At 37.7% G+C, this 144,179-nt stretch overlaps 1 long non-coding RNA gene across 1 annotated transcript; it reads right to left on the bottom strand.

Annotated features, from left to right (window-relative positions):
- Positions 1 to 25,398: 25,398 nt before the first annotated feature.
- LOC118687960 (uncharacterized) lies at positions 25,399 to 141,091 on the bottom strand. The gene is made up of 6 exons (XR_004980421.2): positions 140,883 to 141,091; positions 139,173 to 139,239; positions 123,977 to 124,064; positions 93,252 to 93,306; positions 84,996 to 85,201; positions 25,399 to 25,591 (listed from the first exon to the last, which is right to left on the bottom strand). It is a non-coding gene; the product is annotated as an uncharacterized LOC118687960 (long non-coding RNA).
- Positions 141,092 to 144,179: the final 3,088 nt, after the last annotated feature.

Here is a 144,179-nt window from a genome sequence, read left to right as displayed (position 1 = left end):
TAGTTCATTGTTTAATGGCATTCATGTTTAATGGCATATTAAAACAACATTTTTTTCACAAAGCCACTTAAAATGATTTATTATAGTTCCACACAATACCACTTGTTTATTTCTCTTCTGAAATTATGTTTTCTCTTTGCTAAGCTGAGGGTAATAGCTGCTGAATGCTGATTAGGGTTTTCCTTATTTGATTACTGTTAATTAGAGTCAAGCATGTAGTGCATCAGACAGGAGGACTGCAGATCATCGTGACACTTCAAACAGCCTGTTTGACTTCAGCAGAGCCTTTTGGAAGTTTGGGGTCAGAATAAATCTTCAGCAGAGTTGTTTATGCATAGTTGTGTAACATTACACAGCATGGGGTGCTGGATTATTTGGTTAATTAGTTTAAGAGCCTGACTGTGGCAGCTCACCTCCGGGTTTACCATTGGAAATTGCAATTAGCATGAAACAGTTTTCCTCTTTGGTCCAATTTCTCCCACACAAATCATTCTCTTGCCTAAGAAACCCAGGACCACAGCCAGTCAGTATTCACTCACCCTCTTCCACTAGAGTCTCCACAGGATGTATACAGCAACATCAAAGAACTAGGCTAATCCCAGTTGATCTTGGAAAAAGTCCAGGGTTTCCTGAGGCCTTAGGGCTGTGATTAAAGAATACACCTGTCTGCCTCAGTAATGAGGTCAGACTATCTTTGCCAACAACAGGCTGCTTTTTCCCTGTGACACACCTCCTGGAGGAACTGACTGAAGAAGGTGCAAGTACAAGGCAGTCAAACAGCAATCCAGCACCAAGTAGCAGCCTCTAACAAAGCCACAACTATTACAGAACTGCTCTCCCTCTCCCAAATCCCTGATCAACTCCTTCTTCTTCATATGACACAGACTGCAAATGACATTTGGTGCTGAATTACTTCACATAAAAGGCTGGAAGTTGTTGATGTTGTCTGGGTAGGCTGAAGGTAATGTAACCTATACACAAGATATTTCTGAAACAAAGACAACTTAAAATTTACTTAAACTCCAAAATTAAAAGTAAACACTATCTTCCTCCCCACGTACTCAGGGATATAGGCAATTAACAGTTTATTTATAACTATGAAGAAAGTCCACAATAAAGTTTATACTTCATTTTATAATTAAGGAATATCTTTTTCTATGTTCTTGGTACTAGACAGTAATTTACCTTGCAACTTTATCATTCCAGTGTAGCAAATTACAGGTGGTAAATAACTAAGCTGGTATCCTTCTCACATCAGCCAGCCACAAGATATTAAAAGAGTGAAATTGACTGGAAAGAGAAATAAATTATTTAAATCAAGAAAATAGTTTCTCACACACTACATGTTACTGACTGCATTAGTGGTCTCTTACCTCAAGTCAGCCTCAGTATCTGCTCAGGCCCATCTGCTTGTGCTAATTTCAGGGTCAAGCAATTAAGACATGAAAGTCTTCTCCACATATGTGTCACAATTATCCCGGAAAATAACTGGTGTTCATTAGTCACATATAAAATTAACTGCATTATATGCCAGGCAAAGGCAGGCCCATCAGATGGTACCGAAAATAACCCCCTTTGTTTTCAAAGGATCACAGCATTTATTAATAAAAAACCATACTTTAAAAGAGATGGGATTAAAGGTGAAGACATACTCTGGAGAAAAGTTTCAATTTCTTAAGTCAGTATATCTTTTCTATATATTTAAAACTATTTCAGCCTATTCAGAAACTGCAGGAAATTCTTCTGCTAATTGTTTAACCTCTAAAGTCAACAGGGTTTTATACTCATGGTGCAGAAATCCTAAAATCCTGATCTATGCATTACCAAAGCAGCAGTAAAAATTCCTGTCACTTTCTCCTTTTCCACAACTTTCAAAATGCTCAGATATGGCACCAAAGATACTCTCTTCATTATACTCACCTTTAGTAAAAATTCTAGGAATCTGCTAAATTACATCATCTTCTTAAGTGCATTGATTGGTTTTCTTTCTGGATTTGTTAGTTATCAGTTAATTAAAATGCCCTTGATTCTGCATACCTACAGTCATGGGGAGTTATTTGTATTCTAGGAGTCAGCTAAACCCCAATTCACCCACAGACACCAAAGCAAGGGTGAACACAGCCAGACCAGTGTGGTGATCTGCACTTCAGACTAGGAGACATTCTGGGAGTGAGAAAGAAGGGGACAATTCTCTTATCATTCACAGTAAGAGGGTGCTGGGGTGTACTGTCTGCCACCACCACCAGAACGCAGAGTTTATAAAGTTCTACAACTAAAGGCAATTTCAAAGCCAACGGCTGAAATCACAGAGCATAAACTTTGCTTTATGTGTGTTTTGTTATATTCTTTTTCCTAAGAATAATTACAACTACATTTTTATGGAAAATGTGTGTGGTGCATTGTTCTAATAATGCAATAAAAAGTCACTGAAAAAGAGAGTGGACTTTTGATAAGCAAAGAAAATTCAAAGGGTAATATATTGGCCCTATATATCATTTAAAGATATTAGATTCTCCAGTAATGTCAGTATTTAATTTAGAATTAGGGAGAGAAGATCCTTGTTTCATCAGTTACCTACCTACTTGACTATACAACTCAAGACTACAGAAATACCTAATTTGCCACGAATTCAACTTTTCAATTCTTCAATCTCCAACTATGCTTTCACTTCATTTACAACAAGCATTTGAAACATTAAAGAATTAATTTTAGGGTATTTCTTCAGTCATGTTTTAGTCACCATGAATGTATGAACTGTCAGCATATGGTATTTCCTACAAAACTTCGGATGATCTTTTCCACTCTAGTCTTGGGAAGCTCCATGATCAGCAGACTGAGGTAAAACATATATTTGGAGTACTTGCGGCACAAGTTTCTTCCAGCTTATGATTAATGTCTAGCATGAGTCTTGCCCCTGATCCAGGTCATTGATTTTTGCAGGTTTTCCTTAGAGATGCTAGAAACAGGCAGGAGAGCAGGGCAGATTATACAAAACTCGTTAGGTTCATCTTCTCACCCTATTGGAAGCTCCTTCTGCTTCCTACTTACAAAACTTCTTACTGCCTGCCATAACTTGTGCAGAAAATCTGTTTCAGTGCATGACATTTACATGGCAAAAGTAGTTTTCCTAATATCTACCTGAAACCTTCCTGCACTTCAGGGCCCTACTGGTGCAGAGCAGACAGCATGCAACTCTCAGTATAGACCACTGGAGATGTTTGCCTTCTCCTCATCAACATAACTGTTGATTGCCTCTCAGCTTGTGAACACCTCCAAGACAATGCTGTAGGATTGATCATTCATTTTTCTACAAAGAGATTCCTCCCTCTTGAGTAGCATCTTATTTATTTGTTACAGCCGAGTTCTTCATTTTGTAGAGATCATTTTCATTTTTGACCTTGTCTTCTGTCATTCTTGCAGTCCATTCTAGCTTCAAATCTGATAACACACAGGCTATTCCATCATCCAGGTCATTAATAAATATATTGAGTTGTATTAGAGCCTAGGCAGGTCCTTGCAGAATCCCAGTCAGTTCCTTCTTTCATTTTGACAGTTAATCACCAACAGTGCTAAAATGTTTTCAAAATTGCCTTGCATCCTCCTTATTAATTTCTTCCACATTATGTTTCTCAAGTCTGCTAATGAGACTGTCAGATAGGACAGTGTACAAAGCCTGAGCAAAGTCAGGGTGCAGGGCACCTACTATCTCTTTTCTAACCACAATGCCTCTTACCCTGGGAGAATTTGAGAAGAAAATTAGATTGGTTTGACATATTGTTTTTTCAACAACTCCATGCTTAACTGTTAGTTAAAAGAACAGTTTCCCTGTGTTCTTTTCAGATTTGTTGTTTTGAATGCTCTTGGCAAGAGTAACATATTACTAATATTATGTTACAAAAGTAACATAATATTAATAGCAGGATTCATCCCACAACTTAATAGCGAGCTTCATCCTAAATTCCTTATTAAAATTTTACAGAATGCGAGAACTGACATGACCCAACTATAGAGACCATAAACACAGAAATATTCAGTTATCTGTAACTTTTAAATTAGACAAGTGTGAGGGCAAGCAACTAATAAAATCTCTAGTGTATTCAAACAGATGAAATTAAACTGGATGAATAATTTCAGTTGTCGTAATTATGAATTTAGAGTATTAAGAAAAAACTTAAAAGACATGGTATTAAACACATTGCCAATAGTGCTGAGCCTCTCACTGAAATGCTATGAAGTGAGAAAGGCTCATTCAAAGTGGACTAACAACAGTTATATCCTAACTATCTTTTTTTGAGACTCACTATTTAACCTTTTATTTACTGCAGGCTTACCCAGGTTTCTGATTACCAGCAATGTCAACTAAAAGCATTACTAGCTGTTTTACTTTATCAGAAGCACTCCATAGAACAAAGACCATGGATCCCAGATGGAGGACCAGAAGGCCACTACAATCTCCTACATAGCTCTGAAAAACTTTCCCATTTTTGGTACAAAATACATGCTCAGGAAACGTGTTCTGGATCTCGTCTGCAAAGAAGCTTGCTCAGATCACAATTGTCTTGCACAGTCCTTCGTAAGTGAACAGCAATATGGCTGTGGCTGTAAGAACGGTTCTGGCAATTTGATTCCTGGGTACCAGTGTCTGAAGAACCAAGACCAGGCATATCATCTGTTACTAAGAGGACCCATCAAATCACAACAAAGGAATGTACACTGCAAATGGAGCTATAGGGCTGTCGTTGCGAGGCATCCCTGAACTGGTAATAATTAGCATTGACCCCATGATTCACAGAAGGCTGATCAATCTCTTTACTATATTATATTATTTTTAAGAAGCCCATTGCTTTTACATATGGTGATGATACAGGTAGACCTAATTGGTCCTCCACCTCACCATCACCATTGACTAATTAAGAAACCACCCTTTGGTAAACAAATCTCCATAACACATTCCACATGTTCACAACAACAGGTGCAGCAAGTGAAGATAAGAATGGTTTCTCATTCTTTCCTCTGATCTTCTCACAGCCTTTCGCAGAAAGGCCTGGGAAAGTTATGTGCTGCTCTCTGTGGCCAGAGAGCTGCTGCCACATAGGCTAATATGAACACTCGCAATTAATGATTCTACTCTTCACATTCCTGACGTTCATTTCAGTCACAGAAAAAAAACAGCTTCAATAAGATGAGGAGATAAGCACCTGAGGACTTCCAAAATGTTCTATTGCATTTCTATAATGAAAAGCTGAGTATGTAAGTGACAACTGCATGTGTCAGTTGCAACCAAGGGTATGTCCTCAAGGAACCATTACACTAATTCAAGACAGCTTGAATTATTCATGAGAGATTGGATTTTAACCCAGCATCCAAGTCAATTTGAGGTCCTTCACAGCTGAAGTTCTATCCACTGATAATTTTACACTCCTACTTTCTCATCTAGAAAGATATAGGAGAAGAATAAACTGTTTCTGTGAATACTAAAATCCATGAAGTCCCAAAATAACAACACCACTATGTACAGAGGTAAGCTCTATGCTAGACAAGAAGAGTTTTGGTTGTTTTGTATATAGATAGAGGGACTGAGAATAGCTGAAAACACAGTCTCAGAAAGAAGACTTGATGTAGACATTGTAAAAGAAGCCTGCAGGGCTTTGTTTGCTTTTACGTACACAGGCACTCTCACCATACTTTTAAACATGTTATCAGAACAATTTGTTCCTTTACCTCTGCAGCTTCTATTGTTTCCTCCAGCTGCTATTCTCAAAAAATGTTGTGTTTGAAATCTAATCAAGCCTGAAAATATCCAGCTCACAGCCTGTGCTTTTATTGCTAGTTAGTCTAAGAAATGAAAGAAAAATGACTACAGTTTTTCCTTAAGACAGTTCTGATCATGGAGACTAATGAAAGGTATTGTAGGAAGGAAAGGAGACATCACACATGGAGACAATGACAATGAAGAAAGATGATGCTAAAGATTAAGCTGAAGTTAAGGACTGAATTGTTCTCAGTGTGGAAGATATGGCACTCAACAAGACTATGTCCAAGAGACACAAAACTGAACCTGAAAACAGGCTCTGAAGTATTTCAAAATGAATGTTGCAGTCAATGATGGTAGTATGTGATTAGGTTTGGTTCAATTGCAAGGCCAAAAATACAGACACTCAAAAATATGAGGAAAGGTAATGATGGAATTCCTGGAATATGTAGTGTTGAAGAGAGTACTTCTGTGTTAATGGAGCTGAGACTAAAACCTTGGGAAGTCTAGGTGGACAGAACACCTTATGATGAAGAGCCCCTCTTTCCCAGCATGATGTCTGCCCTGAGTCATCAAAGAGATATTGAATGGCTTCATCATCTACTGCTGCTGGCCTGAAAGTTTGTATGCCCAGCTGGGCTTCAGAGTGAATGTTTTGCAGCTTCAGAGTGAATTCTAAACCATGCGAATCTACTAATATTAATTCAGAAATAATGAGTGGACTGTTGTCTCACAATCACAAGTAGGGGTAACTTGTTCATGAGACAAATAGATCAAGAACTTCTTTGAAATAGAATTTAAAAATTAATGAAAAACTTCTTCATTCCTGGCTTCATCCCTACACAAAAGAGATGCCAAGTATTTACGTATCATTTTCAGGGCTACATCCATTTAAAGGGAAAACCCAGCTATTCTCACCAATGCTCAACAATTCTGGAGATTAATACCTCAAAGAGATGACAAAGGCTTGGATAATTGGAGTTGTTCAGTCTGGAGAATAGAAGGCTCTTAGGAGACCTTATGAGCTCTTCCAGTACTTGAAGGGGTCTTATAGGAATGACAGGGACAGACTTTGTAGCAGGGGCTCCTTGTGATAGAAGTGGTAGATGTCCCTTCCCTGGTAACATTCATGGTCAGGTTGGGCAGGGCTCTGATCAACCTGGTCTAGTGGAAGGTGACCCTGCTCATTGCAGTAAATTTGAACTAGATGGCCTTCAAAGGTCTCTTTCAATTCAAAACATTATATGATTCTGTGATTTCTGTAGGTGATTTTCATCCACGTATAGAGCACCCAAGAGCTGGTACATGCATTCTCAAGGTTTGTGCTAATCTGCAAGAATTTCACAGAAAAACAGTCTAATGGTAAGCACCAATTTCCAACAAATAAAATTACTTTGTTAAACAACTTAATGGTGGGAATGGACAGAATCTCCTGCAGACATAAGAAGAAAGCAGAGTTGACTAGGCAGTATTCTCAGTTTGTGGCAGGAGAGGCCTTTGCCTGTATCGCATGAATCTTCCTAGAAAATAGATTATTTCACAGCATAGATTTGTAAGATTTTTAATTATTTCCTTTTTTTTTTTTTTTCTTTTAAGTGTGTGGATTACTGTCTGAGCAGTTGAGGGCACAGCACAAACTTTTCTGCTCCAAGACAATGCAGCCCCTTTCTGAAGAAGTTCCCTACAAGTTTGGTCAGCTGTAGACTCCTTCCCACACTCCAGCACACTCTCCTTAAGCAGAGAGATATTTTCAACACAGGCTTTGCAACCCCTTCTGTGAGGGTGCAGAGCAGAGAAGCAGGGCTGCCCTGAGGGATCATCTAGGCACAGCCTCCCACAGGCAGGCACAGTCCTCAAGGATCCTGAGCTGGTGCCCGGCCAAAGCAGATGGGTTGGGGTCCCTGGCTCTGCTCAGGGCAGGATTAGGGCCACAGCTGAACCAAAATGTCACCCCTGGTCTTCTCAGGAGAAGCTGGACTCAGAAATTAAAGCCTATGGATGACTCCAGAGCCCAACAATTACTGGAAGCCAAGATTACTGTAATTGCCTGTCTTGTCACCATGACTGAAAAGAGCCATGGACCATTACAGTCAGACACTACTAGGTTTCAAACAGCTTGTTTTAACCAAAACTCTCTTCATTCATCCTCTTACTAAATGTACATTTGGGAAGCAACTTAAAGCTAAAGAACCGAATTAAAGTAAAATTAAATTCAAGCTTCTCCTCCTCTAACCAAAGCAAATTTTTGATACAGCCTGTAAGCCAAAATTCTGAATTAATTCGTCCTTTAAGCATGAACAGAATCTTTGGGCATGATGACTAGCAGGCAGTGACCCAGCAGCTCCTCCTCCAATTTAGGAAACTTGCCCCTGACCAATGTATGAAGCCTAAGGCAGAGTTCTGAGGGATTCCATATCTCCTTATCACATGTTCCTTTTGATATGGCCCTTCCAGCAAGGTTTATATTGACTCTTCAAATTTTTGTGTATCCTGTAGCATAAAGAGAGCTTTAACAAATCTTCTTCTCAAAAGACCTGACATACTTAAACTGAGTTCCCAAAGTCAAAGAATGACCACAAGTCATCAGAGGTCAGTCTTCACTGACTGCCTTCCCAAGGTTTCAAAAGTAATTCTCTAGTGAAAACTCAAAACAGCAAAGTAGCTTTTCAAGTATAAATAATAATACATATTATTTAATATAATTAATTATATTGATTATGTTATATATAATAATTATAAATAAATTAATAATGAATAGCATTCAGTTATTTAATTATTATATTAAACAGGTACATTTATTTATCCTATTTTACAAATCAAGTACCTCATATTGGTCTAGAAGCACACTCTATCAAATATAGCTCTCAATAAAGAACCTTAAGTTAAAGATACTTCCCTTGATGGCTGATGATATTAAACCAATTTAGAAACTGTAATTTTATCTTAAGTGCACTTAAGAATATGACTATTTTAACCATATTATAGCAGGTTATATACAAGTTTTTTTCTAAATTGATACCTCCACACAAACCTAAGCAATTAAGCTGTCATTATTCTACTAGACCTTAATTAGTTGCTCACATTAGAAATAGCCTGAGATTTCTCTCAGTATAAGGGTCTGTAATTAGTGTAATTAAGATAATATTTTGATTACATGACTTCAATCTTTTAGGCCACATAATTAGAAATGGAGCACATTTTAAAGTGAATGTCCTTTGGAAAAAAAACTCCAGCAAATAAACCAAAGAGTCTGATGGACTCATTCGTTCTGCATCATCACACTAGCCCCTCACTCACAGCATTGCCTGGCAAACTGCACCCAACTACTAAAAGACAAATTTGGGCCTTCTGTATGGAACAGCTGGTTCACAGTCAAAAACTACAATAGACCTATTAGATCAGAACAGGAGGGTTTAGCTGACTCACAGCCTCAGCCTGGAGGTTAAAAACATTTTCATCATTACCTTGCGGAAGGCATTTTACAGTGGGTGAAATGATCTCCAGCTCCCCACGTTTTCATTCTCAGCTACATTCTCCCTCCAAAAATTTTTCCTTAATATAAAACACTCATCATTGCTCTTCCACTTTTATTTTTGTCTTAATCCCCAGTTTTACTAAGCAATGCAGCACACTTTCAAAAACCAGATACAAGAGGAACCTCAGAGGAAAAATATACAACAAAGGGGGAGAGATATGGCACCTTGCATTTGAATCAGTGTTTCTTTTCCTTGACTTAAAGTTCAAAATATCCTTGGGAGGGTCATCAAGGCATAATTTTATTCCTACTGAGTCACCATTTTTCTATTTTAGACTCCTGCCCATGACTACAGGACAGCTGCAAAAGTCTGAATTGTGAGTCGAAGGTGACATATACTTCTTTTCTCTTCTTCATCTGAGAGACATTTTTGTCTTTTCTAAAACTTCTTGTTTTAAGAAGTTGTAGACTTCAGTCTATTATATAAAAAACAGTTCTTGACTAAAACATTAAGGCAAGTGGTAGTAAATTAATCCTCAATACTCAAAAATTGATAGCAATGTGCATACGGAATTCAGCTGTCTTTCTTACTCTGAGTGATAATTCAGCACTGCAGCTGTAAACACAGGTCTTTGAAAGTTTACTTGTAGGCCTAGCAGAATGCAATAAAAATTATATTTATTTATTTATTTATCCTTAAATCCCTCTACTTTTTAAAGCTCAGAAATTAAGAAAGACCAATGAGGGAGAAATTAGGAGTCTCTAATTAAAATTCTTGGAGTTCTGAATTTGGAGAAATTCAAATTCAGACTAAATTCTGTGAAATAAGCAGACAGAAGTCTTTGGTATCTTGCCTGGTTCAAACATTAAAATTACAATAGCACTTGTGCTACAGATTTTAGATTTACAGAAGATTAACACTTCTCTCAATGCCCTTTCACAGAATGGATTTCCTTGATGGAGTAATAGCTTATCTTCAGTTTTAAAAAGTCACCAATAAAACCAGACCAGCCAAAAAATTAATTCCCACTGAAGTCTAAAATGCTGTCTAAAATTGATGTAGTCTTTCTTTTTTCTCCAGTCCATGAGGCTGGAGAGGTACAGACCAGAGTGGTTCTGGTTGAAAAAACTTTCTCTTTTTCCCATAGTAAAGTCTAGGCTAACAAGCATTTTCAGACCTGAAACTTGTCTAGGGAAGTTTTACTTTAAGATCCCATTCTCTTAATTTTCTCTAGCCTGACCCTCAGCTTAGTTCTCCCAGGTCTCATCTCCAGCTCCATAAAGCTACAGCTGCAAAATGCCATTGTGAAAAAAACAGCACAGAACTGTCAAACACTTTAAAGGATATATTAAGCTATTTCTTCTTTAGAATTTATTTATTTTAATAGAGGAGAATTTTAAAGAGTTTTTATAGGTAGAGCACAGCCTTTCTCAAACTTCTATAACCTAAATCACTTGAAAAGGCAGTTAATCACATCAGCCACTTCTCTGCTTGCTGGCTCTCCAACAATTCTTATTATAGTCTCTTGTCAAATGAGTAAACATCTGACAGACACTGAAACGTTAATGGTTAAGGACTCAAAAATTCAGCCATCTGCAAAATCAGCAGGTGCTTTACTGAGGGCAGGTTTGCACCCCTCAAATGAGATTGAGGAGAAGAGTTTTTTATGTGTGGTGGCAAAACCTCTGATCTGCACAAGACAGAGGAAGCAAACATCCCTCACTGGAGAATGACCTCAACAACAAGCTGGGTTCTGAGCCAGGTAAGGGAAGAGTGAAAAGGCAGGTCCTGCTAGGTGGGATAATGGTTTTTATCATGCCAATGTCCTCCCTTACACACCTGGCTCATGTGGAAAACTTCTACCTGGGGCAGCACCAGGACATTCACAATTAGGCCTGAAGGTATTCATCCCTTCTGATGGGGCATAACTGGCTCAGGGAGGCAGCCCTCATGCCTTAGAAGGGGTCATAACCCATCAAAGACCCCTGAAGTGCCCCCAGACTCATTTCTGGGGCCTTCCACCAGAGGACTCTCTCGGGACTCTAACTGGTCAGAGTGACCCCGAGATACATTAGAAAGTCTCTTTTCCCAGCGTGGTGGTCGAAGAAGGAGTCTGAACTCTTCAGTTCTAGGTCTCAAGGTTGTTTATTGTTTCTTATCTATAAAATTCTTTCTCTTGGCCTGTTGAGGTCTGCTCAGCAAGACAGTCAGTGGCACTCTGCCTGCCCCCGGGGCAGTATAATTTTATACTAAAATCTATGTGTACAATATTTACAATTACTTTCCAATACCTATCACCTATGTTAGACAGTGGGCTTCTATTCTAAACCAATCTAAAAGTGCCAACATCACCACAGAAGATGGAGGCCATGAAGAAGAAGGAGAAAGGCTGGACACACCTAGATTCCTCCATCTTGCTCCTGAACCCCCATTCTAAAAACCCCAAAAATCTACTTTTTCACCTCGTGATAAATTCACTATCATTCTACTTAAACTGTCATGGTTTGCAGTTCTTCATATAAGGTTGGTAACTTGCTCCATGGGTCACAGTCAAAACTACAGGCATCTTGGGCTTTGTGCCAAGGTCTCTGAGCCCCATGGCAGGGGTCCTGGCAATCTAGGACAACCAGAAGGATGTCCTGAATTCTGACAGGACTCCTCCACATGATTTGCAGTGTTGCCTCAGACAGTGTAAAACTGCCCCCCCAGGGGCAGTAGCTGGATGTTCCCATGTAAAATGAAGTGTATATTAACCCATTGAACTTTGTGTTTCATGGGCTTCTCCCACCTCTGACAGATAAAGACTGTGAGCATCACTACAAACAACAGACACCAAAATTGCAAACATCAGGTCTTGTCCCTGGAGTCACAGTGATGATATCTTTCCTTATCTTTCCTCTCTAATATTTACTCTTATTCTTTCTTTCTCTTTCTTTTCCTTATACCTTTTCTGAAGTGCTTTCTTTTATGCTGTGATATTACTATATTTCTGCAGATAATAGCAAAAGTAGCTACATACCTCTTTTCCTTTGCAACCAACACACAGATATATTTATGAGTACCAATCACTCTGTGTCAATTTATTCTAATCCACCCCAAATAACCTATTGGCAAGAACCTAAATTACCCTTGCCTTCAAAGGCAGATCATGTAAAACCTCACACCATTTTTATGTTCCTGCGGGGATAAATAAAATATTGTCACTGTATGCACCAATATCCTCCTAAAATTTGAATTGTAATTCTGGATATCCCAAATTTGGGAAAAGTGAGCAGGAGGAGGCTAGTTTGGTCATTTGCAAGCACAAAGGCTAGCTTAATACTACACTTACAACTCATCTAGCATTCTAAAAAAGGAATGATTTCTAGTCCATTACATCTACACACAATTAGTCCTCCCAGAGGATTGTCTCTAGGATAAACCTGAGAGGCTTGATAGGAAATAGTGGTAGAGAATTTCTGTAGGGAGAGCGAATTTCTTTCACAGGTTCTTTAATGAAAGACATTACCTGCAGGCAATTGATTCTGCTTCTCTCACAAGTCTGACATTTTTCTCAGCCAGGGCTAACACATTCCCTGTATCACTGAACAGAAAGAATGGTCATTGTAGGTACCTGCCTTGAGTAATTTAGCAGTGGCAGTCTGTCAGGCACCTCTGACATATCAGAGACAAGTATTTAGTTCAGTTGTTGGAAAAATGGTGTAGCAATACTAAAGGATGTCATATAGCAGGATTCAGGGCCTAAGGAAATCCTTTGAAATGGATGCCAACTACTATTGCAAATCTCATCAGTAGGCATCTCCTGAAAAGGCTTTGGGAGAGACATATCTAACAAAGGGAACTCCTTTCTCGTGAAGGAATAATAACACACTTTATACTACAATTATTAAATAATGTACTTTATATTACACTTAATAATACACTGCAACCATTCTCTCTCAGATCTCTGGAAGTTCAAGAGCTGAGTACAAAAACTACAAAAGCAAAACCACCATGCCAACAATGTCAGCAGAAAGAGGCACAATTGCAAAGCAAATGAAAGAAATATGCAGGACACCTGGATTTACCACTCAGATTATTCATCTTTGCACTCCTTGTGCTCAGCTCTCAGACTCCAGAACTAACCCAAGTATTTGTATATTTTAGGTGAACTGAAGTTGGCTGGGATTCAGCATAGTGGCCTTTCAGGTAATGTTTGACTTTGTGGATTTTGCTATCAGCAAGTCTTGCCTTTCCTACAGCTGAGATGTACCACATGCCTTTTTTCTCCATGCCTCAGACACTGATGTTTTCATGCCTGCTGGCACATTGTCTGCAATGCACTGATCTTTTCCAGACCATGCAGTGCTGTCCACTCCCTGACAGTCTGCAAGACATTTGGCTACATGATCAACATATACATACAAAGTTAAGAAGGATTCTCATCTATCCACCAACTATCCAAATACAAAAACAACTTAAGTATACATGCTATATTCAACCCACTTGTTTGCTTCCATCCTATCACATTATTAGCATTTCTCTCCAACACTGTAATGACAGACATTAGGAGTCAACACTTAATGCCCACTCTGAATACAAAAACATTTCATTACTGTTTCTCTCAGACTTCTAGTTCATACCATACCTAGCCAGAAGCTAAAGCATTCCTAAATCTCTGATAAAAGCTGACCATTTTCCAGAAGCACAAGAACACCATTAAGAGAGAATTTGAGCTTGTGGGAAGGGTTGTGCCTAAATTTTGATAAGAGTACACTACTTTAAATAGTAGTAAGACACAAATATTAAGCACCAGCAATTTTACTGACTGTCTTCAGGGTGGCAGTAAACTAAAGAGGTACAGAGTAGTACAAGTGTCATCACTCCTACTCAGCTTACTTCAAGCAGCTTCTCTACTTTAAGTCAAAGGTAAGAACTCACAGATTTGTGTTTGCTGCTACTTTACTAACAGCGTGCTAGATACATCTGCTCTTACAAGGATTCAGGTGTGCTGAGACACTGCAAAGTCCATGATGTACTTGCCGAGAAGAACTAAACTCCTCAATAAATATGGCAATGACTGAAAGGTGAAATCTAAGTGACTAATTGTATATACATAAATATTTGTCAATTTAGATCCATTTGCAGCAGCATAATTTTTCTAAGCAGAGGTCAAAAATGCCCCATTTTTTCAGTTATGAGTAGTGTAGATACCAGATTCTGATTTATTAGCAAGATAGTTCATGAGAGAGTAATTTTATTTTTAATATGTCTCTCAAAGCTCAATACTTCAGACAAAGCAATAACGTTTTCTTATATCCATTCAAAAGCAGAGAAACTGCTTTCTCTGCTTTAATATCCCTTAAAATGGGGCGGATGATTTAAAAAGTATGAAGGTTTAAAATCAAATGACACAATTATATTGTTCTCTCTGCTATAACCTATTCAGTGTATATTGAGAAAACTTAATCCTTTGGGGTTAATGACACTTTAGAGATCCAATTAAAATGAAATGTTTCTTCTGCAGTCATCCACAAGGTGCCTATTGCTGTAGTGAGAGTAGGTAAATTGAAGTACTAGGATTCCCCAACATCTATACAACCTCCAAATATCTTGCATAATTATTTTCTTTTCACTGAAAAATAAGTTGCTAAAGCACTGCATCCTCATATAAAAACCAGAATATTCAAGCCATTTCCTTCCTTCTCTAAAGGGTTTTAAAATATCCATGATGAACATTTGTTTCTGATCCATCCCAGACCCTATCACTCCTGGCAGAAATAAAAAGAAAGGATGCTATCAGGGCAAGTCCATTGACCCAAATATCTGTCCAGGGACTGTGCCTTTCTATTCTGTTCCATTAAAGAAACTCAGTCAATTGATGCTGTTCTGTAGAAGAATGAATCACTTTGTACACTGGAAGAATTCCTACCCAGGCACCTTCCTTTGTGAAACTGAGCTAACAAAAATAATGCCAACACCTAACTCAGGCATTACATATACGCTGAGGTTGGATAGACATAAAGTCTTTCATTACTGAATTAAAGTATGGGTTGACTAAATTGATATAAAATTACTGACTTTCTGTTCTACTTTCAAAATCATTTGAAAACTGAAATGAATCCTTTCCCAGAGAGCATTTATCATCCTATTATATTCACCCTGGGGGATGTTAATGGTTTTGGACTACTGCCTCCAGCTCTTACTTCACCTCCAAGTGGGTATTATGTGATGGCAGTGCACATTTCATCAAGATATATTGCTGATTATATTTCCATTAAAGAATACAGCCAAGTCTGACTCCTAATTTTTCCAGACTAATCCACCACTGCGAGCTTCTCGGCCCTGATGAGTTCATAACGGAGAAAGGATTCCTTTCTCCTTTTCTTGCAATTTGCATAAATACATGTCCAGAGTATGAGACTAAGTTAATCAGTTTTGCCCACAATAATTAGAATGCTCACACAACCTCTTTAGTTTAATGGAGTGTTGTTCATTCAATTACTCTTTTTTCTTCATAGTAGCACAATGACCATTTTTAGCAAAATATCTCAAAAGAACTATGATTTTAGACTACAGGTTTGTATTACCCCACAAGGCATTTAAGGATGTGTTTGAAAGTACTGCTCAGGCACAGCTGAAAAATTATAGGCTTACACCTAGTCAAAATAAAAATTCTGTACTGCACACAGATTCTTCTCCCTTATACCAGTGCCCAATTAACATGTAGAAAATACACCAAGGAATGATAATACTTTGAAAGCATCACCCTCATCAATCGGGTACAAAATTCAAGCATGCAGGCATTAGCATTTGCACAAGGAGAAAATTTCCTTATCCAAATAATGGTCTTGAAAGAGAATAAGTCACCTGCCTTTCAGTTCTGCTGTTCTGTTTCCCAAATGTTCTAGTACAAAATAATAGCCAGTTGAGCATCCCAGTGCCAGCAGTTTGGCTGTAAAGAGAAGCTTGCTCGCTCCAGGCTTTATTTATTCACTTCCCAGATCTTTTTTTATATTATTTATTATCTTTTATGAAGGGAAATTCAAACTTGTTCTGCTTTTGTTGAAAGAAATGAGGAGTATTTCCTCTTGCTGGACTTAGCTAGAAGGGGCCATGCTGGGATATACAAAAGTGAGGACATGCTCAAAACAGCAGACATTTTTCTGAACCATACTCAGAGCCAGCTATAAATATGGGGAGCTTATTGCATGAGTCACACTAGCTGCTGTCACCTCCTGAGTTATGTTCTAGTATTTGTTTTTAATTATTAATATTTTTTGCTCTGTTGAGATTTATTTTTTTATTTATTTTTGCAGATCCATACAACTCATCTCACATTAGCCGTACATTTCTTGTCAAGACTGTTCTGCACACCCTACTGTTTGGAACATTAACAATCAGGTGAAATATTTGTGTTTGACACACTTTTATAGTTCCCTAAAAATGTAAATATATTACTGTAATTGCCCTTCTCAAGTATCAGTGAGTCAGGGAAAAGAAACAACATTCTCTGTCATGCAATACAAAGGAAACAATTATACTGTACAACAGCACAGGGAATGGGCTAATTTCCACATGGAAAGGCACATTAAAATCACTTTCCTTTTTTCTTTTTTTTTTCTTTTTCAATATGCTTTCTCTATAGATATTTGCATGAATTCATGTTTGTCCCAAACTAGCAGAATGCACCATATCAAGTCCTAAGTTATCATTTCCAGTAAGCCAATGTGCTAGGTAATATCCTCATATAAATAATGCTTCAAGAAAGCAGCTGAGTCTAGTGCAAGCATAGAAACAAACTAGCTAATATGGAGTGCTCTTCTTAAGAAGGATTCCCAGACTGGTCCACTACTGAGATCACTTTCATGGGACTCTGGAAACTTTGGTCTCCCTGCAGCTGTGTACATCCCTGCTAGAGATGACTGGCCTCTACCATGCTCTGTGCCTCAGTTTCCTCATTTGTAAGAAGCTGATACTGCTCCTCTCCTTATAGGGCTTTGAGCATAAAAAAACATGTAAAAAAGAATGTGTATGAGAAGGATATGTATGAATTTGAGAAAAGGGAGAAAATTTCTTTTTGTCTATAAAGCCCTGAAAAGCAGAGGAAAACCCATTACAAATTAAGGCTGAGATGGGGTTGTATATTCATCTGAACCCAAAGTAAAATATAAAACAGTTGTGGTCTTTGTTTTCCAAGTTATACATCATTACTAGATTATTAAGTATTATTTTACTCTTCAAGCTTGTTAGCATTGCAGAGACACGTAAAAGAATCATAGATTTCAATTGAGCAACAAAACTATGTATTAAAAATAAAAAGAGAGAGAGAAACAGAAAAGAAACTAAAAGGTGTCAAGTCTGAATATCCATCACATCTTCCAATTAAGTATCATCAGTGTTTAAGAGCTGGAAGAAGGAGTATTAGTGCTGAACTATGCTGCAACCCTACAATTTCTTGAGTTTTGAAGGCAAGAGATGGAGAAATGATCTGGAGCAGAGGTACATAAGTCCCATTAAAAAACACTCAGCATTGTAAATAATTAAAAACAATCACATTAGGGACCTGCCTTCCATTCCATTCCATTCTTCCTGGAATCATGGCATATGTGATGAAGTCTGTGATCACACTGAGCACTTAAAATTCTCTATATAGGTTTAGCTTTTAGAAACTTTCCCTTCTAAGGGAGAATATCACATACTGAACTGTTGAATTTAGTCTGAAGAAGGGATTCTTTGCCCCTTAGGGACAAAAAAACCCAACTTGGCAAGAGGAAAGGCTAGGCAGACCTGTAAAGAAAAAAAAAAAAAAGGCACTCACGATGCCTCCAGTGAAAAAAGATAGAAAAAGATATTTCAAGGATTAATTATTTTATCTTCTTGATTAGGAGAGGAACATCACATAACTGAAAACAAAAAAAAAAAAACCACAATCTGCTTCTATTCTGCTACTAAGCAGTGATTTTAATCCTATATTAAAAAAAGAAAAAAGAGAGGACCCCAAGATAGACTTTTATAGATTGAATAAAAAATTATGAGTTTTAAAATGGACTCAGTTTTTGAAAAAAAGTAAAGTAAGATAATGGAAGAATAATAACTTCAGTGTGTTTTTAGGGCTTTGGTAATGCTGCAAACAATATAACACAATTTATCAATGCTTTTTAAAGGATGACTCTGTAACATGTACTTCCAGGATCTCCTGTTGACTCCTTAAGCTTTTCCTAGGGTTCTCAAGTAGGTAATGTTTTTGCATGAAAGTCTGGATTTGGTAAAGCAGCTACATGCTTTACTGCATGTGATCTAGATTTCCCTATGTATACAAACACTAGGCATATAAAAGACAACTCATCCTTTTCACTGTTTAGATTGAAAAGCTAAAAACAGTTTGCTCTAAGACAAGAACATCATCCAGGATAATTAGGTCACTCTTTGCACAGGCATCTGATTAACTTTAATGTTCATGTTTCACTCATCCAGCTAAATCTTGGGAGTCAATTTAACTTCAGCAGATTAGTATTGTGGAATTGTCACAGCATTTTCCTAGGACTAGAATACAACTTGTCTAGTTACACAGTGTGTTAAAAGGATTAATCACTTTTTCTAGGCCCATTTTTACATGCTGGAATACACTGTAGATCTCAGATGGATTTCCTGTCTGTATAATTTTTAAACAGATTCCTTAAGATGTTCCCATACAGTAGTACACAGATATACATGAAAATGTTATTCTTTTACAGTTTTCAGGTCCTTAAACAAGGCTCAGCCTATTTAAAAGAATCTTTAACTTAAAAGGAAAAAAGTAAAAACTCTTTCAGGAATTATTTTTGTAACAGTTTAATGAAGAATCAATCAATAAATGAGAAAGATTTCACTCTTGAGGGAGAGAAGGAATGAGAAACAAACCACTGTACTCACAATTCACAGGAACAACCTCTCAGCTAGGAAAAAACTGACTAGAGAATTTAAAAAACAAATAACCTGTAGTTCAGACAGGCAAATTCTCATCTAATCTTTATTATCAAGAGCTACTTAATCCTAACCCAAAACCTAGAAAAGGAGACCTATTGGCCAGCCTTCTCCTACTGTCATTAGAAGCTACATCTCCGAACTCAAAGAGTTAGAGGAATAGCACAAGATCCCACTACAAGCATAGAAATCATGTCTAGCTCTGCATTCCTCTCTTTTTGGTGTTCCAGAAAGACAACACCAATGAAACTGAACTATTGTAAATCATCCTTTCTCCAGGTAAAAAAATTCCTCTCCTGCATCTAGAGGAAGAATATGTTATTCTTGATCAATTACACTGTGCTGCTGTCTATTAAACAAGATGGGCAGTATGCACTGGAAGAATAGCAGTCAGGAGCTTGATGCCTATTTTCCAGTCTTTTTCAATCCCTGTCAGAAGTGTGAGTTTTTAGGGTGTGGAGGAGAAGGTCACAAGATTCAGATCACTTGACCATATGGCCAACTTGGGAAAGACATTCCCATGTCGTGCACCCTAAACAGCAAAATAGCATCTGCAGAAGGTTTTCCATGTGGAACTTATGACAAAAATACTACAAACATTCAGATACAAAGAGCTACACTGTGAGACTCTGCATCACATCATCAGCAGCCTGTTGATAACTGCAGTTTTTTTCTTTACCACAGCTTTTCTGCAGACTGCAACATTTAGTTCATCCCTCTGGGAAGCACTGCCAGCCCTGGGCACCAGCCCAGGTACACTCTTATAACACAGGAGGCTGACAGCTCCTTGTCAGTCAAAAGCAGAGGCTGGCTTTTATTCATCCTTTTGTAAATTCAGTAGCAGTTAATGAGGGCAGAAAAAGTTTTTGATACGGATTGTCTAGTGTACATCAGGGCTTTTCAGAGCCTTCAGAAAAATCAACAATATCGGGGCAAACACAAGCCAGCTCATGGTTTTCATTCTCAAGCAGGTGCCACTCTTCTGTTTCCCAGCTCACAAGAATGATCCCTTTGGCTAGCTGAAAAATATATTAAAAAATGCCAGTACCCAATTAAACAGAAAACTTGCTCTAATCTACAGAAAAATTGCTTCCTGAAGTATCCAGTGTCTGACAGTTTGAATACCTACATTACTTTACACATAAACATGGAAGCTAACACCCTTTTTCTGTGGCTAGACTAGGAAACTCAATCTGTGTTGCAGCTTGGTTTCTGCAGGCGAGTGAAGTGATACAGATCTAGACTGTCAGAGAACTTTGCTGTGTCAGAGCAGTGCGGTCAACTAAGGAACACAGAGCTCCGTGTACTTTCTGGTATGTAGACTTTTAGGTCTCTGAGTGAGATTTCTTCTGCTACAGACATTTATTTCTTACTGGTTTTATTTGCTTCCACTGCAGGGAAGTAATGCTGAAGCAACACAGAGATACTTTTTTTTCCAGGGAGCTGTTCACAATATGTACACCTTGCCATCTTTTAGTCAATATTTCTTAAAATATTTAGATAAAAATTGGTTCTAACAAACAAAATTTAATCTAGAGAAGACTGTCAACTTAGAGATTTATTAACTTAATGAGATGACTGTGGTTTTGGTCCCAAAACAGTACTGTAATGTTGTTTTGAAATAAGATTTCTAATCCTTTTAAGAAAGTATTTGTTTTCCTTAGGTAAAAGCCCTGATAACTCAGGGACAGTCCAAAGTCAATATGAATGTCTTAGTGCAATTTGTCATTAATGCAGCACATCTTGCCAACTAAAAACAAAAAGCCATATAGTCTTCATAGGTAATAATAAAGGAGGGGATTTGCTTAAGTATCTCAATAGAAAATATAATTTGTTTATTCATTTTTAAAATGTGGTTTTGTCTAATGCTTACACTTATCAAATTCTAAACAGAAAATTTTGGGAATACAATATTAAGCATTTATGGTAGTAACATTGGTGCTGCTACAGAACCATTGAGGTTAAGATGACTTTCACATTGATTCAGACTAAGAAATGTGAAAAACAACACAAAAGGCTGGAGGAACTGAAGAGGTTATATCAGAGTATCTAAATTCTGGACTGAAATATTAACTAAGCTGTTAGCAAATGCCAGTGTATTAATTGTTGATGGCAAAGGGCCTTGGGTTTGGAAAAGGGCACTTTTCTTCAAAAGCAAAATATGTGGCTGGACTACCAAGTGCTTTAAGAGACAATATTGCTGTGACAATAAATACCACACATTTCAAATCTACAACTCATATTTAGTCAAACCAAACCCAAACCAAATAATAGGCAAGCAAAAGATAACAAAGAAACGTTTTTTCATTTTCCTTGGGCATTGCATTTGGCAGATGTCCTGGCTATACTAAGATTAGTCTTCCTTAGCATAAGGCAAAATGTGATGAACTTTTAAAATATTATCTTTTGCTGTTCAGGCTAAGAATCCACATTAATATGCAAAATTCTATTTACTTAAGATCAGTTTATATCAACAGAAGAGATAACATGGCAAAATATATGCCAATATGGATAAAGCGAGATTTTTTGGGTTTCTTTGGGCATATAGATCAGGTTAATCTTGATGCTATTTGCATAACATGCTGTTTCCTCCAAAGGTAAGCTTCGGTTTAGAACTTGATCTTTAGTTTAAAGTTTGCCCATGACTTTTCATTCTGCAACAGTGTCACAGGCACCAGGTTTCAGTAGTGTCTCACAAATAAGTTGGTTTAAAATCAGGGTTTCTACTCTAACTCACAAACAATCTGGAAACTTTACTTTTTTAGCATGATATGAGAATGTTCTATAGTTCTGAGGAGCAATTGGTTGGCTTAGAGTAAGTCCTAGCAGGCTTTGTTGATTATATGGGACCAAAGATGACAAAAATAAAAAGTACATTTCCAGTCTGAAAATCCAAGGGAAGTTACAACTTCCTTTGTGTTTAGCCCTCTTTTCAAAACTGTCTGATTAGGTGAGAGCACAGATTGTAGAGTTGATATGATCTCTCTACTATCATTCTTAAACACAAAAGGAACCAAAAGGATGTTTTCTCTCAGTTCCTGCAAAAAATATTTGCCTCTGCCCAGCTTTTGAGGAAAGGGCACACAATTTTCAGAGACTGAAGGACAGTAAACACGTAAGGCAAAACACAGAAATAATCACACAGAACCAAACCAATGTTTCTATCTTTTTTACATGACAGAAAAATGAGCTATTTCTGTGCACTCTTCAGGTATAATGTTCCATGCCAGTGGTACCTGCAACACAGTAATTGGCAGAGACCATGCCAGCAAAAGAACCTTTTAAATATAGACAGTAAAATGCTCATTTCAACTCTTAATAGGTGGTAAGGCTAGATTATAATCCATGTATCTTATTCATGTATGCATTTCTTGTCTTCTCTTATCCTCCCAGACTGCAATACTAGAGCAGAGATATAGGCTAGTCTTTTTATGCAAGCTCAGTAGTAATGTCAAAATAAATTAAAGATAAATAGGCCATCAGAGTATTATCTCAGTCATATGATGATTATTGTTATGGAGCAAGGGAGTTCATTTTGTATGAAACCAAGGTGCCTTAAAAAGCCATCAAATTCCAGTTTAGGAAAGTAGTGATGTTAACAAGATTAAAAAGAGTAGTGATGTTAACAAGATTAAAAAGGTATATTAGACTTACAGGACAAAAAATTGTATGAATAGCAGAATGTCTATTCTCTAGCAGAATAGCAGAATTTACATATCCTCTGCTGCCAAACTTTATGCTTGTTGCTGCCATAGAGGAATACATTTTATATGTGTTCACAATCATGGCTGAAATGTGAAAGCCCTGAGCTTCCTTCAAACAAAATGATAATTTCTAAGTGCAAGAAACCTTGCTTGTGTGTCACAATGCATTAGTCTTTTCAACTAAAAGCAAGCTCAGCTGGATGAGATTTTTCAAGTAGATGTAGGAGCTTCACAGAAATAACAGGAGAGACCAAAAATAATTCAATCAAAACAGTCTCCATCATACACCTTTGAGGGGGTTCCTTGAGTTTGGTTTCCTTAGCACCTTTTTTCCCTTACTAGCTTTTCCTTGTTAATGACTGAATCAATCAAGTAATGTTTACCTATGGCAGAAAACATTAAACTAAACACTAAGTCACTTGTCATTTTGGTGATTGAAAAATATGGAAAAACCCAAAGGAACAACTAGACAAAATCATCTCACACCAGCAGGAAAAAGATCTCAAATGTGACTGGCACTGTGCAGCAAGCAATAAAATGAATGAGACTTTATAACATCAGAGTCAGATATCGAAGTTCAGAGGTTTTTGTAGCTGCTACACATTGCTGTCTCTTTTATAGGACAGCAGATCTGCAGTACAGGTTCCTTTACTGAGACATTTCTCTTTTCTTCTATGTGTAAAAAGACACATGAAATCAGCCATTTTGTTTCAAATTATGGTCCCAAGCAAGCTCTTGGTAGAGTCTAATGGAAAGCAATTAATCCCTAGCAATATAAGCCTTTAATCATATGAAAAAATGCCTAACCACTGTGTTTATAATCTCTTGGAGCAGAATCTGATGCTGAAACTCAGTGCCCAAGTCCTAACTTTCCTTTTTAATGAATGTCAAATCCTAGCTCCCTTCAAAGTTTAAGGCTTGTGTTAATTTTAACATCCATGCTTCAGTGAAATGCCTGACACAAGCACTGTAAAGTCAATCGGATTATACTTTTGATTACAGGTTGTTGACTAGGGCAGTGAACTGCCATGCTGCAAGTCTTGCAAGGATTTGTGTATTGTCCCTGATGAGACATTCAGTGTTATAAATTCAGGGAAAGGCTCAGTATTTTCCTCCCCTTGTAAGTACTTTCAGTTCAAAAGTTTGCTTTTGAATTTAACCATGAATCTCTGAGAACTTCGAATAAGATCTTGAGTCCCATGCTCACCAGCTGAAGTTTTATTTCTTCACAGAAGCAGTTTCACTTCTGAAGTGACAAAAGAATACTCCCTGATACCATCTCAGCTGGTCCTCTACTTCCTTGCCATTCTAAATAGCAAGAAGTCATGTGCTGGAGATTATACAGTTCTGGGTACAACTCTTAAGATTGCATACAACACCCTTGAACATCAGGGGTTATTTTAATCATGCAGGCAACTGTTCATCAGCAACTGGACTGAAATAACCAGTCTTGGTTTCATGTGCCACACATTGCACAACTGAACAGACAATGGCTGAACAGTTTTCAACTTTTGTTCGAGGAATCTATTTTAAAAAGATGGTTCATTAAATAACAAATTTTTCATCTATGCTCTTTTGGTTTTCCATCACGAAGGAGTAAGCTTCAGCATTTACTTGACAATTGCAGCTCTTGATCATCAGTTTTGTCCAGTCATATTGAGGAAGTTTGAGTTCATTTGCATGACTGCATTCACTTTCACCAGTTGTATTATATTTGTGGGGCAAGGTTTTGGAGTGGGGAAGGCTTCTCTTTTGTGAAAAGAGGACAGAAACTTTGCCCATGTCTAATAAAACCAACACCAGCTGGCTGCAAGACACACCCACTGCTGGGCAAGGCTGAGCCCTCAGCAGCAGAGGTATTGACTCTGGGGTAACATATTTAAGATGGGTAAAATAATCCCCCTATAAAAACAAACACAAAGAGGAGAGAGAGTATGTGAGAATAACGACTCTGTGGGCACCAAGGTGAGTGAGGGAGGGGAGGAGGTGCTCCAAGGGCCAGAGCTGAATTCGTGCTGCAGCCCATAGTGAAGACCATGGTGAGGCAGAGGTGCCCCTGCAGTGCATGGATCATCTCACACAGAGCAGGTGGATGCTCAAAGGAAGCTGTGACCCTGTGGCACTGCAGCAGGCTCCTGGTAGGACCTGTGGAGCCATGGAAGGTGGAGGAGCAGGCTTGCTGGCAAGATTTGCGACCCTGTGCAGGATTCACACTGGACCAGCCTTTTTCTGAAGACCTGCAGCCTGTGAAAAATATTCACACTGGAGCAGTTCATGAAGACCTACAGCCTGTGAGAAGGATTGCTGTTGGAGAAGTTTGTGGGGGACTGTCTCCCTTGAGAAGGACCACACACTGGAGCAGGCAAAGAGTGTGAGGAGAAAGACACAACAGAGATGTTTGATGAACTGGCCATGGCCCCTATTCCCCATCTCCCTGTGTCATGTGGAGAGAGGAGGTAGGGAAGAATTGTGAATTAAGTTGGTTCCAGAAAGAAGGAAGAAGTGGGCAGAAGGTGTTTTAGGTTTTTATTTATTTCTCAGTATCTGGTCTTATTTGATTGGAAATAAATGTAATTAATTTTCCCAAGCTGAGTCTGTTTGCCTGTGATGGTACTCAGTGAGTGACCTCCCTGTCCTTATCTCAACCACGATGTCTTCTTTTATCTCCCTAGTCCAGCTGGAGAGTGGAGTGATAGGATGGCTTTGGAAGATACCTGGAATACAACCAGAGCAAAACATCACATCAACACTTTCCATTCATTAACATTCACTACCTTTTTTATATTCTGTAAGTCCTAAATATCTCCAGATTCAGTTGAAATAATGAGATAAGACTGATTGCAAAGAAAATATTCTCTTGTATATTTTTGCTCTTCAAACAAGAGTAACTGGGAGAGCTCTATAAAGAGGCCTTTGAAATGGTCAGCAATGCAGACCTGGAGGAATGCTTCTGTACTAGTCGGAAATTTTAACATGCCAGCCCCAAACAGCCCGATCCCAGATACCAAATCTAGTTGTATTAAATATAAAACAACTCCACTAGTGTTTTCATGGATGGTGGGTAATATTTATTCTGCTGGCTCGTAAGCAGCAGCAACTGAAAAGGAAGGCAGTAACCATTTTTTTTTTTCTTACAGCTGACAGTTTTATGTGCTTTCCAGTTTTTGATGAATAGCAGAATTTCCTTTTTTCCTCCTTTCATCTCTATTCATATGTCAACTTGAGCTCAACACTGAAAAATGTCACTTGTCATATCCAGACTCTAGTAATATTTTCATATTGTCTTCAGGCAGTTATAGCAATGTTGTTTAAATGTATATTGACTTACCTGTAACATAGACACAGCTTTCAGTTTCTCCACAGTTTTGCACTCTCTGATGACACTATTCACTGCTTACAGTCTTAAGTTATCTCTCAAAGGCTACATTACACATACATGGCAGAGATGAAGATGGATGTTTACTGCAAAAATCCCTTTGTCTGAATAATGTTTTTCATTTTAAAATCTCAAGCTGCTGTATCATAGATTGATTAGGCAATAAGAAAAAATATCACCCCATGTTTTACTATTTCTTAAATTTTCAACATGTATTCTGATACTGAAACAAACTATGTCTGTCACTCATTCTCTCAGGGTAACTACTCATCATACTCCTCCTCATATTGTTCTACCCTTTTTCCTGACAACAGGCTACACATAGGATGGACACTCCATTTAACTACCATTGCCTCTGAGATTCCTGAAGAAATCTCTCTTACTGAAATGCCTGTGTTAGTTTCTTTCAGCAGCATTCATGCTTACAGTTTTAGAATGGGTTTTTGTTGTTGGTTGTTTTGGGGTTTTTTTGCCTCCAATAAGTAAGTTGCTTTGGGAAAACTGCTTCTGACACTATCATTCAGGTTTTCTATTCTAAAAAAACAACTCATCATTTCATTTTGTTTGCTTTGGTACACAGCATTCAGCTAGTGAAGCTCACAGTTGAGCTGACAACTATATTATTCTTCCTCACCTTTTGGTTTTAATAGTGGTCTCCAAAGGTAAGATGGTGCTGTTAAGTGTCAGTTAGGTAAACTTCATCTTTGGAGATAAGAAATTTCAGGACCAGTAGCCAATAGCAAAGACAACTTTCTCATATGTCTGCAGACTAAGAACACACTCTGCCTTTGTACAGAAGCACTTGAATATCAGGAGGAGGAACTACACCACTTGCCAGTATTTCCTTCCACTCCACCCCTCTGCACCAATTAATACCATCATGTGATCTAGAGCACTAATTATTTTAAATTAATATTATAATTAAGATTCCTGAAAACATTTGTGCCAACACTCTGTAAAAAACATTTGTGCCATATTTTGTTTGCTCACATTTATATACTCCACTCTTTTGATAGATAACAAAAGTATCACTATCTATTTATCTAAAGTGGGCAAAATATAAAATGAAATATTTCCACATGGCAACATCATCAAACTATACCAAGTTTCAGTCAGTCACAAGGATCTTTCTTTAGTCTAATAGTCCCAAATAATTAGTCTTTTCATAACTCCAAATGCCACTTAATGCCATTTTAAGATCATGGGTAACTTTTTCTGGGCATTTATACTGTCTGAAAATAGTAAATATTACCACCCACACTCACAACTTACTTTCTATATCAGAACAGCATCTGCACCAAAGTAGTTTTACTATTACACATTTCATAAGTAAAATGTGGTGTTCAACTATACTCTTACATCATCTGAACATGGATTTCAGAAGCGTCACGTAGATTACTCTTGCTTTTAATTAAAGCTGAATAAAGTTTACTTTGCAAAAATGCCTTTTGCTTGATTGAGAATGAAACTTGGTGTCCTCAGAGGATGGCTCTTGACCTTAGGTCACTATGACTAAAAACAGACCAATTGGTATTGAATATATATTAAATCTCTTCCCTGATTAGTCTTCAATTTGATAATTAAATAAAATTCTTTACCATACACATTTGTTTCTGAGATAACCTCCTCACAAACTTATTTCTGCACTTTTATAAGGTAGCAGCCAATTTTGATTATAAAGACAACCTTTGCAAAACTACAAGGTTGTCTTGTGTAGTCAGATTGAAACCATAAATTGCTCCTGAGTTAAATCCTTCAGGTCTTACTGCTGTAAGAGCCTTTGATTAACTTCAATGGTAATTTTTCACAGTTTGACATTTTGTTACAACAATTGCATACACTAAGAAAAAATAAAAAGTCCATATGCCTTTCCAGCTAATTCAGCAGTGTTCCTGGGGCAAGAAAAATATGCCGGAAGGGCTGCCCGTACTGCCATTACATCATTGAATGGTCCTGGGCTTTTCAGGCAGTAACAGTTCCCATACTGACAATTATTAATGACATCTCGAAGAATTCTACAACTATTCCATTAGGGAAAATCAAGTATCATCAAAGGATTGCCAATTACTCCTCTTCTTCTACTATACAAAGATGCCTGACAGTGGGTGCCAAGGGGGATACATTTAGGTCTTTTACAGTCAGATGATAGGACTTAATATAGGGACATCTTTATAATGAGGGTAGAAAGGGAATCAGAAAGAGGTTGGGCAGATTTTTCATTCTATTCTGTGTTAACCACTACAAAAATGACACTATTTTTCCTTTTTTCTTTTTGCTAAAGGAGCAAAAAACACATAAACTCCATAAATCTCATAAAGGTGGTCATACTTTCTCTGTCAGCCTGAAGATTATCTTTTTCTAAAATTTCCTCATGAATTGCTGAAGGTACAAAGTGGAAGGAAAAAAGAGCAAATAGAATATCAGGACAAGGTGATTATGGCCAGGGGAGATGTCAGAAGGAGGTTTCTTATCTTCCTTTCCCATTACTTACTTACTTATAATGCAATAACCATTTCCCTATTGATGAGCTTGTCTCCTTCTTAACCAAGTTAAAACACCATACAGAATACTGTAACTCGCAGAATACAAATGCTGCAAACCTGGCTTTGATATGGAAGAATCCCTTAATGAAATGCTATAACTTGAGACACTATTTCTTTAAATATAAGCAGTTTAATCTTGAGGAAAGATATGCAATATTTTTGAGCATAAATATCAAGTTCTTACACAGTATTATAATCTAATTATTCTTTGTTCAAGTTACTGGAAAATATGAGATTAATAAAAAATTGACAGAAAAAATCACTCTGAAGGATTTTTTAATAAAATTTATTTATACTTTTCAGAAATCAGTTTTAGAGACTGTTCATTCTCTTCTTTTACAGTTACCATTTATTTCTAAAATGAAGAAAAAATATTTTTCATCTTTAGCAATACCAAATGTAAATTATCCCTTTGTTCCTCAAACCCAGTCTATCAAAATCACTATGAAAACAAAGGACATTATTTGGATTTTCCATTAGTGGAGTTCATTTTTTTCCTCCCAGCGTAGTTTCACCTGTCCTCTAACTCAGCTGAATCTTTTCAGGGATGGGGAAGAACAAAATTGGTCTACAGAAAGGAGAAGTAACAATGTGCAACTTTTTCATCCTTTCATTTAGAAAACAAGGTGGAAAAATATGAACGTTTATAAGGCCTGTTTTTTTCCATGGAATTTTCAGGCAGAGAGCAAATAATCAGGATGCAGAGTAAAGATTTCTGCCCAGAAACCCCAGTGCATCAGCAGCCTTCCAATTGTAGGCATACCAAAAGGAGTCAAGATTAGATCTTCTGTGATGATTTTCAAGATCATCAATTTTTTCTAGGAGGGGTTGTTTTTATTGTGTAGCTGTCAGCACTGTCTGCTGAAAAGCAGTTTAGATTATCTTTGGCTCTTTTAATTCTTTCCTCGCTTGTAGTTTTTCTTGCCACCATACCATCCAAGGTCACATAAACTGTTGATATATCTGATTTAATTGAAGGCACAAGACACATTAAATGGGAGAGATTACTTTCTTTTGATACAGCTAAGATCACTGGAATGGCCATGTTTTTTATTTAGTCTTTTCTTATGTTCATTTCTGACTAAGCTGCTGAGTGTATTAAGATCAGTGCTGATGCAGACACTCCATCCATGCCTGAAAGAAAATATCCAAATCACAACATTTGAGGTCTGCAATTGATTCTTAGGATGAGAACCTCAATGTTGAGTATAAGGCAAATGGTTGATTACTAGATCCCTATAGAAATAGTACATGCAGCACTTTTCCCACATTTACACACATGAATGGTACCTAAGAGCACATCAATACATGGACACAGTGTGATAAACACTGCACCAAGAATTTTGACAGCCACAGACAGGTGATGGCAGCATGCCATAATACCATCTTCTCCTGGCATAGTATGCTCTAGTTTTTCCATTATGTTATCCCATGTGAGAAAGAAACTGCACATGCACATTTTGTTATTTCAACAAACGACTCAATAGGTTGAGTTAAATAAAGAATTTAAAATAATTAAGAACTAAAGATATAATTAGAGACCTATGGTTTTTCAAAATAAGTTGTTTAAAATTTCACACTACTCTTTGCCAGAGACTTCATCTCTGAAATAGAAAAATGGAAAAAAACCCTTTCAGTAGAAAGAACAAGTTTAAAAAATGTGATACATTCCACTTTTAAACAGACTGTGAATATAAGCACCCTCTCCACCCCACTCTAGCTTTGACATTATAAGAGCACAGGGTACCACTCATTGATTTTCTCCCAGCTGCTACCAACTCAAATGTCTGATATGCAGGCAGGCCAGTGTTCTTTGAAGACATATGCCTAAATTTTACAGAATATAGGATTCAGCTACTTAAGGAAGCAAGGAAAAGCAATGGAAAACAAAGGTACTAGCAGCCCCAACACTATTAAAACAATAATAAAGTACACACATATATTTTAAAGAATATTAAATAGTTGTTATGGACAAACACTTCTCAGAAAGTTTTGATTTATCTACAAAATTATCCTGGAATTTACCACGTGTTATCCTAAACTGAGATGCCTGTGTTGTCTAAGTGGAATATTTCAAAGTCTAAAGGGTATATTATATCAGTAAAAAAAAGGTGAGAGAATAAAGCTGTGACTGCCGTGGAACCAGATATACCCAAGCCATGGAAATTATGTCCTACTGCAGGCACACACTGGAGCAAGATTTTCCCAGAGTCAGCTATAGTCCATACAATTTTGCATTTGCCTTCCAGAGCATCTTTAGGTTCCAAGAAAGTCTACCTGTGTACACTGACATCACCTGTTTGCTGAGTGTGTGTCTATGAGTTGTGAAATGTACCCTCAGCTGAGCTCTCGAGCTAATATTCCAAACAGTGGCAGCCACCCTGTGCTTGTCCGTGTGGAGCTCAGCAGGCACCAAGAAACCCTCCTGAGAATCAAGGTGACACTGGCACATCTCACTTCTGCCAAGGTCCTGCTAACAGATCCATGCTGCTGCTGTTTCACAACCCACTGCAGCCTCTGCTCTGAGACATCCTCTGCCCTGAGATGTGGTTGGATTTCTCTACATCTTGAACCAAAAAACTAATCACTGTCTAAGCTTCATAGGAGGGTATATGTCATACCTACAGGTACAGGTACTGACCACTTTTCCCTCAAAATTTATTGTGAATCAACTTCTGAACATTACAGAACTGTTTGTGTTGGGAGGGACTTTTAAGGGTTGTCTAGTCCAATTCTCCTGCAATGGCCAAAGACATCTTCAGCCAGATAAAGTTGCTCTAACCAGACCATGAATATTTCTGCAGATGGAGCCTCTACCACCTCTCTGAGCAACCAGTTCCTTCATAAAACTTTAGTGTTTATGTCTAATCTGAATTGAACCTCTTCCATTTTAGAACCAATACCTGTTCTAGTGTCGCAGGACCTTTTAAAAGATCTGGTCCCATCTTTTTTATGAGCCTCCTTTAAGTAGTCTCTCAACCTGTCCTTATTGGAAAGCTGTGTCAGCTCTCTATAACTTATGTAGCTCTCCTCTGCATCCACCATGACAGGTCTGTTTCCTTCTTATATTGAGGAGACCAGAACTGAGCACAGAACTTCAGGTGGGGTCTCACCAGAGTGAAGGAGAGTGCCTCCCTCACCCTGCTGGCCACGCTGCTTTTGATGCTGCCCAGGAGACTTTGGCTTTCTGGGCAGTGGGCACACATTGCTGAGCCATGGACAGATTTTCATCCATTAGCATTCTCAAGTCCTCCTCAGCAGGGTTGCTCTCAATCTCTTCATCCCCCAGTCTTGAGGGGTAACAAGCTAGGGTTTGAAGGCTTTTATGGTAAACCTCAACAGTCAGCAGAAACGAGTGTGCCTGCTTATTTCAACTATTTTTTTCCTGGTTCATTTTTCATGTGTCAGTCAGCACAAACAAAGCTAAGGTCTCATAAGATCTGAATTTGGCTTGGCTTTATTCAAGCTGGCGAACTTAATCAGCATCACCTCAAGGCACTCAGGAACTAGAACTGGCTGTCAAGGAAGACTGTGGCACAGTATTTGCTGTGTGAGAAGGGTTATGCCTGCAGACAAATCTGGCTGGAAGAAACTCAGGTCATTGACAAAGAAGGATGGTTTGACACAACATGAAGAAAAGTACACAACCTTGAGAGAAAGATGCTGAGGGTGTCTTTGGTGGGAGAAGAGAACAACAAATAGTTTGGGGAAGGAAAAGTCATCCTGTATGTGAAAAACTACACCTCTACTATCTTTTCATAAGCAATGGCGACTGTGGTCTGATGGAGTAGGGCAGGAAAGCACCCATTCAGAAAACCCTGTGTATTGGGTTTGAGTGACAAGGTTTAGGAGTGTTGGGAAGGGCACAGGGTTGGGTTGTGTAAGAATTTGCCAGAAGTTTCCTCCACAAGTTTGATAGAGCCAACTTCAGGTGGCTCCAAAGAGACCTGCTGCTGGCCAGAGCTGAGCCCATCAGCGATGGTGGCAGCATCTCTGGGATAATGTTGCAAGAATAAGGGAAAACAGCTATTGCACAAGAGAAATTGCAGCCAGAGAAGAGAAAAATAAACATATGTGAGAAAAACATCTCTGCAGTCACCAGGGTCAGGGGAGAAGGAGGGGCAGGGGTTGCTCCAGCTGCTGGAGCAGGGATTCCCCTACAGCCCAGGGTGCAGCTCATGGTGAGGCAGCTGTGCCCCCACAGGCCATGGAGGTCCATGATGGAGCAAAGGTCCACCTTCAGCCCATGGAACAGGCCATGTTGGAGCAGGTGGGTCCCAAAGGAAGTTGTGACTCCATGGGAAGCCCATGATGAGCCAGCTTCTGTCAGGACCTGTGGACCTGCAGGGATCCCATGCTGGAGCAATCTGTTTCTGAAGAACTATACCCCATGGCAGGGACCCTTAGTGGAGAGGTAACTGCAGTATGTGGGAAGGACCCATGTAGAAGTTTGTGGAGAACTGTGTGAGAAGTGTGTTGGTGTAGGTGAAGAGTGTGAGGTGTCATCTCTCTGAGAAGGAGGGAGCAGCAGGGGCAATGTGTGATTCTGTTACTGCAGCCCTCATCTTTCATGAACCTGTGTCAATAAGAGGGTAAGGTAGAAAATTTGGCAGTTCAGTTAAGTCCAGGAAAAAGGGAGGGATGGAGATGGTGTTTTAAGAATCTGTTTTATTTCTTGTTATCCTAGTCTGATTGGTAACAAATTCAATTAACTTCCCCAGGCTGAGTCTGTTTTGCTTGAGATGGTAACTGGTGTGTGACTCTCCCTGCCCTTATATTGACCCAAAACCTTTCATTTTATCTTCTCTCCCCTGTCCAGCTGAGGAAGGAAGTGATCGATCATCTTGGTAGGCACCTGGTGTCCAGCCAGGATCAACTCACCGCACTATGCAGGGGCAAAAGCTACATGGTAGATCACATTCCTGGTGTCAGAACTCATCACCAATTCCCATACACTTTTCTCCACTTTGTGTAGAAAAAGCAGCTTTAGAGAAATGTTTTGCAACCATCCTCATAAACATACATATAATCATTTTACCTAAGGGAAAGCCCCTTTCCAGTGCCAAACTCTAAAGTCAAACTGAATCCAGAGTGCAGAGCTCTGAGTATCTCTTTTTCTTCGGTTTTCTAAAAAATCTTAATAATTCAAGCTGTAGGTATGTTTTTAAGACTGTACTGTTCACTGAATACCATAAACATTTATATTAGCAACAGGATACACAAGTACAGTATAGATTGAATATATCAAGTTCTTCTTTAGTTATTGATTCATTTCGCTTTGACACAAATGGCCCATCTTTTATGTTTACGTGTAAGAAAAAACATGAAGCCTTGACTGGCCTTGCTGCTGTTGTAAAAATTTACTGAGGTGAAATTCACTAAGCCCTTTGTGAAACATACATTCTACTGGTATTCATTTAGTGAGACATGGGGACCTCTGGCCTCCAGCAGGTCTTTTAGCTGCTCAGCCTCTGTTTTAATATTTGTTTATCATGAAAACAAAAAAATTGTAACTCTCAATGTTAAATTGGAAAGTTTCTTTTAGGCTTTTCATAAACCAAGTGAAGCAAGCAATTGCTGTTGAAATAATTTGGCTTCCTTCATTTTAGATACTGGCACTTGTCAGATACCAAATCCCAGCATGTTGCTTGAGCTATTTGCCAAGAGTAACTTCTGGAAAGCTCCTCCACTGTGCCAATTAAATTGTCTCTTTCCTTTTACTCTTTACCAGTACTGGGACTCTGGTTTAGAATTACAGCAAAGCCTGGTGAGGTCTGCTCTGTGAACATGTGTTCAGCAATTATATACTATTAGTGGCTTACAAACTGCTTCCTCATCTGCCACAGCAGCATTTCAGCTGGTGCTTTGCAAGTGTGCCAGGATATTTCTGGACTGAGCTGCCACAGATGTCTCTGCTGAACCTTCAGTGTTATTGCCTCTGCTAAGATGGTATCTCTCAATAACAACTCATACCGGAGCCAAACACTTCCACAAGTTCTGTCTTTCCTAGACTGTCTTTCTCCCTGCTGGTTGACCTGGGTGATGAGTATCTTTTACAGGAAGAAAAAAGGATTGTTACCACTAGCAATTTCTGTATGTTTTATTAACTGTGGGATTATCCAAAAATTCTCAAAAGTTCCAGTGTTTCAGAAACACAACATCGTATACCAAATTTCCTCACCAGTCCTAGCTTTCTGAAACTTCTAAAGCTGGGAATAGGTTTTTCTCAGGTTGTTTTTTGCTTAAAATTAGTTCCATCCTCCAACATTGAATAAAAATTTACATTAATTTTAAGGACGTGCTGTCATATTAAATCTCATATTTCTGCTTATATTGGAGGAATAATAATTTAATATGAAAGCATCCAACTGTCCCCTTATACTATGTGTTATCCAAGCAAACTGGAATACAACATGTTAAACAACCATATTGGACATTTAGATGGACTGTTGGATAGAGGACAAGACAAGGAAAGGCAGAATAGACATAGAAATACAAAGTGGATTTAAACCATAGTCATTCAGTAGATCTGTGGCAAGTTCCAGAGCAAGCAGAACTCAGATTCTTTGCTTGGCATGCAGTGCCCTCTGCAACAAACCCCAGAGCCCTGTGCATGCACTGGAGAATCCCCCTAACCATTTTCTTCTAAATTTTCACATTTTTCTGTATTAAGAATGTCAGCAGATAGTGTTTAGTTCCCATTCCTCTGTGACAAACCTTTCTCTCATCCTCATCATTGCTCTTACTATCTACACTACTGTCCTTACAGTCCAAAAAAATGGTTTCACTTTACAATGGAAGAGGCAAATACCAAAACCAGTCAGGTATAACAGCCTCAAGGTAAATCAGCACATGAGAATTCAATCTTTTCTCAAATTTGGCTCATTGTCTTTAAATGAATCAATTTTCTACTATGTGTAAACTTTTTAAATCCCAGTTCTTCAGCACTGATGATAATATTCAATGTGGTGCTGTATTTTAAGTCCCTTATTCCACAGTTCCTTCTAGTGTAAGACATCTTTCTTACATTGGTGTAGCTGGGGGCAATCCTGGCATAAGTTTTTCTAATACACAGAATTTACTCTTTGCACTGGATCTGAGATTTATCATAATACCAATCTGGAATTCACAGTTCAATTAATTTTTCATTTTATTTTAATGACTCTTCTGGAAAGCAACCCACTAGCATTTGTTTTATTGTTATTATAATCTTCTACTGCTTGGCTTCCCCAGTTAAAACACATTACAAGACAATTTATCCTCTTTTCATGATTTAGATATGGTTTAATGGCAACAAATGAAACATTATATTATAAGAACAATCCTCCTCAATTAACAGATTAAATTCTTAGAGATCCAGATCCAGAAAGCATTTTCAACTCTATCTCTTACTTTAACACCTCCACATTCATAGAAGGTACCACTTACAGTAAAATCTGTCACACCTGAAAACAGTCAAATATGGTAGCATAAATCAGCAGGTGAGAATTCTTGTGCAAAGAATTGAAAGAGCAGAATTTCACCATAATTTACTTTCTTTAGCTTGCCAGGGTAATTTAGGAATGAAACTTTCCCTCCCCAAAAGAAAGTGTCTACATACCAATCTGGAATTTTAGGAGATAAACTCCTGACTTTCTAGGAGATTCTTTTGTCTCAACAAACTTCCACCCACAAAATCTGTTTCTGCATATTTGAAAGGGGTGCTTTTTTTTTAGGATGAATGATTGAAATGCAAATATGTGGCTTAAGTAAATATCCGGCTATTTAAAAATCCACAGCACAAGGACATCCTGAATCCACTCTAACTCAGTGTAGCTTGAGTCCCTCTTGAATCTCAAGGCAACAAGTATTTGTGTATTTATTTAGGGAATGCAACCCCCCCTTTACAGCATCTGAAGTTACTTATCATTAATGACTATTAATCACCCTGGATGGGCTGATGGAGTCAGCAAGATTTGGCTTGCACAGCAATGTGATATCCAGCAGACCAAGACAACAGCCATCCACAGATCAAGTAGCTCTCAGACAACATGGGAGAAGAATGTAGTCTGATTCCTCTTGACAAGATTGCTTGAGGATTGCAAAGTACTTTGTATGTTTGATGCCTTCTAAAAGACATTGAGAACACTTACTAAATAATACATGCAGAAGTACAACAAATGTCTGGCCCTTTCCAAACAGCATTCTCCTTACTGAGGCTGTGATAAAAGATGAAAATGTTTAAATCAGAAATGATTGAATGAAAGAGCTCCTACAGAATAAAATACAGAGATACATATACACAAATGTGTAGGTTTTATGGTAGCTTGTAGTCAATTAACTAGAAAGGTAGTGCAATAAAACTGTCCCTAAAATGGTTCATAGAATTGGCAAAGATTGATGAACCTTGAAGAGACACTGCCAAGCAACTTGTAGCATACCTGAACACGTGTATGTGTAATAACTGTAATAAAAGTCACCATCTCCCCACCTATAATTCACTTTAGAGAAGGCTAAGGCATTTTCCAGACAGACTTAAAACTCAAGAAAGCTTAATGTTTAAAACTAGTCATATTTGGCCCCAGCATTGCCAGACTCTTAACAGAAAAGCCAGGAGAACATAACCCAGGGCACTCTCCTCTGCAGCTGTGAGCCTGCACAGCACATGACTGACTCCTCTCCTTCCTCCTGCTCTGCCTTTCTCAAATACCACATCTTCAGCTTATTTTCTCCAGGTGAAGCCAAGAAGATCTGAGTGTTAGCTAGGAGTGCTGAATAAGGTCTTTTACACAGGCAGGTGTAAATTTGTTCAAATTAAGAAATATCAAGTCTTCAGAATATCCTTTTGGCTTTTTTTCACTATAGTTCAGAAAAGCTAAGTCTAATTTCTCTAATTCTTCTCTTAAGCTCCTGCTATGTAGCTTTTCAACTACATATTTTCCCACAAATTTGAGGTGCTATTGGAGCAAATGACCAATTTGAGATGCTATTGGACAAAACAAATCCAAGAGGATTTACCTCCAGCTACAGGTCAACAAAACTTTATATACACCTGACATTTCAATCCCCAGTTAAACATGAACCTGATCAGAAAATGTATGTAATTGCCCAAAATAACTTCCACCCACAGACATCAGGGAAGAAATTCTAAGCAGATCAAACTCACATCTGTGCACCACATGCTTATCTCTAGATTTCTTTTTATCTGCACCATAGCAAGATCAAACATGGAAGTTACTCTTTAGTATCAGGCCGCAGGCCTCAAAAGTTCATAAAGTAACCCTTCGTCTCCTACCTGAAGAAAATAGCAACTTTTAAGGTACTTTGCACAGAACTTCATGTGTAATGATGTGGGGTGACCCTACTTCCTTCCCCACCAAGTGGCATCTGCTCTAGGTTTGGTGGTTTTGTTGAAAGACTAGGAATTGTACATGAATGCATTAGAATTGTGATGCATTCAAGGGTTAATTGTATATAAGCAGGTTAGGAGAGATTGCTTTGACCAATTTGGTAGAGAATTGTAGGTTGAGGGTATTTCCAAGTTTTATCAGAGTTAACACACAGATCAATATATTTTTTTACCTCAATATTTTTACACCTGTGACATTCAATGATTATCTAAAGTAACAGATTTTAAAGACAGAATTCTCATCCTGGTGAACTTTCCAAGTTTTATTTTTCAAAGAAGCTGTAAAGAATGGTTAAATTTCTACAGCAGCATATGCTGAGGTTAAAATACAGTTTTGCAAACTCATTATACTCAAAAGTATAAATAAAATAATGTACATTGAAGAAATGAAGTCTTCAGAGATTTACTTTGCATGTTAGAAATGAATATAACTAAATAGAAAAGTACAGTATATTGCTCTGTGTATAGTTTCTCCCTGAAACTCATGACCTAATAGGTTTTTTAATGAGGTAGAAAGTAAATAAAAATGAATAAAAAACAATGCTGTAAATTAACATTGGTATAGGGGAACCAGAAAGTACTTTGGTACTACTGGTATTGGAGAAAATCCAAAGTGATAAATATTGTGATGGTCAATGAAAACTATTCTTTCGTTAACAGTTGCACATTTCCTGACATTTGAGAAGGGCTGAGGGTCTCCACTAGGGGTACCCTGATGTAAGATCAGTCTATGGATTAAAAAGAGGTACTAGAATGCAACACATAAACATAAAAGCCACTAGGATCTAGTATAGCTACTAAATCATCAATTCTCAGTTTGGACTGCTGCAGAAAGCAGAGACCACCTACATTTTGAGCAAAGAACACCATCTGTATTGCCTTAAGGACCTTCTTTCATAAAACTCAAAATAGACCTGCTCATTCTTGTACAGATCCATTTTTATTGTTGCTTGCTTGTTTGTTTTAAATAAATCAATTTAATCTTACCCTACTAAACAAGTAGAAGAAAAGCCCAAAAGTAAAACCTGAATGTAAATCAAAAGTTATTAATTCAGGAAAAATCCTACAGGGATATTTTGATAAAAGAACGACTCATTGTGACAGGGATTCTGAAGCTTGCTTTGAAAACATTTTTTCAGACCTATGATACTTCCATGTTATTTGCTAGGCAAGTGTTACAAAGAAAAATAATTATTTTCTCATACAGGCATCTAAATGTGGCTCAAGAATAAGTCACTGAATATTGCTTGTATTAACATTTAGCTCACTGACTTCTGTGTTTATGTACTATGCCAAGCAGAAATAGGAATGTGACTAGGGTAATACCTCCATATATAGGTGTTAGTGTCATCATTTTTGGGAAAAGATCAACATGATTTTCACAAATTTCCGAGTTTTGTTGTCAAGGCAAGGTTTATTCAAGCTCTAATTTTACCTAGAGCAGTGGGTGCTTTTTCTTCCTATAGTGACAAATAAAAGCAAAATCATGGTACTACTATTAAGCAATTTGCTGAGATGAAAATCAGTTTTATTTCCACCTATAGAAAGCTATATTTTTTGTTCATAATAGAATAGCACAAAGAAAAATAAATACAAAACCCACTTCAGCAGAGAGACAAATGCCTTACAAAGATACAGTTGTATCTAATCTTATTAGGCTCCCATACACTATGGTAGTATTGCATTAACAGATGTACAAAACACAATCTGCTGGAACACCCTTCATTTTGCCTGCTAATGGTAAGCAGATACATTCACTTCTTTACCTTCAAAAAGGATTTTGACTTTTCTTTCTGGAAATAATTTTTTTCCTTAAATAAACCCCTCCTTCTTGCTACACTCTCTGATGAGGGACTTGAAGACAACATATTACTTCTATCTCCAGAGCTTACTTTCCAAAGGAAGGTGTTCATCATGTCAACTATTCAGTATATTTTAAAAATGTTATGCATTTAATAGAGTATTAAAGTGTATATAAAAGAGAGACTGAAGCAATGACACAACAGCACACAAAGCACATACAGATTTTCTGTTTTCATATATATCCAATTTCAGAACCTGTCTCAGAAACATGGACAACAACTTATTTTATTCTTCCTTATCCACACTTAAAGACTTTTTTGTCATTTAAATAAAATTAAACTCAATGTCTAATTCAGCCATTCCAGAGGAATTATTACACATTATAAATGTCAAATTACCAAACACACACAGGCTGTGCCTTGTGTCACACAGAATAAAAGTACCTCTCCTGATAAGCTGGCTTTTATTAACCTTCAATCTATATATTCATTGTGCAAGGCAATCATTCAAGAAGAGCAATGAAAACAGAAAAGAGTGAATTTGATTCAAAGCTACATAAGTTTAGTTATCTTGGTAAAAGCAGTACTAGCACAGCTTCTAAAGGACTACTGAGTACCCCACAAGTTACATCTTGAATTTACTTATACTCCTGATAATTCTGTAACAAAATCATTACTTCATGATACGCAAACAAACAATATTAAATAACAAAAACCAAGAACTGTTTTATACTGGTCCCAGTAAAATTATATTCTTCATGCTTCAGAATTACAAAGGAATTTATCATAGAGCTAGTAGTAGGTGTTGCTGGGTTTAAAATATTCACCCAATCAGTAAAAACTAATTTCTGTTGGATGACAATAAAATAAGCTACTAGCAAATGCAATAAAGCTGTTTAATCAAGTAGTAGTCCAATACAGATGGTAGAAAAAACCCAGTTTGGTGAATAAATGGAGAGGAAAGGTAGATGGAGAACTAAATGCCCTAAAATTTCATATGCACCTCCAGGAGAAATGCATAAGCCAAATGCCAGGCAAATCTATGAAATTTAGTTTGGCTTTTTTATTTTTATTTTTAAAAACATGTAAACAGCTCTTAATGACTGTTGAGCCATAGCATTTACAGCTGAACTTGATTCAAGTGTTTAAATATTAGAGAAATCACATGCCTTAAAGCATCATTCAACTAATGCATTTTTACTGGATCAGAAGAAGTAAATACAGTTCCTATGCCATATCAACAACAATTCTGACACAAAGCAGCTAAATTAATTACTGGTCAGAACAAAACAACAAAGGTGGAAAAACCCTAGAGAACGATAATCTTCCTACTGACAGAGCTGCTCTGCCTTTGTCAAAAGCTGGTAGTAGGGTGACCTGAGGAAAAAAAAATACATCCTTTATGCCTCCAGAACTTATCATGCATAGTGGGAGAGACTTTCAAATGAGTTGAGTAAAAACAACCCTGTTCAGCCACAGGAATAAAGTGCAATGGGAAATGACAGAACTACATCAGTTCACACTACCACTTTGAAAGCACAATTTTAAGGCACCACTTTCAGGCACTCAACTGCAAGTTAAGAAAATTCCAGCAACTGGTAATTATAACTGTTTGTACATAAAATAATGCTGGCTTCACTATGTAAAATTACATAATTTTTGCATCATCTCTGCTTTTCCTTTTGATTTGTCAGAAGATTTTAATACATGGTCAAATCAATCAAAGTAAATTCAGCAAATCAGATGTAAGGATAAGTTTCAAGATAGTATATTCATTTGCACTTGTTAAATTTTAATGCCTGAAGTTTGGATTTATCTCTTAGTGCCAGAGTCTAGTTGACATGGTGGTGCTAGGTCACAGATTGGACTCAATGATCTCTAAGGTCTTTTCAAACCTAATTGGTTCTTTGATCTGCTGTTGAAAATTGCTCCTCTATGTACTCATCCTGAGAGCAAAAAGGGTGGGTTGTTTCAATGATATAAACTTTACTACATCATTATCCTATGATCAGGAAGATACGCTGGGTTTGATTAACAAGAAAATACTTGATTCAAAACATCAACAGTTAACACTGGGGTTTAGGTGCTCTGATAATTTTCTTACCTTTCTGCTAATCTTATGGAATTCAGCTCTTCATATTCGTGAGTACACAACCCTATACTTTGAATTCCTTTTCCTGTAACCCTCTGTCCTGATTTCAGCTGGAATAGATTTAATTTTTCTTTAAGTAGGCTGATAAAGTGCCATGTTTTGGATTTAGTATGAGAATAATGTTGATAACAGTTTGATGTTTTGGTTGTTGCTGAGTAGTGCTTCCTCTAAACCAAGGACTTCTCAGTTTCCCATGCTCTGCCTAAAGGTAGGTGCTCAGGAAGCCAGGGGGGAGCACAGCCAGGACAGCTGAGACTAACTTGCAAAGGGATATTTCGCACCATGAAGTATCATGTTTAGTATATATCCTGGGGGGAGTTGGCTGTAAATGACCATTTAGCGCTCATGGACAGGCTGAGCATCAGTCAGAGGGTGGGGAGCAATTGTAGTGTGCATCACTTATTTCTCTCAGGTGTATTTCTCTTTTCTTACCATTACACTTTTTATTATTTAGTAGTATTAGTATATTTTATTTCAATTATTAAAGTGATTTTATTGAAATGACAAGGTTTAATTTTTCTCTGCTTGAGCAGGGGGAGAGTGAATGAGCAGCTGCATGGTATTTAGTTGTCAGCAGGGCTAAACCACACTACCTTCCCTATTTCCTAGATCCTGAGTCTCACCTTCTCACAAAACAAACACCTGTTCCACACAGGCTTATGTTCAATGCCAAATGGCTGCCCTTCAGACAGGATATGGGAGAGGCAGAGTTGTTCCTCTGACTTGGATCAAAAATAAGGAATAAAAAACCAGATCCTATCTTCAGATTATTCAAGATTAAGGAACTACTGTGATTCAAGTAGGAAACGATACTGTAAAGGCAACATATTAAAGGATCAATATAAAATTTAGAAAGATGCACAGAAACTGCCTAAGAGAGGGTTCACCAAAATGAAGTGGTACAAAACCCCAGCCAAACATAAAAAACCCCACAAGCCACCTCACCCCTCCAAACCCAGATTAGCTGTTAAGTTCTAAAACCGGCCTGGAGTGCCAGAGAGTAACAAAGGTTTGTTATGCTTCAAGTGAAGCATAATAGCTCAAGAATGATCAAAAAACAGAGGCCAGTTAGAGAAGGTTATCATCAGTTGTATTACAATTTAAATATGGACAACTTCCCAGTGTTCTTCCTGATATTTCAGATTTTTGCAATGCATGTGATAGATGACTTCACAAAATGAGGGCAGCACAGAGCTCAGTTTACACGCAGAGTCAAGGTAATAATGAGCTGCATGGGAGCGAATCCTTCTCAATAAAATGAGCTTGCAATATCTCAGATTCCTGTAAAGCTACAAGAATTAGGTAAAATTTAGTATTACGCTAGGAATTACGCTAGGAATTACAATAGGAAAGTAGTACAAATTAAAAAACACGTGGAGAACAATCATCACAGACCAGAGAAAAAACAGAGCAGAATTTATGGCAGAATGAAACAATGCCAGGAGCAGTGGGTAAGAAAACAGAGCTATATACCCAGCTACCCAGGAGAAAATATTAGGACAAGAATGAAGACCTCAAAAAGTTAATTACTGATAAAATATCTTTGTGGGGTTTCCCTATCCAATGAAACAAATAACTTTTATCTTGTGATACATAACTCCTTGCAAAGTAGCAATATTGGCATGTCACTGCTGCTGTACATCAGGGGACATGCAAAGCTAAGCCTTAAAGCTCTTTAGCAAGTGTAAGTGGGAAGAAAAGAAGCTCAAATCCCTAGAAACAGAGAAACACCTTAATTTATACCAGTTAGACTCTAGAAGCTATAAGACAAGTCTGAAATACGTGATTATTGAGCAATTTCTACTGATCCTTCTTGTAGGACTTTTCTGCTCTTAGTTATTTCATGTGATACTTCTCACTCCATCAACATACCTTATCTTTACTCAATGCTTTATGCACCTTGGTTGTGTCAAGACATGGATACAAACAACTTGATACTTCATCCTCAGATGTGATATTTCTCCAAGTATCCAGTTCCTAATAAAACACCAGGTTTGCATCCACTTGACTCAGAACCAACAAATTATCATGCAGAGTAGAAAGATAATGAGCCAGGAAAAAAGTACTCTTGATCTGGTAAACCCCCACCCCTCCTATGTGCTTTATTCATGTATTTCAGGCAAAATAAATGTAGTATTCAGAAATTTAAGCAGTGTTAGTCAACATCAAAATATGATTGACAAGTAGAATTCTGAATGTTGAGATAAAATGATAAATGAGTGGGGATCAATTAAAACTATAGAAAATTCAAAACTTAGGTAGAAATTTAGCACACAGCCTTTAAAAATATGATCTTTGTGAGTGCAAGTTAGACAGAAGGGTACCTAAGCAAGTTTCTAAACTTAGGATTTTTCAAGCACATTCACAACCAGTAGTTCTGTTTAGACTCAATATGACTCCAGCAAATAGTTGCTCCTAATGTTAGCAATTAGCTGTTTTCAATCCTCCTACCCTCAGTTTAGCTTTGAGGAAGATTCACCAGAGATCATTTTGTCCCCAGAACTTTGATAATGAGCCTGTGAAATCACTACATGCAAGGAGAACGAAAAAAAAGCTCTAAAACCAAGACCAAACAATGAATCATTAATACTCTTAGAGAAATGTGTCAGAAATATCAACTATGAGAGTTTTTAGCAGATGTCACAATGACGACCAGTAAAATCACAGGATGAAACCAATCTACAAATTTTATAATATCAAGCAGTGAATTTCAATAGGCAGCTGTTCAAGTTGTCACTTTTTTTTAATCTCTGCATAATTTCTACAGCTCAGAACCAGAAAGCATATACAAATAAAAATTGCCAGTCACATTTTTACTAGCTGATGTGCTACTACCATTCATTTTCCTTATCTCATGTTATTTCTCAGTACACAATGTTAAAGCTGTCAAGATATATTTTCCTGGCTCTTGTCCTATTAACATCCTAATTCATATATGTGGCAGACCAGCTTTCATGACTGTGGCAGAGAGACTGAAGCTGTACTTCTAAAAAAGACATATTTCTGGCAAAAAAAGGGAGAGCCCCTAGAAGTTGCTGTATAAAACTCACAGATAAAACACTTCTAGAAAAGAAAAAATAAAGAATGTAAAGAGGGAAAAAATGGCACATGATTCTCTTGCTAAGTTCTGCAACATCCTTAAAGTCACATTCAAATACCATCCTATTTATGGCCACTTTTGAGCAAGTGCTTGAAGAGTTTACTGGCTTATGTTCTATCCCAGTTCTCAACCCCCCAGAGTACTACTTAAAGAAGAAAACCAAGGCTTTGAAATAGCCAAAAAAAAAAAAAAAAAAGCAGCAGGTTTTATAGTGTATTTCAATTTTGACGGCTCCGGTAAAATTCGTTTCTTCAACTTCCTAAGAAAATCTTTACTCTTAAGAGATGCAGCATTCAGATGCAAAAGGCCCTTTGTGTAGATTTGTAAATTCAAGCTCTGTATCAATCCCCTTTAGTGTTTATTAAAATGATCCTTCAGTTATGTCAGCAATACTCTGCTTTTAGTTTTCTTTACTTTAGTACAGCTCTAGGAAGAGCAGAAGTCTCCTTGTAGTCATAAAATTTTGTGTCTCTTAAAAAAATGTCAAGAGAAATGAAGGCAGAGCTAGGAGGAGACAAAATCCTCCAGCAAAGCCTGTTGAATTGCTAGATTGCTCCTTGTCAGCATCCACCAGAGTGCATGACTTTTCCACCCAATACCATTCATTACGTTGCTCTATTCCTCTGGTTGTGTTTAAGCTGTCCCATCACTATTTGTGGCAGTTCCTCCCATTAGCTTCCTTCGGCCATCTCGAAACCAAGACAACTCTAGTCCTTGCTTCCAGATTTTATCAGCTCCAGAGGACTGTTCGGACAGCCCAAATGAAAGATACCACATTATTATATTCAAGTGCACTTGGAGGGGAAAAACCTCCAAGAACAATCTTTCAATACCTAATACTGCTTTTAGGACATTTTTTGGACAACGGGTGTGACCGTGGTCACAGGGGTTTTCAGGTGAAGGAAGAGATGAGAATGTTCACTCCATGTTCAGAAGGCTTGATTTATTATTTTATGATATATATATATATATTACATTATAACTATACTAAAAAGAAAAAGAAGGACAGGTTTTCTCAGAAGCTAACTAAGCTAAGAATAGAAAAGAAAAGAATGACAGCAAAGGCAGCTCCCTCGGACTCTGTCCAAGATAGCTCGGTCCTTGATTGGCCATTAATTATAAACATCTAAGATGGGCCAATCACAGGTGGACCTGTTGCATTCTACAGCAGCAGATAATAATTGTTTACATGTGTTGCTGAAACTTCTCAGCTTCAGCAGGAACATCTTAAAGAAAAGATTTTCACAAAAAAGATGTCTGCGACAAATGGGTAATGTTTTTATTTCTTACTGTTAGGTCAGAATTATTGCATTATCCATTAGAAAACCACTTTAGCTTAAGCTTAAACTATTACCAAAAAATGCCTCTGAAGAGGACTTCAAGCAGTGATCACATTTACTTGATTTGCTCCAGCTTTCCATATGTAATTTTATTTGCTTCAAAAGCAGCATCACAATTATCATTCAAAATCAATTACTTACAAAGTAACATATTTAAAAAACCAAATGTATGTAAGCTTTACCACTTATCGCTGCTTTTCTTATTCACGACTTTAAACAGCATTAATGTCACCTAAGGACCTTCACTATAGAATATTAATCCCGATGTTTCCGGGTGTGTCATGCCTGGCTTCGTCTAGCCCTTGCTGCTGGACCAAAGGCTGCAGCTGTGGTGTTTCACCCCAGAGATACCTTTGGCCGGCTGGGTGCTGCAGCTGGGCACTCGGAACAAATCCAGGCAAAGTAGGAACTCAGTTTACCTCTGGTGGAAAAGGTTCAGGCAACGGTGAAAAGAGCGGATTCTATCATAGAGTCTTAATCCAGAGTTTTATTTTAGGATGGTAGACCTCTGAATGTTGTAACAGCTCCCAGTAGAACCCTGGGCCACATGGTCTCATGTCCTTTTAAGCCCCGGGGACAGGGGGAGGGGAAGGGACAGGTAAGGGCCAACCAGGTGTGAGGAGGGGAAGGGTCAAGGGATATAGACGCTAGGACAGGCCAATGAGCCCGGACCTGAGGGGCACCTTTTGAACTTCTGCCAACCACACGACGCCCTTGCTGGAATGCTAAGATTGATGGACAGCTCTTAGCAGGAGGGCAAAAAGGGGGAGGGGGAAAGGTTGGCGCACCTGGGGGGGTTGGGATAGGTGAAACAGGAAATCACACTGCAACACTTCCCAACTGTCAGTGTCATGTTTCTCTTACCCATGCCATTTTAAAATCACTTTTATACCTCAATACTCTCCAGAGCTACAAGCTGTCATTGCATTCTGGGACTGACAGAAAGCATTGTTATTGAATCCCAGAATTTCAGCATCCCACTGCAATTTTGTCAGGAGCCTGCAACCCCAGCATCCCACAGGTGCTTATGCTACTGCAACAGTCCAATGGATATTTTCACATGCTTTCAGAGAAGAATCAGAGAAAACAATATTGTGATAAACTGCTCATTAATCACATTAATGATATATTTAGAGGCTGGCTAATTTATACTAACTTACTTTTGTGCATCTGCCTAAGAATGTTGAATGAATGAATTTTACAGATACCAGAGAAGGGAAACACTGGAGCTGTTGGGCACCTGCCAGGGTGGTGCTCAAACACCAAGGAGCCCCAAACTGCCAGGCCAGGGCTGAAACTGGCCTGACTGGTGGCTCCTGCACTGCCAGCTGCTGGGAAGTCACAATGAAGACAGCCAAATTCTCAGCTACCTGCTGATTGGCTTTTGTTATTGAACTGGGGGATCTGGTTTTGCAGGGAACTCTAAACACTGGGTTGTCTCCAGACCTGCCAAGAAACAAAGCATTTCTGAGAGCTCATGTTCTTGCAAAATAATGTGATATTTCCCTGTCCACTCTGCTTCCTGATGTGAAGATACATTACAAAAGCATTTAAAAGCAAAAATCACATATGAAAATAAGGTGACATTAAAAAGTCCAGTTTACTTAATTTTTCTCACTGTTGTGCACTTCTTTGCTTACCTCACTGCACCATAAACCCTTTCTAGTGAAAGAGTTTAGTTAAAAACTGAGATTTCAGTCTTTTTTAGAAGCAGTGGAAATTGATGTTCCTCTTGATGGAAGAGAAAGTAGATGGTGAAAAGAAATGGGTTGTGCTTCATTTTGACCACGTTTTCTGATGTATTTGTTAAATTGTATTTAATTGGTTTATTTATTATTCTATTTTGAAGGCAAATATTCAGCTTTCTTTACACAGCCTATGAGGAGACTGTTCAGAGACTAAGGTACTAATTAATATAAAAATATCTTTTTGTGGAAACAAAGATTCATTGAACACAAGCAGGAAGAAGTATTTTTGGGAAAAAAAAGTACAGCATGTGCTGACATTGCAGTTCACATGGGCAAACCGACAGTTGGTGACTGCATCCTCTTGGACATACCTTCAGCATATGAGCTTGAAATCAAGGATCAAAAATTGAATTTTTTCCCAAATATTTGTTCAATAAATAAACTCAGACATATTGTAAATTCTTTTCTAACACTAAAAATCTACCTCTCTTCTTCATCTCTAGAGGAAATTACTGATCAGTCTTCTCAACTACCTTCTGGAAACAGGGGGAATCATATCAACCATATTAAAACAGAAAGTCCTTTGGAAAATATTAGCATCTCTTACACTGAGACAAAACACAAACTCAGTTTACTGTGAAATTGTGCTGCTTATAAGCTATTTTCACTGGCTGGCTGTACCAATCCCTGGATAAGGGAGAGGCAACAAAGAACTATTCAAAAGCATTTTAGCTAAAATGGGGAACATGAAAGTTCCAGCTCTTGGGGAACATGAAAGCCCCAGCTCCCAGCCCAACTTACTTGAACAGGAAACAAGTAGGAGATGCCCCTTTTTGGATCTTGTTCCTTACTGGTCTGTCTGCTTGCAAGGTGCTCTGAGGGGCGCTGGGGCTCTGCACTTGACATGCTCAATGTGCCAGAGCTCAAACACCAGCCTCAGGCTCTGAGGCTTGACATGCAGAGGTGACACAGCCTAAAAACTCTTAGAAAAATTCAGTCATAGAAATACTGCCACAGTACAGCATATTTTCTTTAAAAAAAAAACAGAATATACTGGATTACAGATATCACAGTGCTCCTACTTGTTTAACTCACCTCAATTTAAATTACTTTGTTTAGTATGTGTTTAAAAATGTGTGAAAGAAAACCAAACCCTGCTTAAATAATTTCTCAAGAGCTTGGCATAAGTGTCACCATGACAAACTTATGCCTTCAGTTTGCTCCAGGTTTGATACTCCTTGAAATTCACTGCAGTTCAGCTGTTCCCATCTCCTCCTCCAAATGTCTCCTTATTGCCCAACTCTACCTATGAAGAGCAATTTCTCTGGATGATGTGGCTATATCTCCACAACATCAACACTTTGTTGCAAGAACAGATGGATTTAATCTTGCTTTGTTCACCACTTTTAACACAGATTTGTACAGTTAAATCATGCTGATGGACTAAGAACTTAGCATGTGCATGCAGTTTAGGAGAACTGGGGCATAGAAAGGAAACTGCATCAGCCTTACACTCTTAGTATTTGTCTTCCCTGGTTTTGCCTCAGGCTTGCAGTCCTTTTCACAGGTTAGCATATCCTCCTAATGCTGTAGTATCCCAGAAGTTATTTTATTAACGGAATAAGGATCAGTATCATATGAATGAACAAAGATTAGTAACATTAATAAAAGTGATGGAAGGACAGCATTCTATTCTTTCATTAGACTAGAAATTTATTCAATTATCCTGCCAACTGAATTTAATAGGTTTTTATAATCCTTCCTTAATTCTCATTGCATATTCAATTTTTCCAATATATTTGTATGTTTCCTGGAAGAAATCCAACTATTTCATTCAGTTCTCATTTATTTTACTTTTGGGGCTCAGTCACATGAACAACAAATTTGTTTGGGGTAAGTATTTTCAGCTAAATGAGAGGAACGTTCCTTCTATAAATGTGGCTTCCCATATGGAAACAGCCCATTTATTAAATACATATGCAATTAATTCAGATATTAGTTTTATTTTTGTGAGGTATATTCTAAGCTTGTTGGTACCTAAATACCAAAGCTGAGCTTTAATTCACATCACTTTCATATTTTTTAAGGCAGAAATCTAAACTCCAGCACCAAAATGACCAAATGCTTGACAACTCCAGGCCAAAGGCAGAGCAGAGATAAACTCATCAAGTTAAAGAAAAAAAAAGCAAAACCTAACAACAAAAGCAAACAAACAAACAAACAAACAAAACCCCCACAGTGTGAGGAAACTATTGTCTCTCCTCTACAGTTATTAGCTGCCTCAGCTTAGTGGTTTCTGTTAATCTTTTGATGCTTCTAGAAAGGTTATTTTCAAAATGCATGAAAAAACACATGATGCAAGAAACAATAAGAAAAAATTAAGTAAAAACTTCAACTTCTGCCAGCACCTGGGTTAGTTTGAATAAGTAGTAACTCAATTGCAATTTTATTTGAAAAGCTTTTTTAGTAATTGCACCAGAAGGCTGTATTCATTACACTGGTTTAATGGGAAGCCTTGAGCCCAACCAGATTTATAGTAATAAGCAAACAAACAAGCCTCATGAACCCTCTGGGGAGTTTTTCAAAATAAAATGTATTTATAGTGGTGATGCAGATAAGCATCATTCCCAAAGGCCAGTTCTTTTTACAGTCAACGAGTCTTTTGTTTTCTGCAGATGAATTCAAAAGTTTTATGTTTCCAAGTGAAATTTGGATTCATCTATCTGCTTTGGTATGTTGGCATCCTAGTACTATGTTTTAATTAAATAATTGCACAAGATAATAAGCAGTGCACAAAGTGCTATATGAGTAATTATGAGTCAATTATTGCCTGACAATATCTAGAGCAATATTTTAATGGCCTGAGGGAAAGAGAAAAATCAGAAGCTAGTATCGGAAACAGACCAAACAAAAATCAGAAAGCCCAAAATAAGTTATGAACAAAATCTTAAGAGATTTACTGGCAATCCTATTAGTAAAATCTTTCAGTATTTGTCACAAAGGAATATACAGCAAAACGAGAGGGGTACAGATGAAATCTTGCATGTTTTCCACTCATGGTGAAATGTTACTTACAATGTTTTGCACTGGTGTTCAAACTGATATGGGCATTCTCGGTAGTGGAGTAGAAAGGAGTCAAGTATTTTAAGTATTGTTAAATTATTTTTTACATGGTGAACACTTCAGTATTTCAAACAAACAAAAAACCAAAACCACACGGAACAATCACAAAAACGACAAATCCACAAGACCAAACACCAACAGATAGCCACCCAAAACATATGCTTCTACTCAAAGCATATCAGACACGAAGATCCTATTATAAGTACAATGTTAAATTTTGTTCTGCTGAGGTGATTGCCTCGTTGCTCCAGCTCATCTGTTTGCACAGGTGTATCACCAAAAGAGAGCTAATATCATAACAAAAATAACAACATGAATAATGACAGAAAGAACGTTATTTTTTTTCTTAAAACCCTTAGTACACCTGGATAATGTGTTCACTCTGATGATTTACATTCTTAATGGCACAGTCCTATACCCGACTACTTATCACCATATCCAAATATGAGAATTAGATGCTTAGATGCTTGATATCAATATATCAAACAAAAATTTAGGCAACAACATACTAAATTAGGTACATGGACACAGCCAAAAAATTATGTCCTGCTGATTTTAGTCACTAACCACCAGCTCAGACACCATGCCAGCTCACAATTACACTTTCATATATAAATAACATGTACTTACTAAAAGTTTTAAAAGGTAGGAAATAATAGCACAGGAGGGTTTTGGTTGAATGAGTTTTTTGCTATTAACTTTTACACTGAGGCTGAAAATGCATTTAAGTTTACAACCGTGCTGGGCTATGGGAATGCACACAGTTACGTGAGGTGTCAAGTGGCAGATGGTAGCTTGGGAAACTGTTTAAGAGTCACATTCTGCCACACATCGATGCAAGTGCCTGAATAATCAAAGCAAACAGTAGGGTAACCATGGTGTGAATGACAATGTCCAAATACTCTAACTCCCAAAAAGTAAAGACAATACATAATGAAAATAAAAATTAAAGCCTTCACACATTTTACATCTCTGTAATTATTGCAAAAAATCATCAATATATTTATATATCTTAGGCATCTGCAGCTCTCTAGTGAAGATGTGGTTGCAGGCAGATATTTCGTCTGTGAAGTCAGGAGCTGCCATCCATTATGACTCATTAGTTCTTGCACTCCTCATATCTGAAAACATCTCTTAGTTCAGCATGCTGCAAGGGAATCTTAAATCTCTCCTTTTAATGGTCAGACAGGAGATAAAACTACAAACACTTAATAAATGTGGGCTACATCTATAACAGAGATGTAGAAGCAGCAGAAATACATATTTCTCTGCCTTGCAAAAATCACAGGAAGTGCACCTGAGAAGTTGATTTGACATCACCAAGAGTTTCTGATCCTTTTGTAAATTAACTGTAAGCTTTATAGCTCCTGAAAACCTACTGTAATTATCCAAAGAAACACCTCACAAGCTTTCTAAATTTTTCCTATATCTGTAAGAAGTTTCTACTCTCATCTTCTCTATTTCCTTATGTCCATTCAGCCTAGCCCTTTCATGTAGGGAAGGGGATAGGATGAATGGACATAAGGAAATGGGCTCCTTAGAGTTCTCTCCTTGGCTTCTTGGCCTTTGTCTCTTAACCATGTGAGAGTGCAGATGGCTCAATGTTGGCAGGTCAGCTTCCACAGTCATACTTATATTTTCTGCTTTTTTTTTTTTTTTCTGGGACTAATCTATAAAGTTATATTTAGTCTTTTCACTGTGAAACCTTGGAAAGTGACAATATTCATCAGAAAATACTTATTTATAACTGGTGCATCCTGAGGTATCTGAATAGCTTACATCAAAACATGGAATGCACCAAAGTGCAAGAAATGAACCTATTATCTGAAAAAGTAACACTCTCAAGTAGAAATATCTGAGTTGGTATCTGAAATACCAGCTCCTAGTGAAAGTATTATTTTAGAAAAATAAAACAGCTTGTGTCATATAGGGAAGACACTGAGTTCTAAGAGGACCTACTCTATCTCTCAAAGGTTTTTATGAGACTTGGCAAAATCAAGGAAAGAAGTTCTGCCTGCATTATTCAAAGTTCAACAAATAATAGCATACATGTCTTATGATAAGCAGTGGCAGTGAAACTTCAGTTAAAGATAAACTAAAATCAAAAATCAACCACCTTCAATTGCTTGTCATTGGAAACAATTTGCCCAAACATGGAATTTCAGGTATACAGAGATGATGATACTGAGGTTTGTTCTCTCCTCCTAAACATTCAAAAGCAACTTTGCTCTGCAGACAAAGAAAACTAACATCTGATATCTACTGAGCATCTCCTACCTTTTTCTCTCAGGATCTCAGAGCTATTGAATGGAAATATTAACAGGAACAGAAGCCTTCACCCAATGTAGTTAATAACTCGTGCCTTGAATAAATCCCTTTCCCAAGCACCAGAGGCAACTAAACAGAATGGTGATGATTTTACTTCTCTACCTCTTCTCATATACTCCAAAACACATTTGGACATCACAGTAATTCTATCAAAAATGTAGAAATTTACTCCTCCTCTTTTCCCCTGCTTACTTGGTGACTATATTTTGGGATAACAAATGTCTAAAATATTGCTGGGTTTGATTTCAGTCAAATTCCTCACATTTATAATGATCTTCATTTGTCATACACAGACAGCTCCCCTTAGTTAAAGACTCAAGTTCAGGGAAAGAACAGAGACACAAATAAATGAAACAGTGCCCCAAATCCAGATCACCCACAGACTCTTTAGTTTCAGAGTATAATTCAGGTCTCATCTATTCTATTAGCATACTGAAAAGCTAAATTCAAACTTTGCTGCACAGAAGCCTAGAAATATTTTTGGGGACTGAAATAATTGTTCCAAGAACAGAAACTGTTGCAGTTTAGTCTTCCAGGTTTATTGGTCTGCCATGTAGATTTTCAGCATATATTGCACTAGGAAACAACAAAATCATGAGATTTAACATCTTGCTTCTTTATCTCTAGGTTAGTACTTGAGTTTTTAAAGGGACCTTTCAGGTAATTTGCCCTCCCCCTCAGTCTTACACAGTGGGGTTTGGCAGTTTCATAGGGCGTGTACAGCACAGCTCCAAATTTAAGATTTTAGTCATGACATCTGAAGTTAGGATCCCATTCTCCACCAGGCACATTTTACAAAGATTCACAGATCTATAAGTCTTTTGCCTTTTTTTCCCTGTAACAAGGTATCATCCATCCCCACATGCAATGGTTTAAATGCAGAAAGGAGACATAATTATAGGCTGTATTTTCTGACTAGTTCTTACTAGATTTTTTCATATTTTTCCTTTAAAAAAAAAAAAAAGTGGAAATGCACACTAGTTCAATAGCTCACATAATGAAATATGGCCAGTCGTTTCAATGTGCTGTTTTACATAAAATACAGTGAACTAGGTGATTTGGGGTTTGAAATATTAAGATTTGGAGGTGTATTTTTAGGCATAAAATTTAGTTGTAAAGTTACAGTGTAAAAACCTGTCCCTGGGAGATCAGAAGAAATTTGACTAGATACATAAAGTTTGGAGCCATTTTGAATATAACATGCAGCAGTTCATGCTGAATCGGTTTTTTTATCTGCAGTGTATTGTGACAGACATTCTTCTCTCAGTTTGTTTACATAGTCCACAAGGACTTAATGTTGTATTTTCCTTTTCTAACTCTACTTATCCTTCACTATCTTTGCAATCACAACTTTACCCTGATTAAGCTCTAAGACTCGAAGACTGGAGTACTATGAAGAGGAATCAAAATGGAAAAAGAGCAAGGGCCACTGGGGAATACACAAGCACACTGATGTAGAAACAAGCACACAAAAATATACTGATGACATGAACCTGAGGAGGCATTCCAATAAATCTGTTTTGTTCTAATTCAAGACCCTTTATTCTCAGTCACTATCATTTTCCTGTCCAAAACCCAGTCCTCAATTCATACAGAAAGCACTACATATTGGCTAAAAAGACAAAGAATGTAGCAGGAGAAACTGAGTGACAAATTTTTCTTCACCTCCTACTTGTGTTACTCTCTTTGTTCCTTCCACTCATAGAAGGAGATGGTGCAGCCATCAGTTTATGGCAAAAAGCAGGTGTGCCAGGTGAACAGAGAAATGCCACTACTTGAGCTGCCTAAACAGTGACGTCTAGTTAAAGCAAGACACTTGGGATGATAGGTCAATCACTGAATTTTAAAAGAGATGTTTTACAGAGATGATTAACAGAAAAATATAAACTACTTCGAGCCATTTTAATTTCTTGCTTGAATCTATTATTGATTCATTTAAACTGAAAGGGAAAATGGACTAACTGGTCAAACAAATAAATTTGGTAAAGAGAACTATTGTGGCACCTTGCACACTGAAAAAGCAGAAGAGAACCAGGTTTCCTTTTTCTTTCAATTTCTCACTTCCCAAAAGAGTCCATTCCTATATCTCTTTCATGAAGGGAAAATTCCAATATCTCAAAACCTTGCAATCTACCTTCATTCTGTTTGTGTCCCCTGAGACCAGTAAAACTTGGATCTGAAGTCAAGCTCAACGAACAACTGCTGCCATAGTGGAAACTGAGGCACTTCCCTACAGCTTTAATATCATATTCCCAAATTCCTTGCCCACAGACTTCACTAGAAAGCAACCATATTTGTGGTTGCAGACAGCCCAATCACACAGCACAGTTTGCTGCCTGATTCTGCACTGAGCAAAGAGCCTGAGCCCTGATGCACTAGAGCGAATAATGCCCCAAGACTACAGAAAAAAAAGTCAAGTCTTAGGCAAGTCTGAAACTTCAGTTTCAAGACCTGTGGTGATGTTGCATTCAATACATGACCAAACAGATCAGATTCTGTTAGCACAATGTAATGATGAGTAAACTGAGGTAAAATCCCTTAGGAATAACAAAAAACACAGCATAATTTCAAGTTATAAAAGCCTGCCAGAGTTACTCTATCTGTAGGTAACTCTGGACTGACTGAAGATGTCATCGATTACAACAAAGTAATATCTTGGCCTAGTACCATCACAAGTTCCCAACACTTCTAAAACTGCACTGATAGCTTAGCTCATGAGCACACAGACCAAGCACAAGGGAAAGGTTTCACCCATGCCCTGATACTTGAGATGGGCTCTGCAGTTCTGAAGGAGAACCAAGGTCCTCGGACACTCTGCTGACTTAATACATGAAATACCACACTAGCAGTGTGAGAACATACTGTTGACATACGGAGGAGATTGGGTCAGATACGGATTGTATTTGGTCAGTCATTCACAGCACACTATGCAAGGCTGCACTTTGATATTTACAGGTTACTGGGTCATCTGTAACTTGTGCCTAAGAAAGCAAATCATCCATAGCATGTTGTATGCCAAGGCATGTTGAAATCTGTCATTTCAGTAGTCCTAGCAAATTACATCCACACACTGACAGGACCTATGTCTGGCTGCTACTTCCATCTGTCAATTATATCACCTTCAAAAATATTAAAATGCAGAGTATTTCAGAGACTATGTAAACCAGTGTTAAGATAACACATTTTGTATTAGTCATATATCATCGAAATATAAAAACAAACCTCAAATAACCACATTTGTAAGAAGATAAATTAGCATTCTCCTAATGAAAAGTAAAATTTCTTGCTCTTTTCTACCTATTTTGAGAACAGTCCAAAGTCTTCTTCACCTAAATCAAAACCAGTATTTTATAGACAATTTAGGACTTAGACTGTTATAGACTTTCTTGCTTATTTTATTAAGTGGTTTCTCAATAATCTACTAGCAGTAATTAACTTTCAATAAGTCATCAAATCAAGCTCTCTTTCACAAGATTTGGGGAAAAAAATGTAGCTATCACAATGTATCAATCCAGCTTCATCCAAATGTGTTTCTAAATGAAAAGAAGATTGAAAATTTTAAAGAAGATATATAAAGAAGTCCCAAGCTCCCATGAAAATAGGCTTGTTTAATTTCATCTCTTCTCTGGCATCTTCCAGTCTCTCTACCCAAAGAGACTTTGGTTAAGAAACTAATACTGGTAGCAAACACATAGTGCCTCACAACCAGCAGTAATGCTAAGAAAAGCAGCAAAATACTGAGAAATCACTAGACAGTAATGAACTTCAGAAGCAACAGTAATTATTTGGAGATATTAACTTGAGAATTTAGAACATAATATCCTGCACCATAAACCTGACAGTGTCTTAAATTAATGAGAAAATATATCTATAAAATAATGTATTGTGATTTATTCTTCATGGCAGAGTTAGAAGAGTTAATATTTTACAGGAAAACATTAGCAGACTTGACCAGAATTATTGTCTCTACTCCCACAAAGTTTAGACCATCTCTATTAAAATCACAGAGCAAGCAAAACTTCTTTTTTACCTAAAAAAATACTTTTAATGCCCTTGTATGCTATTACAAAGCATAGCTTCCAATAGCCAAACACTTCAGTACAAAATGGCATTTCGGTGGGTGGTCCATAAATCCATCGCTAATCATTATGCTGTAGAATAAAAATCACCGAAGCAATTTCAGTCATATAAAATTAGCTTAAGTATGAAAAAAAACCCAACTGCATGTTCTCTCAGTAAGTTCTCTCATACTTTATCAATGAAATCTTTGAGACAGGGTAGGTTTGCTTTTTTGTATAAAAAAATACTGTGTATGGCATGAGGCAGAACTGCATCCAGATTTATTAAGGAAATTTCCAACTATAAAGCCAGTTTTGTTTACCATTTATTCACTACACTACTATCAATTTCAATCACCCTAAAGGAAGTCTGTTTAGGCATAACAAAATTAACTTTTTGATTTTAGAGACTTAAAGGACATTTCTGTGAATAACATTTCTTTAAAAATAAATGGTTTTGCTCAAGCAAAGCACAATTAATGTCAACTAATTTTTAGTATTTTTTACAATACTGACATGCTCCTAAATAACAAGTTGGCAGAAGAACTAAACCATTTAAAAGGCAAATCTGATTTACAAGTAGAAAACTGTTTCTTGTTCATTCATCATCAGACCAACTTAAACTCGAAGTCTCTGTTTCTGTGTGAAATGCTACTGAGGAACAAATAACACAATGAAGATCCATGCAAAACTATAATATTAAATTCCTTTTGTTTGCTTTTTACAAATGAAAAGCATATCAAGCACCCCCAGAGTGTAGTTCATGAAAATAGACTTTTGCTTTCTGTGTGTGAATTCCTAGGGAAGATGACATTTTCCAAAAACCATGTATGCACTACTCTTTTCTGCAGGAGACTTTTGACAACATTTTTCATTGTATGAGGCAAGAACAGTATAGTAACCTCCCATGAGTGTCACAGGTAATAGTTAAAATCTGAAGAACATCTTATCTGTGCATTTCTGCTTTTGACAATTGCCTCTTCAAAAAACTCCATCAGCTGAGGACAATACGAGGTTTTTGTACACAGATCTAGCAGGACAAAATAAAAGAAGATCTTCTGCAAGTTCTTTTCTAAAATGAAAGGGAAGAATACCCAGCTGTAATCTTAAGCCATGAGAGAGATAAGTGAGATAATATAATAGCTGAGTTTTGCAAGACACAAAAAAAAGGACAGTGATTTTTATGATTTCTAACAATTCCACAGTAGACAGTAAGCTCAACACAAAGGAGGGTGTGATTAAAACTCCTTAATCACCTTGACTTGTTCATTTGCATTTCTTATCATTAAAAGCACCTTTGACGTCTATTGCTTTTGTTTCTCCAAGAAGAAACAGTTTTGCAAGTTGAATTGAAGCAGGGGCTGTGGCTGTGGAACTGAGGTCCTAACATGAAGCACTGATGAAAGCATAGCTGGTGAGCATCACTGAAGGATACTGGGCTGCTTCCCTGTGCTAACAGGACACTGCTGGCTCCAGATGTGAACTGGGTCTCCAAAGCCCTGCTCTGCCATGCAAAAAAGCATGACTGGACCACAGGCAGGGATCTCCAGAATCATACTTCATAATGTAACTCTGTGAAGTAAAAGGCACCCCAGAAGTGAATTGTTTACCTCAAAACCCAAAGGTATTCGAAAACTAATTTTAGATTAGTTCAGAGGTAAAATGGAAAGGAAAACTGCTTGTGGTTGGAAAACAGTAAACAGAAATTCTGGAAAAGAAAGTCACAAGTCCTTTCTCTGTTTTTTCCTGACCAAAGTTAGGCTTAGGCTAGGGGCAGAACAGCTTGGGAGAAATACAGCAAATTTTCTCCCCTTTTTTTCATGATGATTTGTGGATGACCAGAGGAGCTAAAGCATTCCTTACAACAGACATCACTGGGTGCAACTCTCCCATAAAAGGACCCAATCCAGAGACTTTGCAGAGACCATACTAACACACAGCTGTACATCATTATTTCTGAATCCACTATTTTTGCTTCTTCTTTGTTTTAAGACAACAGAAATGCTAATTTAGGTCAATAACCCAGATATGTTAGAACATATGTTAGAACATATGTTAGAAAGTCGTGATAGGCCAAAATCTACCAGATACATAATTTTATGCAAATAGCATGATAAAACTGTGATAATGTTTATCCATTTCCTTTCAACTTCAGCCTTTACCAGCTTCTTTGAACCAAGTGTTGCCTACCTTCATTTAATTTTCAACGTTTCTCCAAGTTGCTTGCAGCCACAAACCATTTCAGTGGAAAACACCAATTAATATCTCTGAAGTCTTTACGAAGTGTGCTGATGAAGTGTGTACAAGTACAAGCACACACAGTGTAAGGTACAACAACCTGTCCTGGAGCATCCTTAGCACATCCTTAGACATCCTTAGGATGTCTAATGAAGAAGAGAAATATTCCATGGTCCAGAGATGCCTTTTCCATATTCCAGCAGTATACTGCTGATGACTGAGAACACACAGCCCTGATTCTAGGATGGCACAGGAACTGCCTTTTTCTTCCCAAGGAGATTTTTCACGTTACACATTGTCGGCCATCTAAATCCTGTGACTGAGAAACAATTAAACCTGGAAGGTTTAATTCTACGCTATGGAGTAAAGCCAAGTAAACAGCTAAGGACAGTCCAACCACCCACTAAACACCTCTGCCTGCTGCTCCTGGCATGTGCCACAGGCACCATGGTAGCCCTCAGCAACAGGATAGATGCTCACAGTTTCAAGAGCAAACCTAGGAGGAACAAACCACTGCCTCAGCCACACCCCAGGCTGTTTTTTTACTGAGGATTTTTTGCACACTCTGACCACCTAACACTAACATGAAACATTTTAACGTGGAAGAGCAAACTTCATTTCTAAATGAGTAAGGTAAAAAAACCCCTGAAGTTTTAGGCCTGGTATTTTATCCTTTGCTTGGGCTAGGAAAAAATAAAGTACACTACAGAGTATTTGGAGCTAGTGTTTTGAAGATCACTGAGCAAGGCTGGCCAATTCCACCTTTCCTTACCTTCATGTTTAAGACTTGTCCACTGTAAGCACATGAAAATATTTAGGAGGAATGCTTTTGACATCTGACAGAGGACAGATGTGCTGGATACTTTTTACCTGGCAACATTCCCTTTCTCTTAGCAACAAAAAGAAGAGCAAAGCTATTTCAGAGAGGAAAGAGTACAGACATGAAAAGTGAAAACAGTACTTCCCAGTGTCAGTAGATCCTTTAGTTTGGATGATGAAAAAAATAGATCTTAAACAGCAAACACAAGTTTTATTGTACAGCTCTAAGAGCCATGGCTGCTTTAGATCTCTACAGCACTGGCAATGTAGGAACCCCTAGCTGTGTTCATTTGTGGACATCAACATAAAAAGAATGTTAAAAATAAACTTACAGCTAACCATTTAATTAGTGCATTCTATCTGCAGCTCTAATGAGCCTTTGATTTCAGGAATGGTTGCATGTGTCATAAACACTTATCCTGGGCACTTGAAATGTCCATGGGGAAAAAAAAGAAAGTTGTTATTTTTCCCATTTCTGTGATCCCAAAAGTTCTAATACTGCATCTGTGTGACAGCTCTGAAAAAATCGTTTTCTGGGTCCAAGCAAAACAATTCAAACATACACTCTGCTACTTTAATAATTACTTTTTAAACAAGACCTTAGCATAAAATTTAAAGAAAACTAGAACCATGTTTCCCTCAATTTTCCTCGGACCAATCTTCCTGCACTTAGGGTACACATTTTTCTGTGCTGATTCCTGGGATGTTCAGGCCAGCAGAACAGCACTACCCCTATTCCATTTGTATGGTCATATGGGTGACTCAGGCACCTAAGTTTTGGGTTAAGCCTCACTTTTTGATTTTAAATGTGTGTACTAATTAAATGTGCTCCTGGAGTGTTATGGACTAGTGCAGCTTTATTTAGGTGATTTTCAAGGAGGACCTAAGGATCTGTCAACGGGCTCTTTTATTCAGCTGTCCTTCAGCTCTGTCCTGGATCTCACTAGAGCAACTTGCTAAAATCCTGAAATGCTGTCTAGCCTTTCAAAAAAACAGAAGAGGATTCAAGAGCTGCCCAAGATATGCAGGTGATGGGGAGTGGGGCAGACCAAAAAATCCTTCTCCTAGATATGCAGTGATAGGACAAGGGGGATCGCCTTTAAAGTGAAGGAGGGTATGTTTAGATTAGATATTAGGAAGAAATTCTTGACTGTGAGGGTGGTGAGGTCCTGGAACAGGTCCTCACCTGTTTTCTTTTCATCCAGAGAAACTGTGGATGCCCCATCCCTAGAAGTGTTCAAGGACAGGTTGGATGGTGCTCAGAGCAACCTCATCTAGTAGGTGTTCCTGCCCATGGGAAATTGGAAGGAGATGCTGTTTAAGGGTCCTTTAAAACACCATTTTATGATTATAAGGGAAGCCAAATATTTTTAAGCCTAGTCCATTTGAAACTAACCCCAGGCATAAGGCTGTCTCTGTGTTTGTCTCCCAAGACATTTCTAACTTCATTGCTACATTTTATTCCAAATGACAAAAAGCCTCTTACCAGTAGTAAGCCATTATACTCCTACAGCTTTTTACAAAGTAGGTACCTAAGCAGTGAAAAGAGATTTCACAGACTAAAGCAGATCAACTTTTCCATGGTACAAGAAATATTTTTTTGAAAGTCAGAGGAAAATACTTTTTTGAAAGTCAGAGGAAAATCCAAAGTATTTGTGATGCATCTGTGTAGTAAAAATTATCTTCAAAAACCTCATTCCAAGTGTGGTGTATCTTGATTTCCCATGTATTTTTATCTTGTAGATACATTTTTCTGTTGTCTGAGAATGCATTTTGTGACTGATCACAAATACTTTGGAAGACCAAAATACAAGTAGCATTTTAGTTAAGTTTTTTATTTTTTTATTATCATATTGATTAACATCTAGAAAGTCCCAGAAGAAAATCTAGAAAAACACAGAGATACAAACACTGGTCAATACTAGAGGCAAAGGACTGCTAGGATGAGGAGAAAAGGAAAAAAAAAATTAAATCTCTCTGCAACTCTTTGTAACTGGCTGGCACTGCAAATGCACTGGCACTTTTTTCTTCTGTCCAACAGCTTGCTCAATTCTGAAGGAGTAAATGTAACTACTAGCTAAAAATTGCCTCTTGTTCCATTACTCATGCCTTGGAATAGAAACAAAAATGTGGACTCAGAAATCAGAATTTTTAGCAAGACTCTTGACTGTTTTTACAACTTTACTTTCCTACCTATTCTGTGGATGTAACAGCTACAGTTAGGTCCCTTCATCAGCCAAAATTGACAGAAATACCTGAAAGAACATTGTGCTTCATCCTACTGGAATCCCATTTTATATTTACCAGAATCATTTGTATTCCACAGACTTACATTTTCCCTTATGTGTCCCAGCTGCCCAACAAGTGAGGGAAACACCTGCATAGTAAACAAGAGTGAGTGAGACAAGGATAAGCACCACTGACCTCTCCAGAAAAGCCAGCAGCAGATGACAAGCCGACAATACACGGGGGTTAGCTGTCAGAAGAAAATAAGAGAGGGGAGAGAGACTTTGTTTCTTGAACTGCAGATTTCTACAAGTGTTAACTTGATTTTTAAAGAAACATTTATTTTATTTGTATGTGGCAGAGATTTAGAGTTGTTGCATGTCAAGTCAGATGAACTTAGGTAACACCACGCGCAAAAAACCACCAGGACATTCTGACCTAAAAGTTGTCACTTCTTACACTTGGGAATCTTTTTTACTTATCTGGTATTTCATTTAGGAATGTCACTGACCCCCTTTAGTGTCTTAATATTAGCTTAGGATCTGCTTTTATACAGTGGTTATGGACCATTGGTGCTGGCCTGCAAATCACATCAACATTTGTCTTATGTGTTAAAGGCTTTTATGTTTCCTCATGCAAGATCAAATGAAAAGGACAGAAAAAGCAATTCAGAGGATATGCAAGTAGAAATATGAACAAATACAAATTTGCATCTTAATAACTTTGAGATACTGAGCTCAGCATAACTGTTTGCATTACTTGCTCTGTGTAACTCCTTACTTTATGCACCTTACCTATTCATTTAAAATCCATTATCAGATACAGAAAAGTAAGTGGGGGAAATATTTTCTGAGGACTTAGCTTTAACAATTCTTGTAAGATATTTCACAAGTTTTTATACATAAATTATATGTCTGGGCCTAAAAGATAAAACAGATAAGTGTTTGCCATATGATATGATAGCAAAAAACTCATGCAAACAAACAAATAAAGCAATCAAAACCCCCAGCTTCTTGTGATGAGAGAATTGGATGTATAAATAGTGACACAGTCACCTTCATAGAGAATGTATACAGCATGTATTATTTCTACAAATAGTCATGCATATGTGCTGTCCATGTCAGGGCCTCTCTATCAAAAACAAAGGGAGAAAATTAAGAAACATTTAAAAGTGCAACAGAAATTCAAAGGCAAAAGACAACCTGCTTAAGAAGGGAGCAGAATCAAGTTACAGAAAGACAGCTTAACTAAACTGGTTGAATTTATATACTCTGAATATAAATGTGCAAACAGTGTTATTCAGAGTGGGAAGATAAATTGTGGGAAGATAAGGAACTAACTATGCCCACAATTTCCCCACTTGTTTCTTAAAAAATGAAGTTTTGAAATAAAAACTATTTCACATGCTTGTTTCCATCCACAACAAAAAAGATTCTTTTTATAAGGTTATGTTACACCTTTTTCACTCTAAAAGAAAATGCAGCTCAGTAAAAGAAACAGACGTTTATTATCAAATAAACTTAAAGACTTATCCCTAACCTTCAAAAATTTCAGAAATACTCTTTTTACCTTATTGAAGCATTACAAAGAGACCCATAACAGAGATCTTATCTGTTTTCATTCTCCTGTTTCTCCTCAAATCTGTTTGCTTTATCAGATCAGCAAACCGCAGGGCATTCTCTATCTTATCTCTCATGATAAAGATTACAGACATAGCATGAATTAATGTCAGCCTAAAAATTGTCCAACTTCTACTTAAAGAATATCACAGTTCTGTAAATGAACTTTTTTTCCTTTTTATTCATTAATTTTTTGTTAATAAGTAGAAGAATTTTACCTTTTATTTAGAAACATGCAGTTATATATCTTCCATATAGTATATTTTCTAAGAAAGGTCTTGCTCAATAAGAAAAAAAATCTTTAGAAAATACCCTAAGTAATCATCTGCTTAATGTAGAAATCCATAATTTATTACTTCAAAGATACACTTTGAAAGTTTCAATCATGAGAATGGACTTTCACATCAATGAGTTTCCATGAAATTTACAGGTTTATATCTCTTTTTTCTAGTTTATAACTGGGCAAACTCCATTCCTTATATATTTAAACCAACTTTACATATAAACAACTTGAAACCATGATGGTTTTTTTAGCTTGCAGAGAAATTTTCTAGTTGTTCAGCTGCCTTAGAGGATTAAGAACAAAATCAAAGCAGAATCAGGCTCTTCCTCTTTATGAAACATAGCAGGATATTTTAACCTATCATGAAAATGGATGGTGGCTCTCAAATAAAAGACACAACCTACACTGTATTTTCATATTGTAATATATGGTAGGGATAATTCATGCTATTAATGTCGATGCCTTAGCGTAAGAATAGAAACCTCCAGGGCGATGATCGTTGGTTTCTCCGAGTTGTCAGAGTTGTCGAGAGCCACCCGAAAGTGATTATCCCCTTGATTGCCTCTATCAAGATAGTCAGCGCCCCGCCATCCTGATACATCTGAATAAACGGCTCCTCCAGAGCCGATTGACACCAACGACACACCTGGACGAGGCTTTTGCACCTCTGCACATGGAAAGCAGCAGCGATGCATGTGAAGAGACAAAAAGAAAATTTGGTCATCTTTGCCTCGGGCAGAATAAACTGCATAAAACCTTGCTGCGCGGAGCCGCAAGCGTGAACTGGGGAGACTGACACTCGGAGGTCAGATCCGTGTTCACCCGGCGCCGATCCCGAGCTCAATGCTGTCTCTTTGGCTGCGGTGGTTTCGAAGACCAAACTTCGGTCTCGCAGACAAATTAATAAACTTTCGCTAAATTTTTGATAATTTTGGCTCACGATTTGATAATTTATAACAATACACAATAAAAAGCAGGATTTTGTAATGCTCACCAAAGCAGCATCTGGTAAACTAATGACAAAACTGATAAGGGAAAAAGCCTTTTATGTCCAACAGTGGACAAACAACATCCAAAAAGCTTAAAAAAAATTCTGCCTTTATAATTGAAGCAATCCTTTGAAATTTTATCGGGTGTTTTCTTAAGGGCATTTTAATGTTATTTGAAATAATTGATTGGGCATTTCATCTGTGCACAATGATTATAAAAACGTGGAATAAAAGACAAAGGGAGGTGATTTTTATATGCAAATGACTCACTGATATGATAAATTTGCCAATTAATCAATATCTTTGCAATGCCCCCATCTGGTGGCCAGGTGAGAGAGAGATTTTTCCTCACCCAGGTAAGAGATGCTGGATGGGCCAGTATGTATATATAAATATATAAATATATATATATATATATATCTATATATATCTGCACAGAAGTGCCCTTATTCCCTATTCTTCTATCTGAAAGCCTTTTAAAAAGATGATTAAGCAAAGGGGTTTTTACAACTCAGTCTACCTGTGAACCACCCAGCTCCTTCCCACTCACTGATATCCACCACAAGTTTCAAGAGGAGATGGAAAATGTCTCATAGAATAGCTGCCCAGTATGGTCAGAGGAAGACAGCTTTCTTAGGAAATGGGGTTGACTTGGGCCAGAAAGGGTTTCATCTGCCCAGTACCAGGGTTTCATCTGCCCAGCAGAGTAAACCCAACCGAGGGGTAGCTGCCCTATTCTTTCATGGTTTTAAGCGTGAACAGGCAGAGATCTGTGCGATCTGCATACCAGAGATCTGACAGAAAACAGCCTGCCCCACTCACTGGAAATAAAGCATATTCCAGGGTGGGGAAATTTGATTTTTTTGAGGCTGGGCAGACTACGTCTCAGGTCTCCAGTTCAGGTGATCTAAAGTTTGTGACACCCAGCTTGTGACTGGAAAGTCTCAGTAAAAGGATGATCACCAGTTGTATTTAATCAGCTAAATAAGCAATGCCTATGTGATCTTTCCTTGTGAATCTGAGTCATCACAGAAAAAAAACTAACACAGAAACTCCAAATTCTTTTAAATGTAGATTTGTTTCTACTAATTTCAAGGGCATTAATTTTTAAGCTTTTCTAAAAGACAGATCATTTTGTGGTCACATGTCAGCCAGCTCTAAAAAAACTAAGGAATAGTACAACACTTATCACTGAAAAGACACAATGCATCTGCATCAGCATTTTCTAAATTGCCAGTATTGTAAATTTAACTCAAAAGACCTTCAATTTCTCAGTTCCCTTAACCTCTCAGTTTCTTTTTTGACTAATCTCTTTTGATTGTGGCTCAGAAACTCAAACCCAAGGTTTGTTTACATTTCATCATTCAAATATAGAGCTTAGGTAAGTGGCAAACTTTCCAAAAAGGAAGGAGCTCTTGCAGAATTGATTTTTCAATTGTTTCTGGTTTACAGTCTTTTTCAAGACTCATAAGGTTCTGAGACACATGGCATGAATAAAATCCCTTCCAACATTACAGATAAACAGAGGCTCCAGGCAGTGTCTGACCATGGATTAGATGCTTATCATATTAAAATAAATAAAATTACCTAGATTGCAAGGCTTCCAGCAAAAAGATGTTTTACCCATTCTCATGCTGTACTGATGTAACCCACCTGTCAGACTGAATAAATGAATGGAATTAAATCTACTTTATTGCAGGAAACAAACATGAAAAGAAAAGGTGATGAGAGGTTACAATTACTCAGTCTGTAACTGTTTACTGTTTTTGGAAACTAAAACTGCAGCAAGGGAAAGAGACCTGGCAAGCAGAGGAGTACAGCTTTCTGAATTGGTTAAACTAATCTCTGCATTGTTCTCAATTCTAAAGTAAGGATGATAAGAAATGGAAACAATAGTAATAAAATATCAAGGAGGAATTAGTTGTAGTTCATATAGTTATCATTATATTAGTAATAATGAGCTGTGTTTGTCTTCCATGATTTCAGCTGCCTTTTGAGATGTTCTGATGTTGTATGAGATGTTTGAGATGTTGTTAATTTGAAGTTAGTTGCACATAACAAGGTCAAAGCTCTGCCTCCCATCTCTTATGTAGATGAATTCTATTTAACATTCCCAAATAAAAGTAAAACTACTGGTGTCAAACACTGACACTGATCTTCACAGCACATACTTAGCTGCTAATAGATTTTTAAGAACAAACATTTCCTCCTAAGAATTTGGTTTCAGGCTTTTGTTCACAAAAACCCCCTGTTTTATTTGCCATAACATCAGCTTATAGGGACCTGATGGTTTGCTGTAGTATGCTTATAGTAAGCATATTACATTTCTAGTACCGTCTAGAATAAATAACCCTGAGTTTCAAATTTGAGAAATATTCCATCTCTAAATTGATACCTTGTAAACTGAAATATTAAAACAAGTTCTCTGGTTCACAGGAAAGAAAATCTTTACAAATCCAACATATTTCTTCTATGGAAAGAAAAATAAAACCCACAAACACAAACACCACCACACAAAAAACTACACTAGCAGTTTAGGAAAAGTCCCCAGAAAAGAGGAGTACGCAAAAGTAAAGTTATTTCAAGATTAGGATCTTTGGCTAAGCTATGTAAATCCTTGCCTGAATCATAGTTAAAAAAAATAGCTGAAATATATAGAAAATCTAGTGTTGGTGTTTCAGGAGATAACTCACTGGCTTTGTAAAAAAAATATATATTAGCACTGATTCATCAGCTTTTATTAGGATTGATATAATTCTGATAAGAAATGCAATAATTTTGAAGAAAAAGTTTTAATTAAATTTCCAATTGATTTTTATTTTGGTTTTTGGTTTTTTTAAAAGAAATTTATGTCTGTGGAAACTTTTGATTCTGTAAAGAAAATTGTCTTTGTTGCTTGCTTCAAAATACAAAATTATGCCAACTTGCAATTGCGCAAGGAAATCCAGAGAGTTTGTCTCCACAAAGGCAGAAGAAATGACACAAAGCCACATTGCTGTGACTGAGAACCTGGTTGCAGTTACGTCTCCAATCAGACCAATGCTCTGCACCTGCTCCTGCTGAGAAGTCAAGGCAAATCTCCAGCTTCAATATAAGATGCTGGTGCTCCCATGCTTCCTGGTGCAAATTTAAATACAAGGAAGAATGAGTGGATTAGATAATAAATTGAAGGAGATCTCCACAGAACATCCAAATCAGTCTCATACTCAAAGAAGAGTCCACCACCAGATTTGATTCAGCTGTTCAGGTCCGTACACAATTATGGACTCTGGCTGTGTCCAGGGATATTTATCATTTTATCTCATGGGATGGATATTCCATCAAGTGAGTGCTGGATCCTGGAGTTAATCTAATTCAGACATCCATAATACAGTGCCTGGAAACAACCAGGAAAACTCATGTTTGAAGAGCAATCCAAAAAGGCAAGGCAAGGCATCTAATCATGGATGTTTCTGAACCCAAGGGCTTCCCTGAACACAGATATCCGTAGATGCTTCAGAAGTGAAGGAAAGCCAGAATGTTTGATGTTTAGAATCTTATCATTTTCCACAAATCTTCACTAGAAAACTCACAACCAGTGGCACATAGTCCCTTCTGAACAAAGTAATATTTTCCCAGTAGACATTCAGAGAAATTAAAGCTTGCATTTTAGTAAATGTGCATTTCTATCTCTGCAGTGTCTCCTCAGCAGTAATGTTGACACTTGATAGCCAAGAATGCTTTATTTATTTAATAAAGGTATACAGAAATGAAAAAAATCTCAGCCAGTGAAGCCAAGGAAATGCAACAATTAGGGTAACTCTCCTTCCAAGCTCAGCATGCTTTGCTAATATTATGACACAAAAATAGAGAGGTAAAGACAAGCCTTACTGCAAGATTATAACTACAACAAGACATTGGAACCTACAGTTTAGAAAAATGTGTCAAAATTCTCATAACATATATATGTAAGTTTTAGCCAATTTTTCTTTAGAAAAAAGAAGAGCAACATCAGTATTCACTCTATTATTAGGCCATTTTTTGTACTACATAGTGATGAACTGAATCATATGGTATTGTTTCATTTTGACCTCCAAATCTCTCCTTCCAGCTCTAAGATCAATCTTCCAATTTTCAAGTTTATGCAGTCATTCAAGCATTCCATATGCTGACCCACACTCTTGCCAAGAGAGATGGTTTGCAAATACTCTGAAGTTAGCATTTCATTTTTTCAGATCAGCATTCCTTTGCCCACAAAAGAAATAAACAGTGTGGGTCCATGCAGGAGGGCCCACAAGTCTTCAGGCAGCTTAAACATGCAAAAGCTTCATAATGCTGTTAATTTAATATCCCATTCTGAGGTTGGCATCTGAGCAGTTATTTACTGCAGTTAAGAAACACTCACCTCTAAGAATGGACAGTGGTCCCCTTCTGGAATTGAAAACTGCCTTTAGCATTCATTAATAAGGTTGAAGACCCAAGGCCACATAGTCTGGGTTTAACAGAACATTCTGCTTCATCTTCCAACACTCTCAAGCCGTAGCAAGTTTTCTGATATAAAATAAAACTTCTGCATTACCATACAGCTTTTTCACCCACCCACAGTAAACAGTTCAAGGCCAGACTCTTAAGAACTTTGCTATTTTTCTCCCCATAAATTGTGAAACTTGCAATGATGAATAACAATCTGCTTCCACACCTCTCTGATGCACAGCCTCCTTCACTGAGGCAAAACTTTCCAAGCAATTCTCAGGACTATAAAGTCACCCTGTGACTCTCTAATGTGACCAAAGAGCAGAAATTTGGACAGCACTCCAAGTCAAGTTGGGTTTGTTTTGTCTGTTAGAGATTTTTTTAAAATCCTTGTCAGCTGCTTTCAGCACCATCAGAACTTTACTAAAACATGCTAACAGACTCATTCTCTGCTTAGGGATCTCTGCAAGCCTCAGAACAAGGTGTTTTATTGGCTGTATTAAAAACTCCTACTAAACACTCTGTGACAGTTGTTTCACTTCAACATACGAGCAACTTTACTGATCTTGTATGAAGTTCTCACATATTGGTCAAAAAGGATTTTTCTTACATTTCCTTACAAAATGATTATTTTGACCATGCTTTTCAAGCAGGGTTATATAAGTAATGCAACCCCCTGCAAACCATAAAATAGAGGATTTCCATTCCTTGACAAAATATTAGAGAACCAGGAAAAGATTGGGAATCTGATAGTATGCAGACCAGAGACCAGTGCGGCAAAAGGCTATTCCCTTTGATATTCAACACCACACCATTTCAAAGGAGATTGACAAGTCAAGTTTAAAAAAATCCCCCAAGGAAAAGGACATCAGCACAGACAACTGACAGAGCAGTTGCTTCAGACATGAGAAAAAAGACTGAAAGTTGGGGCTTCCGAGAGAAAGTTATTTTTACTGGTTTCTCCAGCTGCTTATTTCCATGTCTCCACCAGAGAAATAACCTGGATGTGGTTATTTCTTTACATCCCTATTGCCCTGTTAATTTATAGTTTTACTGACATTCATAACATCCAATGATGCTTGCCTAGTTAGTGTGTTACTGTTTAGCAGTCTTTTCCATAGACCTCAGGAATAAACCACATTAGTGGATATAATGAAGATTATTACACTCTTCACTTACATTGTGATTACTGTGCTGCAAGAAACACCAACTTAAGGCACCATTACTCTTATTTCTTATGTACTTATCAAATGTAGCTCCTCGGCCTCACTTTCCAGACCACACATAATTTCCCACTCCTATCCCACTTCCACATCACTATATTTAATAAATTAATCAGATAGCACATTCATACACTTTCAGCCTTCAGTAGTAAACAAAGTATTGTTTACTGTGTCCCAAATGTCCCAAATTGTTCAAAGATCTTGTTTCTATTTTCAGAAAAAAACATCTCCAACTATATTTTGTCCCTTTGCAAGAATGAGACCCAGCATCTTCCAGGGGGACCACCATCCTATTAAAGACATTGGAGTGTGCATTAGTCCTCTATGAGTTGGTAGGAGTTTTCCAGTTAAGCTATTACCACCATCAAAATATCCCACAGAGTGGTGTACTACAAAGGCACCACAAATCTGTCACCAAAATAGACTCTAGCATTTCACACTAAGAAAAATGTCCAAGATCCTTTTGGACAGACATTGTTACTGCTTACTTCCTACTCATAAGCCAGTGCCTATTAGATCATTAGGGCATCATTAAAGCTCATCTATTTTCCTAAGCTTTTGGAACTACCTGCTTTGAAACTTAAGACAACTGCAATCACAGCTTAAAAGATTTATTTATCCTCAGACTTCTGCTCATCCGCAGACATAATGCCTTTCCTTGTCTGTATGCTATGGAATTTTTTTCCCCTGTACCTTCTTCATATATTTTTCTGCAGAGAAAAGGGATTATAGCAAAACAGAAATATTCCACTGTGCTTTAACGTATTTAGCCTGTATTTCCTGCCTCTGCATTATCTTACCAAGAAAGGCAGAGACAGCTATAGCAAAATAGCTATATATTTTGCACAAATTTACAGTGAAAGCAGATATAAAGCAGTTATCTGAAGTAGAACAATGTCATACTACTTGGTCTCAGTTCTACAGTTACTTGACTAGCTGAGCTGTCCCCAGTAGAGAGGGAAAGCATCAAATGATGCCAGGGGACCTTCAGTACGAGACCACAGGGCAAAAGCCAGACTTTTCTATCAGATGATATCTTGAATGTTTATACATTTCCAGTGAGAATTTCTGGTCTAAGATCAGGCATTTTTTGGCTCAGCTTCAGTTAGTGTGCTGCATTTTAACATAATGCAGTTAGCAAACACATGGAAATGGAAAAATTGTCCATATTAGACAAATTGTCCATTAAACATGTTTTGTACCAACACAATCACAAAAGATAACAGAGTATAAATATGTGCTAATCCATTTCTACTCTGTTGAACCAGCAGAACAGCAGCAGAAAAAAAACATATCTGGGACGAAATTCAATAGTAAATCCCATATCAGTACAAGTTTACCAAGAGCGTTTTAGTATTTTGCCATTATGATTATACATCTGATGTACTTTTGAAGGAAAAAAATCATTAAGTGGCACTCAACATTAAATGCAAGTAGTCTAGGCTTTATGATACTTAGTGACATCAGAATACATTGAAAAAGTGGTAAAATTACTTGGTTGCAAACACAATGTCTTGGTTTAATCATGTGAAAGAAGTAGGCTGAAAGTCAATGACATCAGAATCAAGAAAGTAATCAGCTAGAAAATAAACTAGGAAGCATCCCCATTCAATACAATCTGGAATTTTACTCACGGCTAGTAATGTGTGAATGTGCTTAACCCCAAATACTGTTTTTCTCTAGATCTCTAATACAGGAAAGCTACACTAAGACATCTGTATTTGTGGGTCTACTCCAGCAATTAATATATGGTCACCACATGGGACACTGACATTTTCATGTAGTTGGTCTTTGCACTTTCTTAAGCAGTAATTCTGAGCAATATTCTCTGCTTTCTCTTGACATCAGATCTGTAAAAGGTGGTTTTAGATGCTCTGTAGAAATTTTAAAAATTTGTGCAAAACTTCTGAGAAGGTGCTGGTTACACAATCCAGTTGCACTGGAAAAGCAAAAATGAAGAGTCTTTTATTTTCTTAAGAGGAAGGAAAAGAATTTCATGTCTGTTTTCCAGCGAAGAGACCTTGTTCTTAATGTTCATCTACCATATCAAATTCAAGTGAGATATCTTCTGTGGGAATAAAGGGCTGTCCTGGTTTAGGGCAAATTTGAGAGAGAACCCCAAAGAGGCTCCTCTAGAAAAGCAGACTCAATCGGCCCCTCCCCCCAACCGGTCCAGGAGAAAATACCTCCTTGGGGAAAAGTGGAAAAAATTGTTTATTAAACAATAAAACCTAAACAATATTAAAAAATAAAACCACTTGCTGCTCCAAAAGAGATGACAAACTCAGAAAGTCCCTCCCCGGGTTGCAGTTCAGCTCACTCAGTCTCTTATCTGTCCCTCTGGTGCTGGAAATGTTGCGGGCCAGGCCCAGCCCGGTGGGCCACAGGTGTGAGCTGATGGTGCTCCCCTGGGTGTTCAGTCCACAGCAGGTTTGAACAGGTCCAAAGAAAAAGGGAAAAAATAAAAGCCCACAGTCCAGGGAACTTCTTTGCCTCAGCTAGCTAAACTAACTAAAAGCAAAGGAGAGCTCTGTCCCGCTGTCTGTCCATCTGCAGACAACACAGTCCAGGAGCAGGAATGTGGAGGGGTGAGTGCAGTGTCTGAAAACAAACTGTGCACTTCTTCTCTCCTCCCTTCACTCTCTGGAACAAGTCTTAAAGGTGCAAAATTTACTATTCAGCATAAACAGAACAAGGTGACTGGGGATAAAAGCATCATATAGTCAACCTAGGACATGGGCCTTTTTGGAAAAATTAGTCCATTATGAATATTTACCCCAAGACTGAAATTAAATATCATGACATCAAGTGTAGTAAGAGATGCCTTCATATCAAGCGCAAAAGCAAAATTGACTGAATTCGCATTTCAACCAGTTTGGGGTTTCTTTATAGTAAGCACAGTGGTTATTCTGAAGCCTTTTTTTCAGTGTCTTCTTGTTCTTCTTTTAAAGCAATATTTTCTTAAACATTTTGAAATCCTCAGTATCACCGATTGGTGATATATGATTGTTGATACTCTTGCAAAATTCTGTCAGTGTAGTCCAGTCATTACTAACATTTCTTATTTTTATAAACCAAGCACCCGTCCTTAGTCAGGGAGCACGGAGGAAGAATTTAACTTGTTTTAGCTAACTTGACTAAATCCAAAGTGAAGCCTTACTGAAGGCATCTCAAATTGTCATTTTCACATTTAACATGGCAAGTAAATTTTAACACACGATCATAGAGGATTTCTTAGCCTCCTTAGTCATACAGAAAGCACTCTTTCACAACATCTTCACTAGGACTTAAAACCAAATTAACTAACTCAAGTTAAAATATTTCCCCACTCCCCATTTTTTTAATTACAAGGAAGCTGAGAGTCAGTCATAGCAGAAATATTTAAAGACCAACTGGTTCTTCTCTGCAATCTAAATTCCATTTAAACACCACCTTTAAATACAGTTTTTGAATGATTTTTTCAGTCTCCTCTTATATGATTCATCTGTTAGGTTTTAACAGATTAACTAATTTAATTTCATTCCTACAGGTTTTTTGAGCCAACTCTAGATCAAACCCAAAGCTATTAAGGTTTAAAATTTATTTGCTGTGACTTTCTATGTATCGTTTCTACTGAGTCACTTAAAAAAATTATGCTTTCAACCCTCTACAAGGGAACTACCCTGAGACATCCTACTCTGTCAATTCCTTTGTGCAAATAAAATCCAAGTCAGACCAAAACCTGCAAAGTTATATTTAAAATATTAGGGGACCAAGAAATTAGTGAGAAACTCTTAGAAACTGATTTGAACTTGGGTTTCAAGGGGGAGAAGAGGGTTGCTTCATTTGCTATCTCTCATGCTTCACTTGGTTCTGATTTTAGAGTACCCAGCAATTCTTTTCCACTGACAGGGCTTAGTCACTGTGGCCCACTGCATTGCTCATATCACAAGGCTGGGCAGAGTGCTTCTCTCTGCCTGCTTACCTTAGGGTCAGGGTTATTAGTCCCATATCCAGTGTTTCCTAATCTTTTTTCTGAGAGCAGTTGGTGCACTATAGAATATTTTTCTATCCTCAGGGACATCTACCACTGTTCTATGCACAAAGGTTTTAGCTGTCCTGCAAATAGACCGGGCTGCTCCAACACAAACTCCTGAAAATAACATGATGGTTCCAGCTCATATCCACATTTTGTTTTGTGATTTGCTACAATATTCTGTCTAGAAACACAAGTAGTGTTATGACTAGTTAATAAGCTGGTGGCTCCCCATTTTCAAAGACCAGGCCCCCATTTGCGTTTTGTCCAGGTTTCTTGTATATCAGCTATTTTTGAATTATCTTCAACTGTGGCATTTCATTAGTCAGATTATGTTGCAACATAAAGAGGGCTTTATGGTCAAATCCAGTATATTTAAAATACCTAAATTACCCAAGTAAGCTACTAGTTAAAAAAGCTTTTGTTAAAAGCAAAATTAGGACCAAAGTAAAATGTCCAGTTAAAGCTAATTAGAGATAAAATTAATTTATAGCAAATGATTAAAAATAAAGTTACAAATGCCAGGCAGGCACCATATTTTTAATAGCATCCCACAAAACCTTAGCACAAAAGAACAATCAGGGTGCATGCTTCCACAATCAAGGTGGCATGAAACTCTTCAGCAAAAATATTTCAACTCATTCAAAGTACCATTCCCCTCACATTAAAGGCCTATCTTCTATTTTTTCTTTTCAAAGACACATGGAAAAATCTTGCTGTCCCCTGTTCCTATTTTCTTATACTACAGATTATTGCTGCTGTTTGTATTATGAGCAGCGTCACAAGTACTGTGTCTGCATTCACCACACAAACACCTGAAAGACAGAGTGTTGCTGAGTTCTACACACTGGGAAGCCCTAATTATTCTTCCTACACAGGGGAAGTTGAACAAGTCTAGTTGGGAAGTGCGTTTGTGGGCAGGTTCACCTTGTCTTTTATAGTGAATGAGCAGCAAGTAGTTACATAAATATATTTTAAGACATAAGCACTGAGAGCAAATAAAACATACCTGTCCACAAATATATCTTCTCAACTGTTAAAAGACATGAAATATTAAAGCTTGTTAGATGTGAAGGGAAAAATAGACACTGCTCTCCATGAAGGCAAAACTGTCTCCACCAAATCTCAAGTCAAATGTATGCTAGAATAACAAATTTCATATACAATACAGTGTGACTACAATTTACAACATTTAAAATTTTATGAACCCAGACACTTGTGTTATGTTAAAAAAAAGTATTCTCTCCCACATTAAGTTTGTGATGCATGAGCCAAACTGATCCTACCTATATAGGGAAGAGTACAAAATAAAGGTTTCTGGGAGAGAGTATAATTTCCCATTTTAGACACTTCCAATATTGAGAACATTTTTTCTGAAGCTTTTGTAGAGGTGAAAACAGCTATATTTTTCACCACTGCAATGAAAAATGGTGCCACAATTTTGCAGATGGTGCCACAAATGGTGCAGACAGTTTTGGAAGGGTTGACCTAGCCACTCTAGGCCCCTGTTTCAAATGAGATTTTTACAATAAAAATTAACTCTACATCCCTCCAAACAAATAATAGCATGAAGCTATACAAAAACTTCATAGGACCAGAAGGACCCTTAGCTCACCAGACTTCTGCTGGCTCCCAGGTAACTCAAATAATCAATGCTGCACTCTCTGTTACAGCTATTTGACATTATGCTCCACAGAATAACACATTAATAGGCAAAATATAACACAGTCTTTGTTGACTCATGTGGGAAAATATTTATCACAGAAATCTCTGGGAAGGGAAAAAATGCTAAACTTTCTAAGAATTATAATTTTTGTGGAAATTTTAGTTTTCTTCTTTCCTCCCAGTGTCACTAGTTTCCACTTGATAAGTACAGTGACAAACCTTCATTTTCATGGGCATTTAACTCTCAGTTACTGAAAAGATTTATGAAGCATAATTATCTTTTCAAGACATTAAAAGCACAGTAAGATACAGGAGAAAAAGATTACAAATTGAGATGTAAGCAACAGGTTTGTGGGTGGTCTTATCTTTATTTTCTGGCACTAAAAATCAAAGATGAAGAACTTCTGCATAATCTGTTTATCTGATTGATGTTGATAAGACTGTACAACAAAAGAAATTCAGTATTTTCAGCAGGAGTCTATCTTATTTACAGAGTTATATAGCCAATTCTAACAATTTTGTTGTGGTTCATAGAGAATGATTTCTCATGTTGCACTTTGGAAGTGCCTTTAAGAGTAACACAAAATTACATTTGCAGAGTGTTTGCTGGGCTAAGTGGTTTGGTGAAAGGAGCCAAGATTTATCTGTGAAAAAACTTTGCTGCTAAGATTTAAAACTCCAAGAATTTTTCTAGTTTATATTTATTTTTCTGCTAGTCCACCCCCAACCAGCCTTCTCTGCAGTGTGGTTACACTGGATAAATATCATCTCAGCACCCGGCACTCTGGAGATGCTCTTGTCCTGCACAGCTAAAGGCTCCTTCTCTTTAGCCTCACGTGACACCTGTTTGCAGGAAGGGTACAAGATGTGAATGCAGCTTTCAGGCTGGGTCCCTGGGCCAACTATAGCAGGATTTTTTTCATCTTTCAGTTGGTAGCGCCTAAGGCAAGTCTGATCCTTGAATTATAAATTCCCTAGAAAATTTTGTATTCATGGATCAGTGCAGCATATTAAATTTTCCTTTTCTTTACCACTTCTTATGTAATTCAAAGAACCCTAAGTGGGCAATCATCCCCTTAACTGGCACTGCAATAAATACTTGTGTGCCTTGCCCATCAGCAGCAGTATAACCTTCAAAAGTAACTCTCTCTGGATTTGGGATCTGTAAAACCTCTGTCTGTGGCACTGAAGCTTAGGAGGGCATCCATGCATCCCTCTTCCTCATTTTGAACAATAATGAAGCTGCCAAATGCAGCTGAGGATGTCAAAGAAACTGTAAGCCTAATGATTTTTATAATTTAACATCTTTGCAGGAAGTCCTTAACATGTGGCATTACTTTGTAGAGTGAGTTCTGCATGTCTGTGAGATAATGTATTTGACTAAAATTGGGAATGATCACGTCTCTATCTGTATATCAGTAGACAGACACCCTAGTGATTAATTCTCTTTTTATCACATCTTTAGTTGTCTAATCTGTTCTCAGCACAGATTAATTTGTGTCTTTCAGGGGGTATTCAGTTTGTGTCCTTTAGAAGTCCTTCAGAATGGTCACCATCAACAAAAAGTTGTTGGGTTCCTCCCTAAAATGTTAACTTATCTAGATAACCAGATCAAAGTACTTTCTATCAACAGTGAAATCTTGTATTCCAGCCCTGAATGGGACAGAAAAACATTGAACCTTGGTTCAAGACAGTATCAAGCTCCATCCACTAATTTATTGAAAAGGATGTTGTGTTATAACACAGATATGCAGTAAGATGTATTGAAATTACTGAAAAGCTGAAGTACTTCTGATTTTACAAAGCAGCTATTACACTTTTTGTCCTGAGGTCTACACAGTTCAATTTCTGAGTCACGAAGAGAAATCTTTGACCCACAAGTTATATGACTGATTTTTATGATTATTACTAGGGTCTGAAAACCTCTACTAGATAGAATTCAGTTGGCGTTCAAGCTCTGTGAAACAACTGAGCCTTTAAGTGATGTATTAATCTATGTGGCTTGTTTGTTGATCAGCAATTTACAATGATCCCAAATTTACCACTGTAGAAGGCTATAGTAATGGGATAGAAGATGAAACTTGAGCAAAACACAAGATTGCTACTTGAACTGGTACATGATAATTCTCAAAATATACTGGATAAACCATTTCTCCCCGTTTGGTAAAGCCCTTCTGGGTTTTATAAAACAAATAGCCCTCCACTTGTGGATGCACAGGATGTAGATACCCAGGTGAGAGCAACAGGGAGGAAGGAGACTGCCCAGAAGAGGAGAAGCAACAGCTCCAGGCACTGGAGCAGAGATTCCCCTGAAGCCTGTTCAGATCCCACACCACAGCAAAGGGAAAATGGGAAGAAAAAGGAGCAGTAGAGAAGAACAATTATGAACTGACCAAAACCCCACCTTTTCCCCTGCTAAGCAACAGACCTGGGTGCAGAGGAGTTGAAAATAGAGAGGTGAGACTAGGAAAGGCAGAAGGAAAGGTGGTACTTTAACACCCACCTCTTTGTTTCTCACCACCTGAATCTCTTTTATGGGGTAATGAGTTCTTTTCCCCAAGATGAGTCGGCTTTGCCAACAACAATGACTGGTGAGCAATCTCTCTGAGCTTTCTCATCCTATTTTCTCTGCTGCTTCCTTCTAAGGTCAGGGGGAGCTAAGGGGAGGAATGAGCAGCTGCTTTGAAGTTGACTATTAGTCAGGGTTAACCCACCACACTGGGAGCAGACACATTTAGGGGGGGAAATCAGCTATGGCAAAAGACATTCTGAGCAGCACAGATATATGCATATAAATAGTGATAATTCTTGTGATTTGGAAGATAGAGTTCTATTTCTTTTGGGTTCTGATTTGGGTTTTTTCCGGACACATTTAGATTTTGGACTCAAATTACACACACAGATTTCACTCCACCACGAATTAAAAATCTAAATACACCATTTACATTAAAATGTATTTCCATAAAAAGACAAAGCTGAATTTTGCCTGTGACCAATCACTATCCAAACTAATGTTCCTCAGCCCTGTTTCACTTGCCTAATTTTAGCTTTAGTTAATTTAATACTGAAAAATCATGTGGGCACAATAGTTTTCACATTATAGGCCTATCATGGAGTTCATTTAAGGTAACTCTCAACAGACATACCTCTTAGTGAAACTGCAGGCAATTTACATAGCTCTGCTGTCACTTCTACAATTAGAAGTTTGTGGATCCAATCTGGTTTTCAGGAGGTTAACATAAAGAAAGTCAAACTGCAAGTTGCTACATCAGTCATTCTGACTTTGTAGACATAATCAGTTCATCAATGTCTGCTTAAGATTTTGATCCCTGAAGACACTGTGAAAGTTGACTGCAAATAAAACAATCCTGAAGTTTGTTAGAAACTGATCTGGAATACTTGCAATATGTGAAAGCTGTTCCAAAAGCCCATCATTTCATACACAGTGTAATAACCACAGGCATGTTATCAGTACCCTTAAGGGACATCACAGCTAGGACATGCAAATATAGGAATAGATTAATTTTTGTTCAGGCCCAAAGCCAAAAGTTAATTCTTCAAAAGAAGCTGCTGTGAAAGTACATAAGCTCCCAGGAAAAAATAGGGATACTGAAGTGCATTCAGCCATTAGAAAAGGTCAAATGTCTATGGTTTGACAATAAATAAGCTTGTTTCTTATTTCTACCCAAGTAGTTAGAATGCAGTCTGATGCATTCCATTAAATTCCTCCTTGCCAAACTACAGACTACATAAACAGTTACTAGCCAATCTCTAATTATAGGTAAGAAAGCTATGAGATGAAACAAATTCCAGTACAGCACTACAAATTCAGGAATACTTCATTCTGACTGGTTCTCCCACTAGCTCTCAGTGACCACGGTCTTCAGAGTACAGTTTTATTACAGTTTCATTCATCATTACTAGTTTATGACTGAAATCAACAAAAACTGCTGCGCTAAGAAATAGCAATTTCCTGGTTCTAACATAACACCTGGGAGTGATACTCTGAAAGGAGAAAATAATTTGAAGTTTGCAATGCTATAAGTAATCCTCTGTGCAACTACAGCAAATGTTGGTGTTGCAAAATACTTCAAAACACTCATGGATAAAATATTTTCTTCTGCTTTGTTTCTACATCTATGAAACACAAACAGCTGTTTCTTTCAGTATCAGGATAGATTAATGTGGCTTTTATCAAGATAGAAGAACTGGGAAAACTGAAGTAAAGGACAAGGAAATCAGAGGATTGACTACTAAGATAATCAGACACCCCTAACTTAGGCAAGGTTTCAATTTCTTCGTCCTACAAATCATGGTGTTTGATAAAAAAACAGGCTGCTGCAAAATTACAAGTATCACTTAAGTTCTTAAGAGATGTGTTCTATAGCCTCTTGTAGCCACCCATAGAAAGTTTATTGCAAAAACCTGCAGGACATCATCCGAGTTATGGGCATAAAAACAAACATACATTTCTGTCTCAGGCAAAGAAACTTCCATTTTACAAAACTGGAAAATGTAGATAAAGAATTTAATACTTTGCTATTACAAAAAAAAAATCAATAAATGCAATTAAGAAATATTTTCAAAAGACAGAAGTCACCTTCAGCTACTCTGTCGAAGCCAAGTTATGGTGCAACACGTTTTCAAATTAAACAGCCAACAAAGATTACCTCCACACTTGCTGTCATTTTAAACTGTTAGCCAACAGTCCACTTCTCTACTACTAAACACAAAAGTGTGTTAGATCCTACATTCTTCCTGTTTAAAAAAAATTTTAGAAGGAGGTAAGAAAATAGGTAGTTAAAAAAAATGAATGTTCTCTACATTTAAATTGAAATGTCTTTTAGAAAAATTTCAGTTTGAAAAACAAAGTGTGTTAGGGCTACAGTTAGCTCACTCACTAATACTTTCTCCTTAATTTCATTATTTCATTTGAGAAACAAAATAGCTACAGAAAAGATTAATGGAGCCTCCCAGAGAAGAAAACTGGAATTGGAAGCAGGCAGCACAGAAGATTCTTAAAAGCAATTTTATGGTCATCTTTCATTTTCTTTGCTTTTTCTTCAGTCAGCTGTGAAAGTTCATTTTTGTATACATTCAGCAGAAACAAGAAGTCTAAGTCACCATCCACAGTTCATTGCATTAAAATTGCTACTAACAGGTGTATTTTAAAAAATAATGTTTCACAGTTCTTTGTGTCCAAAGTTACCCTTTTTCTGAAAGCTGTTATTTTTAAATGAAAGAGATCCCTGCAATTTTATATATCTTAGCTGTATTTATGAAAGGAAAATTGGAAAAGAGACAAACATAGTGTTTATAATATTTCTCTGAAAGGTCTGAAGGTCCTAGAAGTTTGTTTTCTTGCAACAATAGGAGATGCAGTTATTAAAGTTATTAACATTTTCTTGAAGTAGTTTTCCAGATTTACCAACAACTTTCCCTGAAGTAATGTATCCCATCAAAAATGGTGGTATTATTATGCTTCTAATATGCTTTTAATGTATGTATTAATTTTACACATACACACACATATACATAAAAGTTTTTGAATTATGTATATATAATGGGCATAAAACTGAATAGATCTAGATCTTGCAGAAGATGTGGACATGGTTCTGTGATTCTTTTTCCAGGTGGCCCTGCTTGAGTGGAGGGTTTGGACTAGATGACCTTCAGAAGTCTCCTCTAACCCCAACCCTTCTGTAAGGCTGAATGTATTTTACATAAATTGTTGTGTGACATACCATCCAGATTTGATAATACGCAAATGCATCCCTAGTCTAGAGAAGGCATTTACCCAGACTTGACAGACACACACTTCAATCTTATTGAACACCAGCAAGTTTCAAACAAATCAAATCAGAAAGGAAATAAAATGTAGATTAGTAGGTACAGTCATAGCTTTGAATACTACCAGTCAATTTCACCATTGTTTCACTTACCCATACTTATTTTTACAGTTTCTCTCACTAAAAGCTTAACATATATTTTGTGCTCCAGAAATTTCATTCTAATCTCCAGCCTAAGTAAGAAAGCTCAGTTTTCTATCAAGCGACGTTTCAATATGTTGAACTCCATTAAGCCTTTGGTAGTCTAATATTGTGAGTTAATGATGCAGTGTATGCTTTTCAGATTACCATATTTAATGGTTTTCCTCTCCCCTGCCTGCCCAGTTTCACATTATAAAATATAATGAATCACCTAAATTTAAAAAACTGGTCAAAACATTTAAAAATTACCAGGAAGAGGAGAGACCAAGATGGCATGACTCTGTAAAATAGGTTTCTTTTGAGAGCCATACTGAAATCACAAAATTAAAGGATCAACTTCATTGCTATGCCAAACTCAATTAGAAGCATATCAATGTGAATAAAGTACATAACACTACTGGGTTTTTATATAGCTAACTCACACTTCAAAAGAACTGGAACAACAACTTTTTCTGACCTCTATGCTTAAAAAAAAAAAGGTCTGGTTTGGTTTTTTTTGCATTCACCATCTATAAGGAAGGAGTAATATGTAAAAACCTAATTTGAATTCTGGAAAACTATAACAGAGTTACTGTTCATTAGTAAATTTTTCTTAAATTTAACAGCTTAAATATTCTGTAAAATATTAGGATCTTGATAAAAACCACTCAGAAGGCCTTCACTGCCAATGCATATATTTTGTTTTAACATGTTTCATATTATTCAATAATGAGCAGCCAAGAAAATATTCCAGTAAATCCTGGATTTCAGAAAGTATAGATAATTGGAATATTTGTTGTGTTCCTATGTCAAATGTTATTTCAGCATATCTTCCTGTCAGCTTACTTTAATAAAATAATAATGAATTTCAGAGCAACAAGAAAGTTAGAAACACAAGGAAATAACAAGTGAAAAGAAGCTACTTTCTGTAGCTCATCTTCAAATAATGAAAATATGGTCACAACAATGAAATCAGGCCAAATACTGAAGATATCAAAGCAGATCAGGTCCTTCCAAGCATATATTAGAGGCATCACTGAGGAAAAAAATTCGGAATGGCAGCACTTTGTTACAGAATTTTGTGCACTAAGGGTAACTATGTGGTACTAGAAACCAGAATTAGTCATGCAAGTGAAGACTCTTTCCTTCACCTCCACATAATTCCAGGACTGTGGGACAGCCAAACCCAGCCTTGGGTTTGGAAGCCCATGGCATGGACTGTATATAAGAGGCGGATCAGAAATTTCTGACCCAACTAGTTAACATCCTGAATCTCAAACCAGTCTAACATCCCTGGCCTGTTTGATGAACTGCTAAAACCATAAAAACATTGAAATTCATTTTGCAAGGGACCTCTGAAGGTCATTGAGTTCAAACCTCTGCTCAAACCAGGGTCGATTAAGAGACAAACTTTTCCACAAGACATCACTATTCTTGGCAAGTTCTGGCAATTCTGCACTGACTAAAAGAGTTTCTCTGCATTGTCAGTATTTCTACTTGCACATTTTTCATGAAAATTCTGAATATGTTTCTGGTTCTATATAAGCATTGAAATCAAATGAAACAAAACCACAGAGCTAATGAAGCTTGGCACAAAAAAGGAAAGAGAGGAAGGAGGGAAGTGCTAGGGCAATCTTAATTCAAGTCTATTGTTTCAAGAAGCTGAAAGCATCATTGATGACTCTGTTCTATTCATGTGACCCCCCAGTTTGAGACACTTACATAACAGCATCTATCCCAGCGTAGTTAGCACAAGTAATCGGCAAGAATTGTTTTATCTCCCATCTGCTGCCAATATACTGGGTTTTCAGGCCTTCATGAGTGATGCTCTTCTTAAAGGCCCAGATCTTCTTCAAATCATAACACTAGTTGCTGTCTTTGGATTGAGATGGAGTTGTTCCTTATTTATATATACTCCTGAAGAAGCACTGTAAAATGAACAAAAGTACCAGTTCATTTGCACCTGCAGAGCTATTCAGAGGGACCCTACATCAGAAAAATAATGGCAGAAGTGTGTTTACCCCTCATGTAAAAAAAAATTAAAAAGCACTAAGGCTATGCCGGGCTATACTTAGCTCACAAACTTTGACCTGTCCACAGGCTGCTGTGAGTAACATTTCCTTGGATACTAATCATCTGTCCCAAAACTGCAGGAAAACCCATTAAAGCCACCCATCACCACGAGGTTTCACACATAACCACAACAAAATGCAAAGAACTCATATTCTTAAGATACATTTTTTAATTACTTCATATTTGTGAAAAATGGAATTCAAACAAGATTCTCGGCACCAAAGTTATAGCACATTTTAAGCAGAGAATTAGTGTGCCAAGTTTCCCATTTGGGAGTGGACAGATTTTTTGGTTTAGTCCCATCTCTCTTCCCTACTTCCCCCCCCCCCCCCCACCTTTTTTGTTTTGAGAATGCAGAATAAATAAGATCATTTGTTTTAATTAAAATGCAGTGTGCTCTGTGTGCAGGATAAGAGTGATGCATCACCTTAGTGTTAAAAACAGGGCATTTCTCTTTGTGCCAGAACTGGGCTATGAGTCAGCTGTACAAAAATGAATTCCTTTCAGAAGGAATTCAATTTGCAAAAAATTGACAGATAAATGAAATCTAAAGAAGATTAAAATATATCCTCTTCTAAAAATCAAAGGTTAAATGCAAATATCTTCTATTATTTTGTTGAGGCAACCCATTGTCAGACATATTTCGGGGTTTTACCGTTTTCCATTATAAAATGACACTGGTTTAGAACTTGAGATGAAAATCCCTATACTTCCTTCTCTACTTCCAAAATGAACTTTCTTATGCTTAATAGAAAATGGGTAAAACAGCAGTCTTTTTTGGATTTATTTCCTTGTAATTTAGCTTTTATCATGTGTACTCTCATTTACATGTTGAGTGAAGTATTCAACCACTGATCTCATCTTTCTCCAAGAGGTATTACTGAGATGCATAGTTCACTTGCTAACTAGAATTTCCTGATCTAAAATCTTCTTGCTATATTGAGCTGAGTAAAAGTAATGGTGCTGCAACTGTTCTGTAGTTTTCTCTCAGGAGTTCAAGTCTAATGCCTGTTGCTTTATTTAACTGTCAAGTTGCTAACAATCCTTCTCCACACAAGGTGCTGAATTTTGCAGAAGTGTTTTTCTTCCCCCACCTCTGATCTGTTTCCAGCCAACTTTTCTAATACTGTTATAATATACAGCACTGCACATCTATCATTTAGATTCTTTTTACAGCTCTTTTCTGCCCTTCTTCTGGTCAAAGGTCACATGGCTCTTTTACAGAACATGGGTATTGTCAAGTTTTGTTCAAATATCAACTTAATTTATTTTTAAAACCCCACAGTTTACAAATCTTTTCCTTCCATGAGTTCCAGTCAGTTGTCACTTCCCACTTCACTGTTGCGAGCTAATGCATGACGACTATGCTGATCCACCCTCTCAGGCATCTGCAGTTCAGGTTTTGTTCAAAAAAATGGAAGCATCAGTTAAGTGGAGCCTTTTTTATCCACCTCTCAGATAATTTCAGGATATCAATGACCTTTTGATTGCAAACACTGATATCCAATACAGTAAGACTGACTGTGAATACATTGGATATCAAATATGTGTACATGTTCCTACACACACACTTTGGGCAAGATGGTCACTTAGGTCTTATTTACCTCATTGATTATGGCAGCAGATGGTACTCTGCAAAACTATTAAAATACCAGTACTGGTCACTAGGGCCTGTTATAGAGTTGTACAAAAATAATTCCTTGCTATTTTTGTCCTACAATTGCTTATTTGCTGGCAAAACTCTTCTACACAGTAAAATCAATACAGTAGTTACTTTCTTCAGCATCCAGACAAGAAACCTGTATGTTCAACCTTCAGCCACAGTTAAAAGTATTTAAAAGTTTGCCTGCTTATTTCAGCAATATCACAGCAGTTCCAATTAAAGATGTCTCCTTTAGCCATATATTCTGCCTCACAACCCCCCCCTCCATGTTCTAACATCATCTCAGTCTGAACAAAGCTGCTCGTCTAATTAGTGTCTCCTGTCCTCCTATGTAATTAATGTTCCAATTATACTTGACTAGTCTGTATGGAGGAGAAAATCACAAGCATGTGAAACTGTCACATATGTTGCCTTTTATATTCTAGGTTACATGAGTAACAGCCACAAAGGTAACAACAGAATAGAAGAGGTATCAGTAAAGCCTTGATTTAGCCTTTGAGATTGATTTGGATATTAGGTAAGATGGAGCTGCCAAGTGGAAAATCAGAATTCTCTAATTTGTAAAGTACACAAAATTAAACCTAAGGAAGGCTATTTCTATTGAAGTAGTTACATTGATTACCATTTTGTTCTGACAATCTAGAGTTAGCTTTCCTATTTTCACAGGAACTTCTCCCAGCAAGTGTATAAATTTGTACCAAGAAGAAAAATTATAGGAACATTTAAGAAGTTGTGGGCTTGACTTCATATTACTTATAAAATACACTCTTTTTCTCTAACCAATCTATCTGTTACTGAATTTACTTTGGCTAAAGCGTGAGCTTCCTAACTACTTAAATGTAATCAATGAGCTAAATGTAATTCCAATAAAAACAAGAAAATAAGAAATAACTGTGTAGTACCACCCCTTTAACCCCACCACCCACGTGAGCATGTCCCATGTCCATTTAAAACACAAAATGAGTTTGTTCTCACTGAATTAAATAATGACTACAAGAGACCTCAGCCTAATTCAGACAAGAATAACTTTAAAAAGTATTTACAGTAAGAATGAATGGGGAATGTACAGTGTATTATGCTGATATTAAAAAAAAAGAATTTGAGAGTTAGAGTCAAGACCAGGAGTCAAACCCCTAATGTCATCCAATTCTTCCAGCACTTTACAAAATGCTAAGATAATTCTCAGCATCAGGCTCCAGCATCCCTATCAAATGGGCAGCAAATAGTTATAGTTCCTTATTGGTTTACAGTCAGAAGTTTGGTCAATTCAACATAGTTGACCAACAGCTACTCCATCAGTTCCTCTAAAGTTTCCTTGGGAAGCTAATCCAGATTCACAAAGAACCATCAAGAAACAAATTGAGATGATTGCTTTTACCAGCATATAGACTATCTGACCTATTTTAATTTTGTTGACTTCATTGTAATACCATGATCTGGTAGCTTATGACTGAAATATTTCACAGATTATGTTTTACTCCTTCTTAATTCAGGCCAAATACAATCCATCAGAGATACATTTTTTTTGATCCATTCTGTCTTTTCTGAAACTCACATGACTGTGAAAACAAGTAGACAGTTTATGTGTCAGGGAAGATTGTCTGGGAAATAAATGAATCATTTAGAAACACGCCAAGAGCTTTGTAAAATTCTCATCAAAAACTCAAGAAGTCAAGAAATCATCCCCTATCCCTAAAAAATTGTCTCAAAGGTTAATATCCCCACACTGCCCCGGCCTGGCCTGATTGACGGCAGTTGACAGATACCTGGTGTAACTCTGACCTCCTTATCACAGGAGTTCCGTGCACAAGATGATTGAGTCACACAGAGCAAGCATGTTTTGAAAAGAACCAGTCTTCATTTTGTAGTTAAAGTGGATGTGGATGTCCAGCACTAATTTCAAACTGGACAGAGTAGATCAGTGTGCAAAGCAGCACTGATCCCTAGCCAGAGAGCTCTCACAGCAAGGTTTTTTCTAAATTTGTATTTTTACTCACTGGTTTTGGCTAACTGCTCAATCCATCTTGCCACTGTTCCAGTGTGTTCCTAGTACCTGCTGCATGACTGGCTTGTGCAGCACTGAGTTGCCATGAAGAGGATACCCAGGAGGCAACTTCATTATACAAATTATCAAATGAAATACAAGTGGGTTTTTAACACCCTTCTTGGTCAAGGTCAAATGTTCAGGTCAGGAAGACTGTGAAGCCTTGAAAAAAAATTCCCTGTGATATTGTGTCTCATTAAGTCTTACCACACATATCTAGCTACTCTTTTGCAAAAAAGTTAAACAGCAATATGATATATTTGAATACATTTGTTTCATTTATTGTTTAAAAACAATAAATATGTCCCTATCTATTCCCTGTATGCAGAATCAGGAATTATTGGCATAGTTAGCAAAGCCTTTGGTTTCATTTTACAAAGATGATGTAACAGGCTGTTATACACCAATCTGGAACTTTCTCACAAAATTGGCCCTTTTCATGTTTTTTTCTCATACCACATAGTCTTCTAAGTTGTTAAATGATAACTAACAAAACTATGCTGTTGAATTATTAACCAAGCCATAGCTTTCCTTATTTCATGGTTAATTTACTTCATACTTTCAAGGGAACTTGTGCCTGATTTCCAAATATTGCAGAATGGTTGCAAGTCTAACCTAACAGAAACAAGCTTTTCATCAACAAAGCTTTGTGACTTATTTTTTGTTACTGTTTTAAACTAGATTTGATAAAAGAGGAAAAATTGCCTACATGATTTGCTTTCTGCATGAATGATTTTAAAAAATATACAAATGATGGATCAAAAGTTACAGAACTAATCAACCATGTTTCCTAAAACAGATGAAGTTTCACAATGGTTCAGTGGCAAGACAATGTTTCAAAAATCAAATGAAGATGAGAGCCATTTACTTAAAAAATTTCCACTGCCAACATCAAAGTTAACTCATTGCAATACAATACAGGAGGAAAAAAAAAAAAAACAACAAAAAAAGAACGATCATGATTCTAGTGCAGGCACATTTGAACCTGCCAGCATAAAAAGTATTGATTTCAACTGAACTAAATTTTATTCTTTCCTTGGTTATTTCTCCACTTTGAGATTATCCAGGGAATATATGTTGATACCTACCAGATTTCTAAAATACTTTATCTTGAATTAGAAGCAGAATCAAACTTTTCAAAAACTGGACTGGATCCAAGAATTTATGTCAAAAATAAATGAAATGTTTTAGATTTCAGCATTCAAGTAATTGATTTTGAGTGAATTAAAGCTAACTAGCTTCACAGGTCGGCCTAATTTGTGAAGTTTAGAAACAGAACCAAGGGCTTCCTTTAGGCAACGTGGGACTCATGCTACTAAAGGCATTCCTCAATACATAGCATATAAGCAGTGTTCTTTTGCCGCTTGCGGCCGGACTGAGAACTGGAACACATTTCTCTAAGATGAGGGAAAGGATACGAAAGGTTATTTAAAGACTGGGTCCTAAGGAAAGATTACTTAGAAGATTGAACTATTGATCTTATTCTCCTCCTTGCCTCCCACTAACCTGATCTTTCCAACAATTTTGTTCTCATTAGGAAATTTCAGCATCATTCATCAGAGAAGAGACAAGAGGCAAATACTACAAGTTCCGAGAAAATTTGCTGCTGTGCAGAGGACACAAGGCCTAAGTCATTCCTGCTAATGAGGGAATGACCAGAACTCTGAGCTCTTCAAGTCTGGCTGACTCAGTTGAGTAACCAGCACGTGCGTACACCTTTGAAACAGCTATTGCATGAGCTGTGACCTGCTCATCCTCCCTAGCAGCAGAAAGAGACATGAGGACACCCTCACATGCATGGGTGTGAAAGGAAGAAGGGGTAGGGAGAAAGCACACACTTACTTAAAGACTGTCAGTGTAGTGGTCTGCAGATCTCCCAGCTTGTGCCCAAACCATCCACCAACTCCCAGTGTAGTGAAATTCCCTTGCTGCAGAAGAAGGTCAGACCAAAATTCCAAGGGTCACTCAGGAAGACGTGTAAGAGTGAGCCTAGTCCTGTGTAAGAGTGAGCCAGCAGGAACTCTAGCCAAATGCAATAGCCCAAATGGCTCAATCAGCCATCCAGCTGGGTCTCAAACATCTTTGAATGAACTGGACCCATACTAACCCAGGGATTGCAAGACTCATGATGAATATTGAATGGGAATGAATGATCGCACCTTGATTGCTGTGTCCAGTTCTGGCCCCTCAGTTTGGGAAGGATGTTGAGACACTTGAGCACATCCAGAGGAGGCAATAAGGCTGGTGAAGGGCTTGGAACACAAGTTCTGTGAGGAATGGCTGAGGGAGCTGAGGGTGTTTAGCCTGAAGAAAAGGAGGCTCAGGGGAGACCTTATCACACTCTACAACTTCCTGAAGGGTTGTTGTAGTCATGTGGGGGTTGGTCTCTTCTTGTAGGCAATCACTGACACAATGAGAGGACAAAATCTTAAGTTGTGCCAGGGGAAGCTTAGGCTGACATCAGAAAAAAATTCTTCACTGAAATACTAATTGGACACTGGAATCATCTGCCCAGGGAGGTAGTGGAGTCACTGTCCCTAGATGTGTTAAAAACAAGACTGGATGTGGCATTCAATGCTATGGTTTATTTGATGAGGAAGTGTTAGGTCATAAGTTGGACTTGATGGTCTCAAAGGTCTTTTCTAACTAATTCATTCTGTGATTCTGTGAGTCGGTGATTCTGTTATTCTGTGATCATGGAGTCCTCTTTCCAGGCATGATAACGCCATTTCCCTGTGTGGGCAACCACCAGTACCTAGAGAAAGCCAGAAACTTCTGATAGCTCTTGATGATCTGCTGTGGGTGGGACCTCTAAGATACTCACTCCAGGAGTGACTACAATACTTTATTCTCTGCTGAGCTTTTAAGTCAAGAGCCCCTTTTTATTAATACATAAATCCAAAGACTATAGTAATAAATGCAAGCTTTTCATCCACTGCGTGGGGTCTGCTCATAACAAAAGACAAGAGTGAAGAAAAACAGAAAACAAGAAGGTCCAAACCTATCAGTACATTCATGTTCTTATATTTTTTTTCTGACAGATTTCACTCTGAATTTATTAATGCCATGATTTCTTGTGTGTCTCATTGGGAACACAGACCCAAGCCTCCATGCTTGCAGGCTCAGCCTAAGAGATACAAAGCATGCAGGCACCAGCTGAAGTCCTTTCCCCAGACCAGTATCAACCTTGAACTCCACTTGTATGTGTGGCTCTTACTCATAGGCAAAAGCCATACTCTGAAGAGTAGGTCATGAGGGTATATTGAAGATTATTGGAAGCTAATGTACAGGCAGTTGGGCCCATGGATTAGCCGATAGTCACGCTCTTTACTTCACAGTTGATTTAAGTCATGCCTTACAATTAATCCATGTTTCTTGTACCAGCTCATTGCAGAAATGCATTTTCAAGGAAAAATGGTGGCAAGTCCTATATATGTAACAGAGAAGTCTATTCACCCATGGGATTCTATTTTCAACAGCTGCTTCATACCCATGTATTTTAAACTACACACTGGTGCTACCTCAAAATCTCTGCGATTAAAGCCATGATCTAAAAGCTTATTCAAGTCATGTTGAAACATAACAGGCTGTGAGGCTGAACACAGTCTGACAACTAGTCTAATGCAGATATTAAAGTTATTTTTAGGAATCTAGCATATATGGCCTACATTTAAGGTCAGAGTGGGTAAATCTCAAAGTTACTTCAACTCCTCTCACTGTACTGCATCTAGCTGCTTTCACAACAATGACTTCTCAAAATACAGATTGTTAGTAGGGTGGTAAATTGTTTCACAACTAATCTTGGATGGCTCATGTGCTGATATCACAGGGATAGGCTTATTACTCACTTATAACTTTGCTCAGACCAGCAATCTATCCTTTGTAGTTCAAATATTTCAAGCTGTGATAATAGCTTTTTTAGCAAATGGGATTCCTAAATATCCACCTTTGAGAATGAGAACATCATTACAAATGGACATACTTCCAAAAATCACCAGCTCTTCAGCTGTTTTCTGTGAATTTCTTTTTCAGAGACACTTAAACACATCATCTATCATTAATCCCAAATGCTGTGGCTCAGTATCAACACTTTTGAAGAGATAAAAGCTGAAGGAAAATAAGGAATAAAACATTTGTCAGACTGAACTCCCATGCCAAGTGAATGTTACAGTTATCAGAAAACCACAAAATCACTTACGTTGGAAAAGACCTCTGAGATCATCACATCCAACCTAAATGCTCCAATTCTCAAGCTGTAAAAAATAAAAAAGAACATGTGGTTAATGTGAATACAGTTGGTTCAGAATATGTAAAAGCCAATGGCTGGCTGGCTGGACATGAGCAGAAAATCTTGGGTTTATAAAATACCTGACAACTGCGTGAACTTGCTTCCCTTTCTCTGCATCTGTATTATCATAGCATCTGAAGTGATGAAGCTACAAGCTGAAACATTACAAAAAATATTTCATACTTCTGTAGTTTTTTTCACTACAGAAAAAACTAAACTTCTTCACAGCAGAAGACCTTTGTTTGGTGCATGAGTACATCAACTTTCCTCAAAAACTGCTGGGATTTTTTCCCAGGTGAATAGTGGCTACTTCAGTTTCCAAAACTTGGGTATGATAATGTCAAAACTGTTCTATATTGGATTTCTAGATAACATCCACCTCAAAAGCTGGGCTTGTAAATTGAAACTATAAATGCCTCTGAAAATTTGGGTTGCTTTGTTGAGTCAGTCCTCAGAAAAAAATGGACATCTGTCTCCTCTGAAAAAAAAAAAAAGAAAACATTTCCATTTGCAAGATTTCTAGTTTCCAGGAGCCCTATAACAATTTCTAAGCAGGATAGTTGAAAAAGAAGACTAAAATTTCTTATTACTTTGAAAACCTCCAAGAGTTTTCAAAATCATTTCAGCTGGATGTTGAGCTGGCAAAGAACAGGAGTCCCTGTCACACAGAGACAGTACAAACAGTTACTCAGAATTGTGCATATCAATATCTGACAGCTGAGTACTTAAATGTGAAACCAAACCTGAAAGAAAAATCAGCTATAAGGAGTAATTCTCTAATGCAAAATCCATAGTGCTATGTTTCAGCCACTGCTTGCAGCCTTATTTATCTTAACTTTACCTTATTTTTTAAATGAAGTGTCGCAAATGGCACACAGTTCTCAAGATCATTATAAAGTGGAAGATTAAATCTCAATTACAAAAAATACGTCCAAACAGACAAAGGTGTCTTCAGGCCAATAAGCCAATTGCTTTTGTCTATAAAATGTAGTTATGAGTATAACAGTGTTTCCTAGGGATAGACCTTTGTCCTTGGTCGACTCTCATTTGTCACCACAGAGGGCACACACAGAGTACAACCAGCAGCCAAGCCTCGCCCAAAGTACAAGCAGCACCAGCAAATAGCACTTTCAGAAACGGAAATGAGAGCATAATATTTTTGTAATTTATCACTGTCACTAAATACCATAATTCATAGGTCCAGCCACATCAATGTAATTTCCTGATTTTACTTTAAGAAGATCTAACTTGACACCTAGCAGCATTGATTTCCACACCTTAATTATATGATCCCATGGTAAGCTTTTCTGCTTCTAAACAATTTTAGCAGATTTTTTTTTTATTACATCAGTATCTCCTGATATTTTGGTTCCTGAACAAATAATATTCTTCTGCTCAACTAACCTACATGGTATACTCTACATGGTGATTATTTTCACATCATATTTGAAAGTGTTATTCAGGTCAACAACTGACAATGACAGGAGATAATAAAAAGTCTGCTCAACATTTCAAACACTTCTTTACCAACACATCAGTATTTTAAAATTAATATGTTCATGCTGTTGCATGTTAGGATGAAGGACTTTTAATGATCATCTACACTAACACCAACTCAGATTTCTTTGTTCAGGCCCTATCTTTTGGTACTGGGATAAACACTGTGAGCAGCTAAATCGTGCATATGTTACTTTACACTGGGCATCCAATCCTTAAAAAAAATAAGAAAGAAAGAAAGAAAAAATTATGACTGCCTAAACTCCATGAATTATACATACCTTTAAGTCTGAGACTTCAAAGTTTTCAAATATTTAGGTAAACATTATGATTTTGATCATGTTGTCAAATTATTTTGCCAATGCCATCTCCAAATTAGGGCCTATGCCAAGGTCGGGTCAATTGAGAGATAACTATTCTTGACAGCAATAACTTTTCCACTCAAACCAATAACTGCAGTAAAGTTTAGTGCTTCAGTAAAGCACTCGCACAAGGAGACACTGATCTCAATAGAGACTTCCAGTCACTGGTGTTCATCATCAGGTGAGGCAGGTGGTTGCCCAAGAGCTCCTGGGCCATCATACTTTATTCTCTGTGATTTGACTAAAAGCAACAAGAGAGCAATTCTAAACTATGTACTCACACAGTCAAGAAAAAAAGAAAATCTCAGTTGGGAGGTAGCGAAGGCAGCCTTGCCTTCCAGCCACGTACTGAACCTCTCCTCCTCATTCTCTCCTTGGCTGAAGGAGAGCAGTAAGCAGCACCACTCTCAGCTGAAAGAAGGCAAAGTTTTCCTTTGCTGGCTAGTAAAAGGTCAGGAGACAAAGCAGTCATGCAGCCTGGCTTTGATGATATCAGGACAGCAGCAGGTTCAGGGCTGACAGTTAGCCCCTGCCCACAGCTGCAATCCACCATTCTGTCAGTACTGCACATTAAAATGGATGCCACTTTTAGGCTGGGATTTCAAACCACAAGGCAGCAGTTCAGCTTCAGGTCAAAATAGTAATGACAGCTAAGGTTAGCAAGCTGAGGCCCAAGCTAAAATTATGCGTTAAGTTCAAAATGCATCTTGGACTTCACCCCTTCCTCCCCAGGGGTAAAAAACCCAGTGATCACTACATGAAATTTTCCACTGTTTTGTTTGTTTTCCACTTAATACTGTTTTGTGTTAAGGGCACAAAACCCACCTTACTGGGCCAGAGCCATGGAGAACCTTGCCAAGTAGCAGAAGGACACATGATACTCAACACGACCTAGAGTTCATCACTCTGGTGCTCCCCTAGGACCTACAAGAACTGGATTATGAATGTTAAAAATTATCCCTGCTTATCCCCTATCTGTTTATGGACCAGTCATCTCTCACAGTTTGTCCATCTTTTTTGGCATCTGTTCACTTTGTGTCTGCCTCCATGACATACAGAAGTCCACTATGCACTGTATTGAAGCATACTTATCTGTTTATCTATTTAAATTAATTTCCTAGCTCTTCTGTGGTAAGATTTAGTGAACAACAGTTCATCTCTTGCCTTTACCAATTTTATAAACCTAAGTCATAGCCTACCACAGACAACTCTGCTTCAAACTACAGTCACAATTTTTTTAAATTTCAGCTACTGCATTCCCTTTGTCATTTTGACTAGTTACAAGAGCAGCAATTAAATCCCCTGTGCCTGCCTTGAAATGTAGAAACCAGAACAGCACATTACCTCCAACTTCTGTTAGTATTCAGCTGTAACTGCCTCTAGAATTCAGCACCATTGGGAAGTAGGACTGTCATTCATGCCAGTACAGGACTGAATGAGTTCCTGATATGGTTCTGAAACATTTATTTGAATTAGTCTCAAAGTGTGCCTAGTCCTCACTTTTGACAATCATACACTGCAAACCCTATCCATTTAAAGCCCTATGCATTTAAAGCATCTTATCCTAACAAGGCATAATTTATACATTTTTATTCTTTAGAAGCTTCACATAATACATGATTCCCTTTTCAAACTGAAATCAACCTCCCTGTTTTTCAAGGAAACTCCATCTCCAATGGTTGTCTTTTATAGAGCAGATTGAACAAAATTAAAACAATTAAGAATCCTATAATCAGTGTCTCTCTGATAACTGAAGTATAAATACATAGATACAAAATATTTGTAAGAAAAAGCCTTGCATGATTCAGATTGGAAAAAAGAGAATCCTTTAAAGTAATGCTTCACCATTTGGTGAACTATCAGAATTTCTTTATTGTTGCTCCTAAGCCAGAAAGACAAAAAGACAAACTTGAGTCCCATAGTATTAGTTATGTGTAAAAGAGACTCCAAAACAAACCCAAAAATTATGGAAACAATTTCACCCCCTGTCCTAGGTTGACTATATGATGCTTTTATCCCCAATCACCTTGTTCTGTTTATGCTGAATAATAAATTTTGCACTGCAGAGAGTGAAGCAGGGAGAGAAGAAGTGAGCAGTTTGTTTTCAGACACTGCACTCACCCCTCCACATTCCTGCTCCTGGACTGTTGTCTGTGGATGGACAGACAGCGGGACAGAGCTCTCCTTTGCTTTTAGTTTAGCTAGCTGAGGCAAAGAAGTTCCCTGGACTGTGGGCTTTTACTTTTTCCCTTTTCTTTGGACCTGTTCAAACCTGCTCTGGACTGAACACCCAGGGGAGCACCATCAGCTCACACCTGTGGCCCACCGGGCTGGGCCTGGGCCGCGACATTTCCAGCACCGGAGAGACAGATAAGAGACTGAGTGAGCTGAGCTGCAACCCGGGGAGGGACTTTCTGAGTTTGTTTTCTCTTTTGGAGCAGCAAGGGGTTTTATTTTTTAATATTGTTTAGGTTTTATTGTTTAATAAACAGGTTTTTTCCACTTTTCCCCAAGGAGGTATTTTCTCCCGGACCGGTTGGGGGGAGGGGCCGATTGAATCTGCTTTTCTAGAGGAGCCCCTTTGGGAGTTCTCTCCAAAATTTGCCCTGAACCAGGACACCCCCCAATGCCCGTGTACCAAAAAATAAAATTAAGATAATAAGATAATTTTAATTTCTCCAAAGGGTTATGCTCTCAGTCTTTGGCACAAGAGTCATTTCTGCTGAGCCAGAAATGCACATAACTATTTTAACAGGTATTACCAGTGTGATTTCTTCAAAAAAACCCCAATCTTTGTTATGGGCATTGTTCTTATGTCCATTTTAAACTTGAATAAAATCTGTGATTACAAAATATATCAGAGCAATTGCTACCCTGATCTCTTGCAAAGAGGGAAAGTGAATCAGAGTTAAATGATACTGGATGGCACCTGGCAGCAGCAGGCTGCAGTGGAGCTGAAGACAGAATATGCAGCATGAAGACTAGGAAGGAAAAAGAAGGGCAGAGGTTCACAGCCTTCTTTGCAGTTTGCCTTTTATCTGGACACCTATCTGTGATAAGAGAATATTAATTTATTTGCATGAAAGCATTCATCTGAGGCAGTGGAACGAGTTGTGCAGACAAGCTGTGGATGCCCCATCCTTGGAATTGTTTAAGCCTGGGTTAGATGGAACTCTGAAGAACCTGGTCTAGTGAATGGAGTCCCTGCCCTTGAGAAGTGGGCTGGAACTAAGTGATATTCAAGGTCCCTTCCAACCCAAATTACCCTATGATTTTATGTAGAATTCTCCTTTTTATTTCCTATATGAGTCTAGTACCAAAAAAAAAAAAAAACAACCAAAAAAACCCCCAATTTTCACACCGTAGTGATGTTTAGTTACATAATTTTTTTAAAAGAGTTTATATGCCAATGAATTACAAATCTTACATATTTGTCAGAGCTGAACTCCAGAGCCATGCATGTTGGGCTGCCTTCTAACTACTCAAAGATTTACTCTTTTGTCAGCTCATTAAACAGTGTGCTATTTCCTTCTGCAGAAAATAAATTTGGATGTTCTTTACTTTGCAAGATATCTTCCTTGTTCCTCTGAGTATCAGTAAGAACACAACCAGGTTGGAGAAGCCTTTATCCTACTCTGAAGAAAAACTCATGAATATTCAATCACTTCTGAAATGACTTCAAGGTGAGAAGTAGCATTTACTTTAGAAAGTAAATAGTTATCATTAGTTTTCAGACCTGTCCTAGTAAACAGATTAACCATATCATGACTGGACGTAAAGTAGAAGAGCTTTGGACCTTCTTTCATCTCTGCCACATTTCTCCCTTTCCAGTGTGAGGTGTACCTGACCTGAAAATAGATTTTATTCAGAGGCTGGAGACTAAAAGTCTTTGTGTGGCACAGGCGAAGAAGCAAAAGAGAATGTCAAACAGAAAAGCTTCATTTGGTCACTCACTTGAAAAAAAGCACAGCTGCTTGAATTCTTATTAGTCAGAGATAGCCTGTGGGTATGTTGCTTCTTTTTAAATCTTTTATTTTTCTTTCTCAGCTTTCAACAAACTTTTCCCTTTCAGATATTCTGCTTGAATAAAGAAAAAAAAAAAAAAGAAAAAGCCCTCAGACTGATGCAGATCCCTCAAGACACAAATATATTTGACAGTTTTGATAGAGAGGCACAGCCTTGAAAATGGCCCAGAATGAATGAATCAATCTATGGTCGTCAACACAAAAACCTCAAGCATCCACAGCTGAGCAGAATTCTATAAGCCAGCATTAGAAAAAGTGATGTTAACCTTCTTGTAATGAAATAAACCAAACCTTCCCTAAAATCCTATCCAAAAGAGGGATAAATTTAAGCAATCAAGAATGGAATCAGACCACATTGTTTCTTTAGTTAAGCCACTAGTTTGTTCAGCACCATTTTTTGTCTTATATAATGAAATTATTGAATCCTCAGAATTTGAAGACGTTGCTTTATTCTAAAATATCACCTAAGTCAGAAAGCTTTATTTCCTTAATGGATGAAAGTTTAATTTCTTGTGCATCTCCAGGTAACTGCTCATTCAATTTTCAGAGAGCCTACATTTGTACTTTTGCCAGTAGATTTCAGCCATACCCTATCAACAGACTAGCAAATGCAGAAGTTCAAAATTTCACAAACACACACATTTGCAAAGCACCATAGTTACAGCATTTTTGGTTTGATATAAACTCTAGCAGAAGGTTAATGTAGGATGGACTGCCAAAAAGTGAAGCTTAAAGACAGATTTGTAGTAGGAGGAGCTGTTGATCACATATGCCTGTTGTTAACAGATTTTATTCTTTTAAGTGGTGGAAGAGGGTAAGAAAAGAATGAATGCGTTGAAAACTATGGTGAGGAAACTTAGAAACAGGATATTCTCTCTCTAGATCTTTCTTATTTCCATGACATTACAAATAAGAATGCGAAAAACAGCTTCCTTTCTTCACAAATAGAGGCATGTGGAAAAAACAAACAAATGTAATTTACTCACTATATAATGTCATAATATGCATCATCTTCTTTCAGCTGGAAGAGGAAAGCAAGTGCACAGAAGATCCTAGCTTGGAAGAGACCTGCAGGGATTCCAAGTCCTGGCTACACACAGAGTAATTTAAAAGTTAAACCTTACATTTAAAAGTATTGTCCAAGCACTTCCTGAACATTGACAGGCTTAGAGCCTTGATCACTTTCCTAGGGAGTTTGTTCCAGTGCTTAAGACCTCCCTCAGTGGTCTATTATCCCATCTGAATCTCCTCAATGCGGGTCTAACCCGTTCCTTGGCATTGCATCACCAGACACCAGAGAGGAGATAGAGGCATTTCCGCCTCTGTTCCTATCTCAGGGTAAGGCTGGCCCTTTTAGCCATGGGGGCACACTCTTGACTCATAGTGATCTTACCATCCTACCCCAGATTCCTTCCTGAGGGCAACATTCCAGCCTCTTGTCCTCCAGTCTGTACACACATCCTGGATGATCCCACCCCAGATGCAGAACCTGCAGAACTTGGCATTTATGCAGAACCTAGCATTTATGCTTGCTACATTTCATATGGTTGGGATGGCCCAGTGCTCCAGTCTACCAAGATCTCTCTGTAAGGCCTCTCTAACCAATCACCAGCCCAGTTTAGTATCACTGGGAAATTTACTTAGTGTGCATTGACTCCTATGTCCAGATCACTGATAAAAGCATTGAAGAAAACTGGTCCTGAAATTGAGCTGTGGGGAACACCACTAGTGACTGCCTAGATGTTGCCCCTTCACTACTTTGCTTTGGGCCCAGTCTTTCAGCCAATTGTTCATCCATCCTATAGCACACGTCTAGCTTTATGCTTGCCCAAAAGGATACCAAGACAGTATCAAAAGTTTTCTTAAAATAAAAATAACAACAACCAACCAAAACAACAACATATTCACTACCTTCCTCTTGACCACTAGGTAGATAACATTCTCATAAGAGGATGTTGGGTTAGTAACGTGACTTCATTAAGTCATGTCATCTTTGACTGATGACTGCATTGTCTTCCAAGCATTTTCAACTAACTCCCAGAAGTTTTACCAGACACCAAATCAGACTGACAGTCCTACAAGTACCAGGGTCTTCTTTCTTGCCTTTCTCAATAATTGGACTGATCGGGCAACTTCCAGTTTACCAGGCCCTATCCAGATTCTCAAGACTGTTTATAAATGAGAGAGGTCTCACAATAATATGAATAACTCTTTTAGTATGCTCTGCTTTATCTCCATTCCTGTTTGTGAGCTAACCGACCTCAAGTAACAGATCAATGTTTCATTGAGTCCTCCTTTTGCTGTTAACATGATTAAAGCCTTTTTGTGATCCCACATCTTACTCCCATTTTCAAATCCAATGGAATTTTAAGCCATATGAATTTTCTCACTGCAGTGGTGGTATCTCTGTCATCCTCTTGCGAAACCTGATCTTACTTACAAAGTCCATATACTTTGATGAGCTAGAATTACCTGTCCCTGTGGTCAGGACCAGCTATTTGACCAGCATTTGTGGACCCCAATTCCTACAAAAGATTCTGATGAGACTTTACTAACTGGATCCTTAAGCAGCTTACAGTGCGCTCTCCCAAAAGCCATGGGTGTCTACTCTGCTAACGGAGCTCTTTCATATCACAAAAGATTTTAAACTTTACCACTTTGTGGTAACTGGGGCCAAGATAGACACCAAACATCATTTCATACACAGACCAACAACAGATCCTGGAGGGCATTTTTCTTAGCCAGGTCCCTTGGTACCTGTATCAAAAAGTAATCTTCAAAGTGTTTCAGGATTTTCCTTAACGCTTTCAGTGTCTGCTGTATGATAGTCCTACCTAATATCTGTGACATCAAAATTGCCCATAAGTACAGGGGTGACCGATGTAGTGATTTTCCTTAATTCCTTCTAGAACAATACATTGTGGCTACCTTGCAGGCAGAGTGATCTTTGGTAAACTCTGACAACATTTGTTTCATTAGTTTTTGTACTGGTCCTGACCCCAAAGTTTTCAACCACATCATCTTTAACTGCGAGTGCTGTAGAGTCCAGCCCATCCCTTATATACAGCACACCCCTTCCTATTTGCCTGCCCCACCCACCTCTCCCTGAGGTGCCTGTGAACACCACAGCACTCCATCACTGGACTCTTCCCACTGAGTCTCACTTATGGCAGTGATGTCTTGGCTCTGTTACAGAGACAAAGCTATCATCTCCTTTTGTTTATCCCATGTACTGCATGCCTTCACATACAAACATTTCAGATGCGCTCCAGTGTGCTCAGTTACATCATGGTGCAGCGTGAAAGCCCACACTAACACACCATCATTCAGGATCCAGGCATTGATAGGCTACCTGTTTCTTTCACTGTCATTCCCTACAATTGGGAGGACAGAGGAAAATGTTACCTGCATTTCCAATCCCTTTTGCAATCTCTCCAAGGCCTTGAAGTCTCTTTTTATCACCCTTGGACTTCTAATTACAACTTTATTGGTATGAAAAGGATGTATCAGGCTAGGAAGTCTTCTGTTAATATCTTTAACACAAGCCCCAGGAGAAGTGGCAAGCTTCCCTCGAAGGCAGATTTGGTCAGTAGATCAGACCTGCTGTTTCTCTCATAAGTATAAATTTACATTTGTTTCTTCATGGAGGCAATCATGATGGGGATGTTAAGAAAACCTCTGCTCAGTCATCCAGGAGCCACTTGCACCATCTGAGATAGAACTAAAGCCCCTTCACAGCTACACACCCCACACTCACAGACAGACCAGGCTTCCTCACCAGTTTGACTGTAGGTTTTTCATAGCAGAATCTCAGACTCACAGATCCTTCAAATAATTTAATCTTCATACAATAACTAAACAACAACATAACAATTCAAATGTTTCAGGTGCCTCTGAGGAGGGACCCAAATCAAATGAAACCCTGTTCTTTATACCCTTGCAGTCTAAGTGTGCAATAGTCTGGGATTGTCAGCTCCTGCCATGTCTCTGAGTGTCCGGTCACCTGACTGGTGCTGCTCTGCTACTCCCACCACTGTTTGCGCTGAATGTATTTCTCAACAGGGGAAATAAGCTGACTTGACTTTGATGACTTCTCAAGAATGTGTGGGTCATCTTCAACCTCATCATGTCCCAGTCCATCCAACTGCAGAGCTTGATATCTGTTGTATAAGGACACACGGAGGTGCAAGGAGACAAGGAGGGAGTTCTCTCCCTGGCCCCGGTAGAGACTGATTTCCTTTTGGGGAGAGAGTGCAGGATACCCCTTACCAGGTGTTGTACCTAGTTAATATTTTTGTTCCAGAGAGGACAGCAGTGTTTCATCAGTCAGCCCCCTTCTCAAAATCACAGATGCTCCTCAACTCCTCACTGCATCCCAAAGCTCAGTCAACAGGAGGAACAGCTCTTCTACCTCTGTGCACCTCTCACAGACATTGTTGCCATTGATCTCAGACAGCAGCAAATACCCTGTGCACATCATGCATCTGGAGTTCTAGAGAGCTGCATGCTCCCCTGGGAACTCTGTCTGGATATCTTCCCTCCAGCAGCTGTCTGTTCTTGCTGCAGCCTGGGCCCTCCCCACACACAGCCTGAGGGCTTCAGTCACCCAGGAACCCCATCAGGCATTCACAGGTTCATTCCAACCCTGGTGCTCCTCTCAGTGCAGGACAAGCTGCTACCACTGCTGGTACAGCTCCTATTACTGTCCTCCTGGCACAGAGCAAGGGCTGCCATCAGCTTCCTCAGGTTCTGACTGCATGAATTAAAACCTCCTGCAAGTGACTGAAATGGAACAGTGTAAGAACATTATTCCCTCATCAATAACTCAGAATTAATTCAACCGTGCTAATTTGCTGAGAGTCAATAAGTGCCCAATAAACAGGGGCAGAAGTGCAGAGTGCAGGGGCAGCCAGTGCTGCTCCTTGCACCAACCAGGGACCTCAAAGTGAGGAAAAGTTTCCTTCTAGGTTATATCTGCTGCCTCTGTCATGCTTTACAATGACCAGATAATCTTGAAAAGCAAGATGGACAAAGAGGAAGAAAATCAAAATCAAGGCCATTACATGGGCAGCTGATTTGCCCAAAGTCTAAGCCAAGATGAATATCAAATTCTAAAAGTAATGATATACATTAATTTTTTAAAGTGAGTGATGGAACACTTGTGCCTTGGAAGTTAGCTGCTGGATGTATTGAGGGTTTGCAAATGTCAGGAAAAAGATGGGGAGGAGGTGCTCCAAATGTCAGAGCCGAGATTCTTCTGCAGGATGTGGCAAGGACTATGGTGAAACAAACTGTCCCCCTGAAGCCCATGAAGTCCACAGGGGATGCAGAGATCCACTCACAGCCCATGGGAGGAGTGCTCACGCTGGAGCAGTTGGATGCCAGAGGAAGCTGTGGTCCAGTGGGAACCTGAATGGAGAGAGAGAGCCCTTGTTTCCAGAGATAGAGGGCTCTTGTTGCCAAACTAGAGCAGCCTATCCTTAGACTACTGCACACTGTGGGTGAGTGATTCACACCACAGCAGTTTTGGGATGACTGTTTGCCCATGGGAGGGACTCAAGTTGCAGCAGTTTTGGCAGGACTGCTGCTCATGAAACTAGAGCCATGCTGGAAAAGTTCACAGAAAACTGTCTCCCATGGGAGGGTCCCTATGGCATAGCAGAGGAAAGCTTCCTCTCCCTGAGTGAACAGAAAAAGGTCTCTGATGTCAAGTTGACCAAAACAAAGCCCCATGCACTGTCTCTCTGCAGGGTCAGCAGGAAAGAGGGAGGGGCTGGGGGAAGAAAAGGTGTTTTAAAGGCTTATTTTACTTATTGTTATCCTCCTCTGTCTCTGTTAATAATAAATTTATTTTATACTTTTCAATTTGAACCTGTTTTGCCCTTAGAGTGTTTTTTTCCTGGTCCTCATCTCAACTCATGAGCCCTTTGCTCAATTTTTTAGCCTCTCCTCTTTCCAGCTGTGAGAAAGAAAGGGTGAGCAAACAGCTTTCAGGGGTGCCTGGTGTTTGGCCAATATCAAACCACGACAGACATGTACCTTAAATAAGCAAAAAAAATCCATGTTTACTTCCAAGTGAAAAAACATCATAGAAGCCAGTGCTTGCATTATTCTGGACTTTGAAAAACCCAGTTATACATATTTTAAAAACAAAAAAACCCAAAATAGCAACAAATTTTTCTGGCCCTTACCTTCCAAAATCACACACAGAAGTAAAAAATGAGGAGCAACAAGCACTCTTAATATAGCAATGCAATCATCCATACTCAGCCAAGAATTACTGCCTCTAAATTAAAAATCTTCTCAGACAGAGGGGCTTTAAGGGGTGCCTAACACCCCTTGCCCCACATCTTGCAATACTTTCCCTGGAGCAGCCACTGACTGTGTGTCCCATTCCAGCCAGGCTGGACCTTGGGGTGACTGCACCTTGCTGGGTGCCATCAGAGAGGGGCAGAGGAAAGCCCTGCAGGGGTTCAGCTGCTAGGCAGAGATAAGTATGGGGACCAGAGCAGATGTGCTTTTGCAGCAGGGGTAAAACCACACTTCCTTTGGGAATGGTATGCATGTAAACATTTACCAACAGGATAAGGTCATGCAATCTCAAGCTTGAAGCCAAGGGAACAAGGTGCTCAAATCAAAGTATGTCCAAGGCAAACACTGAAGCCTGGAAAGAGGCAGGGTGATGGCCTCCCTGGGCAGTGAGCACATCCCAGAGCTCTGTGTTCAAGCTCACTGTCCCTTATTCATTCAGGGGCAAGGTAACAGCTCAGAGACCTATTTTTCAAGCAAAAATTTGCAAGAACACAGTTTTTCATAGAAAATTACTGCATTCAGAAATGTAAACACCCCAATCAGCCAGAAGGCCAGTAATTAATATTTGGAATAAATACTGGAAGTTATCAAGGCATCTAGTGCAAATACCATGAGTTGCATTTGCACATAGTTCTGGACAATTCAAGGTACTGAGAAGCGAGGCTATGAGGTTTCCTGATGAGCTTAAAAAAAATCCTGCCCAGCTCTTTCTCCCTGCCCGTGTGTTTTGTTCCACTGAGGAGCTGCTGCTTAGGTTCTGCTGCCAGTTTCAGCCCCCAGGAAGAATGAGAACAAGACTGGCAGGTGGGTCTGAAGCCGCAGGATCTTTAAAGCATTCATCTCCCCTCAAACCCCTAGGTGTAGGTCTGTCTGCTAACCCCAAGGACATGGAATCCTCCAGGATGCACAGCGTTGGCTGCCAGCTCCCGCTGCGCTGTGCTTCCTGGCGGTTGCCATAGCACTAAAAGGCAAACCTAGCAACAGGCACACAAGCCTCCAAAGCACACAAGTCCAAAACACATTTTTAAAATAAATTAAATTATCCAGCCTTGCCTGTTACCCCCCCCCCCAAAAAAAAAGTACAGCATGTTTCAAGAAGCTGTTAAGAATGTGCCATTTCTGTTCAGATGCACTAGAGAAGGGGTTTAATTACCGCTAAAATTAAACAATGAGTGCTGCGCTGTGACAAAATTAAAGTAGCTTGCAGGAAGATTTGCTTTTTAATATGTCTTTTGTAAATCTATTTATCTGGCAGTTATTGATGGTATAAGTGGTTTTGTTAGGCATCAGAAAGCAAAATAAGAGTTTAGCTTTTATTTTAGACCTTTTGTCTTGCAACTCTAATTTTATGGAAAAAAAGTGGTAGTACAGCAATTTATTTGTTTATGTTAGTATCACAATTAGAGATTATTTGTGCCTTTTACAAATCAAATCAATCCCACTACAGCTCAGGATCTTTCTTTACCTTCCATTTTCTTGTGCCTATCGACATGATTATTGAATACATATCCTAAGTGTCTCCAGTTTCTTCAGATGTGTATAAACTTTGCTTCTGAAATTCTCAACTTTTTCAGCTTCAAAGCCTTGGATATTAATATTTTAACTCTGTGACACATATTTAAAGAAACAGCTTAGAGAGGAAGCTAAGAGCATAAAACACTGTATTTCTGCGAATTTCACACAGTTAAGTATATTCTACACAATAAAAATACAGCCATTTTATAGAAAGAATATAAAGTTCTATAAGCCAAATAGACATGAAGGAGGATTGAAGAAATAGAGGAATGTCCTGCTGTTATTATTTTCTCTCAATTGAAGGGTTTTTCCCTGCCTCAGATTATTTTTTCCTGAACAAAACATATTTACAGAAGGAACCCTTTGAGTAATCATTCTTTCCCTCTGAAATAACAGGCTCTGAACTGTGGGAAGATGACTGGAGAGATAATTCGAACAAAAGTGCCCTACCAGGTTTTCCAGGTTTTGCAACTGACTTCTTTTGTGAAATTCAGGCTGAATTAAGTGGTTCCACTCACTGCCCTTAGAAACTTCATTGGGATTGATTTGGCTTGTTTATCTGTTATGAAAAATTACCTACATAAATAAAACACTTCTCATCCAAGAGTCTGAAGGGAACACACAATGTTGTACTGAGTCCGTAAGGAAAGCAATCTCATTTTCATCCTGACAAAATTTACCCATGTATCAACTTAGGGAGAAGAAGTGAGCAAGAAGGGACAAATTTCCCAAGTGCTAAAGAGCAGTGCTCCTCAGAGGAGAGTGCAAAAATTGGATGGAGTATATCTGTGTGTTAACACCAAATAAAATACAATTATGTATTTTAGAGGTTCATCAGTAAACTTTGAAACATTATTTTTTTTCTCCTGCCTGCCCTCAGCATGGTCATGAGCCTGCCCACAACTGCAAAGCAGCATGCTCAAATGTTGATTAGAAGTTTTTGAAGGTTGTAATTTTATTCAGTATCTCCCCTGATGAATGCTGACTGTTCACATTCATGTTGATATATCTGGAATCACAACTCATTAAATTGTTTCCATCTGTAATTGGTCTTTTCAGGGAAGGTGCTTGTGAATTAGAAACCCTTCCCCCTCATGCACACTTACTACAGACAAATATTAGAATCAAGATAGTAACAGTCGTGGCAAGTCAAGTACACACAGAAATTATACCATCTGGCAAAAATTAGTCAGCCTGAGGGCTGGTTAATGAACTGTAATATACACAATTGAGCATGCATACTGAAGTTGCAATTCTTTATGATACCTGTGGACATGTAAATTCTGCAGGGGACATAAGAAGCCTTTCTAGCATGCAATTTATTTATTTAGGGTTTGGTTTTGGTATGTACAAGAATTAGAATGAAAAGCTTTTCTCCAAGACATTTCTGCATACCTCTTGCTGTTTCTGTAGCAATAAACAAATTAATTTTGGGGTTTGTAGGTGGCAGAAACAGTACAAGATATCTAGTTCAGACAGAGGTTTGGATAGTTTTCAGCACTGCACAAAGACACACAGAAAATAAATTTGGGGATTCCACCATCAAATTGTGACTTATACATTTTCTGCTGTGCATCAAGAATGACAAACATCACCATCCTCTGCACCTTATTCTTCTCCATACTCTAATTACCAGTACCTGAGGAATCAGCTCTAATATGGTCATCCACCAACTGAGGACAGCAGCTGTTAACTGCCCTCCACAGATACCATTGCAGGACCCCATCATCTGACTGCCGCTGCGGAAATGAGTATCTTAAATGTGCCACTTCATAGCTTCTCCTGCTAGCTCTGCTGTGGTAATGTTTCTGTTTAAATCCTCTTTCTATTTAAATCCTCAGGGCTTCAGTACTCATATTCACAGAGAACAGTACTGTATGTGCCACTGAGAGGTCCTGACTCTTCATCAAAAATAAGAGTTAAAAAAACCTCACACAGATTAACCACATGCACAACTGGCACCAAATCAATGTGATGGCACCAAATTAACTTTTGTATAGCTTCTGATACAGTGCATGCACATCTCTAAACAAACATACATCTGTGTCAGAAAATCATATTTATTAAACAATTATATATTTAAAAATATATGTATGTATGTATATAAATATATATATTTATACACACACACACATTTTTTCCCAAGCACAGGATTTAAAATTATGTCTTACTTATTTCAAATACTTATATTTCCTCAAAAGACACACAAACTTATGTAAATATTTTTGGCACCTGCGAGGTGCCAAATCCTTAACAACTTATTGGGCAATGTTAAAAAGGAAGAGAATTCTCCTTGTGCCTTACCTACTGCTTTCTCCACTGTACTGTGTGAATTTCCTCAAAAGAAAGACTTTTTTGTTTACAAGAAATTTTTGTAAGAACAGGGGGAGCTGTGGAAAGAGTGAAAAACAAAGCAAAACATACTGGTCTATGAAAGTTTAGACTGGCAGGGCTAGAGGGCTGTGTCAGCATATTTCACCTGCTGGTACAGGTCAACACTTGTGCATATATAAATTGACAAAACAGATTAAAAACTCTGCAGGGCAGCTATAGGTAAACACCTTATCCACTTCCCCCTTCCACAGCACTATGTCCTATATTTTCATCATTACTTAAATGTTATTGAGAAAAATATGTTAAGTGAAACTGGCCTGCTGAAGAGAGGTTCTTTGAGTTGGTTTTTATTTCTCATTTAACACAAAACCTGTTTTAGAAAGCTTCTTTTTAACCTCCCTCAGTAGATACTGAGCAGCCCCATTTCAAAGCCCCAAAGGGCAACAATGCATCATCTTTATTAAAGGTTGAGATTTATCTTCTGAAGAAGGAAGAAGAATTCAGCATCAAACACTACTTTGGCAAACAAAATCCCACTTTCATTTATTAAGTCCCCAGAAGGTTGTTCTTTGCAGGGAGCACTGGATCTCAGCACATGACTAAAATGAAGGTATACAGACGGTATATGCCCATATGATTAACCACTGCATTTATTTGCAGAGTGAGAGTAGGCAATTACACCAGGCTCACCTCTGCACATTAGCACCAGGACGCTACTTCAGTTTAAAGAGTACAGATCACTTCCAGCCCTGTTCCCCTGGAGCTAAACCGTCTCGTCCTTAAGCCACAGCAGCTCAGCTGGGCTGCTCAGGGAGTGCTCCTGCCGACTTACTGTAAAACTTCCCTCTGCACTTAGAGCTCTGTAAATACATGATCAGTGCTTCTGCTGCTCTCTGTGTGCTTCCTAACACTGCCAAGGGAAATGTAAGTCTGCTTCATAGACCAAAAGTCCTTTACTAATGCATGGTTTATTTGTATTGATCAATGTAGTGCAATTATTCATATTAATACCCACAAGGAGTAGCAAGAGATGGGAAGAAAGAGATTGCCAAGACAAAATTCAGGGCTAGCATGTGGATTCCATGGGTGACTTAAAACTAATTTGTATGAAAACCAGAAGCTGTTTCATTAATTCTTTTATATGTTGAAGATGGCCGTGAGAAGTCCTAAAAATTTCATTTTGAACAGGAATCTGTACCTTCAGCTGAAATTAGAATACTATTTTGAAAGACTGCTTAAAGATTGGATTGAGGTATTCCAGAACTTTTGATAATTGCACAAAATTCAGAACTTGCACTCTTCACAAAACTGCATGCATGCCTAATTTCTTGGACTAATCTAAATCTCAAGGTTTTCATTTTAGAATGTTCATGTTCAGTTTTTTACTTCAGCATGCATTATTTTGAATTTTAGAGTTAAAACTTCGAAAATCTCTCTGTCAAGAGAAAGTCTAAGTCTAGAATGCAAAGGAAGAAAAGCAAAGATTAAATTATTGTTTCCAAACAAAGGTAAAAGTCTTCAATTAATTTTTGGGGGTTTTTTTTGTCAGTTTATATGCAATATTTATGCTGGCCTGGTAACACTGCAACATGATGAAAAGTCTTATGCTCCACACTGCAATTCTCTCAAGGTATCAGGAAATTGTAGTCTGGCTATGATTAGCAAGGAAGAACAAAACAAAACACTCCTTAATTGCCTTGCTTCCTCAGATGAACAGTGGCACTTACATTTGACTAAATGGCATTTACAGCATGAGACCTGGGTCTTGGTCCAGGTCCTTGCCACCTGGTAATCTGCTGCACTAATAGGAAACTATAGTAATAAACTGACCTTACTCAACATTTCAGCAATAGGATTTGAAAAAGAGACATTCACTAAAGCATAAAAAAACCCCATCTCTTCTACAATAGAAATTAACTGAAGTTAATTACATGTAGTTTTATCAGGTATAAATGGATTTGTGATGAAGATAAAGTTATACTGACAGACCTTTAATTTTTCCCTGACACACTGAGTTTTGCTCTTCTGCTTTCTTCACTTCCCTTGTTCCAGTGCCAGTTCACAAATTCCCAGCTCTTCATAATTCTTTCTTTTTTTCAAAGCTATGGACTACCAAAACAAAGTTCATTCTGCTTTATAAACAGCCCTTCTGTTGTCTGTGCATATTGTTGTAGGAATGGCTGCATGAGTAGGGTTAGGAAAATATCTCCTGAATTTATTTTATCACAGAGTTGGCACTGAGGAAAGTCTGCTTAGGAAGCAAGGCATGCACAGAATGATCCTTCTTGTGGTGTATTCTCTAGATTTGGCAAACTAGCTGTTCATAGTCTGAAGATTGCCTTCAAATCTCATATGTTATTGCCACTAATGAATTTCTGCATGAAGTTACTTGGTTGCTCTTAATCCATTTGCTGTTGTGGCCTTCACAGCTTCTTAGAATATATTCCACTATTTACTTCTTAATTGTATATATTCACCATTGGTAAATTATGAAAGAAAAAATATGTTTCCATCAAGCTGGTTTGTTGTTGAAGCATTTGGATGAGTTTTTATTTCCCCAGCTTGTGTTACTGCCCATTAGAAGTACCAGATATTTACATGCCCTATTATTACATTGTGCCAGACCTTCCAGAGGGAAGCTGTTTTTCCACGCACTAAAAGCACCTGATCTTTTTGGACACCAATCCATAAGACTTCATAAACTGCTATAAGTATCTTTCTAGCTATATTGTATCACTGGTCAAAGGGCAAGCACCTCTTATGGATGCAGTAAAGAGTACTTCCTACTACACTTTTATTTTTCCTGGAAGTTTCCATTCAAGTCTTGACCCACAGTGACTCTCATTAGCTCATAAAAGCCAGCTAGATCCCAGCTCAGGATTCAGTTGCATAGAGGACACATATTTGATCTACTTTCTATGGATTTTTAGAAAGAAAACCTTTTTCTACCATCACAGATATGCACTTACAGAAATGGCCTGCTGATGCATGCAATGTACAGGTGATGGGAAATGCATCCCTCTTTCAATTACTGTTCACAAAAGTGAACTGGAAAAGTCAGTTTGCCATGAGACATTTGAAGAATGAAGATAGCTCAGCTAAACCCTGAATGGTTTCTCTTTCTCAAAGAAATCTCTTTGCCTTCTACTTAATATATCATAATTTCCCTTCTTGCTCTCCCCTTTACTCATTGTGGGAAACTCAAGTTTAAGATAAATCAGTAGCAGCAATGACATGGTAAACCTACAGATAAAAACAGGGAGAGAGCAGGAGGATTTGAATAGGATTGCAGGGGGAGAAGTGGCTTTAATTTTGCACAGCTATTTCCACATAAAATTCTGCGCTTCCCTCCTTAAAGCTTCTGTCAAAAACATTAATCTACAAATAAGCCAGTTAATTACATTTCCAAGTAACTGGTTTCCAACAAGTTTCCCTATGTCTTGTTTGTAACAGTTTGTGAGCCACTAAGACAAAGCTAATTGATAGCTAAATTATGGAGATGCATTTAGAGGGTTAATTGCTTCTGCTTGCAATCAGATTTTTTAAAGAGCTGGAATCTGCATATCATATTAAGATTTTAAATGACTGGAGAACCAAAATAGTGGGGTTTTCTCTCTCAATTTCAAATATTGAAAAACAAACACTGCATCAATCTTTTTCACAAGAATCAGAACAAATCACTCCTGCTGCTTTCCAGTCTTTATATGACACTGGAAATTATTCAGGCTCATCTTTGAGGCTTGCTATGAGATAGTAAGATAGAGAGGCTCTTGGCAGCAGCTGTTAACCCACCTGCAGAGACAACTTCTGTCTCATTTCATCTCCTGAATTGTTCAAGCTACCAGACAAATGTTTACTTATCAAAGGCACCACATGGCCCTCTGGGACTGTGCAAGAAAGGAATGTTAGAGCTTTCAGGGCCTGAAATCCAAGCTGGTCCCCTTATTTAAATATTGGGCAGCTATTAAGCTGCATATCATGGAATGCCAAAAGACCTAACCCAGGGCTGCAGTAAACTCTCCCTGACACGATGTACATGACCAGTCTCTGCTAACAGCTGTTTCTGTACTGGAAACCCTAAATTGCATGTTCACCAGCATCCCAATTTATCATCATCTTCATAGGAAATAACCAGTGAATCAGTAACTCTCAATACCGAAAGCTGTATTTTAGAGGATTAATTTGCCTGAGAAGTAGTTAATGTTAAAAAAATAACATATATTGAAACCTATTTAAACAAACTGACACTCATATCCTCTTAATTTTATGTCCTTGGAAATTACCTCTGCTAACAGCTTGTTTTTTTTTTCCTTCTGGACAGCTAAAGGTGACAATAATTCTGAAAAGTAAACACATTTAATACTGACAGGCAGCATGTTAGCATGAAGCCTTGCAGTGCTTTTGTCTGTTGGTGTCCTTCCTAGCAATTATCACTATTTTTTTTTTATTCTAGTCATAAGCAAGCTAACAATAGAATGATGAAAAGAAAAGGAATTTTTTTTACAATAATGGTATTGACTGCCTTGGGAAACAAAAAATCTCACTACATAGAAAGCAATTCTACCTTGACTCTGGAGAAATGAAAAAAAAATCCCAAAGCTAAGAAAGCAAGCTTCAAAAGCTGAGAGTTTGTAGCAGTATTTATTTAGGTTATTTTGTTTATCAGAAAACCTTAATTGCCATTTAATCATGAAACTCCAGAAAGTCAGAACCTACTTTCACTCTGGCTACTCAAGGAAACCAAACTTGAGAGAGTCACTGGGAACTGTTGCTCTTACTGGGCCAGTACAGCCCAGTGTGGAAGAGGGGCAGGAATTTCCCAGGCATGAAGGTCATGATAACAAGCAGTCTCAAAAACAAGAATGATCCAAACTTAATGGCTGAAAAGCCACAAGTCTCAGAAATTTCTCATTTAATTTTTTTTCTGAGCATCCCCAGAGTCAACATACAGCAATTCCAAACCAACCAAATCCAGAGCTGGTTTCTGCCCAAAGGACAGAGGAACAGGTCAAGAGGGTCACACCAGGCTCTATTTTGATCAAGAACTAAGTTGCACATCTTTTGTCTAATCTTAGTCCAGATATACAAAGGTTGTAAAGTGTTATTTCTAGGTATTTACAGTTTGATACCTAAATACTAAACCATTGAAGAATAACAATTTAGCTACTTGGAGAGGGTAAACCCAAGAAACCTAAAAAATTAACACAGCACGTACATTTCTTGGTATTTTTCCCATACTTGATGTAGATTTTCTGAGCTGCTCTCACAAACACACTATTTACCAGCTTTTGTTAGTTTGTCTATTGTAGGAAAATGTCCTTTTTAAGGCAAAAGTAACCATCACCTGACTTTTTGCTGAGTGATACAGGCTACCTTTTTTGCCCAGTGTAGTGACTAACCATGGTTTCTACTGCTCCCAAAGTCAGTTGCCTACCATAATACAGATTATGTCTTAATTTAAAATTGGGAAACTTCTGAATTAGGCTGTGGAAATCAAAGAAACACAGTAAGAAGGAATGAGATTACCCAGACACAAACATTAAACTATTTGGTTCTTTAAATGCATACTAGCATTTCAACCAAATCACTGCTATTGAGTAGTTCCTGTTTTGGAATTCTGCTCATCAGCTCAAGTTTGCCAGCTTTTGTTCATGATTTTTAATGTGGTTTATAAGCCTTTCCTCAGAAGCAAAGTCTTCCACCTGTTTTGTAAATACCAACTGCTACCTTGTATGTTTGATTCCATGATAACAAGTGACTGGAGGTTCTCTGACATAGCGGCCTATAGAGGAAAAAAACCCAAACAAAAAGTCATTTACTGTTGCAGTGTGATGCCATTTCCTGTTTCACCTATCCCAACCCCCCCAGGTGTGCCAACATCTCCGTTCCCCTTTGCCCTCCTGCTGAGAGCTGTCCATCTACCTTAACATTCCAGCAGGGTCATGGTGTGGTTGGCAGAAGTTCAAAAGGAGCCCCTCAGGTCCGGGCTCATTGGCCTGTCCAAGTGTCTTTATCCTTTGAGCCTTCCCCTCCTCCCCCCTGGTTGGTGCCTCACCCGTCCCTTCCCTTCCCCCTGTTCCCAGGGCTTAAAAGGAGACAGGACCATGCGGTCTGGATTCTGTTGGGAGCTGTTACAAGATTCAGAGGTCTATTATCCTGGAATAAAACTCTGGATTAAAACTCTACAATAGAATCCTCTCCATTTTCTCTTCACCGTCACCTGAACTTTTTCCACCAGAGGAAAACTGAGTTCCTACTTTGCCTGGATTTGTTCCGAGTGCCCAGCTGCAGCACCCAGCCGGCCAAATGTATCTCTGAGGTGAAACATCACAGCTGCCGCCTTTGGCCCAGCAGCAAGGGCTAGACGAGGCCCGGCACGCCCCACCCGGAAATATTGAGATTAATATTCCTTACAATTTACCTTGTTAAACAATTATTTTTTAATTTCTAAACTGCTCAGCTTTTTTTCCACCCACTGTGATTCTACCCTGGTTCCTAAGCCACATATACTTTTGTCTGCTCCCACTGCATGACCCAAAATACAGACCAAAGGAAATCTAATTTTTCTCCTGCTGCCCTCTCTGCCACACTGAGAGAAGGGTCCACACTCAAAGAACTCCCCACTCCTGAACCCCCACCTTTCCTCTCAAGACTGCAAGCAGTGATTCTTCTAGATAACATACTTTTTCCCACAAATCAAATATTGTTATGTTTTACAGTAGAAGAGTGACATAGTATTTTCTGGTTTCCTCTGCTACCTTTTTGCAAAATAAAAAGAAATTACCATATAGGATTTCACAGTTCTAGGTTTTAAGTTCAGATTTCCAAAATATTTTGCATTCAAATTCCTAAAATTATTTCCTGACATATAAATAATTATTTTCCCTATCTTTCACCCAGGAAACAGAGGCAGAGGCAGTATGATGGGAATTAAAAAAAAAAAAAAAAGTGATCACTACTGACTTCCAGTTCTTTCACGCAAACCACACTTCCTGGTCCTTCAGCAAAGGCAAGTAAAAGTCATCATTCTTAAACTTGCTTGTGAATGTGCATGCAGTAAATTTGACAATAATGATCTCCCAGAAAACAGAACGACAGTAAAATGTCAACTAGTAAAACTAGTTGATGCCACAATAAGAAGGTTACCTTATGATTTTGATATTGAAGTAAAAGAGAAACACTGCTTTTTAAAGAGAAATTGTTCATTTAAAAAAATAACAGTGTTCATTAAATTTTCTTATTTGATTTTTCAAATGCATTACACAAAGCTCTTACACATGAGATGATGCAATTTTTGTAGTTATTAAAAACATCTTAGTATAAATATTCAGCCCTTTGGGAAGAGTTTTTATTGCAGAGACTGTCTATTCCCTAAATTGCATTGGGAGAAGCTGAGGAAATGAATCACCTAAGATTGATGCTCTCTGTCTTTGGAGTAGCTTATGCTGGATCTTATCTGGAAACATTGATCTATAAAGTCACTTAGCTTTATAAGAAAGTATTTTTAATCTAATTTATGAAGAAGTTCTGTGGGCTTCAGACTGTGATTATAACAGTTCTGTGCAGTAACACTTGCTTCTCTTAAGAAGCAAGGCAAATTAATGTATATTAACTTATAATCATAATCAAAATCAACACTTCAGTGTTGATTTTCCAGAGACTTTTAATTAAAAGCAATTTATGAATAATAATGTTAGCTGTACAATTCTGTGCCTAGAATTCTATGCCTACAAGATAAAGATGTCCAAGTCAGATAAAAGGGTATCTGAGGATTCAGAGTTCATGGGAAATGAACAGTGGTCAAAGAAATTGTCTATACTGAAACTAACAAAAACCACTCAGGAGTTACCCAAACCAGCAGAACATCTCTTACAAACGAAAAGCTTAACTTCTATAGTTTTCAATAAATAGGATTTTTGAAGTCTATGACTTTATTTCCAGGGAGACTTACCTTAAAATAATTTTTGGGAAGGATTTTTTAGATGGATTCATATTTTAATAGAAAGTTATATTGACATTCTGAAACTGATTGAAATCACTCCTTGCTTATCATTGCCCATCTTGGTTGGGCTTGATTGCTGAGAATTTTGCAAAAGATCAGCTTCCCTTCAATGAGGCATTAAAAAGCAACAAAGTGGACAAAAGAAAGGAATGGGAGGATTCTGATGCCTTTCCTAGGCAGCTTGCCAGGCAGTCATGTTTCTTGAACCACCCTGTCTTCCACTGAGCAGAGACATCATTTCCTATAAGTTATGGTAGGAAAGTTATCCAAGTTATCCACAAGTTATTCACAGAGCTAAGTACTTCCACATGTACTCAATATTATTACAAAACTCCTCAGTTGTCTTCAGAAATAGTTCATATTTATGTATGTTTTAATATTGTCTAATCTCCTAAAAACATAAATCTCAGGGAACACTTGGGTCTTTCTTTATTAGTCACCTTTGTGAAATCCCTGCTCTTACACCAAGATACATCTACAAACAGGTATTCATATTTGGTGCTAAATAAAACTGTTCCTTTCACCATCCCAATATTTAGCTATTGATGAGCAAAATAGAGCAGAGTTCAGTGTGGATTTTAAGTTAAAAATGAAGATATTCTGAATGCATGTCTTCTGCTAGATCTCCTTCACATCTAAATACTTATGAAACCAGCATATTTCTATCTACAGTGTTTAAAACCTGGCTTTCTGAGGGAAATTCCTTGCAGGGTAAGATGGAAATTCAAGATTCTGGCAGCCAGACTAGCTGTTGTTTCCTTCTTCCTCTCATCCAGTGTTAACACTACTGTCACCCTTTTGTGTTGCAACTAAAAAAAGCATTCAAGACACAAGAGTCCCAAATGTCACCATTAGCCTGGTCTGTAGCACACAAATTTCCCAGGTAAGAAAAGAGCCCGGGAATTAGACAGTTTCCTCCAAGCCACTGCTCCTTGCGCAGGCTGTTGTCAGCTGCAATTCCAGCATGACACACCATTACAAAGCACCCTCATTCCAAAGGGGCACACTGTCTGTCCCGAGCCTCAGACACAATCCCCCTTGCCTCCATGCATTACAATGAAATCAAAGTCCTAACATGATTTAGAAAAACAATTCCTGGTGCAGGATTAGCAAGTGCTTTTGCAGCAGCAGTAAGCATTAAGGGGCTGGCTGGCATCCCATAGAGAACACCATTATTCAGCCTGGTTCAGCACAATTCTGCTTGTACAACACATTCACTGTATTTTTGTTCCCACATTTCTTCATTATTGGCTATATTAGCATGAGAACAGGATTTCTGTCAGTTAGAACTGTATGAAAGTTTACAGATTTTCCTCACAGAGCATCCTGCAATTGTCTTTGATTTTATTCTAATTTATTCTGAGTCTGCCCAAGTTTTGTTTTGAATTCCCAGTCAAATTCATTGAAGCTAACAATGTAGACCAATATGGCAAAAAATCCCACAACACTGCATGTCTTTTCATCTATTTTGCTTAAAAACTATCACAAAACTCCTGAAAGTGCCTTCTGTCTTTCAGAATATGCCCATCAAATCAATTAGTACTCATCACAAATATCACCTGCCCACATACCAAGTGCAACCTGATTTCTATCCCAGGAACCTCAAAGAGAAAAAAAGAGTTCAGACAGTGAGTTTTGTTTTCTAAAAAGACTGCAATAAAACTTAAAAGTACTCAACTGACATTTTTATTCGCTCCTAAATGCAAAGCCTATCATTCCTGCCTGTTCAAAAATAGCTTGAAATAAGAATCACCAGGTTATATGGAAATCTCCATACAACAAGGCATCAACATCCATCAACAATCATCTAATTCCTAGTTTTCTGACACAGTTATTGATGTACTTCGCTGCTTTATTGCTGTATTTTCAAATGGACATTTGGATTCAAGAGTATATAAATGGTTGTATTAAGGCCACCTTTCAAGGTTCCGATGTGTCTGGGAATGCAGAAATCAGAAGGTAAGCTCCAGTAATCAAAAACGTGTTCAAAGCTAATGGAAGACCCAGCTATCCTAAGCAAGGACTGTTAATATGACCTAGTTTGCACTGCTATTGTGTTTTCTACTCCCTTCTGACCAAAAAGGATTTTTTTTTAAAGGTATTTTGTTTGCTACTACTGGAATTTGTTTTCTGGTCTATGATAGAGCTGAAATAATTGCCTAAACAGTGCAATTTGAGGTCATGACAACAAAAGAGGAAAAGAAATTTAAAACCATAAGGTTCTAATCCACTGAATAATGTACAGGCCTTTTTTAGAGACATTGTTTATTGATTACCACAACAGAGAGTGGTAGTGAAACTACCTTCCAACCAGGTGTGAATTTAACACCTCACAAGAGCCTCTGACTTGTGTCCTGATTCCTGGGCATGATGACTGGCCCACCAGAGCCACAGGTGTTTTTAGCTAAGGAGATAAAACCACTGTTTTCTGTCCTCTTTCAGGATATGTCTGCACTACTCTGAAGATGGGGAAGCTCACTCTAATTCACAGAAAGGAATTAACATAGCAATTAGAGGTGTTTCTTTTGGTTTCATTTAAGACCAGCTGACAATACAAAGGAAAGAGCAAATGTTTCTCCTTGGTATATTGTGTTATGCATGTTTTCCTTAAAAATTTGGAAGCTTGAAAGTCATTTCCCTAAAAATGCAGATGTCATCTGCTCATAGAAATGAACACCTCTCTTGTAAAGAAAATGGTAATTCTCTACTTAACACCTTATACTTTCACTTTGTGCATTATACAAATATTTGGACTAATATAAATAGCTATAACCACAACACATAGGGCATTCCAATGACATCACAAAAGCAAAGTTTTGACTATTCTTTCATGGTTTTTATTAAACCATTCAGGCTAGTTACTTGAAATGCTGCTGTTTCTGCAGTTTACCAGATTTAATAAAAGAAAAACATACATAAAAAAGAATAAACCATTAAAATACTGAAAAAAATCTCTCAGTCATCTAAAGAGCTGTCCTAGAAAAATATTTTTTATTAGCCTTTTCATAAAACTTTGCAATACATAAAACTACATCCCAATATTTGAGAATTTAGATGATGTTACTCAGAGGAAAATACCATAACTGACTACTGATTAACTATTTATCCTATTTGACTACTGATTTCATATTTATCCACAGCTGTGATACACTTAATAAAAAAATGTACCAAAAAAAGTACCACTCATAAGCAGTTCTAACAGAACTTGAATATATTGGATACCTTATTTAGTATTTCTTATAAACAAGAATTTGATTTTTTTTTTTGTAGCATGACTGATTCACAATAACAAGCAATACATCTTTTGAAAAGGATCGTTAAAAAAATCACAATGAGTTATTCAGCTTCTGTTTCAAATGGGTGAAGTTTGGGGAGATCTACAGAGAGGGCCTGTTCTAAGATCCAAACAGAGGCACATCACACAATCATGTCATTTCAGATTCTCATCAGCAGAGAGGACAAACTATCACAAAGATATTTTATACCAACTGGCAGAGTTAGATTTGAGAGATTTTTATTTCCAAGGGCCAGGACTGCATATTTTTCTATTTAAAAATACTTTATCTCCATATGAATTTCTGAATAAGCATGTCCACCTTGGCTGAGGTCAGCAGAGACTTATTGGTCCAAAAGCGCAGTTTTATATAAGGAAGAAATGCCATATTTCATTAGAAGGGGAAAGGGAAAAACATTTTCTCTCCTAAAAATGAATTCAGGCAACAGGTGGGTCTCAAACAAAAGAGATAAATCTACTTTATATATAAAAATACAACAAGATAGATTTGTAGCAGTGCATTTAAGAGACCAGTATATAAATGTAACAAAAGTTAGGTGCTATCACTTTTAAAAATGACATCATTTTTTGATAGCTATCACCTGGAAAAACAGGGAATACTCAGTTACCTCCAATGCTGTCTTGTCTTCTTCTGCCTCACTCTGTCTGTGCATTCACTGATGCACTGCATCAAGTATCCAAGCAGGTTTAACTTCACAAACTAACTTTTTTCTTTTTTTTTGTTAACCTTTCTGCAGCATAGCTGCGTTTTTATATCCAACATAAAAATAGTATCACCTCTCTCTTACCCTAAGGAGATCTTGTTGTGGAGAGGGGCAGGAAATTAATCCCTCACTACACCCTCACTCACCAGTAGTAAAACACCTTTGTGCCTTTAGCAGCCACAGCAGGGAAGTTGAAGCAGAAAATGCCAGCTGCATCATGCAGAAGACAAGGGTTTAGTGAGGCCCTGGCTGGTTTTCTGGAGATCAAGCAACTCCCACATTATATGCAGGGTCAAAATAACTGTCTTTCAGGCTTCTTTCTGGGTGGAAAAGCATTTTTGTTACCCATGTTCATGTTGCCCATGAGACCCTCACCCATTTCTTTACAGGACCTTCATCTATAAGAGGGTCATAATGGCAACATTCTTTCATGAGTAACTAAACACATAAAGTAAATTCTTCATCTGCATGACACTAGCCACCTTTTGGGACTTTTCAGGGGTGACCCTTTTCAGCTGCCTAGGATTGGGTTTTTTTTCTATGGAAGACAGGGTCTGTAAATAGGAGTGATCTATTTGATTACATCAGATAATATAATGCAAGAAAATAGAAAAGGCTTTGAGTGAGCCAACCTGTTCTTCAAGTCTCCAGTAGCTGCAGCAGGTAACTGAAAAATAAATACCTGCTGAGAACAAACTTATAGTTCAATTAAAGAAAAATGTTGTCCAGACAACAAAACTACAGAAGACCTCTAACTATGGAGGCAAACACTTCCCCAGAGAATGTAACCCCAGGGAATGTAACCTGTAGGGGTGCTAAAAGTACTTTCCATAAGCAGGGTACCGTACCAAGTACAAATACATTTACAGCATGACATATAAGTAGCTACACAATTTAATCACTAGATTACTATATTTCTATCAAAATATCAACACATGTCTTTTCATGACAGTTTTTTTTTATCTGTCTAGAAAAAACTCCAATGTTTTAACCATGCAACACAAACACCACAGGGTGAGTTAAAGATAGGTTGAATCAAGACTGTTTTTTTAATTGAATAACAGAGCTCTGATTACAGTTATAAGCTAAAATATACTTAATCAATGACACACAGTTAAATCACCTCCAAAAATTTTGAATATTCATTCTATCTGAAGACTATAACCAAATTTCATATATCGCTGCAGAGAAGGATAGCCTGCTGGCCAGGATAGATGACATAGTAGCTTTATAAATGAAAAAAAATGGATCATTTCTGAATTGGGAGGTGGATAGTCAGAAATGTTTATAAAAGGAAAAAAAAATCCCAAGCCAAAAAGAATAGAAGACTTACACAAAGAAAAGTATTTATGCATTCAATTAACCCTCTCCACAAGCTTCAGAAACAAAATATTAGAAAATTTCACCAAAAAGAGGTACTACAGTGAATGCATGCTTTTTAGTCCAAAGGTGCTTTCAAGAGACCTATTGACCATGGGATGTACCACCAGCAGCCTTGTGTGGCTTTTCAAACACCTGCCTAAATGTTATGACCAACACTTTCTGAAATAAAGGTTCAACAAATCAGGGATGGTTCCTACAGCGCCACTCTACAAGATACCTAAAAATCTCCAAAGATGGAAAAAACAGGGGATTAAGAACATGCTTAGTTCTACAAGATTTTGAAAGCATAAGGGATCTTTAGGTAGGTAAAAAGAAATTTCAGAGCCAAAGGTTCATCTTTTACCAGTTTCTGGCCATATAATCTTAAGGCTTCTCAAGAATCAGTTATTCCCTGTGCTTTAGTGTAGTGGAAAAACACATAAGCTACATGCTCTGAAGTAGGAGCAGGAAAAAATCCACAATGGTGCAGGGACTTGACAGTCCTCAGCCCAAGATATGTCCCATCCCAGCTGACAGGAAAATTTTATGTGCCTACAATCCAACTTGACATAAAGATGAGTTTAATCTCTCAGTGGAGCCTCAGGTCCACTTTGAGAACACTTTGACCTGGAGGCTCTATTTTTAGTTGGTAAGTGTTAGAACTTTAACAAGAAAAGGTTTTGTCTATATTAGCAAATACAACATACAAAGGGACATAAATTAAACATGCCAGCTGGCATAAAAGATCCAGTTATGTTGGAAAACATCCTTTGGCTCCAAATATCATTAAACGCCTGCTGAAAGTATCCCTGCCCAATCTCAGATCTGAGTTGAGACAGCAAATTTTTGACCAGACTAGTTGTCAGGTGCCAAAATACCAGGAAATAATAATTTTTCAAGTACAGACACTGAATCCCAGTTTAGACCAAGTTCATTAATGGGCTACCTGGGAGTTGGCCCTGTTGCTGCTACCAGCTGAGCAGTAATCAACACTGAGGCAGTGTTGGGTGAGCAGAACTCACCCAAGGTACAGGTCTGCATAGGCCAGGCAAGGTCTGCCTAAATTTGTGTTCCCTGGTTCACCACTCTGGAATTCAGTACCAATCACCACTCAAAACTCTTGTTTTAGATCATATTACATAAATCTGTTGAACTAGGTGCAATACTGATGCATGTGAAGAGAAAAGATAAATTTAGGAATAATAAAGGGAGATAATATCATATTACCTTGACTTACTGTGTAGGCTGCACATCCCATAAAACATGGTCCAAGTGCTTGATTTCTCATTTCACTCCTCACTCAGTCCAGCTGCCTCTAAAAGTATACAACACATAATTTCAACTGAATTTTAGGACAATACATTTTTCAAGAACTTTTCTGGGTTAAAAAGTTTGTATCACATCACCTGAATGCTCAAAGGACAGAGCTCAGAGGGGAGCTCACACAGCTGAGTGCTAAAAGCCTTCTATTAGGGTAGAGAATACTAGTTGTCCAGGTGGACAATTATAATACAAATCAAGTATAACTTTAAGTTATCCAGCGTAGTACTTAACCTAAACTCTCAAAGCATCTATTTCCTACTTCCATCCATACTGGTAATGTCAGACTGAAAGATGTTACTTCAAACTACAGAGTGCTAGACTTGTTGTCAAACTCAGTCTGCTTTTATCCCATCCAGACTAATAGAACATCCCTTTTAGATCACCCTGCAATCATATTTGCACTTTTTTATTATGTAGCAATTACATTACAGAGAACATCTCAAACATTAGTCTCCAGCATCATTATGAATCAACAAGACTACAAATAACTCTGTGTTTGGCCTAGTCTGGATGCTGAACCTCACTTCCAAGAGGGTACAGATTGCAGGTGGTGTCACACACACCAGTCAGAGAGGACAGCAAGCAGCAGGAAATGCCCACCATGGAAAACGTGTTCCTGCTGTCAAGGGAATGCAACTAGAATTGCAGATAAAGCACAGCAAGATCTTTTCAGGGGTCAATAAAAAATGTCTGGGCGTGCTGTTTGCAATTTCCTTACCAAAGGAAATTCTACCTGTATTCATATGCATTACATAAACTGCAGCTGGTGCAACAAGACCCGAAAAAAGAGAACTTCAGAGCAAACATTTTTTTCATTCCAGATGATCTCTTGCCATGTCAATGTGCCAAGGTCAGATTTGCAGCAATGAGTATGGCATTTACTCCATGAGTATGGCTTTGTAACATCATCCAAAGAGAAGGAATGCAGCCAACAGCACTCCTCCAGGCCACCCCTGGAGCCTTGCTAGTGCAAAGCAGGGTAGAAGGTTCTCCACAGAAAAGTTCAAGAAATCCTCCCAACTGCAGCCAGACAAAAATTGACAGCAGGTATCAGTGTATCCTGTAGGTTAATTTAGCTCCTGACACATCCAGGCACCAATAACATGATGACTCAAGCATCTGGGCTCCCCATCTCTAGTGAAATAACAGATGCCTAGTGGCAAATTCACTGGGACAGCTCAGAAGGTGCATCTCAGCCAGGAGCTACTGTCTTTTCCTCACTGTATTGGAGTTTGAACTGGCAGGGGCTTTAAGAGAAAGCTAGGGGTGTTTTAGCCAAAATGTGGGCATTTAATAGTGTGGATATAACAAATGTTAAAGACTTGACATGAAACATGCTTAGAAAGTTTGCTCTGCTGGGGCTTCCTTTTTTAAAAGATGCCCAGGGCACCAAAACACATTTATTTCAAGGTAATCTAGGATGAAGAACCTATCACCAGATATTGCCATGAGGAAGTCTTAACTATCATGAGATACTACCAGTAAGGGAGTAAACGATTAGAATTTTCAATGTCCCAGAAAGTGAAGGAGAAGCTTGAGCTGACTTTGCAAGAAGCTCGGTTACCAGTAATTCTGGTAATTAAAGTAATGCCAGATCAAATACTTTAGAAACTTCTCAATTCATTCCCAAAGCAACAATTCAATGATATTAGACAGAAAAATATTCAGCATTCTTCCTTCAGAAAGAATAACTTTAGATCTTCCATAAATACTTTTAGGATTAAGTGTAGGTAGGCAGATGAGACTGCATCATGGCAAGAAATGGCGAGTTCTGCCTTGAAATTGAATATCTCCTTTGTGGGGACTTCAAGTCAGGATGGCACAGCTAAATAGAAAAGTCAGTATAAAAATGTTAATCTATCCAAGAACTGTAACTTGTTTTACAAGCATCATTATTTCAATCACAACAATATTACAGCCTATTATAAGTAGCACATGCTAATATTGATATAGTGATTGTTTAGTAGAACAAATACAAAGCAAGAAGATACAATAACTTATTGAGATTGAACCCAGCTGTCTAAGGTAAGGTAGGAGTATAACATTGCTTAAAAAGCCTTAAAACCCAGTTTGAATATGTAAGTGTAAAGTTCAGCTTCAGAAATGTTGTAGAAATTGAGTTAATGATGGCCAGTGATGGGGATGGTAATTTATGATTAATTTCACAAAAATTTGTGGTAATATGTCAGAGAGACCAGAAGGTGGGGCTTGGAGTTGCTAGAACATTTTAGTTTGGTTTTGCTTTGGTATTTTTTTCCTTTTGTTTTTGACTAAGTATTTCATCCATTTGATTATACATCTAAGAGCGTAGCTACAAGGTGCACTTTACTGTCATGATCACAGATGCCTACTACCAATCATTACTAAAGAAAATACAACTAACATTTAAGGCTGGCAAAATTTTAAAATAGCATAATGCGTCTCTGATATTTTTAAATTAAAATATAGGTTTTATATAAAGCAAAGTATTTCATAGGTTTGAAAAAAACATATACACGAGCCAAGGATCACACAGCACATATCCACCAAAAAGAAAGACACAAAGGCAACAGAGTGTCTTTGGATTACTGTTAACACAAAAGCAGCTCATGATTATTTTCTGTCCATGCCTGTGAATATGTTGTCATGAAAGTTAGCAAAAACAATTCCATGTCCCTCAGACAGCATGTATTTAAATGTGGGAATTCTACCCAAACTAAGTTATTATTTTTAAACCTGCATTTTCCAGTAAAAATAAGTTGAACACATTCACAGCTGCATAATAAAGAAAGAAGTACAAGAACCTGGGGATTATAGTGGCATTAAAAAAAAAAGAAAACAGATATTGAAGCCAGTTTTGTAACAAAACTATTAGACTTTTCCACATGGCAAAGACAAAAAGAAAACCATAAGCAAAACAGAAGGTTGGACTTGTTTGAAATGTTATGAAGCAGAGATTACCACAGCCTCTTTTAGTGAAGGCCACTACTAAATGAAACCACTGCTTTAAAAACCCACTAAAAATACAAACATAAAACTCAAACAAAGCAACCCAAAACCCCTATCACTTTGGTTGTGTTTGAACTCTTGCCCTCCAACTACTGGAAAATGTATTCCTGTCATCTGATGAAATATTACTCCATAACCATTTTGTGATTCAAACACAAAGTTCAAATGCTAATAAATTAGTCTGTACCCTACTAAAGTTAGGAAAAACTTCAACTTTCAGAGCTGTAAGCAGCAGCCTGGGCTCTGTGAGTAAAATCAGTACATATTTGGATGCTGTGAAACATAACATTACTACTAACATGGATTTTCTGGCAGAACTTGTAGAAGACAGACAATCATGACAGAAAAAACTGAAAATTGAGAAAGAAAGTGGAAGGAACTGCCATTAGAGAACAGCATACTTGAGCTTGAAAATATCACAATCTTCAAACCCAATTTAGTGAATTCCCCAGAGGGCAGCAATAGAAATAATGATCCTTCCTGTCATGTCACTTGTACAAACACTAATTCATCCAAGCCCTGCATGAAAAGGCAAAATAAATAAAAATACAACTTCATGTTTAGAACAATGATAGCCATTCTTCCTTATCAGGAATGTGTGAAATTAACAACAAGTGTAAAATCTTTTACTATCTGGCAACAGGGGAAGAAAAAAAAATTAACAAGGTTTAGATTAGAAGTTACCAATGTAATGTCCTTGGGAGACACAAAAATATGTTAGAGTGAAAGTGGACTAGTCAAGGAAAAGAGCCAAGAACAGACATTTTTATATTCAGAAAGGAAAGGCATGTGCTAAAAATCTTCACAAAGTAAAAAAACAAAATTTAAAAAAAAAACCAAAACCAGGCAGATGCCATGAATATGTGTATCCTTTTAAGGGCCTCCAGTGCTGTTCCTATGAGACAGTACATGTGTCTTTCCGCCTAACAAAAAAGGAAAAGTCATATTTTAGACCAACAAAGACCTTACAACAATGCACAGCACCACACTAAGTGACTGGTCTTAGGGAGTCTAGTGATTGCAAATATTTCAAAACTGTCATTTCTTATTAACGTGTACATTTGACTGGGAAGAAAGAAGGTAGCTGCCTTCAATTTGGCTGTGAATTTCAGTTTCATTTTTAAAAAATAGGTGAGAGAAGTCCATTTTTTCTCTCCTTAACAGTGGGCATACTTGAAAGAATCAAAACCATGAATTTGCACAATACTCAAGCTTCTAGCTTTCTTGACTTCAGATTTATGTTTTCAAACTTTCCTTAACACTTCAAGATAAATTAGTCATTTTAGAAGGAAAAAACTTGCAACAATTCATCAAAAGGAGTAAGTGCAACTTGAAAGTACTGGTTTACGGTGAAAGCAAACTGTCTTAGGAACATTCAGCGGGAGAAAATTGCAGTGCTACTAGCCAAGTATGAGATGCATTGGCTCATCTGAGAGGGAGGAAGGGGCACTGGATCCTCCTACTCAACAGAATGTGTTCTGGAAGGCAGAATCCTCCTGCCTTCCAGAATGTGTTCCTCTGCAGCACACACTGATGTTCTGAGAGATTTAATCACTGCCAACACAGCTGTTGTGCACCCAAGGTCTGCTGCAGTGCATGGTGCACATCTCCCTTTACCCTGCTGGCATAGGGCTTGCCTAAAAATAGCTCTGGCAGTGATCCAGGTACATGACCCTGCTAAAATTCAAATTTTAGCAGTCTGTATGCCCTTACAAGGTGACAACAAGTTGTTAGTGACAAAGAAACCCCAAAAACCTAAAATTCACTTTTTTTTCAAAGTTTCATATTTTTTCCAGATTTAAATTAACTGAAAAAGGGGAAAATGGTTATTTGACATAAATACAAAGAAAATGGAAAAGCTAAGAAGAAAAGCCCCATATTCCAGTTATTTCCATTATTTCAGTTTTCAAGCTTTTGAAGTACATAAGAAATATAAGTGCCAAAGGCAAAGGCAATGCACAGTTAAACAACAGCACAGAATGTTCTGATCTGTACATCTTAAACAGCAAAGGGTCACTTAGGAACACAGGCTGCTCTCTGTTTTTGTCTGTTCCTTTATTCAAATAGTGTGTTACCTTTTTTCAAATGATTCTCCAATCCAAAGTCTTTTTTACTTAGTTCATATCTATTTCCCTGTGTGCCCCATACGCCCATTAAATTTTTAGTCTGATGAACAAGATCCTTTACAGCACATAATGAAAAATGAAGAGCAACTTTGAATCTCCAACAGGTGGGTGTGTTATCTTCCTCTCTCTGGTCTTTTATCTCTTTCTCCCCACAGAGATTGCATCTTTCTTATTAAGAGAGGCCAGGAGATGTGTGCAGGCAATCTGAGTAGCAAGCTGTTAGAGATTTTCATATCCCTAGCCAATTCTAGAGAAATGTGACTGATGTTTCACCCTTTTCAGCACTGATGTGTGTACAAATAGCAGAAATCATGTTAGCCTTTGTCTTTTTAAGCTTATGTAAAATATTTATGTCTAGATGGATGCTTTTGACAGCGGAACAGCAGACATGTCCTATCATTAACTGCACACATTCAACTATTTGCCCTGGTAAAAACACTTACCAGTGTGACAAAATTAAATCTTGCAGCAGATGCCTTGTGGGTAGCAATATCAGACTGAGTGCAAACATAGTTGAAACTGATGACATTTTGTTCTGTATCACAGTGATAAAAGCTGGTAGTCAGCTGAGATCCTTTTACTACTTCATTCCTTGTCTAAAGCCCTATGGTACTGCCGCATTTGCCAGCTGAAGTGATTCAACCCTGTCCATGTTGAGATTAAGGAGAAAAAGTACTAAAATAAGATATGAAATGTATTTGGTAGGTGTGAGTCTGAAAAGATTTTAGAATGCAATTTTTGTTTTAATGGAAAAATTACTGTCAGCTTGAAAGGTGAAGACAGAACTCCATATGATACATCTCTGCTAAGACTGTGGTTACTTGCTTCCTGTTGGGATTCCAGAATATTTACCACTTGTGTCTTCAGACTACTCTAATTCAAGATTTTATATTTCTACCTAGAGAGAAACAAAAATAAAAATCCTACAACTCCTTACTAAACTTATATTTTTTACTGTCATATATTTTTTACTGTCTCACTGTATCTTTTAGCTGAGGGCCATTCGGTACTTCAGAAGCTCAAAAGCTAATGTCTCACCAACAAAAAAAAAAACCTCCTTTTCCCACCCACAACCCAGAACTTTAAATTGTCTCAATTAGTGTAAGTATAATCCTGTCACTGAAATTTGCATCTAGGAAAAAATATCAATGAACATGAGAAAAAAAGCCTGACAGCATACTAAATTAAGGAAACCATTTGTTTCATAAACTGTGTAGTGGAAAAGGAGCTAGAATTTGACAAGACATATTTTTCATAATGGTCCCTCTGCTCTAACACCTGGAGTGAGTTAGCAGGATAGAAAAACTGTAGGAATTCCATGCTTTTTCACCACCTCTGGTTGCTATCTTTCAAATCCGAAAGCTGCATGGCTTTGTTTTGCATTACAGTATGGGTTTTCAAAGAGTAGTCCTTTATTTTCCACATGGAAGAAATCCTGGATTTTGGATCCTGACTGAGAGCAGAGCTTTGGGAGGCAGCCACCCTAGGATGGCTGGTGCCTACATCTGCCTGCATCCACACAACCACATCCTCCAACCCATCCCATGGGTCCTTTGCTTGCAGTGCTGCCCCACAGGGTTTTCTTGGGGCTTCCTTCATCCTCAAAATGCAACAGATCTTATTCCATCTATTTTGTAACTCCTTATTCCCAAATGTTATGGCCATTGGTATGAAGTGCTCCTGTAAAGAGACAGCAGTATTTGCACTTTGTATTACCTGTGCAGCTGTGTACCATGTTTTCTTTCATGGTCTGAAAAGTCTGAATATTTTGCTAAGTGTCTTCAAAACAAACTTTTCCCAAGTTTTTTCTTAAGAAAGCTTCAGTTCGACTGGCCAAATTTCAGTTATCTCTCTGGCAATCTGGCATACACTTATATATAGTCTGAAACAATCTAACACTTTAGGGTTTTTTTGGTAGTCTGAGAAAAAAATTGAGAAGTGTAGCCAATTTATTCCTGGGTTGAACATGAGCAAGAATAATGAGAATTGCTCCAGATGCACATAGTAATTACTATTCTGATATTTGGTGATACTATACCAAAACTGTATTCCAGAGAGCATAAAGATGTTTTATATACAGTAACATTGAACTGATAAAAAATGCACATCTTATAAGCCACAGAACAAAGGCATAGAGGTGCTGAAATCCAGAGTTCTGTACTGGTTCTGTACCTTCTTGAGGTATAGCCAAAAAAATTTTCATGCCCATGTTTGCATACTGTAAGCTGGCAAAAGAGCTAAAAATATATTTTAACCAGAAAGATAGTTTTTCCCACCCCCAAAATAACAAACTCTTATCCCTAAAAGAACTTTCTTCCTCAGGAAAACCTAACATTTACAAATTCTATAAACTTTGAAAAAAATCATGATGCAATTTCAACACCATTAATCTTTTCTGTGGTTTACATATGATAGACAATTGCAATTGACATTCCTGGTGAAGATACCGTTCATTAGCCAAGTAGTTCGCTGTCAGTTTGCTGGTTAATATTTTTCTTTAAGGCTGGCAGCAGCTAATAGCTCCTACCTTTAGGTAATTACTAGCTAAACAGGAAAATGTTCTGAAGTGCTCCAAACACAATATCAAAGATTATTTGGGCCATTTAAAAGTTTGTCATGTAAAGGAGAGTCATGTAAAAAATTCACTCTTAAAATTTCATTTCAGCACTTATGAATACTTAGCAGTCACTTTAAAAAACAAGTTTTTTGGCATAATTATTTTGACTTGCAGTATGTTCTTAGATTAAGATTCAGCTTTGCTCTTCTACTCACACAAGAGATAGCCAAAATTAGACTGAAAAGAAACATGCTAGTTTCCATAGTAATTGACTACATATATCGACAATAATTTGACAGCTCTCTAGAAGTTTTCAATGAATTTAAAACCTGTTCTTTTGCCTTTAAGTACAGTTTCCTCAGCTGTACATGCTTATAAAATTCTTCTCTGTTCTTCTGCCTCTCCCAGGGCTCATCCCACCTCATTTTCATTAGCTGGCTATAACCCAGTGATTTAGCCAGTGGGTAATGGTCTTACAAGACAAACCTCTTTCAGCACCTTGCATTACCAGCCCACCAAGAATCCCACCCTTTAATAGTGAGGTTGCAGAGTGTTACTATAGCCTATGTTAGCAAGGGGATAAACCAATTTTAGGCTACAAAAACTCCATAGGATTCCATTTAGATTTTTCACTTATGTGTTTTCATTATTCACTAATAATTGTCAGCCTACTAAGGCAAGGTGTTTTAGAAGTTCTAATGACCCCACTCAATTCTGACATAAAGGTACTATGATATAGAAAGCTCTCTCTAAGCTTCTTATTAGACATGTCAACTTCCCTCCTGAGAGTTTTCCATTAAGATTCAAATTCCTGCCACTAAAGTCTTCAACTTTCTTCAGAACAATTTTATGGCAATTACATAATATATGCATAATTTAGATCAAACAACAGTTGACCTAATGAATTGAACTTGTTCATCAGAAATCTTCACTGAACCAGGGTTAATGGTATTAATTGTCAGTCATAAAGCTCAATTCTTTCTTTATCAAACTGTTTTTGTTGTTCAGATGAAGTTGTTTCCAGTGAGAAACCAAGCTGAGTTTTGTAATAAAGAATTATCATCAGAAAGCACTCGTCAAGAATTAAAGTATATGTGATATGAGATTAACCATATCACTGCTTTAAAGTTTATATTGGACCAAACAAAGAAATAAAGCAAAGTTTGAGAAACTTAAAGGAATAGGCATTTTAAGTCTGACTTGGTATATTTATGAGTTTGGGATTTTCTGATGTCTTTTCTTTTTCATTCTTCAAGTTCCTTCTGTCCAGATCTCCTGGGGATTGTTCAGTAGTGATCGGTGTTGCACCTTACGATGTTTTTAAAGCTACAAGAGGGATACAAACTCTGATTTTTATGATTACAGATTCTAGTAATCTAGTGAGGAACTTCTCTATCATATATATTCTAAGAAACACAGCTGCCAAGATTTCACTTGACTTGAAAAATACACATTTACAGTCTGTACCAAATATCAGATTTCTTCCAGAACTTATATTTTTACTGTCTCACTGTATCTTTTAGCTGAGGGCCATTCAGTACTTTAGTCACCACAAACATTCTTGCTTAGGCTCAAAAATGTTAAACAGTTTTTAAGTCAAACTCATGGACAGGCATATTGTCAGATCAGTATAAAAGCAGAAATTACACTAGATTTATTATTGTTATTATTATGATGATCATCATTATTGACTTTCTCCACATGCAAATAGAAACTTGACCTGATTAAAAAAAATTCTCAAAAGAGAAGGAATAAACCTGAATATTTAAATTGCCTGCATACCTAGTTTTCATGGGTTTATCAGTTATTCCATGTAATTTTAGCCGCTAGTTCCAAGTTGCAGAGTAAGAATCAATCCTTTATATCACTTTTAGACTTAATTACAGAAGGAAAATTGAACTGGATTCAACTTGAATATTCAAGTTTCTATATAGATTTTCATGGAAAGTGCAAGCCAGTGGGTTTGAAAGCCTCAGGAGATGTATGGACATAAAAGATTGCCATGGATTAGCAATGTTGTAGAAAAAGTACTGTATGAGAAGCTATAAGCAGAGTTCACTGGTTTAATTCTGGTTTTATCTTGTATCAGTAATATTTTTTATGTGCAATCCTCAAGCTACCATAATTTTTAATGCAATACATCAAGGAAGCATGACGATAAAAATTTCTGTGATCAACATGCTAGTTTCCTGCACAAATTGCTGTGTAAAGTTATTTAAACACGGTGACATGAAGTATATTTAGTCATGATTTTTAGAATTTTGCTTAACATCTTTAAACAAACATTTAACAGTTTCATTTAATATTCCATATTTTATTGCATTTTGGCACTAATTGTCAGACTTCTTTCAGCCCTTGCATTTGAATAACTTGACATGCTTTGCAATCCTATGAACCATAAAAATCTCAAAAGCCTTGAACACTTTACTGGAAAAAATCTTAGCACTTGTAGAGGTAAGAAACAGCCAAAGTCAATTTTTCTTGCCTGAATGATGAGTACAGAAGAATAATTGGGATGCATACAAGCTGTGATCTGGGTCAAGTAATCTAACCATGCATTGTAACATAAGATTCCTATACTCTAAAAACTATAACATTGCAAAACTCTGAGCCTTACCTCTCTGATACAAACCAAGTGACTTGAATATTTCTGCCTGAAGTCTGTAAGTCAAACCTGCAGCTCAAAGAAATGTTTGAGATAAACAATTTTTCAAAGGTCAAATGAGGTTAAAGTGAGCATATCCATGGCTAAGACATTTCTATGGTTTGTTGCTCACACTGTTAAATACATTCATTTCAGTGACAGAATTCATATTAAGAAACAGTCTTCAGTCCAAAGACTCTTCCTCCCAAAAATACTTAGATTAAAACAAGTTCATCTTTCAACTTCTTCAAATAATACATCTTAACCTCATTGGAAGGCATGCCATGCTTACATTCTTTTTTGAATGCATTGCAGCTTTGGTTGTGTTTTCGGGCTCCTGATGTTGTCATACCCGTACAGCTAGCACAATTGACTGCTTGATATTTACAAGGTTATATAAAACAGAGTTGCCCTTTGCTTTCAGTAGTGGCACAAAACAGGGAGCTAGTCCTCCCAGAAGCCTGTGACAACTGTTGCAGGACTGAGGGGTGCCACTTCCAATTGCTGTCTGAAAACCAAAGCCCAGTTCAGAATGATGTCCCACAGAAATTCCTGTGGATGGGTCCCATGCCAGTTTTATTTTTTTTCTTATTGCTCCCCCAGGTGTGTCTAGTGTTTACAAGCTTTTCTAACATTAAGCAATCCAAGACCAAACAATGACCAAAAGTATTCAAGAGCCCACAGCTGCAGTATGTGCTATAAAACAACATCCTAAATGAGTCCATCCTTAAAATAATATATTACTTTTATCAGATAAACATTTTCATTTTTTTTACCTTGGACTGTGTCACTAGCCTGTTCTGCCTTTTGGTGAAAAGCCAGATGAGCTAAGCCTTGTCTTAAGAGCATTTACAACTACATAACAATCATGTGCTTGATAAAATTTACTTTCCATATGGTATATTGTCTAGCATTATTACTGTTGTTGAGAAAGTTATTTACAGATTTTTCCTATATCACCTCCTATCCAATACCTTCTTAAAGCTCTAAGTAATGAAATTATTTTCTTCAGTTGATGGAAATTTCCCCTCTCTTCAAAAAATGTGCTAAAGGTTCTTTCCCAGTTTCTTAGTATATCTGGCTAAATTGAATAGAAACTACTCTAACTTCCCTCCTGATCATTACTGAGGAGAAACACTACGATGAAAAATTATAACATCTTAAAGATGTCATGGGATCATGGAATATCCTGATTTGGACGGGACCCACGAATATTATCAAAGTCCAACTCCTGGCCCTGCACAGCACCATCCCCAAAAGTCACACCCTGTGTCTGAGAGCATTGTCCAAAGGCTTCTTGAGCTCTGGCAGGTATTTTTTTCTTCTCAGCTCTGGCTGAGACCACTTCCCTGGGCAGCCTGTTCAAGTGCCCAAATACCCTCTAGGGGTAGAACCATTTCCTGACATCCAACCTAAAACTCCCCTGACACACTTCCAGGCATCTCCCTCACGTCCTGTCACTGGTTTACCACAGAGAAGAGATCAGTGCATGCCTCTGTTTCCCCTCATGAGGAAGCTGTAAAACTCCCATGAAGTTTCTCTCAATCTCCTCTAGGCTGAACAAGCCGAGAGACCTCAGCCAGGCCTCATATGACTTCTCCTCTAGACCCCTCAGTATCTTCGTACTCCACCTTTGGACAGTCTCTAATAACTTTATCTCTTTCTTATATTGTGGCACCCAAAACTGTCCCCAGCACTCAAGGTGAGGCTGCTCCAGTGCAGAGCAGAGCAGGACAATCCCCTCCCTCACCCAGCTGGCGATGCTGTACCTGATACCCCCCAGGACACCATTGGCCCTCCTGGCTGCCAGGGCACTGCTGACCCAGATCCATCTGGCCTTGGACCAAGAGCCCCAGGTCCCTTTGCATGGCAATGCTTTCGAGAGTTTTAGCCCCCAGCCTGTCTGTAGGTCCAGGGTGGCCACACATCTTTATAATCTTCCACCTGGCTAACAGGTGACTTTTTCTTAAAAGTGGTGAGGAACTGGATACCTTATGCAACATCACTGTTCCTTGAGATTTGATAATCTCAGTACAGGCACTTTATTAGCTGCTCATATTTATGTATTTTGAGTATTTTTTATGTATTTTGTATTGAGTGGGCTGCTCATACGTTATGCATTTTTTCACATATCAGTGAGACCAGTGGGGAATGTCCAGAGTTCTACCTCTCTCCAGCCTCCATTAGGCAAAAGACAGTATTTTCCCCATAATCTCTCTTGTAAGTCTCTCGCTAGCCCATCATCAATTGTTTCAAATTGTTTTCAAGCATACTTGTACTACAACTTACTGGATATTTCATCTGAAACTTGCAATAAATTAATTTAAAAAAGAAATCATAGAACAAATTTAATGATTTCCTGTATAAAAAGCTTTATGCAATTGCTTTGTCAGGTCACTCATATCTTAGTCGTTTTTCTACTAGTATTTATTACTGCGTGAAATCCAGCACTATATGGTAGCCTCCTCATTCTGACACACAGAAGACTTCGAAGGCATGAAAATCCCTATTCAGCAATACTCATAGTGCATCAGCTCAGAGATGAGGAGTACACAGCCACCAAAACAAGCTTGAAATGGACAAGTAGAAGGATACTAAATGAATACTAAATGTAAAAGGATTACTTACATCTGAAATTAAAATAAAACAAGTGCCCCTTTCACAAGCATGCATTCTTTTGCCAAGACAAAGTTTCTATGCAATACAAAAAACCAAAGGTCATGTTGAAGCTCTTACAGCATGTTTCTTATTTGTCTGAAGATCTTACAGCTGAACTACCTGAGTTTAAGAAGATAAAATTAAATTATATTATTCATAATGCTATATTGAGAGCACAAACCAAATACAGGTTACATAAATCAATAGGCAGTGTTTTAAGAAGAGAGAACTTTTTGGTAAAGAAGCAGCCTATGTGTGCTTCTGTGTACTTCTTTCAGCCTGTATGCTTCTTTCATGACTTGTAAAAAAATGATCCAAAAGTTTATTAAATTTGTTTTATATTTCAAAACACTAACCACACTTCTTTATCCCCCAAAACCTAAAAAAAAAATCTTAATATTGAAATACAGATATTTGAATTAACTTACAGCTATATAAAAAATTTTTATTCAGTAAAAAAATTCAACATTATCTCTAATTGCTATCAGGACAATCAGGAGAGTATGGGATTGTTTTGGAAATATGTTGAAGACAGATTTTTGATCCAACTACTTATACAATTTGAAAAAAAACCCAAAAAATAACCATGAGAAGTTAAGTACTACCCCAATAATACAGGGTAGAAATTGAGGCAACACAAACTTTCGTAATTCAGACTGCCCCTTCAAAAGAGCCTGCCATTCAAATCCAGATTTTCCTTGGACTTACTTACAAAACATGACATATTTCATTTTTTCTCTTGTGAATTTTTGGCATCCAAAGTAGTCCAACAGCAGTCAGAAGTGAAATATGTTTATGCATCAAAATTATATCTGCATGGTTTCTGGTGCATTTGAGAGTTTAGATTTTTGAAGGACTTGTCCTTACCAGGAGATTGTTTCAGGAAAGATGGAGAGACTGCACTGAGCAAACTTTATTACTGCTTGAACTTGAGAAACATCCTGGATGAAGCTGTCTTCATTGAAACTGGGGAGTTTGAAACCAGGTGATCTTAGAGGCCCCTTTCAACCCAAATCGTTCTGTGAAGTGACAAGTCAAGACAGCCAATGTGGTCATTATCCTTGTATCTCCCTCTGGCTCCTCATCCAAATGTTATCTTGTTTTTTAGAAACTGCACCACATATGGACAGGAAACTCAGAGTCAGATCTCTCCTAGGTCATATGAGCAAATCCTTTGTCTCAGCCACAGACATGATTTGATTGTTTCTGTAAATTCTTCCCTGGCCTCATTGTTCCCAAGTTGCTCTGAGGAGAAGCTGCTAAAAATGCCTTCCCATTCTTTCAACATCATTCTACCTCCAAAACCTTCCACAGGTTTTGATAGGTGTGTTCCCTGCTTCTCTCCTTTTTACCATTATTACAACAGCATCACAAAGATCTTCTCCTGCTGCATTAAAATCATGATAGGGGAGAGTGGCTGATTTTGTTTCAAGTTGCATTTTAACCCCAAAATTTTTAGCTCTTTTGTCTGTAAAGAAGTTCTGTGAGTCAGTGCAACAGAATAAGCTACTGCTTACTCACCAGACAGTAAATAACTATTTGTTAAGTAGAAAATTATTGTTCAAATTTTTTTCATGCTGTGTCATCACCTAAACTACTCATCAGTTATTTCACTTACCTCCCCAACTCCAAGCTTTTGCTCTGCTTTTGCTATTCAGTCCTTGTCTGATGAGGCACTTCAGCTTCATACTGTATTTTATTCAGCTACAATTTACAGGATTTAAGCTACTGAAATCTCCTTTCAATTGCTCTGGTTTAAGAGATGTATTACTCATAATTCTTGAGAATGATATACAAACAAAGCAGTCAGACCTTGAAATGAAAACTTATATAACTTAATCTTTTAGCTCCCTGCCTGTGCATACGGAACAGAAGTCCCATCAACATGCAAGACATTATTTAGGTGAGTGCTACACATGATTTTATTAAGCATTAGATGCTTTATGATACTTAGGAAAGACTGACAACACTCCTGAACTACAAAAGAAAAGCAGCCTCCATTCTAAAGCAATACAGTATTTCAAGTCTTTGTGTTATGTTACTTCAGATACTCATTACTGGCATAATAGCCCAAGCATTAAGCTCTGAACCCAACTGTGCACACATTTTACTGTATCATTTACTTACCTAACTGCATGAATCACAGACTTACTGCATGTGAGATTTCAAATCATTGCTCCAGCCTCAACATGCACTAAAAGTCAGAAAAAAAGGAAAGCAAAATGCTGATATCTTTTGGGAAAAAGTAGTATATGCTCAGCTAAAATATCATAAGAATATCAACAAAGTGCTGTTAGATCATTTATCGTCTAATAGTATGAGGGATGGTAATGGCTAATATTACACAAAACTGAAGAGAGCTTTTATAGAAATCTTAAGATTGAAGTAAGCCAAGGTATTTTTCAGTATAATTTTTACTGAGGTCCTTCTGTTATACCCAGCTAACTAACACATTCAACCTGCCCAATATCAACTCACATCCTTTTAAAGTAAGTAAACAAGAAATATCTGTAGGAGGAAGTAAATGGAAAGGTGTTAAATTCTACTAAAAGTACAGAAAGCAATAAATGCATTAAAACATCCTAGATTAAAGCATTCTCATTCTTCTGCTTAAGTAACAACACTATGCTTTCAGTAAAAGCATGTACTAACATGTCCAAAGATTTCTGCACCAGTTTCTACAGTTAAGATTATAGTATCCAAAAATCAACCTTTCTGTAAAAGCTTCCATTCCAGTTAAGCTTAACAGATTTATTCTAGCAAGCTGGAACATAGACCATCCTCTGGTTTTTTAAATTCTTCACATCGTGTTTTTAAATTTTTCTGTTTGGGCTAGTTTTTAAAGTTTCAAAAGCACACAACTTATTTCTGTGCTTTGAAACCTCCATTTCCATACAGCTCATCTGGTATCTTTTTCTTAGCCAAACAAACAAGTTCCTGGAAAATTTGAGATTCCTATATTCACAGTACAAAACCGTGGTCATTTCCCTATTCAGCCACATTTGCCTGTGTTATCATAGAAATCCACCTGGATTGAAAATATGCAACATATTGAGTTTAAGAGGTTACTTGAAGATATGTAAATAATGCTGTGTCCTCTGGTCATTTGTAACAGAGGTGATGTTTTGTAAACTATAACATGAGAAGCTATCAAAGATCAACAGCAACTACTCTTTTCAACTGAAGGAAAATACTTACAAGTTAGGAAGAGTATACCAAACGTGCAATAATACGGAATAATCTTCTAAAAGATTAAATTATCAAACAACTCCACACTGAAAATTAAAACCAATGCTGAATGTCACATTTTAGTTGTAGCATACAATAATCCCAAAGCAGTGAGTTAATATGTGACTACAGCAACTAATGTTGTAAGTACAAGCAAGTTCTTCCATTATCTATTTTTTCTGCAGTATGAAGCAATGGTTTAAAAGGGCTTCTTTGGAAGAATGGAGAATATTTATGGAACCAGGATATTGGAAAGTATTACACATTGTATGAACATTTAAAACTAGAAGTCATAAACATAATTCAGATGAAAGCTTGGGGCAGTTTTTTCCTGTTGCTCACCTAAATGCCCATGCATTCTTTGTTACTTTTCCAGTAACACATGGCAGTAATTTGATCTATAGATTTGTGCTTGCTAAATCCAGCTGATTCACATTATACCAGTTCCTACAAATAGCAAATGGCTTGAATTTCTCAGAAAGACAGATGTGGTCAGGAAGGAAGCTTGCTTTAAATCATCTTTAAACTCTAAAACAGTAATATCAATTAAATCAGATGGATATTTATAGTAGATAGCATGAACAGCAGGTTTTTGCCCTTATTTCTCACCTGCTCAGGAGAGATGAGGAGAAGTGCCACATCTCGATGCATCATCACACCAACATGAGAGCATTTGTGCAACCCCTTCAGCTGTCGGTACCTTTCAGTAGCACTCAGAATAACCCCACAGATCTCTGCTCCTCCTGCAAGCAGAGGAGGGATGGGAGCTACCTTGAGAGAGCACACCTTCACTTCATGCTCGATGAGGGTGGCACACCTCTGGTTCCTTCCCTCCCTCCCTAATTAATAGTCAACATATCACAGGACATTCTGACAAATCCAGATGTCCAAATTGGGAGTGGGTCAGTAAATTCTGAGTGCCCTTGAAGGGGCTTCGCATTCAAAAAGCAGTATCTGTTAGACAGAGAAAGAAGATAGCAGGGAGGTATCTTAAGGGTGTCAGGAGAAAAAGCCTTGAATCACAGCTATCTCATTTATTATTAAAAAGGTTCTTATGTGGGTAACTGAGATTTTATATTTTCTGAGCAGAATCTCATATTCTCCCACTCAATGCCTATTATTTCAAAGAGTAAAAATAACAAAACTACAGAAATGCTGAGCAGACAGCATCTTCTCATTAACATGGACATATCTTGGTTCCAGGAAGCAAAATGTAACAGATTTGAAAATTAAGTACTGTTGGTCTGACTCTGTCCTCAGGAAAGACAAGTCTTAATCAAAATAAATTCTAATGAATGAGATTATTGGACTTCAGGGTTTAAATGGTCTATTTCAAGACTAATCATGTTTCATTCTCAATTTTAGTGTTGCTTTCATTCATTTCTTTCTATTGCATTTTGTGTAGGTTTTACAAGAACAAAGACATTTAAAAGTCCTCTCAAAAGTAAGAACTCTATGAAAATAGTCCATTTCCATGTATCATTTCATATCAGGTATCTCTGATGGAGAAGGAAGTTCAGTTTATGCAAGCATTTTGATCTACTTTGTACTAAGAAGCTTTAAGTGTTTTCAAGTAGTTAGTTTACACTCCTCATCATTTACTTGAGCTTTACTTGAATTGTATTGTATGTTATTTCAATATACTCCATTACTGCTATAGAGAGAATCAATCAAACCAGACATTGTACTTATCCTCTGATAGAAGTATATACTACAGGTAGCTGTCAACTTTTTGGTTTGTCTGTTAAACTAATAGCCTGTACAGAGACAAAACCCCAAAAATTATATTGAGGAAGTCCAGAAGAAGATAAAACTTTTTAAAAAACTGAAAGAAAGCAAAACCAAAGTGTTTTATTTTTTCTGCAAGGGAAAATTCTTTTGCAGGGGAAAACAAAAAAAAGATACCTAAGAGAAAATGGTACCTGCAAGTTTTAACCTGATATTTAATTTAGTTTCAAGTTAGCCACTAACAATTTAATACTTATTAAAAATATCTTTAGAGGCCAAAATTTAGGTGCACCTACTAAAGAGTGAGAAGCACAGTAAAGAATATCTCTGCTTTGTCTCACTGGTCTCTACAGGAAATATTTCATCATTCCTTCAGTCATTAATAATACTGGATTTATTTGATGCCAACATAACAGCCTAAGACATTACCTTCTTTCTAAAAAGAAATCATCTTTGTCATCATGGAAAGTTATTTGACATAAATCTGGAAATACAGTAATTTTCTTAACTTCATTGGCTTATTAGTTCGTACTACAGCTCAAAGTAGTGAATTGAGAAGTGAATGTACAAAGATATCAATTAATACATTCATGATGCTGGTCTCCACAATCATTTTGCAAAAAAAGCCTAATCATCACCACCATTATTATAGCAGATTTGTTATACTTGGGGATAGGTAGCTTTACACACGTTTGGAACAATTAATGGAATATAATTTTCCCATAATCATACCTAAAGAAGTATGCATTAACACGTGTAAGGAGATCCTGGTAATAAACATGATTTTTCTCATATATTTGGAAGCTGTAAGCTTATCTAATTTTTATTTTCCATTAGCAAAATTTCTAATTCTGTCAATAACTGAGTTAAGGATGTCATTCAAACAGTTTACATTGCAACAGTCCAGGTACAGGAGAGCTGATTTTCTCTTTTCACATTTCATTTCCATTGCACAGAATAAATATGGAAAGCATAGATCTTCTTAGTAGACACTTAGATTACACCTAGCCATCCATAAATATGCTTTTCAACTTAATCATCAGAAGCCTCCACAGCCTACTGTATTAAATCAAGATAAAATTTTGCAGGACAGGACATAAAGCATGTTTCTGTAAATGACAGGAAAACAATGAATAATTTTTCCTCCCCATAAATAAAGGTCTTTTTTTTTTTCTGGATATTTCCCCTTCTATGACCAGAACAGTTCTGTTTGCATTCTTTTAAATCTATTTATCCTTATGCTCTCTGGTGGAAAACCTGTAAAGACACAGTCTGTCTGTATGATATAGCTCAAATTATGATACAGAACTTGAAGTGTTTGATTACTGAACAGGTCTTAAGGTAGTTTCATAGAAAGATGCAAAAGATAAAGCCCAGATTTTCTGGCTGCTGGCAATGTAGCAGAGGATCAAAGTACTCCATGTACTCATTCAAGGTAAGTATAATATAGTCTGTCTTATGGGCACTAAAAGTTATGTGGCTACTCCAAAAAGCTTGTTATGCTGGGCTTTAGTATCAACATAATTCATACACATATTTTCAACTCCTGTACAGCCTCAGAAGCTTTATTTGTATACAATGCTTTCACTTGCCTCAAGCAAGCACAGTCAGAAACATGTGTTTCCACATTATTCCCTTGGACTTGCTGACAATGATGCTCTTCTCTGTTCTACTACTAAAATTAACACTGCTATGTTACTAAAATTTGCCTGATGCACATTATCAAACCAACACATGAAATTTGCACCTTACATCTAGCATCTGAAAAAATACAACATAAAAGAGCCACATGCAGCAAACTGACTCAAGGCAAATAAAGTCTCAGTATTTTTCTTTAGTTTAAACAGAGCATGTGGACTCTTTTCTTGCCAAAAATATGCAGAAACTTAGGTTAGAAAGACATGTCAAACATGCTACAGCCAAGGGATCTGGCCTGACTTGTGACCTTAAATCCAGCCTCTTAGCCTCTTCCTTGTTGAAGATTAACAGCAGAAAATAAGTTATTAACTATGCAAATCAACTATTCAGCATAATTTATTTAATAGAAATATTGTCACTACCAATACATATTTCAGATTTGTCCTAAAAACAAGAATATCTATTTAGGAGATGCAAATTTCTCAGAAAGTGTTACAAAATAATCAAGCAGTGAAGTTTTTTGGATTTTATTCCAGTGGC

This window comes from Molothrus ater, chromosome 2 (genome assembly GCF_012460135.2).
Source record: "Molothrus ater isolate BHLD 08-10-18 breed brown headed cowbird chromosome 2, BPBGC_Mater_1.1, whole genome shotgun sequence".
In the NCBI taxonomy this organism is placed as follows: domain Eukaryota; kingdom Metazoa; phylum Chordata; class Aves; order Passeriformes; family Icteridae; genus Molothrus; species Molothrus ater.
Note: the sequence above shows the minus strand (reverse complement) of the source record. Positions and strands in the feature narration are given on the sequence as shown.